This window comes from Balaenoptera ricei, chromosome 2, assembly GCF_028023285.1.
Source record: "Balaenoptera ricei isolate mBalRic1 chromosome 2, mBalRic1.hap2, whole genome shotgun sequence".
NCBI classification, from domain to species: Eukaryota; Metazoa; Chordata; class Mammalia; order Artiodactyla; family Balaenopteridae; genus Balaenoptera; species Balaenoptera ricei.
In genome coordinates this window covers 12,612,091-12,736,206 of record NC_082640.1, presented here as the reverse complement: position 1 = coordinate 12,736,206, position 124,116 = coordinate 12,612,091, and the positions used below count along the sequence as shown (strand labels likewise).

General features: G+C 40.7%; 1 protein-coding gene across 1 annotated transcript; it reads right to left on the bottom strand.

Moving 5' to 3' along the window:
- Positions 1–3,756: 3,756 nt before the first annotated feature.
- C2H10orf67 (chromosome 2 C10orf67 homolog) lies at positions 3,757–116,572 on the bottom strand. The gene is made up of 17 exons (XM_059915296.1): positions 116,111–116,572; positions 97,168–97,288; positions 90,093–90,236; positions 88,094–88,168; positions 72,143–72,298; positions 65,838–65,985; positions 64,669–64,727; positions 54,691–54,756; positions 44,179–44,238; positions 43,377–43,541; positions 28,856–28,915; positions 28,101–28,183; positions 27,961–28,026; positions 25,153–25,240; positions 20,184–20,267; positions 20,037–20,097; positions 3,757–4,201 (listed from the first exon to the last, which is right to left on the bottom strand). The coding sequence occupies exons 1-17, from the start codon at positions 116,272–116,274 to the stop codon at positions 3,996–3,998; spliced, it is 1,806 nt and encodes a 601-aa protein (XP_059771279.1). The 5' UTR covers positions 116,275–116,572; the 3' UTR covers positions 3,757–3,995.
- Positions 116,573–124,116: the final 7,544 nt, after the last annotated feature.

Sequence of the window (124,116 nt, the reverse complement as noted above, 5' to 3'; positions counted from 1 at the left end):
GTTTCTTTTGCACTCCTGTCTTAGAGGAACTGGCACCTGGGACATTCTCACCCTTAAGGTGAAGTTTCCTCAGTTATTTCTAGTTTTACGTTTTCTTTTCAGCGATTGCACGGGATCCCCTTTAGCCCCTTTCTTGTTTGGGCCACAGGTCGTCCCCCGAACAGCTAGGTAATCACCTACCTTTAGAGTACAAACGTTTGGAATGGGATTCCTGTGAGAAGGCTAGCTAGTGGATGTTTCTAGAAGGAGTTTTATTGTGAAATCCAGTTGGGCAAGTGTTGTGAAATGGATAGCAACAGTGTGTTGGCATTTGGATTTTCAAAAGAGACGTGGACTTGAATTGGGGCGATTCTGAAAAAAAAAAAATTATCTCCTGCCCTTGGTCAGTGACATGCTAACTACAAGTAAAAGCTGTAGAAGAACCACTTCTCAGTGAAGGACTGCGGGCTGCACACACACACCCACACACACCTAACACTGGTGAAAAATCTAAATATTGGGGTTCAACCGTTAGCATGTGTGGGAATAACAAATGTGAGCCTCCTCTAAGCAACGATTTGGAAGTTTTTCTGTACTTTTGAAAACATCCTTGACGCCTCATTTCTTTGATGGCTGCTCAATAGACACCATGAGAGGCTGGCTGAGCCGTCCCTCCCCAGCCTTCCTCTTGCGTGCAGTTCTTTCATCCAGCGCTTGAATTGTGTTGTCAACGTTTAGTAGACGAAAGAGGAGGGGGCATGAGAACTGGGGGGGGGGGGGCGGGGTGTCCTTGAAAAGTCTTGGAAATCGGTATTTTTGCAGGTGTAGAATGTGCCTAATAACCATGGCTAGTGCGTGCTCCCCAATGGCGAGGGTATGACAGGGACAGCTGGCTCAGTTTTCAGCGTGAAAACACCCCCTCGGTGGACCAAACACAACGATACTGACCTTTCTGCGGGGGGAACGGAGATGTGCCTTTGACTGAACTAGACATAAAGACGTCTTGCTATGACTTTTGTTCCCCACGAAAGCAAAGAAATATTGCGTTTAATATGAGAAGTACTGTTCACAGCTTTTCTGTGCCCCTTAAGAAATATTACAGTGCTGATTTACTGGCCCTCTTCCACTGAGTTGGCCCCAAGGCCGGGGGTGGAGGGGGGGGCTACGGCGAGGCGAGGGCAGAGGAGGGGGTGGCAGAGGGAGTGCGCTAAATCGCCTGTTGCCTGTTTCCAAAGTTCTCCCTTTGCAGCAGCAAATTTATCAATCTTTTCATCTGACAGTACTTTGAAATATATCATTGTCATCCAGAGTTGTTTGATAGATTATCTGCAGGCACACAGCCTTTTTCAAGGTCAAGTTGAAGATTCTTGTTTGCTGTTTAACTGGGTTGTTTAAAAACTCAGAACAATGCCTGCCTGTTAAATTTTCACTTGTTCTCATGGGGCATTCCAAAGCAAGTTTTCCTATTGACCGGATGTCAGGACATTTCATCCTCTTGAGCTTCTAAATTCAGCAACCAGGGCTTGGCAATGAAATCAACAGGAGAAGAAATGAGATTTAACCTTAGCATTTGCAGACACCAAGGAGATTGAGCCATCTTTCACATCTCCTCAAAGTGTATACTAATTTTTCTCTGCATGTCACGGGGTTGGTTATAGCCACACACATCTCTCCAACTTTCTGCCTTTATTCCAGTGGGAAGCTGCAAATACACTCCCCGAAAGTAGAAGTGCAAAGAAATTGTGGCCACTCTTGTCTTTGTCAGCGCATAACCTGTTGCTCTAAGGACATTTTATAATAAAGTCAGCCTCTAAATCGTCATGCTTTATGGACATATTTATTTATGTTTTTAATGGAGATTGGCTTCACAGTTTCCACTATATCTGCGATGATTGATTTTTTTATTCAGCCAACTTTTATTTACCTTGCGAAAATGTTCTGGACCAATGTGATAAATTACAGATATGCAAATTTCTTTGAATGGTGTTGTAAGTGTGTCTAGCTCCAGCTGAATAACGCCTTGCAAGTCAGTCTGTGCGCGCTCAGGACCCCAGGGAGCTGATCAAAGCACCCATTCTCTTTCATCCCCGGTATTCTCCTCCAAACTATTTCGATACAATATGTTTCCATGATGCACTTAATGTGCTAGGGACATAGAACTCATTACAACCTAGCTAGTTCTGCCGACCTCTTTGTTCTGAGGCAGAAAGTCAAAGAAAAAAGGAAAAGCGCTGCCAGTTGCCAGCTTTCTGAAATGCTAAAGCATGCGTCATTTTTCACCAGGTCTCGTCGTGATATCCTCAAAAGACAAACTATGAAACCGGCCTCAGCCCTTTCTGGCATTAATTACACTGCTGTCCAGCCGATCTGTTTTTCCTATTATATGCATTTCTCAGCAGGGATTTTTTTTTTTTTTGCAAGAGTAATGCAGCTGCAAGTTAAACTATGAATGCATTTTTTTATCACTATGGGAAAAATAAGTAAAAAGGCTGCAAAACATACAACTGAACTTTGTAAAGACTTCTGGTAGATAAGATCTAGGGTGGGACTTAGGAGGTTTGTGCAACTTCCGTAAAACCTGAAATTGACTTAAGAGCCTCAGGCGTTTCCAACGTGCCCTCAGTGTTCTGTGGAGACATTGTGCCATGTGAAATTCCGCTTTGGTACCCAGATAAATCTTGAAGGTGAAACTTTTCAAGGTTTCTGTGAAAATTCTGAAATGAAACAGTCTGTTCTACACCCAGCCAAGAGGCCGTTTCCAAGGAATTTCTGTCCAGGATAATAGCACAGAGAATATAAATTCTATTTCATTTCCTCCGTTTCTTGTAGGGTTGATTGGTTGGTGGAAATGGCTGGCAGCCAGTTCTGGGAAAGATTCCAGACCTGACTCCGATTAACCCTCTCTGGTGAAACTCTGCTGGAAACCAACTCACCAGCAATTGCCATTAATCTACTTACTAATTAAGCCAATTCATTTCTAAAGGAGAAAAATTCCTTTCTTTAGCCAAACTGATGGGAGGAAATTTGAAAGAAGCGCCAAACTGTGTAACTGTAATTCAGCCAAGGACTGCTAAAAAAAGGTGTTGATATATAGCAGCAGATTTAAAACAAGTTTCTAGGGCAACACTCCTTTGGAGACGGTGGCGTACAGTGCATAGTAGATGAAGCTCGAATAATGCTCCGCCGCGCTATGCCACCCCGTGTACTCGAGTTGAACACGCCTCTCTCCAATTAAATCCAGTGCCTTTTACGCACAAATAAATCGCCTCTGTAGCTTTCGTTTGCACCAGGGTATGTCAGCTTTATGTGACAGCTACCATAAATGTACTTCTTGAGATTTAATAAACAGCTTTAGAAATCTGCAATCCAGAGCCTACTATCTTGAAACTGGGCTGCAGACTGGGCCTGACTTGTAGTCAAGGGAACAGAAAGGACCGAACTGACCACTGCGCCGGGAAGAAAGCAAACCGGTCTTTCAGGAAATGGTACCTGACATTCCGGAAAGAATAGATATGTGAATCTTCATCTTGATCCTTACCTGGAAGCACTACTCCAAAGAGTTTCCACACTTACTAAAGAATTGTTTACAGAGTTTAAGATACGTCTGGGAGTCCCGTGCCTATGTCAGAGTGGACCTCCTTAGAGGAAATTTGAAATCCCCTTCGAGGTTTCCTGGATCGCCTTTATGGGATCAGTTGGCAGCAAATCAGTTCGACTTCGCGTTACAGAGAGACCGGGTGGATTAGAGAGGGAATGACACAGGGTTAGTGCCTCAAACTTTTTAATTTTAATTGAAGTCCGTTCCTTCCCACCCTAAGGCGTTGGGGCACCCCACTGAGCCCAGGAAGCGCCTGGATGGATTTGGCGGCGGCTCAGGGTCTGTGCGCCCCGCTCACCAAGCGCCAGCGAGCGGGGTTTCCTTCCGAGCTTGCAAAGGTGCGCACAGAGCGCACACTTGGCCTTCTCTTCAAGCGCGGTGCTCCAGAGCGTGTGCGACATGTGGCGAGACGGAACAGTTACGTTAGAAACGCCTTGGAGACGGTGTCCCTTGTCAGGGAGGCAGTCCTTACGCCAGGACGGGGAGGGCCCTCTTCCTGGGGTCCCGCTCTGCGCAGCCCACTGTCCTGTGCCCACTCAGGAGCGTCTGTATCGTTCACTGGGGTGTTCTGGGGCATCGACGGCTTCTCCAAAGGCTCTTCTTCCAGCGTTTCTGACAGCCTCACTAAACATGCGAAGAGACGAAGAGATGTGAAATTTGGTTTACTTCTGTACATAAACCGCTCCGCGCCCATAGCTCTTTGCCTCACTTTCAGTGGCGCCTCCCAGGCCTGGCCCCGGCTGGGGGGCCTCTTCAGTAACCTCGACGAGGGGGTGAGGGCAGGCCAGTCAGGTGGCCAGATCCTCCTTGGCCTTCAAAATAGCATGTGCCCGTCAAGTTTTCCCCTGAGGTAGTTTTCCTGCTGCCCCAGACTGGAGAAATGGTCTGAGGTGCCTGTGACCAAGGCCGGTAACTGACCTTCTTCTGACTCAGGAGTTACGCGAGCCGTCGTAAGAGAATAAAACAAGGCAGGGGCTGTCTTGTGTTTGGGTCCTAGGATCTGACTAAGGTTTACATTTCCATTTGTGTTTTCAATCTTTCCTCCTTATGAAATAGCAAATTATGAATGAGGAGGAAAGACAATCAACTTGGCGGAGTTCTGAAGTTGGGGGGTGGGGAGGTTTGCCCTCCCTGCTCCCCCCCTCCCGCCCCAGGCTGGGCTCTCTGCTCCGTAGGGAGGGACATTTACCTGGTGTGTAAATTGTGAGGAAAGCGTTGGGGGTCTGAGACAGCAAAGCCACAACATGGGATATGATGTTCCAGCTTTGAAGGGGAACAAAGGCCCTGAGCTAACCCCAGTGAAAGCCAGGAGCGTGGAGAAGGCAACAAAGACTTGCAGCCTGCGGTCACCGGTAGGTGTCAATGTGGACACTCACAGCCGGGGCAGTGGAAGAGGGGGACACAGAGCCAGGCTGTCATTCCAAGGCTTAACATGAGCAAAGATAAAAACGCGACAAGCTCAGCTTTCAATGGTTGGGAGGTTCAAAGTGGAGTGCTAGGGAGTGTATCTGGGTCAAGTATTCTCTGAAGCAGGGCCCCTCTTTCTCTCGTCCAGTATCAGCCAGGGAAGTTCTAAGGCCCCTTTCCCAAGGTAACTTTTCTTACTAAAAGAAGAATCTTCAAAATAATGTCCGATTCTACCCACTGCCTAAGGTGAAGATGGAGCTTTCAGCACTTCCGGATCCCAGAGACCCGGGTGGCTGCATTAACTTATGAACTGGAACAGCCTACCTTAACTTTTGGGATAAAGTTCATGTACTCTTGTACGAATTTAATGAAAAGAAATAACATTTCCTTTTATGAAACTGTGCACACATGTAGGTGAATCTAAGGGTAACAATTTAGAAAGTATTCATCCAACAAAGAAGTTTCAGTAGTAAACCATTGAAAGAATAATGGAGACCTAGTAGAATTAAATATACCTGTGGTTTCAGATTCCCTATTAGAAATCAGCAGACAAGGCATTTACCAGCAAATGACTCCTCTAGAATCTGGGAGAGATAATTGGGAATCCTCCGCTAATGCAACTGATTAGCAAAGACCATCTTAGAGAACGAATAAGTGGAAATGATAACAAATTATGTTTATCCTAAGAACGCGGACACATTGTGTTCCTTAACTTCTGCTACTAGAAGCAAAATACAAGTTTTAAAAATTATCATATAATAAAATTCTGATTTTCTTTAGCTGAAGTAAGTCTCCTAAATAATAATTTAAAAAAAGGATGTAAATATCCTTAAAAGACTAATGACATTTCACAGGTAATGCAATTTGGAAAGAAACACTTCCATGTTTTCTTTTCCAACAATGTGCATTTTTGTAAACTGCTATAAATTGCAATTCAAAAGCACTGATCTCGCCATCCCCAATCATTTTTTATACTGATCAAATGAATGCAGATACTCCCATTTGGGAGGGGCGACATGACATTTCACTTGGCAGTTCTAAACAGGTCACAGACCTTTCACAGACCCTAAGGCAGTGGGAGGGAGCTCTTTACTAAACCGTGTAACCAAATCAAACCAATGGTTACCCCTTTTCAAAACCATTGGAATGGTTTGCACAATGCTATTCACATAGCAGCACAGAAACTGAAAGGATGGTCATCCAATGGAAATTTCTTTCCTTTTGTTTACACTTGCAGAGCTCAAAAAGTAATACTTGGAGGAAAATAATTACATTTGCTATGATAAAAGTCTTAAATACTTAACATGCATTTTGGTTGGCGTGACCCGGCATAGATATCACCATCCATTGGTACATATATATATGCACATGTATGTATGTATATGCATGTATATTTATTGGAGATGTCTCTTTGTTTGAAACCTTAGGCACAAAGACACAACATGGCTGCCCTCAAGATGACCTATTGCTTTCAAGTTGCTTGAACACATCAGAATTTCCATTGTTAAGGTTGATTAATTGAAACTGATAAGTTACCATGAATAAAGATTGTTTTTCTGTTTAATGTGGTGGGCCTGATTTGGTAAATGCCTTATTCATGTAGCTTTGCAGTGCAGCATATGGGCAAGAGTCATTCAGTATCACAAACATATACAATTTATTATGCTTGTATGGGCACAACCAAAGGCCTTTCTATTTTAATGACAAAGTTTCAATGAAAAATTCCATTTAAAGAGTCACTAGGAACATGAGGTGTGATTTTGTAATTTATTCTTAAGAGTTTCCATCTCTGAGTTTCTGTGAGTAGTTTAAAAGATATCACATTTAAATACAGTTTAAAAAAAGATGCAAACATCTAAATTACACCTTAGCGCTTGTCACTGGGAATACAGCAGAATTTATGTTAATGTTAGCAGACATAAGAAGAGAAAGCACCTTTTCATCTGATGCTACCTTGTGTGCTCTGCTAATGATAAAGTTACCTTAAACGTTTCATTGAGATGCCAGGAATAAAAGCTCACGCTGCCCAGTTTACAAGAAAATGCAAAGGATGCTGGTGAATAACATGTTAACTTCCTGACATCTTTTTTCCCCCTTAATAAATGAAATCAGAAGACAATATTTAAAAATAATTCAGGGACTATCACATGAAAATACAGTGGATTTATTAATTTCCCACAATTTTACTACTGTTAGCTTCCTTTACTTAAAAGCTGATGTCGCTTTTCAGACTACATTAAAAACTGTCATGAATGTTGACCGATAAAGGTAAGTTTTAAAATTTTTTTCTAATGATGTACAGAAACGTTTTTCTCCCTTTTTCATTTTGGCTGCTCATGTAATCCCCAGAAGAATAATAACAACAACAAAAATCTATGAGAGATTTGCTAATGAACTAAAGAAATGACTGTATCAAACCATCAAAGAGATAGCTACCATATTCAGCCTTTAATGTCTTATCAAATAAATTCTCTGGTCATTCATGTCCATGAAACAGTTCAAGTTCACCCAACATTTCTCAATTAAATTAGATGGGTAATCTCAGTTCAACTCTTCGGGAGAGTAATAAACCACATTGGTCACAGTTGACCACAGCTAGTATGTGATTCATAAAGGACTGGGTGTCCATTGGAAAGCTAATCAGTGCACCATCACTTGTAAAATTCCCTCCTGCATTTTGAAGCGATAATCTGTATCTAATTTTTAAAGAAAAATTTACTCTCCTTTCACTCTTCTGAGGCCAATTTCTTTTCTGGACCTGAATAGAGATCATTGGTGAAACAGTACCAAATAGCTCTGGTATGTGTATAACAAAAACCCACCTCTTTGTAGAACATAACAAATTATGCAATGTTCACAGATGCGCTTCGCATTGTGCCTTTTGTGAGAAAATGAAGGCCCTAGTCAATTCCCCACCCCCCTCTTTATGAAAGCCTGGGCTCCCCATGCAATCTGTCCTAATCCTAGAGAAAAATCATTATACCTAATACGGAAGCTTCATAGTTATTTGAGAAAGGATTTTTCATTTGCACTTTTGGTCTTTGTAATTTATTTGCACAAGTGTGAATTTGAAGTTGCAAGCAAATTTGTTCCTATAAACAAGCAAGGAGGATTAAAATGTTAACTGCTCCTCTAGCCCACATTTGATATTTAGAGGAAATGCTGTGTTCACACAATCCCATGGCTTGAATTTATAGGCTACCAAAGAAATATAGTAATTTTTCAATTACAATTTTAAAAAATTCACACACTGAAAATATTTTAAACATCATTTCTGTATTTTGGCTTTTTATGATCTTTATGAGGGAAGGGGCTGCTAATGGCTAATCCTGATTTTCACGAGGTAGCAGTTTCTGAAGAAATGGTGACAAATGCAGAGAGGCATTTTCAGGTTCACCTTGCCTCGTGGGACCTCTGTAAATACTCGTATTACTTTTATTGAATGTGCTAATCTTTGAGTGTCAGTCTTAGAATAGAAATTTCAAGCACTGAGAAGACTCTCTGCATCCTCAGTGCCTCACCTAAGTCTTTGTTTATAGTAGGTGCTCACAGTTACCATATGATCCAACAATCCCACTCCTGGGCATACATCCAGACAAAACGCTACTTCAAAAAGATACATGCACCCCAGTGTTCACAGCAGCACTATTTCCAATAGCCAAGACATGGAAGCAACTTAACTGTCCATTGACAGATGAATGGATAAAGAAGCTGTGGTATATATACACAGTGGAATACTACTCAGCCATAAAAAAGAATGAAACACTGCCATTTGCAGCAACATGGATGGACCTAGAGATGATCACACTAAGTGAAGTAAGTCAGACAGAGAAAGACAAATACCATATGATATCACTTATATGTGGAATCCAAAATATGATACAAGTGAACTTATTTACAAAACAGAAACAGACTCACAGACACAGAAAACAAATTTATGGTTACCAGAGGGGAATGGGGGTGGGGAAGGGATAAATTAGGAGTTTGGGATTAGCAGATACAAACTACTATATATAAAATAGATAAACAGCAAGGTCCTACTATAAAGCACAGGGGACTATATTCAATATCCTGTAATAAATCATAATGGAAAAGAATATGAAAAAGAATATACATATGTATAACTGAATCACTTTGCTGTATGCCAGAAACTAGCACAACGTTGTAAATCAACTGTACTTCAATTAAAAAAAGTAAAATCTAGTAGGTGCTCATAAAGTCTGTGGAATGAATGAATAAATAAATGAATGAATTAACAAAAAGAAGGTGAAACCTAGGAGGTTAAGAAGTGTGGGCCCCTCGGTATCCACGGCCTTTCCAGTTGCCTCCACATTGACCTGTCTTGGTCATGAGACTCGCTCTGACTAATGGGACAGAAGCAAATGTGGTGCCAGCAAACTTCAACAGTCCTTGCGCACTGGCGCTTGCTCTTTTTTGCTGTTCTTGAGAACTCTGACACCACCATGAAAGCAAGACTGGGTTTGCCTGATCAATGATGAGAAATGTAAGATGTGGTTGCCCCTGTCAGCCCAGCAGACGGCCAGCCTGAGGCCGTCGACAGCCAGCTAACCGTAGAATATGAGCGAGCCCCAGCAAGAGCAGGCACAAGACCTACCACCTAGGTGCAAGCATGTGTAAAGGCACAGAAGCATGGAAGAGCATGGAAGAGCGGGGAACAGCAAGTCATTTGTTATGACTAGACTAGAGAGCTCATGTAGGGGAGAGGCAGGGATTATGCATGCTCTTATATGCTAAACTGAAGAATTTGGTTTTATCCTGAAAGCCGAAGACATCTATTGAAGGATGCACAGGAATAACAAAGTGTGTAAAAGTGAATCAAAGAATGAAATCCTTAGTGACCCCAACACTTAATGCTCAGAGCGGGGACAGAACTGAGTAACCAGGAGAGACCGAGAAGGATGTTCTGAGAAGTAGGAGGAGAACAAGAGCAGGTTGGTGTCTAGGAGTCAAGAGAAGAGCATTTCAAGAGTTAAGGGACGCTCATTAGTAACAGAATGCAAGGGGTGTGGCCCAGTGCCAGGGGACACACTGGAGGAACTGAAAACTATTTCGCATGTGAAGGATTCCCTAGGGAGGAGCAGTGTCAGGGAGATGCAGAGCAGAAGGCAAGTGGAGTAATCTGGGGCTAGAGAAGGAGAGAGAGCAGGTTCCGATTTCCCTCTGGAGGGCTGGCATTAAAGGTAAGGAGGATCAGAGGGCGCTTGCTTGAAGAGGAAGGGAGGGGATGAGAAAGAAAAGAAGGCGGGGCTTCCCTGGTGGCGCAGTGGCAGAGAATCTGCCTGCCAATGCAGGGGACACGGGTTCGAGCCCTGGTCTGGGAAGATCCCACATGCCGCGGAGCAACTGGGCCCGTGAGCCACAACTACTGAGCCTGCGTGTCTGGAGCCTGTGCTCCACAACAAGAGAGGCCGCGATAGTGAGAGGCCCGCGCACCGCGATGAAGAGTGGCCCCTGCTCGCCGCAACTAGAGAAAGCCCTCGCACAGAAACGAAAACCCAACACAGCCAAAAATAAAAAAAAAAAAAATACTCATGCTTGGGTCCCATCTTAAGCTTAAAAAAAAAAAAGAAAAGAAAAGAAGGCGTCGACAGGATTACAGGAGGAGAGCACTGGGATGTGGTGGGACTCTTTAGTCAGAGGACAAATAGGGATGTTAGGTTGTTACCCAAGTTCATACAATTATGATGTGACGCAAACGTCAGACTCAATTTTATTAAGCATTTATTGATCACTAACTGAATGCCTGGGAAGTGGCAGGCACATTTATACACAAGCCTTATCACATTTGATTCCTTAAAATGACAACATACCTTGAAGTTGGAGGAAGTAGCTTTCTAATCAATCAAAGGGAGATGTCTCCGTTACTTGAGAAGTCAACGGCAGAACTCCTTATCCTACGATGTAATGCCAACTGGAATCACAAGGTCCCTGAACTCATTTGGGATGGTGGCTCTCTATCTATTGAATGTGGATGTCATGGAAATTATCAAGTTGCCATCCTGCTTTTAGCTTCCTAGAGCTGCTGTAACAAAGTAATATAAACCATATAGCTTAGAACAACACGTATTTATTCTCTCACGGATCTGGAGGTTGGAAGTCTGAAATTGAGGTGTTGACAGGACCTTGCTCTCTCTCAAACTCTGGGTACAATCCTTCCTTGCCTCTTCCTAACTTCTGGTAGTGGCTGTAGATCCTTGGGGTTCCTTGGCTTACAGCTGCACCTCTCCAATCTCTGTCTCTTTCATCACATGGCATCCTGCCTGTGTGTGTGTGTCCCAATTTCCCTCTTCTTATAAGGACACCAGCCATATTGGATTAGGGCCCACCCCAATCACCTCATCTTAACTTGATTAAATCTGCAAAGACCCTATTTTATAAATAAGGTCACATTCACAGGAACTGGGGTTAGGGTGTCAACATATCTTTTGGGAGAGGGGGGACATAATTCAACCCATAACACATCCTTTTCCAGAAAAGGTAACTTATTGCCTATTTCACAGACAGAACACCGGGGGAAAGGACTTTTACTAAGGTGCAACAGAGACTTTTAAAATGTTCTTTCAAGAAATGGTAGATATTTAATACATGCTTTTGATGTATAGCATAATAAGAAGTGGGGCCATTGTTTACAAAGGGGAAGTGTTCTTAGAACAGACCGTATACATAAGGTAGGCCTGAAATCAAATGAAGGGTCTTTGGTCTAGAAACATGAAGAAAACTGATTTGAACATATAGGAATTTTTTGGTGGGGGGAGAAGGAAGTACAATATAGCAAGTTCATGATTTATTATACTGTATGGACATGATAAATAACAATTTAAAAAGAAAAAAATCCAAAGATATACTGGGGGTCTTCCCTAGTGGTGCAGTGGTTGAGAATCTGCCTGCCAATGCAAGGAACACTGGTTCGAGCCCTGGTCTGGGAAGATCCCACATGCCGCAGAGCAACTAAGCCCGTGAGCCACAACTACTGAGCCTGTGCTCTAGAGCCCGCAAGCCACAGCTACTGAGCCTGTGTGCCACAACTACTGAAGCCCACGTGCCTAGAGCCCGTGCTCCACAACAAGAGAAGCCACAGCAGTGAGAAGCCCGCACACCACAACAAAGAGTAGACCCTGCTCCCTGAAACTAGAGAAAGCCTGTGCGTAGCAACGAAGACCCAACACAGCCAAAAATAAATAAATAAATAAATAAAATTAAAAAAAAAAAAACAAAAAACAAAGACATACTGGGATAAAATAGATAAACATTTCTCAGGTAAAGAAATGTGAAACAATGAACAAGGCTGTTATGGACTGAATTGTGTCTCCCCCAAAAGACGCTGGAGTCCTAACTGCCAGGACCTGTGAATGTGACCTTATTTGGAAATAGGGTCTTTGCAGATGATTGAGTTAAGATGAGGTCATTAGGGTGGACCCTAATCCAATATGTCTTCATCCTCATAAAAAGGTGAAATTTGGACACAGATACACACACACACGGAGGGAAGACTGTGTGAAGACATGAGGAGACCACCATCTATAAGCAAAGGAACACGTGAGGTTCCTGAAGCTCTGAGAGCAGCATGGACAGGTTCCCCCTCACAGACCTCAGAAGGAACCAACCCTGCTGGCATCTTGATTTCAAACTTCCAGCCTCCAGAGCTGTGAAACCACAAATTCCTGTGGTTTAGCCAACCAGTTGCTGGACTTGGTTATGGCAGCCTTAGCACTCATACACAGGCTGAAACCACAGACCTGTGTAATTCCAGCTGCAGAAACTCACAGTGACAGCCAGGAATAAAGCTCCTTTTTGGCGACAGAGGCTAAATGTGCTCCATGTTGGGTGAAAGAACAAACCACTCCTCAAAGACAGAAGCATGAATGAAAGGAAATCGGGAGAAAAAAAAAAGTTTCTAACCTGGGGCTACTATGGCTTTTTAGAAAGCTCTGGGCTTAGGGAGGCTCAAAGGCAAAACTTACTTCACTCACAGGAACTGAGCCAAGCGACCTGATGGCTTAAAGGCTTCAAGACCCTATTGTCACAGCAGGACAGGCACCCCAAACTTATAAGAACTGGCTGTAGACTGGGAGTGAGAGTGGCGGAAGTGGGTGCAGTTACCAAACTGTACTCAGAATATACTGCATTCAGGTGGTGGGAGGGGAGAGAGAGAGAGAGAGAGAGAGAGAGAGAGGGAGGGAATGAATATGAATGAGACAGAGAAACTTGACCCTGTAAACCAAAATTCCAAAATAAATAAAGGAATGGAATGCTAGGAAAGACAACAGAAAGATGAGCTATCAGGATACGAATTCACTCCAGATAAATTTAAGTTGGTGAAATAGTTTGACAAAGATTTTAAAATGTGTGTTTAGTATGCTCACAGAAATAATTGATAGTGTCCACTAAACAAATAAATTATGATGCAAAACAGGCCAGGATAAAATAAGAACTGGTGGCTCTGAAAATGAATCAATTTAAAGTCTTGGGAAATAAAAAAAGTCACTAAAATAAAACTAAAACATGGGATAAATTGGGCATAGATGAAGAGAGGATCAGAAAATTGGAAAAGGTAACATCAAGAAATCCATCCATATGCACAACAGAGAAATAAACACAAAAATTAGAAAATGTAGATTAGAGGCATGAGAAGAGACTGCGAGGTGCTTCCGAAGAAAATAATGTGTAGGATGTTACACAAGCAATATTTGAAAAGACAATGGCTGAGAAATTTCTAGAAGTAAAGAAAGATATGAATGATCCAAATTGTACTCTGAATATTGATCAAGATTAAATACATTTTATAGAATGAGTACATTACAGTAAAACTACAGACCATCAAGAATAAAGACTAAACTTAAAAGCTACATAAAGAAAACTCAAATGACCACAAATGGTTGACAAATCGACAACAAACTTCAAGAAGCCTGAGCAGAGGCTCAAAGGCAATGGTATAATAACAAAATGTGGAGGAAAAAATAACTGCCAACTCAGAATATCATATCTTGCTAAACTACCCTCAAGAGGGAGATAAAATTAAGACAAACAGAACTTATCACCAATAGGTCCTCACTAAACGAATTATTGAAGTAATGATACTTTTTAACATGCACATATACTAAAACATACACATACGCAATGGGTACTCAACATGTAATTCTGTGTTTTCTGAATATTTGAAATATTTCATAAAAAACAAAAAAACAGTTTCTTAATTAGTCGACGAGCCCTTCCTCAATTCATTCTTACTGATATGTAAACACAAATAATAAGATTATTTTATAGTTGTCACTCTAGCTTACATTTGTGTAGCATGTAACAGTATACAACATACTTCTTCCTATGACCTACTTTTTTTCCATGTGATCATTTCATTCAAGATAAGGAACATGCATTAAAGAATCTGAACCAGCTGGGAACAGGAAAGGCTGAGGACTGAAGCCCAGTGACACTTCTCTACACTGACATAAATATCCACTTTTCTGATCTCAATTTATTCCCTCAAATTCCAAACTTGGGGTTCCTCCCATTGAAAGGAATATTCATATGGTATCCTTCACATGCAAAGATGTCACTCCCAGTTCACTTAAGGGTGCAACTTGATATGTCCATGAATTTGCATGAATCCATACACAACATCTTGTAACATTTTGTCATTTCTCTAACAGAACCATTCCTAAATTTAAAAATTAATACTCACTCAATACTAATTAAAACCTCTCTCAATATTTTGTTACCACCATAAAAGGCTTATATGGTTTATAATTGACTGGGCAGCAATGGGCAGCTGAGGTTTGGGATGAAATCAGTGGCCACAGGATCCAGAGAGGCTGCTGGAATCCAACTCATGGCCCAATGACTGAATAATAACACACACCAGAAACCATCCTTGCCTCATGCTACATGCTTTGGAGACCTCTGAGTACCAGTTCGGGGCATAATTAGGAATATGCTTAGTGGCATTTATTCAATGAAACATTGTCTACAAATACTTAAAAGCATCACTAGACTGAATTAATACAAGATAGCCCATCAAATTAATAAAGTACATTTTTAATATGTATTAGTCGTGACCTTTTTTCCTACTAAGTTGTTATGATCTTACAAATTCAGAGTACTTTGCCTGCCTACTTGTTTCAACTATTAACATTATTTTCAAAGCATGTATTATCTGTTTTCATTTTTCACATTTTTCAACTCCCTATTTGACCAATGGACAAAGCTTCAGTTGGATAGAGAACTTCAGATTAATTCTCGAATCCAGTTGGTTATCTTGGCTCTTTTCTATGCCATTGAGAATTCCCTGTATTTGGAAAGGTATGTTAAGAGACACACTGCTGATCTTCCAGGCTTTAATTTGTCATTTAATATCCTAAATCCCATGCCTCGAATAGAAAATATCTCTAGAACACAGGCATAAAGAGCAAGGAAAATTCTTAAGAAAAGGTAGTTGAGAATCAGCCCAAATCTCAAAGACAAGGATGACATATATAACTTAGCAATACAACATCTGAATTACAGGTAATTGGTGACAATAAGAGAAGTAGAAAAGTTGGTGGCAGTGACATCATAAACATTAACAGACCCCTTAATACATTATATTTAGTAAATCAGGTTAGTCCTATTTTAACATTTTTAATAGCCATCAATTACATGCTAAGTGATGTTATATATTATGTATGTATGTGGTATATGTGGTAATACTGTAAAATACACATTTCAATATGAATACCTTAGTAAATTATATTAATTATAGCTGAAGTCTAGAAACAATATGTAAAACAATGCTAACACTTATGCCTAAAATGCTTTCCTTTTTATCTTTTAAATTCCAACTTCTTGTGTGATTTTTAAAATTATTTTTGTGTTTAAAACAAAAACAGGGTCAACGGAACTCCACTTTCAATTAATATTTATTTTTATAAATTGGTGGATAATACACTTAGTAAAAAAAAACACTTTTCAGGTCCAAAGTTTCAAAGGGTGAAAAGAAAGGTTTTAAAATCCTATCCAATGTATTGCGATTGTTCTACTATTCTTTAAAAGCCTTTAAAATCACTTCTTCCATGTTTCTTCCCTAAAAGTCTGAGAGAATTAACAATACAATGTAATCTAGGTTTAAATTTGGGTGTCTCCTGTGTTTCAGATATTTATGTTTGAGCTTTCTCTTACTGACAAGCCACTTAAAGGGTCACTGTTACTTTGAGGTTTTATCTATGAGATTTGTGTCTTAGGGGCTCATTAGGAACATTTTCAAAGATTACAATGTCAATAGCACCTAATTACTGGACTGTGAGAAAGGTCTTCTTAAGTACATAAAATCTGTGGCAGTGCACAGTGCACAATGGGCAGCTCAGATCCCAAATTTTATCACAGTTAAGTAGCAAACAAATTAATAATGTTACCTGGGATCTTTTGGGATAATTACTACTGTGTAAAAAAACGGCTTTGAAATTCTGCAGATAGTATGGTACCTCATTTTTTTATTCCCTTATATTAATGAGGATTTATTTATCTCAAACTTTCTTTGTTGCAAGAATAACTCTCTGTTGTTCTTGCTAGAATTTTTTGGAGTAAAGCTTGCAACATAACAAAAAGTTAATTTCAATTTGCTTAGGAAAGATATATCACTTGATATAACATTGTTTTAAGTTATGTTTTGTTTTATTTTGCTCTTTTCAAAATATCTACCATATGATCTGATACCAGTGACAAATTTTATATTCTTTCTTATGCTTGGTAGACAATTAGTTACTAAAGAATTAAAGGAGAGACCAGTTCTTTTAAATCACTAGCCTACTGCTGAGGATATCATAGCTGTCGTGTAGTAGATTAAAAAGCAGGTTTGCCTGACTTTATTTTGGGAACCCAGGGATTGTATTATCCATAGCTCAGGAGGAAAGGCAGGGATGGGGTTAGCTAGGCACTTCACCTCATTTAATCCTCATAACAAAGCTAGGAGGTGGGGTCGCCATCTCCATTTTACACAGCAGAGGGAGCTGAATGAAGTTACCCAGGGAGTGACTGGAATGAGACAGGAACTGAAGTCTGTCCACCTCCAAAGCCTTTCTGCTACATCACGTTTTCCCATTGTGTGTTGTTGAAAATAGGACCACACATTGTCATGCGTGAGTCTTGGGGCAAGTCAATATAATTGAGTGGTGACAAGCCTGGGCTCTAGGGCCACATTCTCTGGGTCTGAACCCAGCCTTATTTATAAATTAATAATCTATTTATTTGTGGTCATAAACCTGGCAGCTTACTAAACCCCTCTGAATCCAACTGTCTCCTCTAAGGCTTGAGAAAGCAAGAGTGCTGACTTTACAGGGTTTTTGTGAGGATTAGAGTTAAAACTTAAAAGACATTTGGAATAGTACCTACACCCACTAAATGGTAGTTATCCATAATTTTCAAAAGTATCTTGTGGTATGAAAATACAACGTAAGAACCTCTATCTTTGATGCAACACCAAGGATGCTGTTAACAGGGAGGGTAAATATTCGCAGGGTATTTAAAATATTAATATTCTATTTACATAATTTAAAAAACAGAACTCAATACCACAGTGACTTTACAGGGTTGAATTTGGCTTCTGTCACCATATAGGTCACCCCCGTGTTATAGAAAGTAAGATTTGTCTGTAAGTCATGTACATACGAACCATGTAGCTAAACACCTCTTTGAAAATGTATTTGTGAATTAGTGCTTGAAAACACTGATAACGTATTGAACTACTTCCTAGGGGCCTGAAGGGGGTTCTCCACCTTCTGAAGTACCTGAGAAGCTTGGAGTGATTTGTTTTGTGACGACAGTTTGGTCCTTTGCCCGTCTAGTGTGAATACTGTTCAGTCCCCATAATCGTGAAAGACTGATACCTAATGAAAAAATTCATTTACTCCCCAATTAGTAAATTTGTAATTCAGTTTCCTCCTGGCATTCATGTATTGGTTTTTTTATCCATTAAAAATAGAAAATTTATTTCTAGTCAATTTTGGATTAACTGGAACCCAATTAACCAGAAACTTTTGTTAACTGTATGATTTCCCCACACTATCTTTGGAGGGGAAAACATGACATGTCAACGTTATATCGGAGGTTTTGTAGAAAGAAATGTCAGGGTTATGCCCAGAGGCTTTCACTGTGACACTGTCACCCACGCCTCTTCTGTGGTGCAGTCATATTCAGAATGATGCGCTTTGTGGCATGCTGCAAAATTATGGATCATAAAATAGCATTTACTTTCAATTTTATTAGTAAGGCAAAAAAAGGGGGCTAATGAATTTTAGGAGGGCTTTCCGTAGACAGGGTGGAAATAACTCTACGCTTTGCGTTTTCAGGACAGAGGAAAGGGAGTGATAGTGTTTGTTTTGGCCAAAGCTGCCTTATGGCCCAGGTGGCCATCAAGGTCGGTTTGTATGACTACAAATGGACCTTTGAAAACTGGTTTGCTTGGCAGAGAAAAATCACTTTTGGATGTAAGATTCTCAACTGAATTTTTTGCTGTTAATTAACCTCTCTAATTAAAATGTCAGGTGGAACACAGGTTCCAAATTTAACAATTTATATTTTTATGATAAATCATGAGAGTCTCTCTTCCCCTAATACATTATGATATTTTAGAAATAACTTACTGTATGGGGTGGAATTTCCAACAACTCAACAGAGCTAGTCCCTTATTTAAATGCTGATATCTTTGGGGACTTCCCTGGCACTCCAGTGCTTAGGACTCCACACTTCCACTGCAGGGGCCCCGGGTTCGATCCCTGGCCGGGGAACTAAGATCCACCAAGACACGCGGTGTGGCCAAAAAAAAAAAAATGGTGATATCTTTAAATTGCATGCCCTAGGCTAGCAGCTGCTACAGAGTCCAGGCTGGGTGTTACTGTCACCTAAATGCCAGTCCAGGAGGCAGCCAGCACCGTGACTGCCGAAAGATTCCTCTGCACACAGGCAGGCACCTCCGGAAAAGATACTACCTATACCCGTAAGCACTACAGAAAAAGCCTCTCCACTGCATGGAGGCCCAGAAGAGAGGTTCCTTTCTCAATCTAGTTTTCAAAAAGTTGATTTTAAAATTAGGGTCCAGCAGGAATAAAGATGCAGACGTAGAAAATGGACTTGAGGACACGGGGAGGGGGAAGGGTAAGCTGGGACGAAGTGAGAGAGTGGCATGGACATATACACACTACCAAATGTAAAATAGATAGCTAGTGGGAAGCAGCCGCATAGCACAGGGAGATCAGCTCGGTGCTTTGTGACCACCTAGAGGGGTGAGATAGGGAGGGTGGGAGGGAGACGTGAGAGGGAGGAGATATGGGGATATATGTATACATATAGCTGATTCACTTTGTTATACAGCAGAAACTAACACACCATTGTAAAGCAATTATACTCCAATAAAGATGTTAAAAAAAAAAAATTAGGGTCCAGGATTTAAACTCATATCACACACTTCCTCCTTGTATAAAGATGCATTATAAAAGTCTACTTTTAACGATTCCCAGACATGAAAAACAGAAATTACTGACACCCTTTGATTACCATCAATAATTCAAACAAATAACGTTGCATTTCGTTAATCCAACTTGTTTATTAGAGAAAAGCAAGCATGGTTGTTTCCTAAAGACTTACAAAAACGTGTGGACAAAATGTACTTCCACCTCCAAAAGAGCCCAGTTTGAGGCCGCACAAGGACTGATGGGAGATAAAGGATGCTATAAATAGTTGTCTTTTTCTTCTAAGTATTAAATTGGAAAAATAGGGATTTAACAGGAGCTTCAGGTTTGTTGGCAGTTTAATTAAAAAGAAACAGGATTCCAACTGAGACAGTTCCTGGTTTTGAAGTATGACTCAATTCATTTTCAGTTAGCAGAGATCAATATTCAGAAATACATATTAACATTCTTTTATTTATCATATCTATTAATAAATTGGCTGAAAAAAGTCATGCATTCACCCAGAAACCAAACATCTCAGGACAACAAAGAAAAGCATTATTAATCTTAATTACCCATCCTGCGTGAACCATTTCTCCAACAATAAGGATTCTTACCTCTTGGTGAAGGAGGGAGGGATATGTGATCCCTGTCTAGGTCGACATACCTGTTGTCTATCTGTAGGTAAACCAAACCGTTTCGTTACTGAGGCTGAATAATACTGACTGATTAAATGTTAAATAGGGAAAAAATAATCTACCTACCGAAGATGCATGATAAACATTTGCAGAAGATGTCGACGTTGTTATCAATTTCACTTTGGATTGCACAAATAAAGGTTTAACTTTCTGAAAGACACAAACGGTATGTACCGTGTTATCCAGGGGAAATAATGACCAGCTCAAATGGATGTAGAATGTTTTTCAGTCCTTAGTTAACTGAGATATGAAAATTATGCTCCTAATTTATTTGCTGAAATATGGCTGGGGAAATTCTTTCCTTTAAACCCAAGGAATAGACCCCTTCCTAATTCAGGCTACTTTGAGAGAAAATTCAAGAAAAATGTTTTCCTTAATGTCTCTTCTGACTCTACTTCCTTTTGATTATCCCTATGCCATATGGGATTTACTGCTTGTAACTGGTCAGGTACCACCGGGTCATCCCCAGCACCACCCAGCTCCTGGAAGCTACACAGTGATGGTCCTGATTCCCAGGAATTGAAGAATGAAAAAACAAAAGCATCTCTTCCAGGAGTTCAGAAGCAGTAGCACACAAGCAGAATTGCCACCACATCATATATTGCAAAGTAAATCATGACATTAAAAATGCACAGGTGAAAAGGACCAAAAGTACAACAAGCATGATTATCAAAAAGAGGTCTGAGGTCCATGGATGCACCCTGGAAATTTATGTGACGTTCTCTCTACTCAAGGCTTCTCTCTTGCTGGTTTGTATGTATGTATACACACATACATGTAAGTGTGTTTGCACGCATTTTTCTATTTCCCCACAGCCTGCTCCCACTCTGTTTTTGTTCCTCTCACCAAATAAACCATTTAAATATTTATTTGTATTTTTTATTTGAATATGTCCTTGCAAAAATATGTAATTTTGTGCATGTATTTTAATTTGTGCTAGTGGTATTATGTGATATCCTATTTTGTTGATTCTAAGGCATAGCCTTCTGATATTTTAACATCCCTAAAATCAGGATGCATCTGACAATAGATGGAGTGTCACAGTATGATTGGCAGCACTTTTTCTCTTTTAGAGTCTTATAAAATCTTGAACCAATGTTGAGCACATCTTAGATTCAGGGTGAAAAACAGCATATCTCGTGTGTTCCACTTCTTTCACTAAGGACTACGTACAAAGTAATTTCACTAAGTACTATGCTTTTAAGGTCCGTCCATTTTGTTACATATACATAAAATCTAGCACCGCATAGTACTACGTAGTACTCCAGGCATGTGTCGGCCCCGTTTTGCCCATCTGCTCTCCTAAGGTGGTCCAAGCCACACCATCTCTTACCAGCATCACTTCAATAGCTTCCTAATCTGCTTCTTTCCCTGCCCCAGGCCTCCATAGCTGCCAGAGTTGTCCCTTTAAAATGTTAAGTGAGATTGTCTTACTGCTCTGCTGAAAACTCTAAAAGGCTCCCAATTTTACTCAGAGTAATAGAAAAAAAATCAAAGTCCTGTTATCCCTTTAACCACATTTATTCCTGCTCTCTCTCGGTGCTCACTCTGCTCCAGCCACACTGGACGTTTTGTTGTTTCTCAAACATGCCAGGCACACTTCTGTCTTAGAGTCTTCCGATGGTCCTTTCCCTGTCTAGAAAACTCTTCTAAATATACATATGGTTCTTTCCTCACTGCCTTCAAGTCTTTCATAAAGATGGTAAAAGAAGCCAGTGTTAAATGCATGATTGCTGAGAATTTAAGTTCCAATGTACTCCATTGTTTCATACCGTGGGTGTAGAAGAAAATACCACCTCTCTGACAGGGCTGAAAAAGGTAAAATCCTGCTGAAGGGGTCAGAAATAGGGGCTGTGCATATCAACCTGCCTTCCAGCTGAAATGTAAAAGGGAGATTGGAGCAACACACAAGAGAAGGCAGTTGATAACACTGGGTTTCAACACACCTCACCCTGTCAAGGATGAGAGAGAAGAGTAAATAAAACAGGGACTATGAAAAAACTGTAGAGTCGGTTAAACAAACAGTATCCTGAAATCAGAACTATATTCTTTAAAAAATGACCTATTATGAGATCTAGATGAAAACTTCATCAAGCTTGTTGTCTCCAACAATAGAGTATAAGAATATACGACCTCTAGAAACTACTGACAAAAGTCTCTGGAAAAGAATCGGTGGAGATAAAATGCAAACTAACATAATATTGTCAACAAAAGCTATAACTTGTTTATGGATTAGACGATTCAGCACCTAAAAGGTGCCAACTGTGCCCAAACTGATCTATAGACTTAACGCACTTCTAATCAAAATCCCAATGGAATTTTTAATTTGTTTCTTATGGTTTTTTTTATACTGTGAATATTGACAATCTGATTCTAAATTTTATATGGAAATGTAAAGATCCAATAAAGCCAAGGCATTCTTGAAGAACATCAGGGCAGGAGTATTTGTTTTATCAGAAAAAGATTTATCATAAAGGTATAGATATTAAATCAGTGTCACATTGATGCGAGAATAGACAAATAGAACAGTAGGACAGAATAGACAGAAACAGACTCATACGTATATGAGCCCTTAATATAATACATAACGGGTGGAATTATGTATCAGGGGAGAAGATGGACTTTTTAATAAATGGTGCTAGATCTGCTGATTATCTATATTAAAAGAAAATGAAATCAGATGTCTACCTTTCTGTACACTAATATCAATTCTAGGTGGATTAAACCTCTAAATATGAAAGGCAAAACAAGAAAAAATTTTAAGTTTATAGAGAAGAAAATATTTTTTGTTTTTTAGGCTTTTTAAAATTATTGAAATATAGTTGACAAAATTATGTTAGTTTCAGGCGTACTACATAGTGATTTGACATTTGCATACATTAGAGAAGAATATATTTTTGATTAAAGGTTAGGTAAGGTTTTCTTAAAGACAGAAAAAAATATAAAGGCAAAAAGGGAAAGATTATTAAACTAACATTGAGATTAAGAACATTTATTTATGAAAAGATACCCAAACCTTGTCCACAAACTGGGAGATGACATTTGCAACCCAAGCATGCTGCTTGGTACATATTTGCACTCAAATATCTGTGAATGGACAAGTGACTAGAGTATAGGGAACCAAGGGAAAATGTTAGTTTACCCAGAGTTCATTCACTCATTCACTCATTGCTCTCTCCCCTTCCCTCTCTCTGTCTATTTTTCTTAAATATTCACTGTCCACTTTGATGAGTGTCTTGAGTGCATATACACTATGTAGCTATATAGATAAGGATTCATGAGCCTGAATCCCAAATAAGCAGTGGCACACAGATGTATTCTCGACTAGATAGAGTCCATCTCTCCTCCACAGGAAGATAGATTGCATGAACATCTGAGGCAGGGCCAAGATTTTTCTCAAGAAAAAACTGGATCCATGACTATGCTTGGACTAGAATAATTCTGAGATTTTAGAAGTCTGTTTCATAAAGCCTGGACAATTCAAATTTGGACCAGAAAATTTTACCAGATAATCCTTAAAAAGCCTGCTTTTTGAGTAGCACAGCATTCTCCTAGGTCCTCCAATATTTTATTTGTCCAGCTGATTAAATACCTAAAATGAGGATTACTCCAATTAAAGTTGTAACCTTCAGTTGAGAAGAGAAAAAAACCAAAAGGAGAAGAAAGAGACTATATATATTCCCATCTATGTAGACCAGTTTTGGAACATTTCAGGGGAGTCAATTATTAAAATCCTCAGCAAGGTTCATATTACTATGTAAATTTAGTTAAAAATTAGAAATAATATTATCTTGCCAATGTTCTTAAGTTCTTTGATCTCTTGCAGCAACTTGGAGTTAGAAACTTGTCTTAAAGTGAAAACTGTGGAAAAAATTTGAAAATGAAAGTGATTTTAGATTGTAAGCCTCTTGAAGCAGGAAACCAAAATTTATATTTCTTGTGACTTTTTCCACAAACCTGACTTGTCCTCAGAACACTTAGCTTTGTAGCAGTTTCTCAATAGCATTTATAGTATGTTAAGTTACTGATTGTTTGCAATTTATTGATTATCTTTCTACACTGGTCATCATTTGCCTTTATAATTACAACTCCCAAGTGAAAACATTAAGTAAACAGTTTTAAAAATAGTCTATATTATGTCATATGATATCACTTATATGTGGAATCTAAAAAAATAATACAAATGAACGTATTTACAAAACAGATATAGACTCACAGACATAGAAAACAAATTTATGATTACCAAAGGGGGAAAAGGAAAGGGATAAATTAGGAGTCTGGGATTAAACAGATATACACTAGTATATATAAAATAGATAAACAACAAGGACCTACTGTATAGCACAGGGAACTATATTCAATATCTTATAAAAACCTATAATGGAAAAGAATCTGAAAAAGAACATATATATATATTCAGTTATGTGTGTATATATATGTGTGTGCATATATATATGTGTGTATATATACGTGTGTATATGTGTGTGTGTATATATATATATAACTGAATCACTTTGCTGTACACCAGAAACTAACACAACATTGTAAATCAACTATACTTCAATTTCCAAAAAAAGTCTATTTTAGAATTGGGCTTTATCTACAGGTGACTTCTAGTGTGAAAACGAATGGCTTGGTACTAGGAACAGATTCTTTTACCTCCTTTTTCCATTTGGAAGTGACTGGATGCTTGGATCTTGAGCCATGATAGTTCCTACATTCCATCCACGTGCACAAATGGTCAGGTTGATAAATGCCTCCTGGGGGAATAAGTCCCCCTCCTCTGAAATTTTCACTTGCCTCCATTATAGCTCAACCATACTGCATGGTAACAATTTGTTTACACATCTATGTCTCACACTGGATTGAGTTCTTTGGGTTCAGACACTCTGTCTTATGCCATCAGCATTCAGCAGTGACTCATGTACTATCTCCAGAGCCTCTAATGTCAGGGGTTCAAATAATGTTAACTTCAGAAAGACATGTTAGAGGTATCATCAAAGAGACAAAGAGCATCTAGCCAGTATGTACTTACAACATAATTGAAGGATGTGTCAGCCAGCATTGCAAACTGACGGAACAATGTGTGCCTAGTAAACATCTCGTTCTTGAGGACGTGAAAGCTGAAATAAAAGAAGCAATGGAATTTAAATGAACAGAAATTATGGGAAAGAGAAAATCGGTATTATGTTCTTGTGATTAGAAACTAGAATGTTCAGTGTAACAGCAAGGAGATACAAGTAAAAATTTAAAAATATTAGTATGAACTTATCACTCTTTGATTTTTAAAATTATGTATTTTCTAGCCCTGAAAAGCAAATAGGAGGGAATAGCAATACTGGATATTAACATATACCACAAAAATCAGTATAAAAACAGTTTGGAAAGGAAAAATAAGTGGAATAGAATAGGAACACTGAAACAGATTTGGGAATGTACTAGAACATAGTATGTGACCAAAGTGGCACCACAACCCAACCCGGAAAGGACTGGAGTAAAGAACTAAATATGAGAGGTAAATCAAGAAGGCTTGTCTTAAAACGTGGGAGAATATTTTAGTGGAGATGGAGAAAGACTTTCTAAACACACCTAAGGCAAAAATTTTGATGGATAAAAATTAAGAATTTCTGTACAATAAAGGTCAGCATACACAAAGTTCATAGACTGTGAAAAGGTATTTGTAACATCTAAACTTGATAAGGAATTAAAAATAAGAAAACACAAATAAATTTCACAAGCCAACAAGAAAGCAAAAGATGAAGAGTTCACAAAAGAGGGACGTCCTTTAGAGGGAAAACATCAGATCAAAAAAAAGCATCTGAAAGTCAGTTATTACCAAATATTAGAACTCAATCCTTGTATCTCTCTATTTTTCTCCAACACTCATTCTTAGCTGATCTCATTTAATCCCATGGCTTTAAATACCATCTATACTAATGCATCCCAAATTTATGCCCCCAGCCTAAGCTTTCTTCTGAACTCCAGACTCATATACTCATCACTGCCACTAGACCTCTACCCTTAAGTTACTAAAGGCACCTTAAATTTAACATATCAAAACTGATTTCCTGCCAAAATGTGCTTGCTTGTTTCAGTTGAAGGCAACTCCATCTTTCCCGTTGTTTAGGTAAAATCCTTGCAGTCATCCTTGACTTCTTTCTTTCCCACCTTATCTCCAATCTTTCAATACATCCTACTTTCAAAATACATCCCCAATTTAATCATTTCTCAACAGCTCCAGGTCTCCCATCCCAGTCAAATCACCATCATGTTTTGCCTAAGAGGGGCTTATTCTTTCTGGAGCTCTTAACTTTTCCCCCTGCTTTTCCTTTGGCTTCCCTATGGCCTTTTATCAACACAGAAGTCATAATTCTTTTAAGACTTCAGATCATTGGGTCTTTCCTCAGTTCAAGACTCTCCAGTGAGGTTTTAGGGTACCAACTAATTATTCTGAATATTGATAAATAAAGGGGATCAAGCATTTATCTTGCCTTACCTTGTCTGAAACTATATTTCAGGGTAACCAGTGGGGAAAATTGTTTTTTCTTTAATAGAATTTAGCTAAGAAATGCAGAAGGAAAGATAAAATTAAGGTATCACCAATTTGCAACCCTAATGAAATCTTGGATCATGGTTTGTGATCACTGATAGATGTTAAAATTATTTGGAGAAAGGTCAATGGTGAACCTTAAAATACATGAATTAGCCTGATAACACTTGATTAAAATAATATAGCCGGACATTATGTGCCCTATGATGTGATGCATAGGAATTACATAGTAGTTCGAGTGAAGTAGTCTTGCCTAAAATATTGAACCTGAGTCTAATCAACTCTCTGGATTTAAAGATCAGTTTGTAAGATATACAGATAGAAGAACATGTTAGATGACACCACACATACATACACACATGCACATAAACAATTAGTCAAATCCAGAATGGGGGACATTCTACATAACAAATGAGCATATTCCTCTAGCAAATCAGTGGGTTGGAAAGAATGGGGACATAAGTGGGACCATTATAGAAAAAAAAAAAAAAGATTTAAAGGATATAACACCCAAATGCAGTGGTCCACCTACTGTGAATCCCGATTTAAACAAACAACTGTAAAAGATTCCCTTGAGATAATCAAGGAATTTGAATATGATTTGGTCAATAAGTAGTACTAAAGGATTTATATTGCTAAATTTATTAGGTGTGGTAATGACCCAGTAGGCATGTAAAAGAGAAAATTTTCTTATCAGTTAAAAACGAAGCTTCTAGTGATTTCCCATCTCAGAGCAAAACCCCAAATGTTCTACCTCACTGAGCTCTTATACCACTCGTCCCTGCTCACGTCTCTTCAGCCACCTGGCTTCCTCACTGTCCTTGAACACACAAGCAAACCCCCACCCCAGGACCTTTGCACGTGATGTTCCTTCACCTGGAAGTCTCTTCCAGGTAATCACATGGCATGCTCCCTCACTCATTCAGGTCTCTATATCTGAAGATAAATATTATCATGTGCAAATGAACGGAAATGTTTTAATAGCCCTACAGAGGAAGATGACTGTGTAGGTCCGATTAAACCAGGTATCAAGAGAGTCTGTCCATCCTGTCGATGATTTAAATTTGAAACACTGAGATCAGGAATAAAACAGAGTTTTGAATTAGTTTTTCTTTGAAGTGACTTTGACTACTCTTCTTTTTTAGGTCAGTTATTTTGCATCTCTTGAAAGAGGTATGTGAGGGCATTTCATATTAGTTAATATATACAGAAAAATGCAAGGCTCCCAATTTCCTTAAAAGACAATTAGTCACATTTTTATAAATAGAATTTGTATATATCACCACACTATACCTGTTCCTGAGAATTAAGAATTTCTTTTCCCAGTTTTTGTTGACCTGATCTGATTCCTTCTTAACCCTGTAATAAATTTATAGGTGGTTAAATATTGTATTAGCTGCAAATGAACAATTATGAATTACTATTACCAGTACCTCTCCGACTTCTTTTTCTCTTTCTCTAACTTAGCCTTTAACATTTCTATTTGCTCTTCCAAACCACGTTTCTCTTCTTCAATCTTTCAATAGAAAATACATCACAAAGTTAATTATACCCTGTTTCCCAGTAAATCTGAAAGGTTATTTCTATTAAATAGCATGCATATTCTAACTATCATCAAAAATTTGAGGGAACAATGAGTTACATTTACTTGCAAATTCCCATAAACTGGAAGAATTTAAGATCCCATGCCTCCATTTCCTGTAAATGATTCACTTCAAAGCAGCCAGCATGAGACAATATTACCAAGTAACCAAAATTTATCTTCATCACCCCTCTCCCTATCAGGTATCACTTTTTCTAAATCTCTTCATCATAGCAGCAGCTGCCCCCAGTTACTCTATTTCCTCTTTCTATCAAAACTGTCCTCAGGAAAGGATCTGACCAACTCAAGCACATTAGAACTGTATGCCATTTCTCAGTATTGTTTCTATTTTACAAGGGGACAAAGTTTTGGCAAAGGAATGAATCTGTAACAGTGGAATTGTAGGCATGTCATGAATGAGATTTCTTTGGGTGTGGCAGGGATGTACCCCGGGATCATACTATAGAGGCAATCAGGTCCTCTGTCTCTTCATTAGACGGATTCTTGGTGTAGCTTTCAAAGTCACTGCTCCTCTCTAAGGATAGTCAGCATCGATATAAACAATATTTAAGTTAATAATAAGGGGCATATTAGTCATTATTATACCTTAGCCACTGATAGTCTCGCTTTCTCTCCATGCATCACAGCAGGTATTGCATGTCTAACCTGGAAAGAAAATAAACCAAAGCAAGTATAACATTTCCAGTCAATGCATAAAGATGTGGTTTTTCTGCAGCTTAGAGAAAGGCAAGTGAGACTAAAAATATGCCAACCCTAGTCCCATAAGGGTCTTGACCGCCTCATTTAATTTACAAGACTCAGTGTTTATACATTGCATTTGCAATTGGACAATTACATCCCATTAAAACCAACCTTCCCACTACCGTTTGTTTTTTATTTATTTATTTATTTTTTTGGCTGTGTTGGGTCTGCATTTCTGTGCGAGGGCTTTCTCCGGTTGCGGCGAGTGGGGGCCACTCCTCATCGCGGTGCGCGGGCCCCTCACCGTCGCGGCCTCCCCTGCTGAGGAGCGCAGGCTCCAGACGCGCAGGCTCAGCAGTTGTGGCTCACAGGTCCAGCTGCTCCGTGGCACGTGGGATCCTCCCAGATCAGGGCTCGAACCCGTGTCCCCTGCACTGGCAGGCAGATTCCCAACCACTGCGCCACCAGGGAAGCCCAACCGTTTGTTTTTAAATGCATTACTTTGTAATTATATATGGGTCAAATTTTACCATTACACTTTTTTTCTTTAATGAAGTGGGCAGTTATTACCCAGTGAAGTCACAAGCTTAAAAAAAAACTTTTATTTTTCTCAACTATCTTTTGGATTAAATCTAATGAATCCCAGTTATAGATATAAAAACACTGCGTTTCAAAATGGTTAAGTTAATCACATATTGCACTTTTTTGTTTTTTAGATTTTAATGCATTCGTTTGCTCATTTATTTAATAATAAATAAATAAACTTTTATTTTAAATGATAATTAAGATGAATTTTCACTACTATACCTCTTGAATGATGCAGAGAGCAGATGGCAGTGAGAAAATATACTGAATACAAAAACCTGCTTGATTAGCTATTCTTATATTCCTCTACAGAATGTAGACAGCAAAAGGTGCTTCTTATTACCACCACTACCTTCTCCAGTGGGTTCTGTGACCCAAAAGCTTTTGATCTGTTGCCCATCTTGATGGGGTGGGCTCTGCCACGCAGGGTCTGGAGCCAGGTCTGCAGAATAAAGTAAAAGGACCCCAGAGCTCCCTGGAGCAATGAGAAGTGAGGGCTGAGAAGAGCTAGAAAAGAAGAGAATGGCCAGGCAGGACCCCAAGGCTGGAGCTGCTAGTGTGCGGTGAAGCCACAGGTGACCAGTGCCCAGGGGTGATGTCCAATATTCAATGTGAAGTGGCATCTTGGTGATGCAGACTGTCCCTGTTACTCACCTTCTTCAACCTCGTCCAACTAAAGGTGTCCTGTGAGTGAGTGGTTTTAGTAGCAATCACAGAATTGGGTTGAATTCAGTGTCTGATTGAACAAAGTGTGAGCTGGGATGACACAGAGTGCAATGGGACTCAGAAATTTACTCGTTTCAGTGGAAGAAGGAGCCCAGACATAGCAACAACCACCAGGAGATGCCACGGGCGTCTGCAGAAACAAGTGGACACGCTTTCGGCTGCCACAAAGCACAGAATGTGGGTTTGAGCCAATTTTACTTATATCTGAAGGGGCAGAGAGAACCCAGCTGACATTAGCTGCCACGTAACAAAATTTGTAATTAACAGCCATAAAAGTTATAAGTTTTTGAGTGCCTACTATGTGCCAGGCATGTCACACATATTACCATTTACTTCTATATACTAACCTATTGATTTCACCATCCCTGTTACTTTAGGTTTTTAGTGATAGAGAATGCACGCACGTATTTTAAAAATAAACTGCAGATAGTATACTTGAACATAAAACTCTCACTTCCCAGGAGCCAAGGGTTTGGTTTTGTTTTAGTTTTTCTCATTATCATTATAAATAAACAGTAGCCTTTATTGTTTGGGCTCCCCACAAATAAAGATTAAGAATTTAGAGCATTCGAATTACTTTCCACCTTCTCTCTTCCCTCGAATGCCTGATTTTTTATTTGCAAATGTTTAGCTCTTACAGTGGTTGCCTTTATTATGATGTCAATATATGTAAACTTCTATATGGTGATCTACGAACTCCCTGTTGATAATTCCTGATTATCCCCTGGCTGATAGGAGAATTTTCAGCACGGACTTAATCCTGAACTTGGACCCTAACCCATTGCTCTTACCTTAGTTCACTAAACTCTAACTCCTACTCCATCAGTCCCCTCAGTCCTGAGGAGCTTTCTGGTGGTCCTAGAACTACCCAGATTATTGTTCCCTTGGTTGTCTGCACACCTTCCTAGAGAAACCTACCACCTACAACCACCAGCATAAGGCCCATGTGGCAGGAAGTTAGCCAAAAACAAAGCCTGAGGCCTAGCAACACCTATTGAACAAAACAGTGAAAATCTTGGTTATCATTAGCCTTCTTTGGCTTCGAATACGTGGGGGTCACCCAAGTCATGGGAGGCATGCACTTTTGGCGCTCCCTCAACCTGTTTGTTCTCAAAGAGCACAATCCGCTTGAACTGCCTCTCTGACCAGGACATGAGGAGTACACAGTGAATTCACGGCCATTTGGTTAACAGTAGACCAAGGAAATCATTGGAGTAAGAGCCCCAAGCTTTGGAGGGCACTTGCCCATATGTTAATAAGAATAAACTAACCCAAATTTTAAAAACGAATCCACAGGAAGTTAGGAAAACAAACTGGCAAAACAAAATAAGTTTCCACTTAGAAAGACATTTGTATGTATTTACTTCACTCTATTTGAAGTCATATCAGTAATTGAAAGTTTATTTTTTAAAAAAAGGATTCTGGGACTTCCCTGGTGGTGCAGTGGTTAAGAATCCGTCTGCCAATGCAGGGGACACGTGTTCGATCGCTGGTCTGGGAAGATCCTACATGTCGCGGAGCAACTAAGCCTGTGCGCCACAACTACTGAGCCTGCGCTCTAGAGCCTGCGAGCCACAACTACTGAGCCCACGAGCCACAACTACTGAAGCCCGCGCACCTAGAGCCCGTGCTCCACAACAAGAGAAGCCACCGCAATGAGAAGCCCACGCACTGCAACGAAGAGTAGCCCCCGCTTGCCGCAACTAGAGAAAGCCCGCGTGCAGCAACAAAGACCCAACGCAGCCAAAAATAATAAATAAATAAAATTAAATTAAAAATTAAAAAAAAAAAAAAGATTCTGTGTTTAAATTTGCATACAGTAAAAATTAGTTCCAATTTTCAAGGCTCCTTTTTCCTAACTCTCATATAATGATCAACTCTGTAATAACTAGAGATAAAACCGTGCTAAACCATACCTTCTGTAAAGCAAATAATTATTCAATCTCTCCCAAAGACAATACTCTGACAATGACAAAGATAGCTTCTCTTTTCATTAAAAAAAAAGCACCACATGTAGACTAGAGTGTTTGCTCTCCAGTTTGAGTTGAACTTTCAACTCCCGCTACAGCACGTTATATTCAATCCTGGCTCTGTCCACATTAAACTGTCATTTTGTTTTGCCAGCTGCTGGCGTTCCATTTTCTCTGGAATACATGTGCTGGTCTTTATATGGCTACTTCATTGACAGGTGCAAACACTGGACTGCTAAACAGTAGATAGAGGTGAAAATGAGTGGTAATAGAAAAGGAGATAACTTCCTAAGTAGGAAAATGTAAATTAAATAATTACAAAGATAATCGAACATTGTGACAAGACATAATTCATTATAAATATCTCTCTTTTTTTTGAATTTTTATATATATTTATAGCTAAAAATCTATAAAATTAAGAAATAAGTTTTATTTACAACAGAAATTTAAGAATTATGATTCTTAAATTTGTTTCCCAGTTTAAGCACTTAAAACATGTTAAAAAAAACTCCCAACATTTAATAAATATAATCTAAATTTGGAATCAACAGCCAAGGTTTATAATAACAGGAGTGCAATTATGTTTATTAACTGTCATATGATCAACCAGATGCCTTATCATATCCTCTTTCTCCTTTTCTTGTCAATCAAAGACTCATTACATTCTTTCATTTCTCCCAATTTCCACAAACATCCCTCTTCTGAAACTTGGGCCGTTCCTTCTGGGTTTAATGCCTCCTTGAATCTCTACTTTAAACCATCAAATATATTTCTATCAAAACAATGTTTCTAACTCATGAAGAAAGATGATCTTCTGTCCCTAAAATTTCATTAATCTTGACTTCCACATTATCATTTTTTTTCTGATTACCTTCTAAGCAAACAACTAATTGTGAATACTAGTAATGTGCCAGCGGGTGGTAGTTGGCATGGTGGTGGGTGGGGAGGGGAGAGTGATGCAACCATAGGAAGAGAGGAGAAGCAGCCTGTGTGCTTACAGTCTGGAAAGAAGAGACTTAAGAATTGAGAACACTGAGGATAGACTAGGAGGTTGTATGCGGTCAGGCACTGATCACTGTGTAAGCCAGAAGGCAAAACAGAACATCTACCTCCATATATCACTGGTGAATTTTCTTCTAACAAAATTATTAGAATTCAATTTCAAAATTCTTTCAAAAATAGACAAGAGTCCTTATTTGATGTGCCCCAAGGGTGCCACTCCATGTCTGCCAGGGGGTTGTGAAACCTCTTGACAGATGACCGGCCTCCAAAGCCCTACAGAAATCAGGCTGATCTAGTTTATACGCAAACCTCAAGCACATCTTCTCAAAGGCCCAGAGGGACACGAAAGTCTATGTGGGCTGGCCTCTTCACCTGGCTCCAGGTCACCCTAGACTTCGTGTTCATTGCGGGAAGTCGGGTATGTAGAAGCAGCATATTCATCTTTTATCAGACTATCCAGTCTAAAAACTTTGTAATCAAAACTCTTCCATGAAGGTAAGGTCTCTATTAAAGATGATAAAGCCATTGTTTATAATAACAAAAGAATAGACACAAAATCTTAAGAAGGCACTAGTAAATTGATAGAGATTGCTTAAGGGAATTGTGCTACTTCTGTGGCGTGAAATACTGTACATAATTGATTATATATATATATTCAGTGGCACTGAACAGCCGTGTGGCTTGCAGGATCTCAGTTCCCCAACCAGGGATTGAACCCAGGCCACGGCAGTGAAAGCCCAGAATCCTAACCACTAGGCAACCAGGGAGCTCCCTACTTTCCTCTTTTGACATTTATCTTTACTGAGCAAATTTTGTATAATAAGTATGAATCTGTTTTATAAAGAATAATTAAGAGGGCTTCCCCAGTGGCGCAGCGGTTAAGAATCCGCCTGCCAATGCAGGGGACATGGGTTGGATCCCTGGTCTGGGAAGATCCCACATGCCGTGGAGCAACTAAGCCTGTGAGTCTGCACTCTAGAGCCCGCAAGCTACAACTACTGAACCCATGTGCCACAACTACTGAAGCCCATGTGCCTAGAGCCCGTGCTCTGCAACGAGAGAAGCCACCACAACGAGAAGCCCGCGCACTGCAATGAAGAGTAGCCCCTGCTCATCACCACTAGAGAAAGTCCGTGTGCAGCAACGAAGACCCAACACAGCCAAAAATAAATAAGTAAATTAAAAAAAAATAAAGCAGCAAAAATGGTAAATATGTATTTGGCTCCCTCATAGGACGCAAATAATGTCACTCCCATACTAACAACAAGACAAATCCAGATACACTACAAAATCACAACTTTTCTTGAACTCATCTGAGAACTGAGGTCACAACCAGGTAACTGAATTCCAAAGAGCTGCGAGCCCCTCCAAGGAGAGAGGAGACACATGCACAGCCTCAGCCACAGTAGAAGGAGCACCATGCCAGTTGCAACACAAGCAGGTAAGAAAAATGAGCTAAAATACAAAGTAGTGAGGAGCAAGTATGGGTTAGCAGAGCAGTCTGAAGTAGCTGCGAGCACGTGTTAAAAGGTGAGTTCAGGGCTTCCCTGGTGGCGCAGTGGTTGGGAGTATGCCTGCCAATGCAGGGGACATGGGTTCGAGCCCTGGTCTGGGAAGATCCCACGTGCCGCGGAGCAACTAAGCCCGTGAGCCACAACTACTGAGCCTGCATGTGTGGAGACTGTGCTTCCCAACGGGAGAGGCCACGACAGTGAGAGGCCCGCGCACCGCGATGAAGAGTGGCCCCCGCTCGCCGCAACTGGAGAAAGCCCTCGCACAGAAACAAAGACCCAACACAGCCAAAAATAAAAAAAAAAAAAGGTGAGTTCACACTCACTCACAGCTTTTGTCTCCAGCCCCCACAAGATGCTCATGCAAAAAGCTGAGGGCAGAGCAGGGCAGGAGACTTGTGGATTGTGCAGGCTTGAAGAGAGGACCAGCTGCTGCTAAGAGAAAAGCACCTTCTATCCTAAGAAGCGAAAGTCTTATGCCTCTGGGAGAGGGAAAGCAAACTCTCTGGCCAGTCCGACTCAAAGAAGGTGATCAGTGGAAAAGTGTCAGGCATCAAGCCCCATCCCCTTCTCTTAGGGCTTTGTTTCCTAGGAAGGAAAGCTTTGAACTGCTGGGGAGGGCAGCAAAGCCTCTTGCTCACAGGGCATGGGTGAAGACATAGTATGGCAAGGGGGCAAATAAAGGAAGATTTTTCCTCTCCTGGGTGAGGCGTCAGTAATTGTAGTAGGCCTTAGAGTCTGTACTAATACCAAGTGGAGGTTTCCTATTGCAGAAGAAACAGGTAACTCCTGCCCAAGGTCAACTTCAGAAACAAGGTGGAGGTAGACTGCCACAGGGAGGAGGGGCAGGAATCCTGAGAGAGCCCACCTCTGAGCCACAGGCACACAGCACTTCCCAAGGAGTAAGTTTGCTTTAGAACAACAGAGAACTCTCTCTGCCCTCACTTGTGAAGTACCAAGAGATAGCAGTCTATTACCGAGGAAGGCATAAGAGCATAGTGAGAGACTTGCTCGGTGGCACAGGTGGATAGTTCTGCTGAAAGCTAAAGGTGGGGCAGCACACAGAGAAAAGCACTCTGTTACTCTCATTCCCATTCTAAGCACACACCAACTGCAAGAACATCAAGGTTGTGGCCCACTAAAAGGAACCATAGCAACAACCAAACTCAACTCAACTTTTGGCTAGATTGGCTCTACCGCTTACAATAACAGTCTGTTACAGGAAGAGGCATGCCATTTCCAGGTGTGAACACTGTTTATTTCAGTCTCTACTATTCTACACATGATGACTGATATTCAATCAAAAATTATGAGACAGACAAAAAGGAAAAGAAGCTATTGTCAGGAGACAAAGCAATCAACAGAATCAGATTCAAAGATAACCCATGGATCATGGAACTATCAGATGAGGACTTTAACTATACTTAAAATGTTAAAGAACCTAGGAGAAAAAGTGAACAATACAGATGATAAACAATAAATAGATAATTTCAGCAGAGATTTGGAAAATGTAAAAAAAAGTCAAATGTAAATATTAGAAATTTTTTAAAAAGATGAAGAAATTAATTTCTTTGATTAATCAATACAGCTGAGGAAAACAATTAGTAAATTTGAAGGTAGGTCAAAAAAATACCCCAAACTGAAACACAAAGAGGAAAAAGTCATTTAAAATCAATGATCGGAATATCCAAGAATTTGGGGACAATATCAAATGGTCTAACATATGTGTAATCAGAATCTCAGAAGGAGAAGGGAGAGAGAATAGGGCAAGAGACATAATTAAAGATAATGGTAAGGAGTTAATGAAAGACACCAAACCCCAAATTCAAGAAAGTCCATCAGGACAGAGAGAAAGAAAGAGAGAGGAACAACAAACACTCCAAAACACATTATAGTCTAACTGTTGAAAAGCAAAGAGAAAGAGAAACTTCTAAAGGCATTCCAAAGTAAAAGACACATTACAGACAGAGAAACAAAGTTAAAATATACAGTGGACTTTTTGTCTGAAACTATGCAAGACAAAAGATAAGGGAGTGACATCTTTAAAGTATTAAAGAAAAGAAACTGTCAACCCAGGCTTCCATACTCAGAAAAAAATCTGTCAAAAATACAGGCAAAATAAAGTTTTTTTCAGACAAGCAAAAGCTGAGAGAATTTGTTGCCAGCAGATCTGCACTATAATCACTGCAAAAGGAAGTTCTTCAGGAAGAAAGGAGATGATACCGGACAGAAACTTAGATATATAAAAAAATAAAAGTTCCAGAAATGGCATAAATGAAGGTGTCAAATGCAAATCTTGCCATGGCAAATTATATCCATTTTTGTTACATGAAAATATCTATATTAAATTATAATTTTCTGAAGACTATAACATGTTAGAAACTCCAAAGAACTGTACTTTTGATGGACACATTGGAAAAGATCATCCAAAGGCATTTTGAACAAGATGAATGGACAAATATGAGTTGCACAGTGACTTGCTGGAGAACTCTTAAACACTATCTTTACTGCTGAAGACTAAGCTATTTGGTGGGAGATTTCCAGGGGTTCCTACAAATTGCAATGACTTCTTACTGATCTCTTATCAACCAGCTGCTTGGGTGCTTCAGTCTGAAATCTTTTTTTTTGTTGCTTTCCTAATAGATGTTCTCCTAGCTATTCCAGTGGTTGTATAAGAATCCAAAACTATTGAAATCTTTCTAATTTAAGTATAAAATTTACCTTTAAAATACGCTTATGCCTTATTTAATGTAAACCAGACAGAAATGTTATGAATCTTAATCAGAATCCACTTGCATATATTCAACTAGAGAGAAAGACCACCAGAATTACTCTCTAGGACATTCAGGCTCATGTCTATCAGTTCTGGTGGCATGAAACACAGTATGGGTTCACCATATGCTTTCAGCCATTGGATTAACTGGACTCCATAACACTTCATGGCACTGGTTATAGGTAACTCCTTCTTCTATTCTGGGGAGATATATATATATATATATATATTCATATAGTCAACAGAAGAATGTCTCCCACATAGAAAATAGTGAAGGAGATCCTCAGGCTATAGTCAAGATTTTTTAAAAACCTAAAAATCAGTATACCCTGATTCCCTAATAAGGCTGCATAGGCTACCAAAACATAAGAACTCTTCGGATTTGGCTGGCATAAAATCAATTCAGTGAGCTATCCTTGGTTATCTAAGGTTGATCAGAAATGCAAGTTAGCAGTAATATATAATAGGTGAATAAGGGGAAACAAATAGCTTTCCTTTAATTAGTTCAGTTTTCTGATGAACGAATGGAGACTACAACTGAGGCATTACATGAAGAAAAGTCTAAGTACCACCCTCCACAAAAATACATTCCTAAAGAAAGGGGAATTGAAATATGTTGTAATTTACATAAACTAATCCCTAGGATTTGAGGAGAAACCTGAAGAGGTCAGGGCTGGAGAAACTGACACGTTGGAAGAGCTGGACCCGAAGAGGGTGGCTGATAGTCCAATGCCAGCATCCAGTGGGGTGTAGCTACCTCAGGTTGACAGTGGTGAACGTCGGTATTAAAGCTGTTCTATGACAGTGAGTTTGTAATAGAATTCACAGCAGAACTAGTACATGCAATGATGGCAGTTAGGATGAGTGGCAGCATGTCAAATGTTCAGCGGGTGAGATCCAAGTCCCGGCAGTGTCAGGACTCTGGCAAATGACCCGGTGTTCAAGACTGGCCCCAATTCCCAGGGAGAACTGGAAAGAAAGCCACAGCTGAAACCCAGGTAAATGGAATAAAGCACACCATGCAGTGAGGGGTCAGTCAGGTGGCTGCGCTGTGGGCTCCTGAATGACATTTCCTCTGTTACCACCAAGGTGACATTACCTGTGGTCAGGACCTAGCATCTGCCCTATGGCTCAGAGTGTCCAGGGAAGAATAGAAATTGATACTAATCTCTTCTTTTCCTGATTTCCACAACAATCTTAAGCCCTTAAATGAAATCATACTAAAATATCACGAACTCTACAAGTAAAATGTTATTATTGCTCCCCAGCAAAAATAAACAAGAAGAAGACAAAGCATAAAACCTTTCAAGTGATTTTTAACAAAAACCATTTTTCATTTGTGGAACAAATGTTGGATATTATTTTCACTAAAATATTTTCAGTCCCAAATATACTGAAAGTACTTATTTATCATCAAACTACTTAGAGTAGAATAATACAGAAAGTCAATGCCACCTTTCAGTTGAATTTTAAATATGGTATTACTCAGATTTTTCCGTTTTGGTCTCTGACAGCAGAATCTAAAGATGCATTCACTTTAGCGGCAAATGACAAATTTGATTTTAAAATAAAAAACAAGTAATTGTTGTGTATGATTTCAATTATCTCTACATTTTAAAGTTATTCCTATTCAGGAATTCCCTGGTGGTCCAGTGGTTAGGACTCAGTGCTTTCACTGCTGTGACCCTGGCAAGCCGCACGGCACAGCCAAAAAAAAAAAAAAAGCTACTCCCATTAGGAAACAAAGATCCAGTACGATAAGGAAAATTCTTTTGTGTCAACATAATCTTTCAAAATACAGTAAATATCCTTTGACAGCCCCTGAAGACCATACAACCGTACACGTGTCCAGGACTGTCCTAGCTCTGTATTACTCCACCACCCTGGGCTGCCAGGTCAACAATGAGCAAAATGCTGGCTTTTTCACACAGCTCTGCAGAACTATGAACTGCCTGCTTTACCAAGCCAAGCCCAGGGGAAAAATAACGAAATAATGAAACAATGAACAGGTTATATGATTTTCTTCTCTGATGGAGTTTATTTTCAACTTCACGGGCAGCTCAATCAAATAAAAGGGATGTACAGGAGAGGAATGGGAAAGATCTTCCTTTCACCCACCTTGCCTATAATACTCTACACCCATAATAATTCCATATCCCATAGTAATAATAATTTTTAAAAAATTACTAGCTTGCAGGGTGACTATGGTCATACTTGCAAAACTATTGCAAGTACTTCACCTTGCAATTCTTGAATGTTTAAAGAACAACGTTCTAGAGTTTTTATTAAAGTTTTTTCTGATGTCCAAATTGCTTTGTATTGAATGAACTTTAAGAATGGGATACGACTGACTTTGTCCCCTGTCCTATTTCCCACACGGAAGGGTCCCGATGCTTTCTGCAGATCTAAGCACGCACCATATGTTCCATCAGCGCAGACAGGTGACCCCATGGAAGCTCAGAAGTCTTCCAGGGAAGCATTTACTGGGTGCAGCCTTAATTAACTAATTACCCTGGAGTGGGGGCTGTGGGAGGGAAACCTGGGAATCCAAGTTAACCTTGTTCTGTGAAACCTCAATATTTGAAATGTTTTACAGCTATCAAAAAATAAACTTTACACAAAAACGCTGTCCAAATACAAATTTCATGTTGTGAAATCTTTCATAAATAGAAATCACACAGCAATGTTCCTATTGTGCTTTTCAGACTGGTTGAACACTCAGTTTATCACTGTGTGCGCCGCTGGGTGAAGCACGTGTGCTGTTCCCACCGAATGACACAGATTTCAAAAAATAAGTATGATTAATTAGATAAGGTAAATGACTGATGTAAAAAGTTCCTGCAGCAAGCTCTCCGTTTGGTCATTTACACGTGGTCAAGATGACAAAACCCTTTAAAGACAATTTTTAAGAAGTCCAACTACCTCAATATAATAAAATATTTAAAGGAGAGAAACAGGAAAATGATAACCAGAGTGCATCTAGAGAGAGCTAATCTACACAATGAAGAATACACCACATGGGGAGGTGATGGAAGGGAGTGCTCATTATAATAGGATCATTATTAACAAAAGTGTATATGAGAGTAATAATGGTGAGCTAGAAAAATATATTTCCCTTTAAAATCGAGTCAATTCCTATGAAAATGTAAACTCCAGCTTATGTCATCTCTCCCCTCCCCCAGTCCAACTTTTACTTATTGTTACACATTAACTTCCGAGCCTCCCCAGCTGACAAAATGTACTCTTAAGCTTCGGAAACATCTAGATAACAGTCATTACGGTCAGAAGGAGAGACTGTGACACTAGGAGAAAACCCTACTGAAATGACACCTTCTCAGAGACGCTGTCTGCCTTTATCTCCCCTTCTTGGTGTCTTTCCTGTAGGGGAGAACAGTGGCATTTCTGCCCCTTGTAGTTGGGACTTTGGAAGCTCAATTTTGATGGGTAAATTCGGGACTTTGGAGTTTCTAGTCTGCAATTCTAGGATTTAGTTAGGGCCCTGGGTTTGCTGTAGGGAAGGGGTTGCCCTGTGCCCGTCTCCAACCCCACTCTGCAATGCTCCCGCCATCATCTCAGAGCCTCAGACACAGACCCCTGGCACACACCCTGATTTCAAGGCAGCTGACAGAGGTTTATGGAACAGGACACCGCCTCGGCTGCAGTCTCCCTAAGTCCCAGGCTTGGACTACAGCCCCTCGCCCAGTAAGGCTGGGCCCCCCGCCCCAGGTCAGCAGGCAGCCCCGCATACTCAGCCCAGGGTGGTTGCTTTTTGTTTTCTTGCTTTGTTGTGGGCCTCCTCCCCCCGCTCCCCCCGCAAATACTTCCCAGATCTGGATTCTAAAAATCTTACTTTTAGAACCCAGTCATTGGTCAGTCGTGTGCCGCATTCCCCAAATGTCTTTCTCCTCCTCAGGAAATTCCAGTTGTTGATACTTCCTAACTCTCTGCAAAGTGGAAGCGCTCTTAGAGGAGAATGCTTTTTCTCAAGCCCTGGGGTTTCCTTCCAAGTGGAGTGACTGCCACCAGTATTAACACCCTGGCCTCCCTCTACCTGCTGCTCTACTTCCCTCTTTCTCCTACGAAAGGAGAGAAAGTGGTGGGTTCAAGTGGTGAGCCATCTGCCTGGTGAGTGAGCGAGAGAGGGCTATACCTTTTCCTGCCCCCGTTCGGAGCAAGGATGACACAGCGAGCATGATTCTGCTCTGTTCTCCTGCCCTGAGTGTTGGAGAGGTAGATTCCACCACCTGGGGGAGAAGGAGGAAGAACACGGGGACACGTAGAAACAAGACAAAAGAGTCTGGGAAACCAAAAGGTGCTAGTGGACAGACTCTTTCCAGGAAGTGCTGTACCTTGGCCATATGTGTCACCCATCAGCCTCTAAGCTTTCTAAACGTCAACGTGGAAAAGGAGTTTAGACCGGTTGCACAATTCACAGGGCCCACAAGATAGATCGATTGTTCAGAGAAATGTGACTATTCCCATAACTAAGCTCAGAAGAAAGTTCCCCCCAGGATCATTTTAAAGGGAGGTATTGGGTAATGCAGCGAGCAGTGTCTCTGTACAGTCCATACAATAAGCCAACATTGAGATGAACATCACAGACCTACTTCTTGATATGCCCTTTAATATAGACCAATGGCACTGCCGTAGGCTCAGTAGAAGCAATTCTGATTATCTGGGGGTAAGGAGATTACTAGCATATAATTCATGGATGTATGTCTCTGATAGTACGAGCTAGTCCATGGTTGATTTAGAATAGTCCATGAGGGCTTCCCTGGTGGCGCAGTGGTTGAGAATCTGCCTGCTAATGCAGGGGACACGGGTTCGAGCCCTGGTCTGGGAAGATCCCACATGCCACGGAGCAACTGGGCCCGTGAGCCACAACTGCTGAGCCTGCGCGTCTGGAGCCTGTGCTCCACAACAAGAGAGGCCACGATACTGAGAGGCCTGCGCACCGCGATGAAGAGTGGCCCCCGCTTTGCCGCAGCTAGAGGAAGCCCTCGCACAGAAACGAAGACCCAACACATCCCAAAAAATAAATAAATAAATAAATAAATAATAATTAAAGGTACTAAAAAATAAATAAATGTATTAAAAAAAAAAAAAAAAAAAAGAATAGTCCATGAGCAGGGCTTCCCTGGTGGCGCAGTGGTTAAGAATCCGCCTACCAATGCAGGGGACACAGGTTCGAGCCCTGGTCCAGGAAGATCCCACATGCCGCGGAGAAACTAAGCCCGTGCGCCACAACTACTGAGCCTGTGCTCTAGAGCCCGCGAGCCACAACTACTGAGCCCATGTGCTACAACTACTGAAGCCCGTGTGCCACAACTACTGAAGCCCGTGTGCCACAACTACTGAAGCCCACGCGCCGCAACGAAGAGTAGCCCCTGCTCGCCACAACTAGAGAAAGTCTGCATGCAGCAATGAAGACCCAACACAGCCAAAAATAAATAAATAAAAATTAATTAATTAAAAAAAAAAAGAATAATCCATGAGCAAATGGACTTTCCAACTGCACATCTTTCAGGGAGTCTCCAGGAAGCCTCTGATAGATACTGGGCAGTCATGAGTTAGAGATTATACACCCTAGAAAGCGCTTGGAATGTGGCTTCTCTGTGTTGCTAATTTAATAGAGATCCACGAAGCCATGGTGACTAAGCCAAATAAACCACCATGCTCAGGACAACGGTGGCATCCTCCTGGGTAAGGTAAGGGGCCTGATGAGGACGCCTCGGTGAGGGGAAGAGCAGCCAGAGCCCCCTGCCCAGATGCACGCAGAGGGAGCAGGGGGAATCGGGGGTCTGAGACGGTTCGCAGGGGAAGGTGTCCCAGCATGTGGTCCTGTGAGTGGGTCTTACCGTAGGCTGCTCTTTCTTTGAAGCCTTCTTTGGACTCTTGACTCTTTCGGCCTTGGAAAGCAATGAAACGCCGGAGGAAGAATGTGGCCTCGGAGCGCCTGCACTCCCGGGCTGTGAGGGCCACGGGGACAATGTGGTTTCCTTCCCCTTGATGGCTCTGGGGCTCTGGCACAGAAAAAGAGCCAGCTCTGTGATTCTCACTACACATGCTTCCGATTCGCCTCCCTCTCTTCTCCTCCCTTGTCCTCCTCTCCTGAGCTAGAAGCGCAGTCCCAAAGGGCCTGGATCTCCTCTTGCTCCCGGTCCCACCATCCCTGGGCCCCCAGCAGCCCCGCCCCTGCCTGATTTAATTTGCAGGTGAGGCCCAATTTTCCATTCCTCCCGCTGATGCTCGTGTACTGAGAAAAACATACCAAGAGATCAGTGTTTTCTGGAAGCACCTGGAAAGGCGGGGTCTTGGTGGAGTGGGGTGAGGTGGTAGCTTGAGGTGTGTATCATATTTGTACGGAGGTGGAGGTAGGCGTCGGGGGGCCAGCAGGCAGGAGCCACGGGACAGGAGTCTGAAGGGCCAGGGCACTGAGCCCGGGGGTCAGGACACCAGTGACACCTTCCACTCTCACCCACCAGTCCCTCGTCTCCCATGCACACGTCTTGCCTCACTTTTAAGTGTTTTCTCCTTCAAACTCGGATGTGGGAAAGTGAAAAGCCTCGGGATGGTGTGTATAGGTTCTTCAACCCAGATGCCCAAATAAGAAATGAACAGAATAAAAGAAAAAAAAAAAAAAAGAACTTAAATGCAAACCTTGGCGACTATGGCGTCAAACTTTCTTCTCATTTCAAGGTCCTCTTTCTGTTTATTAACCTGTGAAATTAAAGACCTGTGTCATTTGTTATCATTTGCAAAGATTAAGAAAGAGAATTTTTGGTAAACTTCCCTTAAGCAATGAAAGAGTGGCATTTTAAACCATTTCACTGCCCAAACTATTATAGGAATATAAATTATAATATTGAATGTAAATTAGAAGAGAAAATAAATTTGTACCCAGAAAAAAAAGTACATTATAATAGAGATTATAGGAAAACATGCAATTGTTTGCTTATGTGTATTTATTTTATTAACATTATTGTGTACCAGGCACTGCACTAGACTCTTAGAATAAATAATACATAAACCTTGCCATCAAGCATTTAGGTTCTAGCAGAAAATGGGTTTCTAAAATGCTTCAATTAGGGAATTCCCTGGGGGTCTAGTGGTTAGGGCTCTGAGCTTCCACTGTGGGGGGCAGGGGGCGGGTTCAATCCCTGGTCGGGGAACTAAGATTCCCACAAGCCATGAGGCTGGGAAAAAAATTAATTAAATGCTTCAATTAAAAAAAATTTTTTTTATATATACCAAAAAAGGAAGCAGTGCAAATGTTAGTTAGAAATAATAAATATATGACCATCCGACTTGAGAAAGAGAACAATAGCTACAGTGTTGAATCTCCCTGTGTAATTGTAAGTGTCCCATGACCACCACCCTCCCAACCAGGTAACCACTATTCTGAATTTTGTGCTCGGGATTCCCTTTTATTTTCTTGATAATTTTTTGTCGCTTTTTATAGACTTATCTTTTTACCCCATTGGTATCCTTAAACAATATACAAACTTAGTTTTGCTTATTTTTAAACCTTGTTTAAAAATCATAAAGTATGTGTTCTTCCTCAACTTGTTTGTTCCATAGTTTCTGAGATTAACCCATGTTGATACTGGAAGTGGTTCATTCATATTGGCTGCTGTATAGTATTCAAGTGTATGAGTAGAGCATAATTTATTAATCCATTCGCTGTCAATGAACATTTGGGAAATTCTAATTTTTTTCTTTTATACATAATATGGCTTTGAATATTCCTGTACCTGTTCCCCCAGGCACATGTGCTAGGGATCTTCTATGTGACATTATATGCCTAGGAGCGGAACTTTGGGGCATATGTTAAGAGAATGATCAGCTTCAGAAGATAACCCAAATTTGTTTTCCAATTATATGCCTAGGAGCGGAACTTTGGGGCATATGTTAAGAGAATGATCAGCTTCAGAAGATAACCCAAATTTGTTTTCCAAAGCTTTTGTAACAATATACATAGTCCCCAGCAGTTTATGAGAATTCTCTACTCCACATTCTCACCAACACTTGGTACTGTTATATTATTAATGAAATCAAGCACATTTTCAATCAATGTTCATTGGCCATTGAGTTTCCTCTTTTGTGAAGGGCCTGTTAAAAACTTTTGCCCATTTTTCTATTGGGTGGTTTTTTTTCTTATTGACTTGAAGGAGTTATTCTCGTATTCCTGAAAACAGCTTTGTGAATACAAAAATGGTGTGAATATCTTTGCCAAATTGGTGGCTAGATTTTAAACTTTCTTTGAGGGGGTCTTCTGATGAGAAGGGGCCCTTAATTTTTGTAGGGTTGATATTTTTAACTTTCCTTTTATGCTTTATTTTGTGTCTTGTTTAGGCAATAATTTCTACTTAGAGCTCATATGATTTGTTCCCTAAAATTTTAAAAGACTGTTTTCCCTTTATATTTGAATACTTAATCCATACAAAATGGATATGTATCATGTGAGGTAAGGAGCCAGTTTCATTTTATGCAATTGTTGAATCAATTGTCAAGCATCTTTAGTGAAAATTCCACCCTATTTACATTGATCTGTGATACTGATATATACTGAGTATTTACGTATGTCTGGTTCTGCTCCTGGGTTCTCTATTTTCTCCCAATGGTCTATCCCTGGCCCAGTACCATGATGTCCTAATTACCTTAAATTTATATTAACAGCTTACAGGAGAAATCACTCCCTACTCCATCATGTCATTATTTCACTTTGTTTCCTAGCTATTCTTGACTCTTGTTCTTCCATATTAATTTTAAAATAAGCTTGTCAATTCCATGAAAAACCTTGTAGTAATTTTGGTTGGAATTTTATTGAATATAGAGATCAGTTTGGTGAGAACTATTATCTCTAAGATAATCTAGTTTGCCTATGGCGACTAAGTTATAGCTCTCCATTTATTTAGTTTTTGTAATCCCCTTAAGTTTTTTTTAAAGTCTTTATTAATCGCAGTCAATAAGTTTTTTTTTAAGTCTTTATTGAATTTGTTAATATTGCTTCTGTTTTATGTTTTAGTTTTTTGGCTGTGAGGCATGTGGGATCTTAGCTCCCCAGCCAGGGATCAAACCCGCACCTCTTGCGTTGGAAGGCGAAGTCTTAACCACTGGACCGCCAGGGAAGTCCCAACAGGTTTTACAATTATTTTCCATGGAGATTTTTACAAATTTTTATGAGATTTATTTATGAGCCCTTTATAAACTTTGTTAATTATAAATTTTTATAAATTATAATTTCTCCTAATTTTTGATTGAGAAATCCAATTGATTTTAGAATGTTGATCTTATATCCAGCAATCTTGTTAATTTAAATAATTTGTCTTTAGTGTTTTGGGACGTTGGCTAAGTGGACAATTGCATCCTCTTTGAATAATAACAGTCTTGTTTTTTTCCATTCTACTCTTCACACCTCTTGCTGTCTTTTTTCTTATTCTACTACACTGGCCAGAATTTCCAAAATAACTAAAAAATGGTATTAGGCAACCTTACCTTGTACTGATTTTAAAGAGAATGCTTCCTGTGTTTCACCAAGAAGTCTGTTTGCTGTAGGTTTTACTCTTTAGCAAGGTAAAGAACTTCCTCCTACTTCTCATGGGACAGCGGTGTGTATGTGCACATCTGTGTGTGCATAAGATTGGATGTTATTTTTTCCCAAAGAATTTGCATGCATCAACTCAGAATATCATATAATTTTTCTCCTGTAATCTGATTGTGTGGGGAATTACATTAATAGCTTTTGCCCAATCCTTTTAAAACTTTATGCATTCTTTTGAATTTTGCAGCTTGAGCCTAATATTGTTTATGAGATTCATCCATATTGTTACATGTCACTGTAAGTTATTCCACAACTAATTTAATTTACTCTATTTTAGATGGACATTTGAATTGTTTCCAATTTGGGGCTATTACCAACAATGCTGCCCTGAACATTCTTGAAAATGCCTCTCTTCTGTGAGTCATTCTAAGGTATCCTCATCTTAAACATTAGTAGAAAATTTGCCAAACAATTGTCAAAATTAGTTCTACTACCTTTTGAAAGGTATGAAAGTTCCCATTGCTTCACAACTTTGCCAACACTTAGTACTGTAAGCCTTTTATTTTTGTTTTTAAACAATCAATCTGGTGTGAGCAATACTATTTCTTCATGGTTTTACTCTGTTTCACTTATTGTTAATGAGATTGGATATATTTTTGTAGGTTCCTCATCTGAATTCCCACTTTTCAACTCTTTGCCTATGTTTCTAGTGGATAGTATATCTTTTATTAAATTGATTTTAGGGCATATTTATATTTTGTGGGTACTCATACTTTGTCAACTCTATGACTTGTGAAATCATCACTACAGTCAAGATAATGAACATACCCACCACTCCCAAAAGTTTCCTTATGCCTCTTTGTAAGCCAATCCTGCCTCATCACCAGGCAACCATTGATCTGCTTTCTGTCACTATACATTAGTTTGCATTTACAAGAATTTAAAGTAAGTTGAACCGTACAAAGGTATTCTTTATTTTGTCTGGCTCCTTTCACTCAACATAATATTTCTGAGATTCATCCTTGTTGCTGTGTATAAAAACGATCCATTTCTTTTTATCTCTGAGTAGTATTCCACTGGGTAGATAAGGTACAACTTATTTACCCTTTCACCTATTAATAGACATCAGGGTTATTTCTGCTACGAACATTTACATACAAGTCTTTGTGTGAATATACATTTTTACTTATCTCAGATAAATAATTAGGAGTGGAATAGCCAGATCACATGATAAGTATAGATATAAATTTTAAAAAGTATTTAAATTTAAATATTTTCTAAAGTGGCTGGATATTTTACATTCTCACCAGCAGTAAATGAGAGTTCTAGGTGTTCCTCACTTTTGACAGCACTTGATGCGGTCAGATTTTGACATTTTAGTCATTTTAGTGAGTATATAGTGAGTGATAATATCTCACTGAGATTTTAACTTGTATTTCCCTAAAGATTAATGATGCTGAGCATCTGTTCATGTCATAGTTTGCCAGCCATACGTCTTCTTTAGTGAAGTGTCTGTTCAGATTGTTTGCCCATTTAAAAAATTGGGCTGTTGACCGTGTTACTGAATTGTAAGACCACTTTATGTAGTCTAGATGCAAATCTTTTGTTAGGTACGTTTTGCAAATATTTTTTTCCAACACTGTAGCTTGCCTTTTCAGTTTTCTTTTAACATTCTGAAGAGCAAAAGTTTTTAATTTTGATGAAATGCGGTTTACACTATTTAAAGAAATCTCTGCCAAACCTGATGTCACTAAGATCCTTTCTTGTGCCTTATTCTATTAATTTGTGGGTTTAGCTATTACATTTAGATTTATGATTCATCTCAAGTAAATTTTTATATGAGGTATGAGGCAAGGGTTGAGGATGATTTTTTGCCTATAGCTATCCAATTATTCCAGCATCACTTGTTGAAAGGATCATCCTTTCCTGCTTGAATTGCCTTGGCACCTTTGTTAGAAATCAGTTCATCATATATGACCCAAAGGGTCTACTTCTTGGCTTTCTATTCTTTTCCATCAATCTATATGTTTATCCATATGCCAATATCACTTTATCTTGACTACTGTGCCTTTAAAGTAAGTGCTGAATTCAGGTTGTGTGAGTGCTTTCTCCAGCTTGTTCTTTTTCAAAATTGTTTTAACTATTCAACGTCCATGAATTTCCATATACATTGTAGAGGAGCTTGTTGATTAAAAAAAAAAAGCCTGCTGGGATTTTGATTGGGATTGTATTGTATCTATAAATCAATTTAGAGATAACTGACAGATTAATAACATGCATCTTCTGAATCACAAACATGGTATGTTTCTCCATCTAGTTAAGTCTTCGGTTTCTCTCAGCAGTGTTTTGTATGGTTTTGTACATATTCTGTCAAATTTATCCATAACCATTTCATATTTTTATGTTATCACAACTGGAGTTTTTTAAAATTTCAATTTTTGATTGTTCATTGTTAGTACATAGAAATGCATTATTTTGATCTTTGTAACCTTGCTAAATTCACTTATTAATTCTAGTAGTTTTTTTGTAGATTCCTTAGAATTTCCTATATAAATGATCATGGTTATCTGGGAATAAAAACAGTTCTACTTTTTCCTTTCTAATCTGGATGCCATTTATTTCTTTTTCTTGCATATTATACTGGCTAGGACCTAAAAAACAATGTCTAGTGGAAGTGATAAGAACAGAGAGTCTTGTCTCATTTTCTGATCTTAGACTTAAAACATTTAGGCTTTCACTATCAAATGTACTAATGGTTATGTTTTGTAGGTGTACATTATCAGCTTTAGAAAGTTTCCTTCTATTCCCAGTTTGCTGAGAGCTTTTATCATAAATGTATATTGGACTTTCTCAAATGCTTTTTCTACATCTATCTGCCCCCTGGCTCCAACGTTTTATATTTTTCCCACATGCAAAATACATTCATCCTCATCCAAGGCCTCAAAAAATCTCATTCTATAACAGCATCTGCTTGAAGTCAGGATCTCATTACTTAAATCAGGTTTAGGTGCAGATGAGGCTCCTTGAATAAATCTATCTTGATTGGAAGACCCAGGAACTAAAGAGACAAGTTATCTGACCCCACAGCCAACATACCATGGTGGGACATAGGATAACCACTAAAGACACTCCCCTTGGCTCATGGATTTATCTATTCCCACTGGAAATGTGTGATGGTTCCTAGGCACAGAAATTCAGACATGTATTTTATTAGAGTAAATGTCTGGGTTACCAAAATATCAGTTTTCTAGCTGAATGGCCAAATGCTGGCATGTTACATGTAATAGAACTAGACAGACTTGAAGCATGGCTCAGAGGGAACTCAGGCAACAAGGAAACCAGTAATGGGATCAAAGCCCACTGCAAAGATAACTCAGTGCTGTGCCCTCGGAATGAGAGGCTAGAACAACCTTTGTAACTCCTTTCTATCTCAAGTCTGGATTGTTCCTAGAAATAAGGTGCACTGGGATGAAGTAGATAGAAAATTAGTTAAGGGTAAGAATTCAATTATGGTAGTTTTCTGATAAGGACCCTCTTTTTTGTTAGCTTCACAATCAATGAAAGTTCAGGTTACAAAATCTACATATAAAAATCAGTAGCATTTCTATACACTAACAACGAATTATCTGTGAGAGTAAAAAGAAAATGATCCCATTTACAATATCACTAAAAGCAATAAAATATTTAGGGATAAATGTAACCAGGGGGGTGAATAATCTCTACGCTGAAAACTGATGAAGACACTGATGAAAGAAATCAAAGAACATACAAATAAATGGAAAGAAACTTCATGTTCATGGATTGGGAGAATTAATATTGTTAAAATGTCCATACTACTCAAAGCCATCTATAGAGTCAATATAATCCCTATCAAGATTCCAGTGGCACTTTTTACAGAAGTAGAAAAAACAATCCTAAAAATTATATGGAGCCACAAAGTCCCCAAAAAACCAAAGCAATCCTGAGAAAGAAGAATAAAGCTGGAGGAATCATACTTCCTGATTTCAAACTATATTATAAACCTACAGAGTCAAAACAGTATGGTACTAGCATTAAAAACAGAGACATAGACCAATGGAACAGAATCAAGACTATGGTCAACTAATATTTGACATGGCAGCCAAGAATACTCAATGGAGAAAAGATAGTCTCTTCAATAAATGGTGCTGGGAAAACTGAACAGTCACATATAAAAGAATGAAACTAGACCCCTATCTTACACCACTCATAAAATTAACCCAGAATGGATGAGGGACTTAAATGTAAGACAGGAAACCATAAAACTAGACAAAAACATAGGGAAAAAGCTTCTTGACATGGGTCTTGACAATGATTTTTTTTTTTGGATATGACACCTAAAGCACAAGTAACAAAATAAAAAATAAACAATTTGGGACTGCATCAAACTAAAAAACTTCTGCACAGCAAAAGAAATAATCAACAAAATGAAAAGGCAACCTACAGAATGGGAGAAAATATATGGAAATCATATATGTGATAAGGGGTTAATATCCAAAATACATAATGATCTCATACAACTCAATAGCAAAAACCCAAATAATCCAATTAAAAAATGGGCAGATGATCTGAGTAGACATTTTTCCAAAGAAGATGTTCAAATGGCCAACAGGTACATGAAAAGGTGCTCAACATCACTAATCCTCTGGAAAATACAAATCAAAACCACAATGAGAGATCACCTCCCACTTGTTAGAATGGGTTGTCACTGAAAAGACAAGAGGTAACAAGTGTTGTCAAGGATGTGGAGAAAAAGGAACCCTTGTGCACTTGTTGGTGGGAATGTAAATTGGTGCAGCCGGTATGTAAAACAATACACAGGTTTCTCAAAAAATTAAAAATGTAACTACCATATGATTCCACTTTTGGGTATTTATCCAAAGGAATCAAAACACTATCTTGAAAAGATATATGCATCCCATGTTCATTGAAGCGTTATTTACAATAGCCAAGACATGAAAGCAACCTAAAAGTCCATCAATGGATGAATGGATAAAGAAGATGTGGTATATTTATACAATGAAATATGATCCAGCCATAAAAAAGAAGGCAATCTTGCCATTTGAGACAACATGGATGGACCTGGAGGGCATTATGCTAAGTGAAATAAGTCAGACAGACAAAGACAAATACTGTATGATCTCATATATGTGGAATCTTAAAAAACAACAACAATAACAAAAAACTCATGGATACAGAGAACAGATTGGTGGTTGCCTGAGGCAGGGGGTAGAGGTGGGACCGAAATGGGTGTAGGTGGTCAAAAGGTACAAACTTCCAGTCATAAGATAAGTAAGTCCTGGGGACGTAATGTACAGCACCGTGACTGTAGTTAACAACACTGTATCGTATATTTGAAAGCTGCTAAGAGACTAAATCTTAAAAGTTCCCATGATAGGAAAAAAATTATAACAGGCATTCCCTGGAGGTCCAGTGGTTAGGAATCCACGCTTTCACTGCCGCAAGCTGTGTTGCACAGCCAAAAGGAAAAAGAAAAAAACTGTGTAACTTCACGTGATGATGGATATTAACTAACTAGACATCTTGTGGTGATGATTTTGCAATATACGCATGTATCAAATCATTATGCTGTATACCTGAAACTAATACGATGTTATATGGCAATTATATCTCAATTTGACCAAAACAAAAGGATAAATGAAAGCCACCAAGCGTAGGAATCACAGAAAGATTCAAAATTATTTCATATGCTTCTCCTAAAACTAACTAAGGGTGCATCATTCCATACTTTATTGCTTACCTATACTTACTGATCCTGCCTTTTTACTACAACCTCTTTGACTTTTTAAACTAGGCTCTTAATAGGCCAGAAAATAAACTGTATTGAAAACAGTAATAGACAAGCATGGAACAAAAACCCTTCAGGGAGTGCGTCTTTTAATTTTTACAAAGTGACTCTGGTCAACTCCACCTTCTCCCTCTCCTCCATCTGGCCACAATCACAAATCTCCATTTCTGGAAAAAAGCACTGTAGCAACAAAGAAAGCCCTAATAGCCACAAAGCCAGCCTCCCTTCCAAGTGAATAACAGAATCCCTTGGTGGGGGGAGGGGGGGTGCCAAATAGTGATCTTGTTGGGCCCAAAGTTATGCCATGGAAACCCAGTCCTAAGAAGAACCTTAAGTACACTCCTTCTACTGAAAATATGAGCCTCCAGACCAGCTCTGAACACGCTGAAGGCTCTTGTGCTGTCGTGAGGTTTGCGATGCAAGATCTTGCTGCTTGGCAACAAGCGTGGTGCTCCACTACTAAACAGCAAAATAAAACATGATTGGTTCCCCGTGGGCAATATAATAGCACCAGTTAACCGCTGACGGTTCAAATAAAGCGGCAAAGTAATTCACAAACGGTGGAGTCCATTCCTAGCATAGGCACGAACTCACTGATGGAGTAGTTTAATTTCTTCTCTAATACTGCTAAGGAACTGACAGTTTAACATCTGCTTCCCACTCTATAAAAACACTTTGTATTTTAATGACAATGTGCACATTTAGTTGTTTGTTTTCAGAAGCAACTCCTGGACCAGGGGGAATGACAGAAGAGGAAGGGGGTGGGGCAGAAATCGACCAAGTATACTCAGTTCATGGAGATGACTTTTATACGCTAGGGATTTGAAAGTAAAGAGTTCAAAATAACACATTTGTTAACACATGGTTTCTGTGGATAGCTAACCATAATTTTTTTCCTGGCCTGCATTCCCAAGTTGGTTTCATAGAAGGCTTTATTGTAGTCCCAGAGCATTGTTTTGCATTAATTTCTATGACAAGGCACCCAAAACACATGGTGCTGAGAGTAACAAAACAGAGTTAGGGAAACAGTCATGACTTGGCACAAAGTGTGACAAGCTGTAAAAAAGGGAATGTTTCAATATCTGAAGTGGTGTTGATTTCCTATGAACAACCTTTTCTCTTCTAAACAGTATCATATTCTTTTCAAGCACATTTAGAACGCAAGTCAAGCTGTGTTTTATTTTTGATTATAATAAACACAGTCAGTTTACTGTAACAAAGACATAGTAGTGGTGATCAGTTGAAAGCCAAAGTACGACACCATGAGCTGGACGGGGGGTGGGGGGGTGGGGGGTGAAGTGGGGGAGCCTGGTGGGGGGGGGGCGGGTAGTCAACTGATAAAAGACCAGCCGTCTGGAAAGTTCGCTTAAAAGAACATAAAAAGGCAGTGTTTTCTTATGAGACTAACACAGAATGCCAAAATATCTGGCTGGGCTCTTTTTTGTTGTCACTTATGGCAATTTGTAACTAAAAATAGTAAATCCTTCAAAATACTGGGCTCTCATATCTGTTTTTTTTAATCCCTATAATAAAATACAAAAATTTTGTACACTGCTTTAAATTGTTAATACTCTTTCTTGTATAAGACTCTTCTACATAGTAAGTATATTTATTAAAGAACTACTCAAATTGTTTTCTCCAAAACAATCATTAAAAATGTTTATAATTATACATGCATTTAGATTATGGATAAAGGTGAAATGAAGAGTTCACAGTAAACAGTTACAAATAAAGTTTATAAAACTTTCATGATTAAGTTCCTGGATTCAAATTTATTAAGAAATAATGTAAATCCACTTACCATTTCTTGCACTAATGATTTTTCAAAATCAAGCTCACATATTAATTTGTCTCTGCCATTGATTAGCTGAAAGAGAGGAATATTACATTTTGATTAAAGGTAAGAAAACACTCAAGATTCCTCCTCAGTGAAATTTAGCGAAACATTTTGATTCTAAATGTGAGAAAAATGGATCCCAATATGATCAAAGCAAAAATTAAATGTCCACAGATTACCATGTAATAATGATATACTACTATATAATTATTTTTATTATATAAGCAAGCAAAACATATATAAAAATGTCAATTTATTTACAACCTTTCTCACCCCACCCCCCCAAAAATGTGACTCAATGCATAATAAAGCAAGTCTTACTCTATCAAAAAGAGCAATTTTGCTTAACTCATTATATGAACCATTTCTCTTATTTTAGGTTTTGGTGCTATATTTATATGCATATCAAGCCATATTCATAACAATTGAAAATAGCCATCAAAGCATATACTGCAGCGCCTTTGTACCAACTTGACTTCCCTCAGTATTTTATTTTTTTTATTTTTATTTTTTATAAATTTATTTTACTTTATTTATTTTTGGCTGCATTGGGTCTTCATTGCTGCACGCGTGCTTTCTCTAGTTGCGGTGAGCGGGGGCTACTCTTCGTTGCGGTGCACAGGCTTCTCACTGTGGTGGCTTCTCTTGTTGCGGAGCACGGAGCGCACAGGCTTCAGTAGTTGCAGCACGCAGGCTCAGTATTTGTGGCTCGCGGGCTCTAGAGCACAGGCTCAGTAGTTGTGGCGCACGGGCTTAGTTGCTCCGCAGCATGTGGGATCTTCCTGGACCAGGGCTCAAACCTATGTCCCCTGCATTGGCAGGCGGATTCTTAACCACTGTGCCACCAGGGAAGCCCCACCTCAGTATTTTAAATGATCATTTGCAATTTGCATGTAGTATATACACTGACAAAATTCAACCCTTGGTTTTGACATCCATTCAATTCAATTAATTCATATATTCATTAATTTAATAAACATGTATGGAACACCTTTCAGATGCCAGACATTTTGTTCGGCTGTGGAGGTAGGGAAACGAAGTTAAACAGATCCCTTCCCTGGAGCACCTACAGTATGCTAGGAGAGCACTGTGAAAAAAATGACTGTAATACATAAGAAAAAAGGTTAATAAGTCAAATCTTCAGGTAGTCGAAAAGCATAAAAATCCACATAACCTGGCAACCGTAATTATAACAAGTTCTGCTATACCTGGTGTTAATGGCACAGGAGGGCCATTTGACAAGGGTTTTGAAGGATCTGCAGAAGTTCAACAAGTTGGAGAAAGAAAATGGCAATAAAAACAGCAAAGTAACCACAGAGAAGCCTGGAGTAATGGAGGAAGTGGGAAAAGTTTGGTGTTTGTGGACCCAGGGTGCATAGAGACAGGAACGGCAGGAAATGAAGGGAGACAGAGATTCAGGGTGATATTATGAGGGGGCTTGTTCACCTCAATTAGGAGTGGAGGGCAGACTGGTGTAAAGTGCAGAATAGGGGTTGGTTCAAATCAGAGCTCTGCTGCTTACTAGCTGTGTGGGTAAATTAATTCTATGCTTCAGGTCTTCGTTTTCTCATCTATAAAATTAGGATAATAAAACCTACTTTGGAGAGTTCTTCTGAAAAGAATTTGATACAGCAAATGTGAAAGTGCTTAGCTGCTCCCGGCACATAAAAATCACCCAGAACGTTTTCAGGCAGCCTGATTTTATGCTGAAGGCAATGAGAAGCCACTGAAGGTTTTAGCACGTAAGATTAGGATACTAATAACCATAGCAGGGGTGTAGAAGCTAGATTTGAAGGGGATGAGAGTGGAGACAGGAAAATGAAGTAGGAATCTATGAAAATGATGGGGCCTCAACTAAGTCTGTGACAATGTTGTTGCAGAGAAAGGGGATGGGGGTAAATTTTGGAAGGAATGTCTACAGACCTAATGACCAACTAGATATATGGTATGAAGGAAGGAGTAGATGGGAATTCCCTGGACTCCACGCTTTCACTGCCGAGGGCCAGATTTCAATCCCTGGTTGGGGAACTAAGATTCCACAAGCTGTGCCATGCGGCGTGGCCAGAAAAAAAAAAAAAATGAGAAAGTAGAGAAGGACCCTAGATTTGTCACTTGGTCCTCTGGGATAGATGCCAATGTCATTCATTTAAGTGGGGAACACAGCCAAGTCCAGATTTGAGGAGTAATGAGTTCAAGATTTGACACTGAATTTGATGAACATGTAAAGCATTTTTTTTTTAGCAAATATTTTTGAGAGCTAATATAAAGGTAATAAAGGATAGACACAGTTCTTGACCTCCAGGGAGCAAATAGTCCCAGGTATGCGGGGGCACAGAGGAAGCCCCTAATTACCGTAGGGAACAGAAGGGGACTGTCAAAGAAGTCTTCCCAGTGCATGTAACATGGAAATTGAGGGTGAGGACAGAGTTAATATTACAGATGTGGTGTTCAGGGAAAACATGAAGTGGGGGGGAGGTTCGGAAGTCATCTGTAACCAGATGTGCCAGTTACGGGAGAGTCTGAAGTCAGCCAGAGAGAAAACAAAGACCAAGGATAAAGAGAATTCCCAAGAACAGCATTCAAGTGAAAGATGGAGGAGGAGGAAACATTGACAGATATTGCTTAGGAAGGTGTGAGGAAGTGAGCAAAACATCAGAAGCAAGCACTGCTGCAGAGGGCATCTCTGACATGGGGCACAGTCCTGCCACAGAGAGTGGAAGATTCAGGAAGGAATGAGACTGAAAAGGACTGGGGGCAAGATGAACCTCATGGTGACCTTACCAACAGGAAAAACTAGCAACAGGGGTGTGAAGAAGGGGCCAGTAGATACAGATTTCTTTTAGTTGATATTTGAAGAAGAGTAAATGGTAATTACTTCAGGGGTGATCAGGGTCAAGGGACACCACCCAGAATGATGGCTTGGCTATGTCCGTAGGCCAGAGGGAAATGCTTAAAGGCATGTGAGAGAGAGAGGGAGAGAGAGAGAGGCTGATGAAGAAAGGTCCCAGAAGAAGAAGAAGGAAGCTTGTGAAAATGACTATACTACCCAAAGCAATCTACAGATTTAATTCAATACCTATCAAATTACCAATGGCATTTTTCACAGAACTAGAACAAAAAATCTTAAAATTTGTATGGAGACACAAAAGACCCTGGATAGTCAAAGCAATCTTGAGAAAAAAAATGGAGCTGGAGGAATCAGACTCCCTGACTTCAGACTATACTACAAAGCTACAGTAATCAAGACAATATGGCACTAGCATAAAAACAGAAATATAGAACAATGGAACAGGATAGAAAGCCCAGAGATAAACCCATGCACCTATGGTCAACTAATCTATGACAAAGGAGGCAAGGATATACAATGGAGAAAAGACAGTCTCTTCAATAAGTGGTGCTGGAAAAATTGGACAGCTACATGTAAAAGAATGAAATTAGAACACTCCCTAACACCATACACAAAAATAAACTCAAAATGGATTAAAGACCTAAATGTAAGACCGGACACTATAAAACTCTTAGAGGAAAACATAGGAAGAACATTCTTTGACATAAATCACAGCAAGATCTTTTTTGACCCACCTCCTAGAGTAATGGAAATAAAACCAAAAATAAACAAATGGGACCTAATGAAACTTCAAAGCTTTCGCACAGCAAAGGAAACCATAAACAAGATGAAAAGACAACCCTCAGAATGGGAGAAAATATTTGCAAATGAATCAATGGACAAAGGATTAATCTCCAAAATATATAAACAGCTCATGCAGCTCAATATCAAAAAAACAAACAACCCAATCCAAAAATGGGCAGAAGACCTAAATAGACATTTCTCCAAAGAAGACATACAGATGGCCAAGAGGCACATGAAAAGCTGCTCAACATCACTAGTTATTAGAGAAATGCAAATCAAAACTACAATGAGGTATCACCTCACACTAGTTAGAATGGGCATCATCAGAAAATCTACAAACAATAAATGCCAGAGAGGGTGTGGAAAAGGGAACCGTCTTGCACTGCTGGTGGGAATGTAAATTGATACAGCCACTATGGAGACAGTATGGAGGTTCCTTAAAAAACAAAAAATAGAATTACCATATGACCCAGCAATCCCACTACTGGGCATATACCCAGAGAAAAACATAATTCAAAAAGACACATGCACCCCAATGTTCATTGCAGCACTATTTACAATAGCTAGGTCATGGAAGCAACCTAAATGTCCATCAGCAGACAAATGGATAAAGAAGATGTGGTACATATATACAATGGAATATTACTCAGCCATAAAAAGGAACGAAATTGGGTCATTTGTAAAGATGTGGATGTACTTAGAGACTGTCATACAGAGTGAAGTAAGAAAGAGAAAAACAAATATTGTATATTAATGCATATATGTGGAATCTAGAAAAATGGTACAGATGAACCAGTTTGCAAGGCAGAAATAGAGAACAGAAATAGAGAACAAACGTATGGACACCAAGGGGGGAAAGGGGGGTGGTGGGATGAATTGGGAGATTGGGTTTGACATATATACACTAATATGTATAAAACAGATAACTAATGAGAACCTGCTGTATAGCACATGGAACTCCACTTCGCTGTACAGTAGAAACTAACACAACATTGTAAAACAATTATACCCCAATATAAAAAAAGTCAAAAAAAAAAAAAAGAAGGAGGAAGAGATGGAGTCAGGCAAATGGGTGGAAGGATGGGTCAAGGCAAAGAAGAATGTCCCCTCTTCTGATGAGAAGGAGTAAAGGTAAGGCTAGGTAAGCTAAGTGACAGGGTGAGCAAGAGAGTGGAGAGGAGAAAAAAAAAAATCCAGGAGTCTGCTATGTTCTCTGTGAATTAGGGAACAGCAAGGAGGAATGGAGTATGGAGTTGGGGAAAGTAGTAATGATGGAAAGAACGGCAGTGGGTGGTTAGAAAGGGTGCTAATTACAGATACAAATGACTACCTATAAAATAGATAAACAACAAGGCCCTACTGTAGAGCAAAGGGAACTATATGCAATATCCTGTGATAAACCATAATGGAAAAGAATATGAAAAATAATATATATATGTATATGTATAACTGAATCACTTTGCTATACACCTGAAACTAATATAACATTGTAAACCAACTGTACTTCAATCAATCAATCAATAAAATAATTTTTTTTTTTAAGGATGCTAATTAGATCCAAGGGAAAGGATGGGTAGAGGGAGGGCATAGCACCTAAAGGCAAGGATCAGCTTGTCTCCAATGGCACAGCTCAGTCCCTGAGCAGGGCTGGGGAAGAGTGGGTACTGGTTACATGAGAGCCTCAGAAGGGGAGGTGGTGGTGTAGCTGAAGATGTGAAAGGCTGAACAGCGGGTTTAGAAAAGTAAAGGAATGAGAAGTGGAAGGAAAGGAAAAGATTTTGTGTTGAGTCTTATACCTTGGTCTGAAAAGAAGTGTCATTAAGTTTCCAATGGGCATCAATTACTGGCGAACACCAAGGCAATTGGCCCCAACCCTGCCTGCCTCCATAGATGTCTCTCAGCAATTATCTCTTCTCTCTGTTGTACTTTTACCCTCTCATTCTTCTTTCCATCGACGTCATTTAAAAATACTCTAGTTTCGGGCTTCCCTAGTGGCGCAGTGGTTAAGAATCTGCCTGCCAATGCAGGGGACACGGGTTCGAGCCCTGGTCTGGGAAGATCCCACATGCCGCAGAGCAACTAAGCCCGTGAGCCACAACTACTGAGCCTGCGCTCCGCAACGGGAGAGGCCGCGACAGTGAGAGGCCCGCGCACCGCGATGAAGAGCGGCCCCCGCTCGCCGCAACTGGAGAAAGCCCTCGCACAGAAACGAAGACCTAACACAGCCAAAAATAAATAAATAAATAAATAAATAAATAAATAAATAAATAAAAACACTCTAGTTTCATCTTTTAAAAAATTCCTTCCTCAACACCATGTCCCCCTCCAACTACTCCCTGACCTCTCCTTGGCCATCCGCAGCCAAACTTCTAGAAAGTCGCACATGCCCACTGTCTCCACGTCTGCATTCACCCCCCTTCTCAACTGCTTCCACGTTCCAGTAAATGACCCTCATTAATTACCAGGGTCATTTTACTTGCCAAAGCTAATTGTCCAATCCTCCCTTTTTAGCCTTCTGCACACCTGGCCTCTGGGCAGCACTGGGCACGCTGACTGATTCCTTTCTTTTTGAAACTCTTGCCTGGCTTCTGTGATAGCCACTCTCTCTCCTGCTTTCCCCCTGCTCTACCGCTGTTGTCATTTTCATTTGAATGTCAGTCTTCACTTCTCTCTGCTTAATCTCTCCCACCTTCAACCTTCTCAAAGGCCACAGCTTTTATTGCCTAACCATCTCTTGAATTCATGCATCCCCTTCATCCCCGTGTCACTGCCCTCCTTCTGTTTCAGGACTTTATATTTCCCCTAGTTTATACAAGAAATCTTTTAACTGGCCTCTCTGGCTCTGGATTTTCCTCCCTCCTGTTCATCTTTTTTCTGAAACAGGAATCCAATCCTGCCCCAACGTTCAAAACTCCCCATCCGCTCAGAAGGCAACTCAAACCCCTTGGCATGAATTACACTCCTCCATGATGTGCCCTGCTTCTCACCACCCCAGTTCCCACAACTCCTTCCGGCCAGAGCAAGTCATGTGCCCTCTCCATTCTCTTGCTCTGGCTCGTCCACCTCCCCTTCACCCGTTCCTGCTAACGCTGACCTTGCTTCCAGGAGTCACCTCGGTGCCCTTCCTCCAGCCTTCCCCGATCCTTTACAGTCCAGGCTGGCTGTGGGACCACCTGCCCCCATGGCAAGCGACGCTGCCCTGCTTCCTGACGCTGATCACGCCTGGGCTATAATCTCGGACGACTGTCCCCTCTCAGAAGGAAATTCATGTTTACAAATTTATAAATTCATGTATTCAGCCACAGCTGGAACACAGATTCAGCTGTCATTTGATTATTAAAATTTAAACATAAAAGCTACCGAATCCCATAATTGACAGCATTTAGCCCGTGGAGATGGCAAGAGGTCAGCCTACCCAAACTCCATCCCATTTTCAACTTGCTTTTAATTGCATCCTGGACTGAAAAGGGGAACATGTGGCTTATCCAGAGGCTTCTGAGCTGCCCCTTTCCTCTCTTCCGGTTCTGTTTACTCCTCCCTCACACCCCAGACTCCCCCCTCTTCCTGCCCCAACACAAATTCTCACCACGTGGTCTCACCAGATCCCACCTCCTGCTCTAGCCATACCAAATCACAGAGTTCCACGGGCATAGCTTACACTTTACGCATTCACACACTGTATGCAGCTCTTCCACCCTCCTACCCACCTGGAAAAATCACTTCAAGCGAAGGAGTGTGAAATCGGTGTGGAAGAATTTGTGAAGCCTTTTTCTAGAACCTTCCAGGAAAAGCCAGGCATCTCTTCTCTATGTATGTACTTCTATTACAGTCCCTATCACACTGCCCTATGGTTTTTGTCTCTCCCTCCAGACTTGATCTCCTCCACAGCAAGTCTGCGTGTGTGTATGTGTGTGTGTGAGATGTGTGTATATAACATTTTTGTATCTCAGCAGTGCCTGGCACTAAAAGGCATCTGATGAACATTGCTGAATTAATTGATTTAGTGGAGGATATTGGAAACAAACTGGTAAATATAAGCTCTCATTTTATTCAACAACTCCTGATCTGCTTTCCAATTGACAAAGCACTTTGACGTACATTATCTCATTCTGTCCACACAGTAAGCCTGTGAGACTCAGGAAGGAGGATGAGGAACCAGCCCAAGTGGCCACAGTGTCAGAAATGGAACAGGAACCCAGGGTTCTAGATTTTTCCTGATCAATACCAAATTATACCTACACTCAACATCTGGGTAGAGGCCCAGTGCATATAAAGAAAAAAAGAAAAGAAAAGAGACAGGATAAAAAAAAGATGATCAAACAAACTACGGATTTGCTATATTTGTCTAGAACAGAGCTGTCGAATAAAAATATAATGTGAGTCATATATATAATTTTATACTTTACAGTTTATAGTTGAACTTATAGCCTTGTTAAAAAGGTAGAAGAAACAGGTGAAATTAATTTTAATGATATATTTTATTTATCCCAATAGCTATTCAAAATAGTATCATTTAAATGGGTAATAATCCACATTAAAAATCATTAGTGAGATATTTCACATTTCTTACGGTACCTAAGTCTTTGAAACCCAGTGTGTATTTTTCGCTTAGAGCACATCTCAATTTGGGGGCTGAAATTTCATGGGAGATGCTTGATCTGCGTTTAGATTTCATAAAATTTACAAATAAAAAGGTAGATTCACATATTCAAGTTATTCAAAATATACATAAAAGTTTTTCAGTAACTGAAACAAATATCAGTATTTTTATACTGAAATTTAAAAATTAAAATTAAACATAATTTAAAGTTCAGTTTCTCAGTTGCACTAGACACAAGTGTTCAGCAGCCACGCACGGCTGGTGGCTACCACGGGGCACTGCGGCTCCAGAAAGCCGAGGCAGCATTTAATCGAAATACTTAAACCCACACAGGGTATAACCAGCCACTCAGGGGGGGATGTTTCTTTCTAACTAATGGCTTAACGGTGAGAGTTTCTGCTTTAATTTCCTTGAACTGCCCCCAGAGAAGACTAGGCTCATCCGACTCATCTTTCCCAGCGACAGTACTGACTGAGTAGTTTAAGGAGCATTTACATAAACTGAGATGGTTCCCTTGCAGGTTATTAAGCGAAACTAGAAAGCTGAGATTTCTTTTTTAACCTTAGAATTTGATGCCAAGAAAGTTAAACTTGTCAGTTCTGTAGACTCTCGTTATCTCTGTAAGAATGGCATTTGCACCCTCATCACTGAAAATAGGACGAAGCACAAGAAAATGACATCATGTTGTGAAAACCTGTGATGGATTCAGTGATCACAGAAGACATCTCCCAACTCTGACCGATCATGGTATACATTTGTTTACAAAATAGTTCTTGGAAGTAACTTTATCTAAAACCTAAGAATACCCAGAACTGCAAAATCAGGTTGAAATCTGAATCTAAATCACCTGAGCTCTGGATATGAGGCTAGCGTGACTGAGGAACTGAATTTTTAACTTTATCTAATTTTAATTAATTTTCATTTAAAAATTAATACTCGATTCAGTTCGCGGAAAACATTTTTGTTTATTTGGAAAAATCAAGGATGTAAATCCACGTTTTCGTCTATAAATTTTATGAACTCTTAACTACATTCTCATTCTCTGAGTCACTCAAAGAGTATTTTTATTTTTAAGTGCGCCGGCCCCGTGCTGAGCGCTGGGAAGAGATCAGAGACCGAAAGGTAGTACTGTCTCTGGGTTGTGGGGTCTCCAGCAAGGCAGACTGACCATCACAGAAAAGGGTTTTGAGAGCTAAGAAAGCACAAAGCAGGAGCCCCTGACCTGGGTGTGGAGAGAAGGAACTGCTGTGGTCCTGCAGCATTAGATGCCCCAGGAAACCTTGATCTTCGTGATATCAAAAGAATTTCCTGCTCTAAATACAGATTTCCTGGATATACAAACCCAGTTCATTCATATACAGAAAAATGAACATAAACTAACATCTGATCTGAAAATAAGGCTGCTCATTTTTAATAATATCATTTTTCCACAAGCACATCTTCGGACTCCCTGTGTCATATGATGTTTCAGTTCCTTACAGTCAACAAGGTAGATACTCAGTTATCCCAAATAAAAGAAAACATGAATTTGTTTTCAAGATGGAATCCTTTTTCATTACTAAAGAAATAATCCTGAGTAACGGGAGAGATTAAATACAAAAACTGACTTTTCTCTACATCATAAGACAAGGGGGACACAGGGTTATTTCACCAGTTAAGCTGATATTTCCATTGAAAAGAGTCATTCATCAATGTAAAAAAGTTACAGTACCTTTTGAATGGTTTTATGATCCTTTTCTGCCATCTCTTTCAGACTTATAATTTCATCTTCTGTAAACAAAAGGAGAGAGAGGCCAACCATGAAATTACAAGCTTATGGCCCTGTATTCAATCCGCCCGCTTCAGGGCAGACTGTACACTGCTGGCAGGCATGGTGGACCAAGTCCTAGCAGGACTGTGACCTTCACAACTGCCCTTGACATTCACAGCCTTCTTCCTGCTGTTCAGATGGCTGGTCAGATAGGGATTAAGAACTAAGTTCAAGATCCAAGTGTGGCTGAGGGTTGAAAGCTTTTCATCGATACTAGCAAGAGACATTTTTGCTGTTAGTCACAGCCAATACAAACGGCTTTAGCAGGTGGTACTTTATGACTCAGTAAGAACTACCAAAACCTGAAAAAGCATTACTATACCACATCAGAAGAGAAACGAAACTACACTGGCGTGGTATAATTTTACATTCAAGGAATATTGTCCTGTATCTGATTTTATCAATGTTTTGCTGTGAATTTTGAATTGCCTACTCATAGCTTTTCATACTGCAGATTAAGGGCATCATCGTGTGACTAACATAAATAGAAAGATAGCAGTATGTGCAAAGACTTTAAAGCAATCTAACTTGGTGATTTAAATGCAATATTTACCAATGTTTATAGATATAAAAAAGAGGGTATAAAGTCTACAAATGGAAATTTGTACTTAAAATTTGTACCAAAAATTGCAGATAATGTAGCAAGTAGTAGCATATTTTTCTGAAGGGCCAACTCTGTTTCTCCACAAAGCACACCCCAATATATATGCTTAAATATTAAAATGTTAATAAATTTTAGATAATTGATTAAACACATGAAACAGAAATCAGCACAAGTTTCTATCTGTTTATAATATTTCTAAGTGATATAGAATACTGATGAGCACATTTTTTTCAGAGGCCAATGCTTGGCTTAAAAAACAACCACCCTGAGTTAAAAAAGGCATGGCTAAGGGAGTATGACCAATTTCTGTCTCAAGAAAAGAATGAAAATCAAAAGTGGCTAACAAACTGATGTTTTAAATGTAAGTAGCCAAACAAACATATGTTTGGAAAAGACAAGCATGGCTATGAATTTTATAAAGTGCCCAATGTACAGAGTTTTCTCAAAAATGACTTTAAAATGTTACCTAATACTGAATTTTCTTTTAGATTGAGCTGGATTTCTTCTTCGAGCTCTGAAATAACTTGAAGCAGTCTCTCATTTTCCACTTTGTACTCCAAATTTTCCTTTTCCAGAGTTGTTCTTAGAGGGCTGCCGTCTTTGATAAAAGAGTCCTAAAAGATGGAGAATTCCATATTTCTAAGCAGGGAGCCCAAGGACTTAAATATGCAACACAAGACAATACAGATACAGAAGAGCTATCATATAATTTTCTGAATTCTATTACACACTTATAATATGAATAGTAAAAAGGAAGGAGACTAAATAGAGCTTGCTGGGAGAAAGGCTGCAGTACATTCTGTACAAAGACCACAGCACATGGGGACAGTTTATTGACAGGAATAATGCATATCATACTGTTTGTGTGCCCTCATCATTCAGGTCAATTCATTATGGAGGCAGCTGGGGCCCCTCCACCCACACTTCCCTCTGTGTGTGTCTGAAGTGCTGTCCGCCCCGTAACCAGGCAGGCTGGGGAGACCGCGGCTGGGCAGCAGCCGGGGGGGAGGGCAGCAGCGCCGGGGGGGCGGGGCAAAGCGCACGGCCAAGGAGGGGGGCTTGTCGCCTTTGTGGCATTCCCCAGTGTCAGTGCTGCCAGTGTCATGAGGAGCACATCACATGTCAAAGTGGTGACGTTTTCAGGCTGGGAGCCGCATGGAGTCCATCAGGCACACGGATAGCCACACAGTTGGTTTTCTGCTTGGTGAAGGAGCCACCCAGAGGCAATTCATATTCTGAACATTAACGTGGCTTTGCATGCCTGTCACACTGGGACTGTGCAGGCGTTTAATGCTATTGAGGACTTCGGTTTAAATCTCTATGCAAACAGTGATTACCTTGTAAGAAGGTTTCAGGATAACTTACAACAAAAGACTTTAAAGTTATAGTTTTAGTAAAGCAAACTCATTTACATTTTTATTATGTGCGTCTTTTGTTTAAATCTTGCCATGTCCATTATGGGAGAAGCTTTTTCTTACGCAGTAGAAGCTTATTGGGACAGCTAGTCTTCTTTTCTTCTTCTTCTTCTTGTTTGTTTCAAAGCTTTTGAAAACATCTGAATATGCTTGCTTATGGCTGTCTAGATTTTATTGCCACACTTTTTTTTTTGAATTAAGATGTAATGAATTGGAGAAGTTGGTGCAGAACTTTATACTTCATGATGATAAAATATTAAACTGATTATGCAATCTCAAAATATTAAAGAGTATGCTTGAAAGTCATTGTATTGTTACACGAAAAGAGAGAAGCGTCTACATGCCTTCCTTCAAAATTAATATAGACACTAGAAATACTTTTGAACTTTAAATTAATCTTCAGATGAATTATAAGCTATTCTTTTTGTAGCAATGCCATGATTGCAAATACACAAGAATAAATTCTCCTCTCAAAAACAAAACCATTCCTCCCAATATAACTGGTGTCCTTTTGAAACTATACTTTTATTTAACTTTAGAGCTATCTGAAAGTAAATTATTAAAAATGTTTTCCTCTGTGGTCATAACGGTTCAAAAGAAAAATAAGTGGGTACAATGTTTTATAGTACATGAATAAATCCTTGAAAAACAACAAGTGACTTACTAATGAAGTTAGTTATATCAGAGTTAATATTTAAAATAATGTTGTTAAATTTTGCACTAAGCCCAATTATGAATCTTCATGATTTTGAGCCACCATTCCATTTAAATTATTTAACCCCAATTCATTCTTAACTAACAAATCTAATAGCTAATAAACAACACTGTTTTCTTAATAAAGAATCCCAGTCATTAATTTCTTGTCCCACATGGTTCAACTTGAGAACATCACAGAAAGTGTTTCTAGACTAAAAAAGCTTTCTTGAAGACAAATAACATTTGCCTTAATAGGCTTAAGCATACATTTCCTAACAGTGGCAGAAAATGAACATCCACTGTGGATTACGTGAGCACCCCTTATTATAAACTAAACGAGAACTATTTGAATTAATCAGATGAAGTGTAAAATTTACTAGGGGTAGCAGCTAATACCTAAGTGGATTTTCTAAAAATCCGGTAGAAAAGCAGGAAACAAGGAAACACCTCCAACTCGAGGGGTTTTTTCCTCCACAAATCCATCGACAGCCCCTGTTCCTGAGAGGTTAACCTTTAGCTCTGTCCCCACCATCTGTCAGCTGCAGGAACTGCAAGTAATTAACTATTCAGATTCTCACAGCAATGAGGACACTCATTAGCAAAATGAACAAAGGGATAGTTCTGGGCGGCTACGGTCATCTGTTACACTCTGAGTGGCAGGTTTTGTGGTGGTGTTCCTTCTACCATCTGCCCACACCACTAGCTTTGGCTCGCTTAAACCATGAGACTTCTTTAAAACAAACTGCGTTAACAAACCGAAGTTAAGAAGGATGGAGATCATTAAAATGTGGTTAACTAGTTAAAGCTATTAAGAGCCACATTATAGCCTAAGACAGCCTGTGTGTGATCCATAGTCACTGTGGAAATTTAAATTTATAAAGTAACTTGCCAATTTAGAGTTTTTCTATCGTGTAGTGAAAGCTAGGACTTCAAGTGGTGGCTTACATGCTATTTCTCTTGTGAGCCAAGATGTGCAGTATCACTGTTCCCAGGTTTCAGAATCCCAGGCTGAGTCATGAAAGAATCGTTTCTGAAAACAGGTGTACTCCGGAGACTTGCCACTCAAAATGTGGTCCAAGGACCAGGAGCCTCAGCATCACATGGGAGCTTTTTGAAAATGCAGAATCTCCAGACCCAGCCCAGAATCTGTATCTTAACAAGAGCTGCAGGTGACCCCCACACACAATAACACAGTAAAGGCTGAGAAGCAGTGTTTGGAGCGCCGCAGGTGCCTTCCCAGCAGTCCCCCTCCTGCCATATTGGCGTCTCAGTCCTGCAGGCTCCACGTACAGTACTTGGACATCTCAATGTGGTGCTGCGGGTGGAGTGGGCTTCTGCTGCATGCCCATGCTGCATGACAGTCACGGAGAAGAGCAGGTGCTTTCCCAGTGAGTGACAACCAGGAAAGCGGCACACTGGGGCAGTGCAGCCCTGCAGAGCTGCCACTCTTGAATGACAGCTGTTTCAGAACCGTCAGCAACAAACAGTTACGTTCACCTGTTGGTGGGGGTGAGGGGATGTGGGTGTGATAGTTGCATAGCTCATCCATGCTGGGGTAAGAGAAAAATGAAAAATCTTTTCAAAACAACTCCAATTGCAATGAAAGCACATATGCATGTGCCTGGGCACACAGACACATAGGCACACATACCTCGACAGGCTAGTTTCTTTAGCAATTCTCAAGTGGATTTATCAGCGTACTGCATGGCAACCTGATAACTACAGCAGTGTGCCATTAAGTCATTGCAGGTTTTTACAGAACCTGAAAAGACACTCAGCCCTTGAATGTAGTTGGTCTGGGGTGGGGAGGGGTGGGAATTCAACATTAAGGGTGTTCTGACCTGGAGAGATGAGGCTTCTGGAACTTGAAGAGATTCCTTTTTCTGATTTCCATTTTGTCATAAATATAAGTTAAACTAGCTGTTTATTAAATCTTCACTTTCCTGTCATATTCTTAGATTTCATTCTACAACAGTCCTAGAGGGGGATTACGACTATTAACTATAAAGCGATTTATATAATTGGACTATGAGAAAGAACAAACTAGAGCGTTTCCTCACTGTTTATTCAGTTTGCTTATTTCAAGCTTTTTGCAAGTTTTTTCCAGTGCTGCATTGACATTTTCTAATTGTTTCTCCAAATTCGGTTTCCAAATCTAGTTTCAGACACTTGCTGTCGCCAGTTTTTTACACCACTAGAGGGAGCAGTCGTATTAGATGAAATTTCAAATTTAAAAGGTAAATCACCTAGAACTTGAGTGCCATGGAGCTCTAGGAAAGCTAGTTCTTAGAGGCTCTTTAAAAAGAAGTTTCAGACGTTTATTTTATAGAAGCCGTGGTCTGCGTTTGCAGTGTCCACGTCCGTCCTCCCAAATGTACACTAGCCCTGCTCTGCGTTCTCCTCAGTCAGCCCGGCGCTTTGCTGGGGTCCCAAGGAGCTGGGAAAGATGTATACACCCAGTTCATCAGAAGTCTTACTTTCCTCAAATCTTAAGGTGTTTACAGATATACTGATGTGGTGTCCTCGGGGACAAACTACAGCGAAACAACCAAGGTCTTCAGGATGCCACCCGAGCCAGAGAACGCCTTCTTATACAAGAGCGGGGGGGGGGGGGGGGGGGGGGGGCTGCCTCCCACTTCCTGTGGTCCTCACCAAGCCCCGCCCACCCTCATCCTCTATACCCAGGCCGTCCAGACAGACCAGTTAACGGACTGAGGACGCTCAGAGGTGTAAACACGCCACGAAAGACCTCGTGTTGTACTGGAAGAAGCTCAATTACCGAATTGGGAGGTTCTCAACAGTGCATTTCATGGAAATGTAAACCAGATGGTCATAAGGACTTGTGTATTTCCTCATAATGGTAACTAGAATTTATACGCACGTCTTTCTTCAAAGAACTCACAGCATTTCACATCCACTACAACAGGTATCCTCCTCATAACTCTGTTGGCTAGGCAGGTATCACCTCCCATTTCACAAATGGGAAACAAATGGATCAAAATTGCCTTGCTAACTGATGCTGGACATTGTTAGCCAAGGCAGGATTAAAAGCCAAAACTGTTAGTCTTTTTTTAGCCTTTTCTATTAAATTATTTTCTCCAAAAAATAAGAGTAAATATAGACCCAAGACAAGAAAAGTAAATGCAAAAATTGGATGTGCCTCTCCCTCCAAGGCAATCAGAACATGTAAAAAGAAATAATATTCAATTTTATTAGGTCTATGATAATAATACTTAATACCACATTGCTTAGAAGATGCTCTGGTTTTTTTAGAACATAGAGAATTCTAATAGATTAAACAAAGCATTCCTTCCCCAGTTCGTAAATAAAGTCCTTTAGAATGGTGCAAGTTCAATTCCTTATCTTTTCTAACTTTGGGGTTTTAAGTAAGAATACTAGTGTGGGACTTAGATAAACCAAGGACTGCACTTAAAGGGCCCAGCAACCTGCAAGTATTTCTTCTTAGTGTTAACACTTTGATGTATAACTTCTCAGGCTTTTTCCATACATATATATGCATGTGTCGATACTTATGTGTATCTATACACAGGTATTAATATACACTATATATTAATTATAACATACATTATAATGATATACCTATAGACCATAATACCATAATTATAATAATATAATGTATATATAATATATATACATTATATAAAAGTATATATATATATATATATATATATATATATATATATATATATATATATGGCAACTTTAATTCTTACTCTATACAGAGGATAAAGCTCCTCCTCCTCATGCGGGCCTTTGGATTCATCTAGACCTCGGTTCTCATGCCACATCAGCATTTACCAGCTGCACCCGGGATGTAAGTCTGCCTTCTTATCGGTAAACTGAGCTGTGGTGTGAGGAGGTACCCCTGTCAGTTGACACTCAACAGGTTGTTATTCTCTGGCCTCCCTGCTTGCCTCTCCTACTCAAACAATCCACTTCTTGCTCTTAGAACCTAATACGAAAACCCCTCTATGGCTCTGGGTTGTGGCTGGGCAGTACAGCCGGCAGCTCAGAGCTGATCTGAGATGAAAATAAACTCGCCTCTAGGGTCCACACTTTCCAGATCCTTCACATTCACCTCCTTGACAGGCAGCTAAGCTCTCCTTTCTGCTTTATCTCGCTTCGCATTTTTTGTTCTCGTCAGTGCTTTGAGCAGTAAAGCAACTCCTGGCTCCTACTGCAACGGGGAGAAGAGGGCGAAAACCCTCTGAGAATTTTCCTTCTTGACATTTCCACTTAAGGTCATCCTGTTCCAAGTTGGTTTCTTGGAAGCCTCTGACTTGAGATTGTTTTGTGTCTTTCAAATTATCTGGACTGCAAAAAAGGGTGGGACTCTTCCAAGTTAAAACAAAAATCTATTTACGTTCTCTTCTAGGGTGGGGAAATTTTTGTAGTGGGAGATAGGTTATTTTATTTCTATTACAAATAAAAATTGAGAACAATTATATTGCTCCTATTTATAATTATTATGGGTTTTCTACACTGTGGTGTCAAGCAGAAAAGGGTTCGACTGGCTTATGTTGTGGAGAGATACCCAAGATACATGCATTGTAATCCCTTTATTCCGACCCCAAGCTTTTAGACAGTTGTAACTTCATTTATATGTATTAAAATGAATTACTCTTTGTGTGAAACTTACAACTTTTTGAGATCCAAATTCTTCATATTGGTCCAGTTCTTCTCTTAATTCCTTAATGAGTTCTTCTTTCTCCTTCAGTTTTTTTAACAAAATATTCATTTTGACAGTCCTTGCGTCATGCACAGATGTCTTCCCTTCTTCCACCTCAAAGAATTGCTGGCGGGAAAAAGCAGCATTAAAAGTCAGACACTATGCTAGCACCAGCAGAAACCATTTCATGTTTTATTCAAGCTCCTGTCTTGTAAAGTTATTTTATTTTTGCAACTTGCACACAAGTTTTAGTAAATAACTACGTTTATATTGAACAATACACTAAAGTGTCATGGTATACAGCACAGTATTATTCTATGAGACAAAGCATGAGTCTGACTGCATCAGCCATGCCAGTAATAATAATAATAATAGTAAACCTTAATAGTAAATCCACATCATGATTGTGAATGTCCTACCTCAATCTTCCTCTAGAAAGGAAGCCAGCAAAAATTTTGACTGTGTAAGAAAGGAAATGTACTTCAGTGGTGCAACTAATTCCCTCAGTGGTTTGGAATGGAGATGTGAAAAAAAGAAGAACCATTTCTTGACAGCCTATTTTAAGCATTGAGGTGCTAACCTATTGGCAGTCATTACTCTGAAGAATTGTATCACAAAACCAAAACAAGGAAAAATGCTTTAAAAATGATGCCGTTCTTTACTGCCAACATATAAAAATCTCATTTTCAACACAGACATGCAAAAGCATTTTGTCCATTTTGGACTCTTTTGGGAATTACAGAAGAATTATTTTATTTTTATCATTTATTTGTTACTAATACGTTTGGACACATGGACATACAGGAAATATAGTAAAACCTAACCATATCTGCTAATATATTATATTTCAAAGAGTTAGATTTACAAACTAAAATTGTTCTGTTATATGATGAATACCGGCAGACTGAGAGGAAGAATAATACATCGAGGTAGCATTAAAAGTCAAGCTAAGGACATAACACTGACACAGTCTACACCACACTAATGAAAAACATCAGTAAGTGAATATGCAGTAGAATTAAAAAGAGTGAAAATAGAACAATCCACATGACAATATTAGCTTTTTAATTGGGAGATTTTAAAGAACAGCACTGAGTATGTAGATCTATTCTTCACATCTACTCTGTTTATGTCTACAGTTCAAACGCTCTGCAGAGACTAAGACAGTTACCCCACTGGTGCTCTGAGTGTAAGTGACAGGGCAGCTCAAATCCAACAGGTCTGAGAGGAGGTTCCCCATCTTCACTCTCCTCCTTTCTACCTCCCCCATTTAACAGCAGCCCAAGCCAGAAACCGATTTTCTCTCATTTTAAGGACCCCCTCCCCCCTCACCTCACCAAATCCGTTCAACCCACCCCTAAATCACTCCTGAGCCCACCCTCCCCTTCCCTGTTCCCCCGCCTTCATGTTACCACCAAATCCGGGGTCCGCTCGCCCGCACGCAGCAAAGCCAATCTACTGACACCCGGTTGCGGTGCCGTGTGTTTATTGCAAGGCGCCGAGCCGGAAGTCCGGGACAGCTAATGCTCAAAAAACCCGAACTCCCTGATGGGTTTCAGCAAAATATTTTTAAAGGCCAGGTGAGGGAAGGGAGCCCAGGATGTGTGATCAGCTCGTGCACCATTCTCAGAGTGGCTGACGGTGAGGTAGCGGGGCGGGGTCACAGGGGTTAACATCATCAGTCCTTAGTCTCCAGGAGGCCTGGGGGCTGGGTGCTCATGGTCATCAAGTGGTTAACATCTTCCATTTGGTGGAGGTTTTAGCATCTGTGAAACAACTCAGGAAATGTGCATCAGATACTGTTACCTGGGTACTTCAGAGAGGAGCTATAGCAGGGGACCTGGGGGAGGGCTCTGTCCCGGGAAGGCCCCCTAGGGTCCTGCTCAGTTACAGTCGGATCCTTGTCTTCACCTGGACTATTGTACTAGCCCTTAACTCACCTCCCTGACTCTTCTTTTGTCCTCTCCAACCAATCTCCACCCCGTGGCCAAACCGATCTTTCTAAAATGCAACTCGCCCCGTCCCCACAGGCTAAAGTCCAAATCCCTTAGCACAACGGACAAAATAGCACCCCTGTTGCTCTGCTGCTGGCTTACCTGGCCCCTGACTCGTGCCAGCCTTCTGTCCCCTTCCCCCACCAGGCTGGGCATTTAATCAGTGCTGATACTCAATAGGCAATTTCTCAGAAGCACCGTGGGATCACAGGTCTCCATGCACTTGGAATTTCTAGGCCACCTAATAAGCTCTTACTTGTCAATCTCCTGAATGGCATTAGAATAGGTTAGCCTGGGCCTGAAGACCAGCTCTGTCACTTAGTAGCTTTGTGAGCTTGAACAAGTTTCTTAAATCCCCTGTGTCTCAGTTTTATCATCTGTAAAATGGGACAAACAATAACACTACCTGAATTGTCGTGAGAACTAAATAAGATAATGCATGTAAACAATTTTGGACAGTGTTTACAGCGCCGTCAGCTCCCAGTATTATATCTTAGCGTTTATTATTGTTGTTACTGTTTGTCATCCAAACCCAGATGCCACCTGCTCTGGGAAGCCTTAGCATCCCTCCCCTGCCCACCTGCCTTCCACTGCTCTGTTCTTTCTATATCTTATAAACATTCTTCTTGGGTCCATTTGTTTATTACTTGTTTTTTGCTCACTAATCTTTATGCTCCGAATAGGATGGATTTATTTGTCCTCCTTAAAAATAGCAAAACAAAGATGCTTCGGACAAGCTGGCCGAGTCATCTCCTTTATAACACAGCACAAACCACCTCTGGGAGCTCATTTAAAATCCCACCAGGAACTGGGCTGAGCTGCTGCACACACACGGCATCGCTGGGGCCAACCTGCCTTTAGGATGCACTCGGCCCCTCTGGACTTCAGGGCAGCGGGGGCCACAGTTCGTTAGAAGAAAAGAAGTTTCACTTCTGACATTTCATAAAGTAATCGTAAGGCCCAAACACATTGGATTCATTTCTCTTCATCTCCTGGAATGTTTCTGATGTTTTACTAGTGTTTATTGAATGAGCTGGGCTCAAGAGGAGGTGAGCAGAAGGCAGGGTTTTTTTTTCCCCACCCCTTCAAATCTGATATCCTGTCTCATGTTTCAGTCTCTTAGAATAACTCTCGGGAAAGTGCCATGACTTTTTTTTTTAACTCTTAGATAGCAACAACAACACAGAAAGAAAGTAAAAGAAAGAAAGAGAGAGAGAGAGGAAGAAAGAAAGGAAGGAAGGAAGGAAAGAAAGAACGAAAGAAAGAAGAAAGAGGCAAAGAAGAGAGAGGAAGGGAGGAAGGAAGGAAAGAAAGAAGGAAGGAAGGGCCAAAAAAATTTAAAAACCCCAAAACTCAAACCCCCAAATTCCAATCCACCTGACTCTTACCCATCAAAGCTCCTGAACTTTCCCAGTCCCAGCCTCCCTTACACTAGCAGCCTGCAGGGGAGGAGAGGGGTTGAGCCTGGCTTCCTTTTCTAGTATCTAGAGATCTGGTCAAACACCAGCCTAGACGTTGCTGTGAAGGTATTTTTCATGGGAGGTTAACATTTAAATGAATAGACTTTGAGTAAAGCAGATTATCCTCCACACTGTCGGTGGGCCTCATCCAATCAGCTGAAGGCCTTCAGAGAAAGACTGAGATCCCCAGAGGAAGAGGGAAGAGGCAGATTCTTAACCACTGCACCAACAGGGAAGCCCACCATTCAGAGACTTTTAAAAACAATTTTAGGGCTTCCCTGGCGGCAGAGTGGTTAAGAATCTGCCACAACTACTGAGCCCATGTGCCACAACTACTGAAGGCCGCACGCCTAGAGCCCGAGCTCCGCAACAAGAGAACCCACCACAATGAGAAGCCCGTGCACCACAACAAAGAGTAGCCCCCGCTGGCTGCAACTAGAGAAAAGCCCGCTCACAGCATCAAAGATCCAACGCAGCTAAAAATAAATAAAATAAATAAAAACAATTTTACTATTTTACCATTTTAACAAACTCATTTTTTAACATGACAGCCTTGAAACGGATTTGGGTAATTCTGAATTGAATCTTCATCTACATTTGAGAAAGTAAAGAAGAGAACAAACCTGAAATGCTTTCCTCGAAACAAGCACTACTACTTGCTATCCATAAAAAGGTTGCAGTTCTGCAAAATGAGCTACGAGTTGTTTGCAAGATCTCTTCAAAGTTACCAAAAAAGACACGTGAGTATTTGATGGGGAAGACATCATGGGAGAATATTTGAAGTCAACTTATAACAATTTTCCATTCCAGTATTTGATGGCTTAGCCAGAGGGGAGAAGACATGAATATCAGGCTTTCCTCCAAATATCTGAGTGAAGACACTTGGAAGAGGAGTTAGTTCCATTTACCTTTCCTTCTGAACACCGATTATAGTCTCACCGAAAAGGAAGGCATTGAGATAAAAACTTAGATATTAAAATCTGCATTTTTCTGCAATCCATTTGAGTTTAACTCTAGTCTTTTTTTTGTCTTTTTATAGAAATATAATCAATATGATGCTACACATGAAGCATTTTGCAGAGTGCCTGGGCCATAGTAAATACGTTGCTAAGTGAAAACTGCTTTCATTGTCATTAATTATCTGCCTAGGGAAAAGGAGGAAGTTTCCCCAAGCACTGTTACTCACAGATCTTTAACTAATGCCCTGTCACCAATGCCACCTAAGACAAAAGAACTGGAGCCCCAGACTATGTCAGATTCAAGGAGATCAGGTCTGTGCAGAACGATGGAGGTACAGCTTATGCAGGGCTCTCTCTACTCCTCTGTATCCTTTTCTCAGGGTAAACATCCCTCCCCATCCCCCTCTTCTCCTCCAAAGTCCCCCCAACAGTCAGTTCCCTAAGGCCCTCTGACTGGCCCACATTTTACTCACAGAAGAAAGAATACCCACTAAGAAGGTAATGACTTCATCATTAGCCCCCAGTTAGTAAAGGAGAGGGAGGTGATTTGATTTGAGGAAATGAAATTCTGATGGTTCTATTTCAAGCACTCTGGGCGTGCGGATGTGCCTAAGGCTTTTGAACAATAGGACGTATTCTCCTCTTACTCTGGCACCCTAAGAGAGCTCTTCTACACAAAGAGTCCTGCAAGAACACATCAGCATCCATTCTGTACATATTCATAGGACCTACGATGCACAGTTCTGGGCTAGTCACAAATTATTCTATGTATAAGAAAAGCCTCATCATCCAGTGTAGACAGAGAACAGAATAAAGCTGCCAAGTCTCTCTAAAATTCTCTTTAAAAGACCTGGGAGACCATCATCTAAAGAAGCATCTAAGTACATGCAGTACGTAAGACACAGGAAGTGAGCGTATTCCAAACTTGAAAGCAAAATTAAACCATGTTCCATGCCAAAGGGTCTGAACTGAGAATCACCTCCACCAGGCTGCCAGCCTTCATCTGCACTTCACCTTGATGCCTCTGCAAAGACACATGACTTAGTCTAATTCAGACTCTTCAGTTTTATAAAAGTCACAGGACTCTCTTCTCTGCCAGGAGCTACATGCATCACATGGGGTGTGAGGCTGGTTATAGGTTCTCCCAATGCATTAGTGCCGAAGAGCTGTGTCCCTACCCCAACTCTGCTCCCTCCTTAGGATACACATTTGATTCCCCACCTTGACAAGGCGAGGAAGCGCCCGGTCCTTCCCCATTCAGGAATGAGGGGCAGAGTCTAAACCACTTGGGCCTCTGTAAAGGGACTTGATTCATCTCGGCAACGCTTTTCTGGGAGCATTTAAGAAACCAATCTCAGGAGTTAGATCACTTCTGTGTCATCCATTCTAGCCTGATTTTTCTTAATCTTCTCTGGTTCCCTGATCCCCATTTGGCTGTGTACACCTAACATCCATCTCAAGTCCCTCTGACTTTAACTCTGTTTTGACCTACTTTTCTGGTTCAGTTTTGGCCTTCCCCCATAAATATATATTCTATTTTTACTTTATTGCCCAATGCACCAAGACTGTAGGTTAATTAACATTTCTACAATCAGCCCATCTCAAAGGACTAATTAGTCTGACCCTCCTTCCATCCAGCTGCTCCAACAAGGAATGGATTCAATAAACTATTCCAAACAAAAAGCCGTTCTTATGTTTAATGATGAATTACAGGTAGGATTCCCTTCAAATTCAGTAGAAATGATCACTCTCTTGAGTACTATTTAATATTATTCTGCAACTTCTGTCTAATGTAAAAAAGTGATATACATTTGAGAATTTAAGGCATATTATCATTTTCAGTTAGTAGATGTAAATATTTAGAAAATACAAATGGGACTTCCCTGGTGGCACAGTGGTTAAGACTCCGCAATCCCAATGCAGGGGGCCCGGGGTTCGATCCCTGGTCAAGGAACTGGATCCCACATGCATGCCGCGACTAAGGGTTCGCACGCCAAAACTAAGGAGCTGGTGAGCCACAACTAAGGAGCCCGCCGGCCCCAACTAAGACCCGGCGCAACCAAATAAATAAATAAATAAATAAAATTTTAAAAAAAGAAAATACAAATAAATTAAGAACTGTTAAAATGAGATCTGATAATCCCACATTTGGAAATCTATCAACAAAGTGGTTGGAAACAGTAGTTATAAAAATGAGTGGTTTCACATCAAAAACATTATGCTGAAGTAAAAGAAGTCAATTGAAAGAGCACATATTGTACAATCCCATTTATATGAAATAGTCAGAACAGGTAAATCCATAGAGACAGTAGTTTAGCAGTTGCCAGAGATTTGAAACAGGAGAGGAAAAGGGAGAGGGGAGAATAGGGAATGACTGTTCTTGGATACAAGCTTCCTTCGGGGGTTGACGAAACTGTTTTAAAATTAGCTTAGGGTGGGAATTCCCTATCAGTCCAGTGGTTAGGACTCGACGCTTTCACTGCCAGGGCCCAGGTTTGATCCCTGGTCAGGGAACTAAGATCCCAGAAGCCATGCGGCCAAAAAAAAAAAAAAATCAATTAGGGTGATGGCTGCACAACTCTGTAAATATACTATAAGCCATTGAACTGTACACTTTAAATGAGTGAATTTTATGCTGCGTAAATTATATCTCAGTAAAGCTGCTAAAAATCAACAGTTTCCATGTATATCAAAATACTCAAAATATGACAAAAATTATCTCATCTTCTAAAAACATAAAATATTTAGGAATAATTTAGTTGTATGAAAAAGATATACAACCCACATAAGTAAAATTATAAAACTCTATTGAGATACATGAAATAAGACATAAGTGAATCAAGAAATATTCTTGGATAGGAAGACTGACTATTGTAAATGATACAAATTTCTTCCAAAATTCATGAATAAATTTCCAAACAGTTCCATTTTAATAAAAATGCCAAGGGAGGCCATTTTGGAATGGAAGTAAACACAATTATTTTTAAATTTATCTGGAAAAATAAGAGAGCAAAGACATTTTCGAGAAAGAGAACTAATGAAAAAAGACCCAAACTTACCAGATATTAACATATTATAATGCTAAAAACATTAAGTACCAAAAAAGCAATGGAGAGCTATAACACTGCATAGATAATCTTATATAGCCACAAAATAGCAGAGATAACCTTGAGATAAACCTTATTGTTGGCATATGATGAGTGTTAATTAAACAAGGAGGCCATCAGACTGAGGTGGCTCTAATACCTTAGCAGCCTACATAAGCAAACCCAAACCCGAACCTGTAAATGCCTCAAGGTTAAGAAATCAATACCTAAGGACAACCAGTCACAAAACAGCCAATGAGGCTTTTCCATAGAAGGCAAACACTTAAGCTACAGCCAATAACCTCCTTGCTTTGCTTCTACCTTTTCTCTATAAAAGTTTTTCCCCTGACTCCTGTGTTGGAGTGCTCCTAACCACTTCTGATTTAGTGCTGCCTGACTCGAATCAATTTTCGCTCAAATAAACTTAAAAAAAAAAAAAAATTTGTTTTTACTCATCCCTCCCCCCTTTTATTGAAATATAATTGACATACAATATTATATTAGTTTCAGGTGTACAACATAGTGGTTCAATATTTGTGTACATTACCAAATGATCACCACAGTAAGTCTAAGTTACCATCTGTCACCATACTAAATTGTTACAATTTTATTGACGATATTCCTTATTTTGTACATTACATCCCCATGACTTATTTATTTTTGTTCTAATAAACTCTTAAAAATATAACATGCCTCAGTTTATCATTTAACATGAGAGAAACATCATAAATCAATGAAAAAGGAAAAGATATTCAACAAATGATGCTGGGAAAATTGCTTATTAATTTGAAAGCTAGTGACAGTCTCCCAAACTTTTATTCCTCCAGTCTCTCTAAGGGATTTTTTTTTTTTGGCTGTATTGGGTCTTCATTGCAGTGTGCGGGCTTCTCGTGGTGGCTTCTCTTGTTGTGGTGCTCAGGCTTCAGTAGTTGTGACTCGCAGGCTCTAGAGCACAGGCTCAGTAGTTGTGGTGCACAAGCTTAGTTGCTTCGTGGCACGTGGGACCTTCCCGGACCAGGACTCGAACCCGTGTCCCCTGCACTGGCAGACGGATTCTTAACCACTGCACCACCAGGGAAGTCCCCTCTAAGGGTTTTACATGCTCCTAAATCCCTCTGTGTCTGAGGGACCTAGAGTACTGTGTTTTCTTATCTGAATCAGAGCTGATACATTTCCAAGACCAAACGAAGCTAAATAAAGTGTAATTTTTATCAAAACTTTTTCTTTTATCTGAAAATAAGGTACTATAATATCACACAAGAAATTGTTTTAATAGTTAAATAGATTTAAAACCTTGCTCCATTGCTGAAAAAGCACTTGTATCTGTATCCTGAACTGGTCTCCAGAGGGCAGCAGAGAGTCATTTACACTTAACCAAAAGTTACCTCTTAACCAAAAGTGTGTACTTTGGTTGTTTTTTCAACTCTTCTGTTCTTTCTTATGACTAAGCCTTAACAAACTGGGTGGCCAGGATTTGGAAGGCTGTCTGAGGTCATGGATCAAAGTGATGCCAACAAGCCAAAGCAAAGATTCAAAGAATCACTTTTATATCTTTAAAATAATTCTTGAATTAGATAAACCAATGAACCACAATTAATACACTGTTGGCTAAGCATATTTAACCAGCACATGTTTATGAAACACTGATGCATATAAAGCATTTAATCCTTTCAGGGCTTTCTATTCCTAGACATATAAAAAGCATATAGAAAGAGTGATAGTCACTTATTCTGTCATATTTTTTGAGCATTTGATACACACTAAAAGTTTATCAGTGACCCAGAAATTGTTGAAGACACAAAGGGTTATAAAAGCATGTTTCAAAAAAAAAAAAAAAAATCATGTTATTCTGACTTACTTTGTAAACAACAAAAATTCTGGATAGATAGGTGAAATGCTTCTATAAGCTGACAAAGTAAGGAATAGTTAGGCCAAAATTAAGTGAATGCAGACATCCAGAGACGTATGCAGGACACTGAAACTGGCCTGTACTCTAGGGCATTGCGAAACCAGGTAAATTTGAACTTTGGTTTTCACCTCTTAACAGGGCATAGAGAAAAGGCATCACATAGGTCTTCCTCAAAGTGGTGATTCTAAATAATAGGAGACTACCCCATTAAGGTTGAGACACCAAAGGGCCATCTCTTCAGCGTGAGAAGGAACTAGAAGTAACCGCCTTGAACCCTGTACCTCCTCCCATCCCAGTAAAAGTGAAATTGCCTCCTGTCTGGAAACTTGGCTCAAAGTATAGAGGTGGAGAAAAGTTTCTTCTGAGTTTTATAGGCATGAGATGGCCCACATTCATACATCTGGGTGGTCTAAAATGCCTCAAGCTGAAAATTAGGTTAAAGCGGTCACAGACCCAGGAGTCTCGCAGAAGCAAACAGAAATCTTCTCTACAGAGACTCACCTCTATTCCAGGCCTCAAAGAGTTTCTGCAGAAATATGAGTTCACAGTCAAAAATCATGAAACCCAAAAGTAAAGGACATATCATGAGCGACAGCCAGTACTTACTAGACCCTCAAAGATGGAAGACATGGAAATTATGAAACATGGAATATCAATCAAGTACACTGAAATATATTTATAGGAATAACAGGACAAGTTATGGGCAAAGAGCCAGAGCCATTAAAAAATAACCAAACAAACCAAACATAGAACTCCTAGTCATAAAAAACATTATAAGTGATATTTTAAAACTCAATGAAAATGGATAAAATAGTAATAAAAATATGCAGTGGGGTTTAAAAATATAGGATTAAAAGATACGAGAGTAATGAGATATATATTAAGCCTTTATTCCAACAAATTTTTGAGTTTAAAGGAAATAAAGGCCCTAGACAAATATTTCACTATATCTGACTCGAAAGGAATACAAAACCCAAATATTCTTATAATCAGTAAGGAAATTGGGAGTTCAAAATATGTCAATCAATCAATCAACTCCTCTAGGCCCAGGTGGCTTCCCTGGTAGTTCTAAATATTTAAGGAAGAAAAAGTTCTAATTTTACACAAATGCTCCTAGGAAACAAAATGCGGATAACATTTCCCAGCTCATTTTGTGAAGCTACCATAATCCTGATTCCCAAACCCAAAAAGAATAGTATAAAAAAGGAAAAGTATAGCTCACCATGCTGATGTTCACAGGTTTAAAATATCCTAAGCAAAAGATTAACACACTAAGTTCAGGAACAAATTTTAAAAAGAAACAAACAAAAAAACACATCACGACCAAGTTGGGCTTATACAAAGAAAGTAAGGTTGATTTCACATTTTTAAAAATCAGCTAATTAATTTCACCACACTAATAGATTAAGGGGAAAAAAATCATATGGCCTCTCAATAGATGCATAAAACCCCACATTTTACAAAATTAAAATTCATTCATGATTTTTTCAAAAGTCTCTTTGCAAAAGAAATAGCCTGATAGTATCTACAGCAAGTATTATGTGTAATGTTGAAATACTGTATTCAGTATTAATATAAAATAAGGATGCTTGCTGTCATCACTTTTACTTAACAATTTGCTAGATGCCCCAACAGTACAGCTGGCAGAGATGAATGAATGAATGAAGAAATGGTGTAAAATTGTAGGACAGCAAAATTTGCCATCCCCAAATGTGTCTCTTTGGCATGAGGATTAATTGGGCTGATTATTTTTAAGAAACAGAAAACTCAGAAAGTTTTTCTTGTTACCTCCCCCTTAGCTGCCTAAAGAATTTAGATAAAAGGCCTGTCTCCAGAATGGAGCTATCACCAGAGATACCTGTAAAGAATATGGACTAGGTATGCTGGGAGAAACTTGGCAGGGCCTATAGATCAGGGTCCACTCTGTATCCCATTGTCTCTGCAGGACCCAGCAAACATTTGTTTACCAAACATTTGCTTTTCCATCTCTATTTCCTTCCTCCCCCTTGAGGTCCCAAACCATACCCCCAACACCCTCTTTTGTCTCTAGCTGAAGATGGTATTTAAGGTGAGGGTTTCAGCCATTTTGGCAAGTTACTCAGTTTTCCTGGGTCTCTCCCATGTGTACATGTTATTAAACTTTTGTTTTCTCTTGTTAATCTGTCTCATGTCAACTGAATTCTTAGAGCAGCCAGAAGAACCTAGAATGGTAGAAGAAAATATCTTCCTCCTTGACATAGATTTATTTTAAAATGTATATGGAAGAACAAAGAAAGAGCCATGAATATTCAAGCCATCCTGCAGAAAAGAAAATGAGACAACTTATCTTGCCAAACACCTACAATTAAGTACTGATGTAAGCAGATGGGGTAGGGGGTCCCGGGAGAAAGAGAACCAGGCGTGGCTTAAGCCATTTGGTGATCTAAGCCTGGCCACAATGCCTGCCCAGTAATTAAGGATCTAAAGGGAAGTGAGGGAAATGCAGGAACAAAGGAAGAGCAGTCAAGAAACAATAGTTCAGCGATAAAAGAGAGTCCTAGTTCCTCCTCAAGGGATGTACATAACAATCTGACACCTGTCTTCGAGTTCTGCAGGAACTAAGGCCCCCCACCCAGGTGGAGGACAGAATGATGATGTTGACCCTCTTGACTTCAATCAACTAAAGCCAGGACTCTGTCAACCTTTGCCCCAATTCTATGCTGAATTCTCCTCTGCCCAAGTCCCTTTATGAATATGCATGAACCCTTAGCTTAAACGTCCCCAATTTTGCTGTTTGGGGAGACATTGCTTTGCGAGAGATCACCAGTGTTCCCCTTACTTGCTGCAAGTAATAAGTCCTTCCTTCTCCCAATCTTTGGCTTGGTTGTGTCTTTTGGCTCAACACCCACCAAGAGGCGAACCCAGTTTTGGGGTAACATTAATTTTAGTGGGATTTCCCACAAGGATAGATAATCTAACGAATGGAATGGAACAAAATACCCCAAATCTGACCTACACACATACATGGAGTTCTGACATGACACATTATCTTCTGTCATTAACTTGAGAACCTGGGGGATCATTATGGGGAAAAAAATTAATTCCTCCTTCACATCAATACTAAAAATCAATCCCAGTGGATTAAAGACCTGTATGTAAAAGACAATAATATAGAAATCTTAGAAGACTTTAAGATATAGCAGCATTTTTAAAACAAAACACAGAATGTGGAAACCATGAGGAAAAGATAGGAGTTTGACTACATTAGTGTAGAAAAAACTTTGGTTTATCAAAAAACACTGTAAAAAGAGTGAACAGGGGACTTCCCTGGTGGCGCAGTGGTTAAGAATCCGCCTGCCAATGCAGGGGACACGGGTTCGAGCCCTGGGCCGGGAAGATCCCACATGCCGCGGAGCAACTAAGCCCATGCACCACAGCTACTGAGCCCACACACAGCAACTACTGAAGCCCGCATGCTCTAGGGCCCATGCTCCGCAACAAGAGAAGCCACAACTAGAGAAAACCTGTGTGCAGCAACGAAGACCCAATGCAGCCAAAAAATTAAAAAATTTTTAAAAGAGTGAACAAAAAACCAAGAGAAGACATGTGCAACACATAAAACAAACAAAAGATGAGTATCCAAAATATGTTTTTTAAAATACTCTTATTAACCAAAAAGAAAACAAATAACACAATAAACAATGAATTTGAACAGGCACGTCACAGAACATGAAAACTGAATGGCCGATACACATATTTTTAAAAGGGTTAACCATATTAATAATCAAGGGAAACACAAATCAGACACAATGAAATAGTTTCATGTCCATGAGATCAACAAACATTTAAACATCTGACAATATCAAGTCTCGATGAAGAAGAGTAACAAATATTTTCATATTATGATCAGTTTGGAAGGCTCTTGGCCTTAGACAATAAATACGAAAATCCACATACTCTCTATTCCACTCTTACAAACATACTTTAAAAGCACTCTCGCACATGTGTACCTGAGACAGTACAAGAATGTGCAGAACAGAACTGTAAGAGCAAATGGCAATTTCATATGCCTCAACATAATAAAACTTGATAAGGATTACAGATATCTTAAGGGCACTTTACTATATCTGAAATCTGTGGTCAGTGGACAGAAAACTATAAGCCTAAACACTAACACAGGATGATAAAGGGCCAGAAAAAGACAGCAACACCAAGGAGTGTCATGAATTTGTATAAGAGCTTATTTGTTTCACAAACATTTAGACTGCACTTATCATGTGCCCAACACTATTGTAAGTGCTTCACAAGGATCAGTTCATTTCATCCTCAAAACAGGCCTATGAGCTGGGTACTAATACGATCCTCATCGGACAGATGAAGAAACTGAGGCAGAGAGGGTGAGTATTTTGCCCAAGGTCACATGCAATTAAGTGGCAGAGCCAGGATTCGAACGCAAGCAGTTTGACTCCCAAGTCCTTGTATTAAAACATACACTATGCTAACTCCTAACCATGATGCTATATTGTGCTGGCAGAACCACTAGGGAAGTAATTTATCCAACAAATGCAATTAAATCGCTTACTGATGTGAGCGTAAGGACACTGTTCCAGCTATCTAATAACACAGCTCCCCAAACTTAGTGGCATAAAACAACTATTTATCATGCTCACTCACTAAGGAATTAGGACAGGAACAGCAGGATGGCATGCTCTTGCCCCATAATGCCAGGACTCCAGATGGCAAGACTAAATGCCTGGGGGCTGGATGACTTTAAGGCTGGGCTCAGTTGGGCCAATGGCCCCAGTACCCACATGCAGACTCTCCAAATGGCTTGGGCTCCTAACAGCATGGCAGCTGGATTCGGAGGGCAAGAATCCAAAGGGCAAACATCCCGAGAGCACAGGATGTAGTTGCAAGGCTTCTTCTGTCCCTGCCTTCGAAGTCATGCAGCGTCACATTCTGTCTTTATGACCAAGTCACGGAGGCCCCTCAGATCCAGGGACAGGGAATTAGGCTCCACCTCTGGGTGGGGGAGAAGCAAGGTAACCTTGCGGAAGAGCAGGTGAGTGGGAGACAGTGTCAGGGTCACCTTTGGAAACACAACTTGGCCCAGAGTCACAGAGACTGTTGACAGGGCAATAGGTTCTGGGATGTTTTTAGTCACAGGTAACTGAACAGGCAATTAACAGTGGCTTAAATTCTAAGGGGGTTTTTGTCTCGTGACATAAAAGGGCCAGAGGCAGAGCAAGTCCAGAGTTAGTTAGTTGCTTGGTGATGTCATCAAGGACCCCAGTGCTTTCTGTTTTTCTAGTCTGCTACCCTTAGCACATCCTAAGTATCCCACTCCTTGCTTTTAGGTTGGTTGCAGCAATTCCAAGCATCAGGAGACATAATAATGTCAAACAAAGAAAAAGAGGGGTATATTTTCCCTTGAGTCTCTTTTAATTAAAAAACAAAAAAAGAATAGGGACTTCTCCGGCGGTCCAGTGATTAAGACTCCGAGCTTCCACTGCAGGGGGCAGGGGTTCGATCCCTGGTGGGGGAAGTAAGATCCCACATGCTGCAAGGCACAGCCAAAAAAAAAAAAAAAGAAGACTAACCTCCTTTCTAAACCTCACAGTTAACTTACCTTCAGGTCACACTGGACCTGACCTGGCCCTTGTTCATGCCATAGCTGGGAAAGAAGCTGAGAAAGGATCTAGCATTTTGGCTTCATAGTAAGAAGTGCTTCTGCTAATTAAAAAAAAGGAAGGGGAAGAATGACAGTGGAGCCACCAGTATCTGCCACAAGTTCAGGCAACCTCCATTCATTTAGCAATTATTAGCTGATTGCTAATTGTGTACCAGGCACAGCGCTAAGAGGCAGGGCGTGGCGGTGCGTAAGCCAAGCATCACTACCCTATAAGGCTTACAGTCCAGCACAAAACAGAGACACATAACAAGCAATCACATAATTCAATCAAAGGTGTTCAGTACTATGAAAAAGAGGTATGCAATCAAAGCATGATTTGCTGTAAATAAAGCAATATTTCTTTATGGAAATACACTGCAATGAAAGACAAGATTATAGTTATAAATACTAAAAGAATCACAAGGTCCTCGCTAAGATGAAAAAATAATCATTGGAAATGATGAAGAGAAGGAAGCATGGTGTCTGGCAGATAGATCGCGTCCCCATCATTAGAAAAGTTACTCCATTGAGGATCTGAGACCGTTCCCTGGGATTTACTGCAGACCTGATGAAGCTTCTCTTGAGACTCCCTGACCTCCTCCTATCGAACTGCATGCTCACAAAACAAACTCTGGAATACTGCATCGCTTGCCCAGGTGGACGAGATACCAGACTGGAATTTTTCAGTTTCTGAAAAGTTCTATCTGTCACTATAAAGTGTTATTTTGGTCAGTTTAAAGTAAGCATGAACAGTCTTAGACCTTCAAAGCTAAAAACGCTGACTGGGAACCCACGGTGAGCCCCACCCTGGGCACTCACAAGATATCAAGCCGGTTTCACCCACGATGGCACTCAAAACTCACCTGGTACATTCCTTTGATAGTAGCTATGGCATCGGCCAGCTGCTGATTGTAGCATTTTCTTAAGGTATCCTCATTCTGCAAATGAAAAATAAATACAACAAGCACCACAATGTATTTCCAAATGCAACTCTCACACCTACAAGGGAGGGGCTCAGTATAAAATCATCATTCAAATCATATGCTCTCTCAAAAACTTCACTTTATAATCATTTCCCCTATGCTTACAGCTAATACAACACATTCCATTTTCACTTACAGTGAACCGAAAGCAATAGAGAGCTCATATGGATAAAATAAATACAGATGACGTGAACATTTTCTCTCATCTTCCATATCATAGTCTTTTTAATGTCTTAGAACTGCTTATAAAATAGTGAAATCGGGGGATGGGATAAGTTGGGAGACTGGGATTGACATATATACACTACTATGTATAAAATAGATAACTAATGAGAACCTAATGTATAGCACAGGGAACTCTACTCAGTGCTCTGTGGTGACCTAAATGGGAACGAAATCTTTAAAAGAGTGGATATATGTATACGTATAACTGATTCACTTTGTTGCACAGCAGGAACTAATACAACATTATAAAGCAACTATACTCCAATAAAAATTAATTAAAAAATAAAATAAAATAGTGAAATCTATTTGGAGTTCACATCCTCTTCCGGTCCTGGTATTTTTGGATGAATTATGCTCATGGAAAGAAATCTAGAGCCACTAATCCACAAACTAGAGTCATTTTCTGATTAATCAAATTATTTGATCCTATCTGTTATGGATAACAATGAAAGATAGTACATGAAAAAAATACTCTTGTATGGAATCTAAAAAAAAAAAAAAGAGTTCTGAAGAACCTAAGGGCAGAACAGGAATAAAGATGCAGACGTAGAGAATGGACTTGAGGACACGGGGAGGGGGAAGGCTAAGCTGGGACGAAGGGAGAGAGTGACATGGACATATATACACTACCAAACGTAAAATAGATAGCTAGTGGGAAGCAGCTGCATAGCACAGGGAGATCAGCTCGGCGCTTTGTGACCACCTAGAGGGGTGGGATAGAGAGAGTGGGAAGGAGACACAAGACAGAGGAGGTATGGAGATATATGTATATGTATAGCTGATTCACTGTTATACAGCAGCAACTAACACAACAATGTAAAGCAATTATACTCCAATAAAGATGTTAAAAAAAAATACTCTTGATTCTGATATCAATTTTGATTCTAGCATGGAGTGTAAACCACCAATGGGCCTTAGAGTCAGACAGAATTGGATTTCAATGTCACTGTGCCACTTACTATCTGTCTGACTTTAAGCAAGTGACTTAACCTTGGTGGCTCAGTTTCCTTATCTGCAGAGCAGGGATAACAGGATTTCCACTTAGGGATTGTTGAGGGACTTAAAGAGGAAATGCATTAAAAGGTACTTTGAATGGTGGGGTCAACAACACGTGGGTGTTTTGTTTTATAGCAGAAAAATAACACTGATGCCTGTTCTTAATGACAGATGAATATGCTAACCTGATCAAAGATTTTAGGAAATTCCTCAGAGCAGCAGAGTTTTCATGTCTTTGGCTCCTACGGAGCCATTAAAACACAAGTCATATAAAACTGTAGTTAAGGGCTGCAATTCAAGCATTAAACTGTCTGGCCTGGAACCTAAACCCTGATGGTTTTTTAACTGGTGACCTTGAGCAAGTGAATTAACCTTTCTGTGCCTCGGTTTCCTCATCTGTAAAAGGGGTATAATAATTGTACCTACTTCGTCAGGTTAGTCATGAGCCTTAAATGAGTTCATACACAGGGTACTCACAAAAGTTTCTGCACATAGTAAAGCTATAGGTACCATACAGCTTTATGTAGTCATCACATGAGACACAACACATACAAATTAAATTGCCCTCATAAGTTGCTAAGCTAAAAACTGTAGTACCTACACATCTAAACACAAAATTAATACACATACAAAACAGAGGAAATGAGAGAACTTCTACCTGTTGGTAACGTTTTTCGATTGTCAGGATCCTGTCGTGTAGAGAAGTGAAGAGTCTGCAAGATTCCTCTTTAAGACGGTCCTCAAACTTCAGTTGAATCAATTGTTTGAGGAACCCAAAATCCACCTGAAGAGATTTAATAATCTAAAAATGGAAAAACATATGTTATTGTAGAGAGTAAGGGTCCTCTGTGTAAAGATTCCAGCACCTGGCCTGGTCTGGGCAGATCACTTGGGCACCTGGTCAGGGGCTTGTCCTGAATTGAAGATTACCTCTCCAAAGTCGTGTACACTGGGGATTCCAGTTAATCTGCTAAACTAATACATGCAGATGGACGAAGGGAGAGCGGGTTCCCAGCAGTTTCCTCCCATACAGAGTAAGTTATCCTTTGCCATGAACCAAAAAACGATTGAAAAAATAATTTTCAATATATGATTTTCAGATCAGGAAAAATGGGCAAGAATCAACATTTGTTGTGAATTTACTAGCCAAGTACTTAAATATATAACCAATGTGTTGACTAAGAACTGGTATCATCCAAACGCAATGTATTTTTGTCTCCCACTGTCTATTTAAAACGTATTCACTAGGACTTCCCTGGTGGTCCAACGGTTAAGAATCCGCCTTACAATGCAGGGGACGTGAGTTCGATCCCTGGTCGGGGAACTAAGATCCCACATGCCGCGGGGCAGCTAGGCCCGTGCGCCACAACTACAGAGCCCATGCACTCTGGAGCCCGAGCCACAACTAGAGAGAAGCCCACGCGCCACAACTAAGACCCAATGCAGCCAAAATTAAATAAATAAACATTTAATTCAAAAAATAGAATAAAAAATAAAATGTATTCACTAGGTAATCTTCCCTCGCCCTGAATGGAAACCGTAAGCAATTCCTGCTCATTCTTGGGAACAGAAAGTCCCATCATCACTCAAAACACAGCCCGAAAGTAGCATTTAGAATGTGACACTTGCTACTTCATTCATAGGTAAGGCTGCTCCCTGCACTCCAGGCCAAGGGCAGTAGCTGGCAGCTGCAGGGATTTAAGGAAAAGAGTGGGATTCACTCTTGAGCTCTCTCCCCTCTCCCCTCCTCCCCCCGCACCCCACACCCCAGCTGCTTCTCCACCACAGACAAGGCAGAAGGGATAAAGGGACACGGCTGTTCCTACCTGGCGGGGGGCTTCACCCTGGTCTGGTAGGACAGGAGAAGGACCCTTCTTCCCTCGGGCACCCACACAGCTTCTCTAGAGGTTCCCGCTGCAGGGACCCTCTGTCCTGTGGACGCACAGGGGCCCTCTGTCCTGTGGACGGGCAGGGAGCCTCTGTCCTGTGGACGCGCTGGGGCCCTCTCTCCTGTGGACGCGCAGGGACCCTCTCTCCTGTGGACGCGCAGGGAGCCTCTCTCCTGTGGACGCGCAGGGGCCCTCTCTCCTGTGGACGCGCAGGGGGCCTCTCTCCTGTGGACGCGCAGGGGGCCTCTCTCCTGTGGACGCGCAGGGGGCCTCTCTCCTGTGGACGCGCAGGGGCAAGCAGCTGCTTCTCCACTCCGGGTGGTCACTGCTACTCCGCCCTCAGGCCCTATGCATCTAGAGTTTTACTCTTTCTTCTCCCTTCTGTCGGGGGCCCTCTGTCCTTCTCAATCCATCAACTGGAGGGGACCCAGAATGACCTCAAGCTGGCGCTCTCTCTCTTTTCCTCAGAGGCCACATGTGGTCCACAAGAAACAGTCACACAACCCTCACCCCAGCAGCTCTGGCAGTGCAGACTGATCCCAGCTCAGCCCCTTCTTGCCCCAGCCCACGCTGGCTTCCTTGCACATGAATCGGCACCGGTCGTCTGAGTCTTCCAATAGCAGCAAACATATTTCAGGTTCCACAGAAGCCTGCTCACCGGCTTTGAGCTGAGGAAGAGCCCTTCTGCTAGCCCTCCCCCAGAAAGAGCATGGCAATAGTGTTTCCTAAAGAAATGGCTTCGGCAATCTTTCCCCTTCACCCCCTGATCCCCGTTTTTATTATCCTTGGTCTGATTAAAGAGCTAAGAGTCATTGATCTGATGTGTAACATTCTCTTCGTAAATTCTGCAAATGGGATCTCACACTCACTTTGGAATTTGATACCTGGCTACTAGCATCCTGGGAAGAAGCTCGATTTTAGCATCCTGACACTATGTGGAAGGTTTTATTTTGCAGGTGAGGATATCAAGACTTTGAGAGGTTAAGTGACTAACTAGTCCAACATTACGTGGCCGGTAGGCGGAAGGTCCAGATTTGAACAGAGTTGTGACTGACTCATACTCCTTCTTTACACCATGCTGTCAACTTATGAGGGTTACTATTTTGAGAAATAAGAAAAAAAATTCTAGAGCAAGTGAAAGCTTAAAGAATTCCTTAAATTCCAGGGACAAGATGAAATGACTTTGCCTTTAGAAGATCCAGCCCTATATGGACGGCTTGTTCTGAAGAAGGGAGGGACAGGAATCCTGGTATGGTCAAATAAACTCCTACTGGCCTAAGACTCCCATGGATCACAATTTACAAGAGACATACCTAAGATACAATGACACAGAACTGAGGTCAGTGTAGAAATAAGAAAGTTTTACCAGGCAAACAATGTCCCAAAGAATGTTAATATAGGTATATTAATATTGAACAAAATGGACAATATGTGTATGTGCATATATGTATATATGCACACATGTACAGATGTGTGTGTGGAGATACATATATATATATATATATATATATACACTCAACAAATACAGGTTATTTTTAATTTCCCATTTCCAGGGCACAATAATGAAGACTGACCTCACACAAAGCCTCAGGACAAGTCGCAACAAAGACCAAATAATTCATCTCACAAAGACTGTCCGCTGATAACAAAGCACTGAACTTAAAACTCAACAACATAACAGTAACTAAAGAGCATGCTTGGAGATCTAACCAACTTCTTATTAAACAATAGGCCAACAAAATAAATGGGAAATTGGAGCACTTAAATCTAAATACTAATAAAAATACTACATCTCAAAATTTGTGGGATGACGTTAAAGAAATAATTATTAGAACTATATTGTCTTAAATATTGTCATTTATACTGTCTTTAAATGTTTATGAAAGGAAAGAAGGGAGCTTCAAAATGAATGACCTGTAGGCATGGATAGCTAAGAGCCCCGTGTCCATTACACAGGTCCTTCCTTACTGAGAGAAGCATGACTTTGTCGGGGCGGTAATGTGCCTCACCAACATACTCACTCCTTCAGAACCCTTTTCAGTTAAAGGGGTCATGTGATGTAGTTAAGGCCAATGATAAATACGCTGGGGTTTTCGATGGAAAGTTTTTGCTTTTTTAGTAGAGCTACCACCACCCCATTCCACGTCTCCCCTATTCTCCTTCTTCTGTGAAATGCAGATGGAGGCTGGAAATGGAGCAGCCATCTTGCTACTGTGAAGTCAGAAATATGATAGCAAAATCCATGCACTAATGATGGACCTGTGAAAAGATAAAATGAATCTGGTACACAGATGACATCAGGGAGCTAGTGCCCTAACTTGTAACTCCAGATATTCTAACCCAAGACTTCCTGTTAAGTCAATATAGTTGCACTGTCTGTACACAGAGCTATATGACATCCCAACTAATACCCAGATCCAATTCAAGGAATTAGAAAAAGAAAAACAGAGTAAACCCAAAGATAGTAGGAGGAATTAAATAATAAAGATAAGAGGGACTTCCCTGGTGGCGCAGTGGATAAGACTCTGAGCTCCCAATGCAGGGGGCCCAGGTTCGATCCCTGGTCAGGGAACTAGGTCCCACATGCATGCCACAACTAAAAGTTCGCATGCCACAACTAAGAAGCCCACGTGCTGCAACTAAGGAGCTGGAGAGCTGCAGCTAAGGAGCCCGCCTGCCGCAGCTAAGGAGCCCACCCGCTGCAAGTAAGACCCGATGCAACCAAATAAAATAAATAAATAAATATTTTAAAAACACATAAATAAATAAATAATAAGGATAAGAAAAGAAATTTATGAACTAGAAAATAAAGATATGATAGAAAGGATTAATAAATCCAGAAGTTGGGTCTGTGAAAAAAATTAATGAAATAGATAACACTGTCAGGATTCATCAGGAAAAAAGAGAGGAGGTATGAAGACCATATTAAGAATTTTAAAAGAAATATAACTACGGATACAATAAAGACCTAAAAACGATATGCAAAGACAATAATCAACACCAAAACCAACAATTTGAATATTTTGTAGAAAAATATAACATCAAACTGACCCAAGAAGATTTAAGAAAACCTTAATATAACCATAACAAAACAACAACAGCAGTAAAAATAAGCACAGACAGTTTTACAGGCAAGTTTACACTGAAGAAATAGATACTTCCAATCTCAAGCCAATAATTCCAGAGAATAGACTAGGGAACACTTCCCAACTCACTTTATGACAATACTATGACCTTGTTACCAAGACTGAACAACAACAGCATAAGGAGAAAAGAAAATTATAGGATAACTTCACTTACGAACATAGATGGAAAACAATCCTTAGTAAAATAACAGCAAATAATGCAATGCAAAAGGAAATATTATAGTCCAGTTGGGTTCGTTCCAGGTTTTTTTTGTTTTTTCCAAAAATTTATTTATTTATTTATTTATTTATTTATTTATGGCTGTGTTGGGTCTTCGTTTCTGTGCGAGGGCTTTCTCTAGTTGCAGCAAGTGGGGGCCACTCTTCATCGCAGTGCGCGGGCCTCTCACTATCGCGGCCTCTCTTGTTGCGGAGTACAGGCTCCAGATGCGCAGGCTCAGTAGTTGTGGCTCACGGGCCCAGTTGCTCTGCGGCATGTGGGATCTTCCCAGACCAGGGCTCGAACCCGTGTTCCCTGCATTGGCAGGCGGATTCTCAACCACTGCACCACCAGGGAAGCCCTCGTTCCAAGTTTACCATCAAAAAATTGAATTTCTTCACATCATCAGATAAAGGAGAAAAACCATATGACTGTATGACCATCTCAACAGATCCATGAAAAGCATTCAAATCCAGCCATTCATGATTTTTTTAAAAAAAATGTCTCTCACTAATTTGAAATAAAGAAACATCCTTAATCTGATTTAAGCATATTGCATCAGATTTTGGTTCAGCTATATTAAAAAATCCAAATAACAGAAGCATAAAAGAGAGGTAAGTTTACTTCTCTTTCACTAGGTGGTGAAAATGACCCAAGATCCTTCTATCTCCTTAGTCGTCTGTATACCTCAAAATCATGGTGTAACTGGTAGCATCCATGGTCTAGGCACCGAAGTAAAAAGACGAAGGCAAGAAAGAAGGAGAGGAAGGAAAGAGGGACAAGATGAGGAAGAAGTAAAGTGGCAGACAATGCATCGGAACTGTGCCTTAAAGGTGGCCCAAAGCGGCCACCCAATATTTCCACCTAAATTCTACTGACCAGAACTTACTCATTTAGACGCTAGTTGCAAAGGAATAAAGTTATAACACTTTTCTGAAGGCATAAAAGAAGACAATAAATCGGGACGTATGTGGGAAAAGAGACATCCTCAAAAGTGGGAGTGTAAATTGGTATAATTTCTATGCAGGGCAACTTGGCAACATCCTTCACAATGACTAATGCACGCATCCTCTGACTCAGACATTTCACTTTTAAGAATTTACATCCCAGTTTTACTGGCATGTGAGTATGTACAGAATTATTCATTGCAGTAAAAGATTTGAAACGACCAAAATGATGTCCATCAGTAGGAGGATAGCTAAATAAATGATGCCAGTTTGTGATACAATGTACTTGTAAAATAGATGAGGAAGCTCTTTATGTACCAACGTACATAAATGATTTCCAAGTTATGTTGTTAAGTGAAAAAACAGAAGCAAAGCAACCTGAAGTATTTGTAGTAGTATGCTACCCTATGTCACAGTTTTATTGATTAGGACTTTTAATAATAACTCTTGATATCTAATGTGTATGAAATGTTCTGTTTCTTTACAATCAAAAAAGCCCCAAAGCTTTGCTGTACAGAGAAATAAACACAACATTGTAAATCAATTATACTTCAATAAAATTAAAAAAAAATTTTTTTAAAGCCCCAAAGGAAATATGATAGAATATGGAGATCTGAAAAAGCTGCATGGTAGTGTAGGGGAGCAAAATCTGCCACCTCAAATTGTGTCTCTTTGGCATGAGGATTTATTTAGGCTGATTATTTTTAAGGCCCCAAAGACTCAGGAAGAACCTTTCACCTTCCCCATAACTTCCTAGAAGAATGCAGATAGAGGACCTGTTCCAGGAAGGGAGCTAGCACCATAGATAACTATAGTATAATATGCACTAGCTGTGTAGACCGGGAGGAACCTAGCAAAGTCAGTTAAAATTCGTCTCTGTGTCCCACTGTCTCTGCATGGCCCAGCAAACATCTGTTTACCAAATACTTGCTTTTCCATCTTCATGTTAATTGTCTTCCTCTCCTACGAAGTCCCAGACCACTATCCTCAACATCCTCCTTTGTCCTTAGCTGAAGGTGAGAGCTTTGGCTATTTTAGCAAGTTACTCAGTTTTCCTGGGTCTCTCCCACATATAAGTTATTAAATTTTTGTTGGATTTTCTCCTGTTAATCTGTCGCATGTCAATTAATTCTTAGACCAGCCAGAAGAACCTAGAGGGACAGAGGAAAATTTCTTCCTCCCTGACCATGGGTGACACAGTTATTCACTACTGTATATTATTCTTGACATTTTTCTATATGCCAAAAATACTTTGTAATTTTTTAAAATATCCTAAATAGAAAATGTTCACAGATGTCAAAAGAATTCCAGAGAGAGTAAGAAAACATTTCACTAAACAAGTTAACATATATAAGCATGACATACATATGACACAAATAGAAGTAGTAGTTTATACTAATAATTTTAAAAGACACAACTGTCATCCAACTCAGTGTGTAAAAGATACTAATATTTTTAAAACGCTAATCATTTCAGTTCTGTCAAGGAAAGACATAAAGGCAAATAGTACCCACAAATTATCTCAGAAGTTTCAAAATAAATCCAGATTTACCTGCACTAGCTTTTGTGTAGATGAACTCAACTCTTTTAATGGCAAAATCTCACTGGAATCCGTTTGAGTAGCATGGTCTGTGCTGAAAAAGCCAACCTTCAAATCATCTGAAATGTTAAATCTGAAAAAGAAAAAAAAGGGAGGAAGGAGAGATTAACTGTGGTTTATATAATAGATATTTCCTTAAAAATATATTTAGTGAGCATATTTCGTGCAAATCATATTTTACAGATTCAAAGGATTGGTGAAGTGAGGAAACCACTGAATTATCTTCTCATGACTACGGGTTTTCCCCAGGACTCTGCTGGATTATCAGATTCCCTGGACACTAGGCACATTGCTCCACTGATACTTATTTCCATTTTCTGAGACATGACCAATTTATGAGCCTATTTTTAATATCTTATTTGCATTTTATATGTGCTTCTGCTTGATGCCATTATAAATTATGCACGGGCATAGCAAGCAAAATTACTTTTAGATAGAGGTTCTCAAAGTGTGGTCTGAGGAACCCCTGGAGGTTCCAGGACACTCTTTCAGGGAATACACAGGTCAAAATTATTTTCATAACAATATTAAGATTCTATCTGCCTTTTCCATTATCATTCTCTCACAAGTGTTCAGTGGAGTTTTCCAGAGGCTACAGGTTATGTGACTGGATGACAGATTGAATGCAGAAGCCGACAGGAGAATTCAGCTATGTTCCATTAAGCCAGGCATTGAGAAGATTTGCAAAAATGTAAAACGATGACACTATTCTCATTAAAGTTTTTGTTTTGAAAAACAGAGTTTGTTTTTCTTTAAAATACATTATTTATACTAACACAGAATTGGTTTATCATGATTTTAAAGGTCTCTCCTTTAAAATTTCTAATATGGTAACTCTGAATAGATATAACATAAACTAAAGCTCTTTGAGGGACCCTATAATTTTTAAGACTGTAAAAAGGTCCTGAAACCAAAAAATTTGAGAACTTCTTCTTTAAGATAATCACACCACTGTACTGTATTTGATTTTAAACAGAATTCCCCAAAAAATCTAAGTAGGAGCAAGTATCTGTAATGTCCTCCTACAGACTTTTAACGACGGGGATCTCAAACTGTAACAAGAAGGCCAGTTTTCTGGATGTACTCTCTCTGTCAATTTGACCAAACTTACCACAACTATTGGTTTCTAAAATGTCAGGTAAAAAAAGAGAGCTGTGAAAGCTCAAGTAGAATTCCCAGACTTTTCAGTGCAGGCTCTGTAGACAGAGTATCTGTGTTTCTACCCCTCACTTGTCTGCTGACCAGGTGGAGCAGACCGTGATGGGGGGCACCCCATGGCAAGCCCTCTCTTTTTACCGCTGGCAGAGCCTCAGATTTATCTCCCATGGAACTCAGTAATTCCCAGTAATCAAGGGTAACCCTCGTCTGGTCTCAGCCCACCACAGTGATCCCATTCTTCTGGTCAGATATTTTAGGGGTGGGCGTGGGACTCGGTTCTGGCGAGTGTGATGGGAGAAAAGATCTGTCGGGGGCTTGTGGGAAAGCTTTTTACACAGAAGCACCAGGGAGAGGCTTCCTCTATGACTCTGGACATTGCCACGTGTGGAAATGAGGCCAGGAACTGGCATAGTCATCTGGTGACCACAAGAGGGGCCAGCCAGAGGGCAAAGCCAGTGCACAGATGACGAGCTTTTAAAAAGATGGAACTAATTTCGACTGCTGACTTTGTTTAGCCATTGACTCAACTCTGAAACCCATCACACTTCTGGTCTTCCTGGAATGTCATATAATAAATCAACAATTTGTGAGAGTTTCTGTCAACCGTAGCTGAAAGCATCCTGATATTCGATATGACATTATGTAAATTACTTCCCTTTTCTGTGCCTTAGTTTCCTCTTATGCAGAATAAATAGTGCCTATTTCATAGAGTTATTGTCAGGATAGTGAGTTGAGAAGTACTTTGAATGGTGTATGTCACACAGTAAGCCTTCACGAAATGTTACCCATTTTTGGTGCTGTGACAGTGGTTGTTGCTATCACCACTATGTTTTGAAAATATCACAGTTTTTAAAATCATATGTAGAGAAAACTATAAAAGCATAGCAATATTATGCAACCAAGAAAGGCTAAATTTAAATTTTTTTAGATTTTGATATTCACTACACTGTAATGATTTTCAACTAATCCCACTAAATTTTCAACCAGCCTTCCACACACCCATCAGCATTATCCTGACGACAGGCCTAGTCAGCAGCATTATTCAGTGCAGAGGGAGCATCCGTAATGCCGTACATCTCAAGTTCAATTAAAATTTCTAGTGTTCTCCCACAAAATATTGTATTTTAGATTTGGCCTACTTCATTTTAGGAGACTATTTTTTTCTCACTAACACAGTACCTTTGGGAGAGGCAATCTCTATTGGCCCAAGAGTCCCTGCATGTTCTTTCTGGGCATGCCAAGAGTACAAAGGCCCTGATCACTCTTTCCTTGGGCCATTCCTGAGTTGTGTTTGCAGTGAGCAACCTTGAAGGATGAGGTAATGTCTTTCCCCTGCCAAGAAGCAGGCTTGCTACTCCTTACTGCAGAAGTGGTGAACCCCCCCAAGCTCAGGGATCCTCTCCTTTAATACAACTCACTACTGTGTATAGGCATCCATGGTAGGTCTTTTGTGACACCCTCATGGAACTTAGGGGGCATGGGGAATCAATGCAAATACACATGAATCACTAATACTGCTTTTGCCATGATGAAGTCCTTTGTCTCTGACCCAGGAGTCATGTCTTCTGCCAACAGCCATGAAACAGTAACAAGCAAACATATTAGCTTGTAAGGAGGGTAAGATCTCACACACTGCAGAGTCCTTGACAAGTACCTGACCCATAAAATCCTCTTGATAAACGCTTGTTGTATTCAATTCCTTAAAAAAAAACAAAAAAAAACACTAAGATATAGCAATCAACTGAAAAGATCACCAGTATTTAAGGCCGTGTCTATCTAAAATCTATAACCATTTTTGAAAATAATTTGTGAAAACCACTACTAAATTATAATCACTATGTTAAAATTAAATATGTACAATATTGTACTGAACTATAGAAATGGATGAATCATATGATCAATTATGATAAAAAATTTTTAATGTACTTTTTAAAGCAATTTATAACAAATAGGAGAAACCAACTTTTAAGTGGTGATGACATAAAATTTCAGGGAAAATGTTCCTGGTACTTTTCAAAGATGACAAATATTGATGACAAACTGTCCCGTGTGGTAAATTTTTTTCTAGAATATGTGTTTTAGAAATTTTAACGAAATTCTTTTATGATACATTTTGGAATCTTTTAAAACATGAAATAAAAATAAAATCTTTATACTTCTGAACAAGCGTCCCACAAAATATAGATAATAAACATTTCCTAAAATGACTGCGTCTCCAAATCTTTTGTCATTTTCACCTATCATTCCCATTGTTCTTAGAGGTATCTTACTAAAACTCAGGTTGTACCACTACCCCACTATGGAGGACTTTGATAGCCTTCCCCTGCTTAAGAAAATTAAACTCAATCTTCTTATTCTGACCTCCAAAATATGCAGGCAAACTACTTTTCGGAGCTTCATGCGTTTAACAAAGAATAATTGAGTACCTACTATTTGCCAGGCACTCTTTTTGGCACCAAGGATAACAGCAGTGGACAAGGCAAAGTTTTTGTTCTCGTGGAACTTACATTCTAATGGGAGAGACAACCAGTAAACAAGTAAACAAAAACATGTTACATATTCTGAGGTAGTGGTAAGCCTCATCTCTCATTAAGTATACCCCATGTACCATATTCACCTGTCAGACATCTTCCTGTTAAAAGTTCCCAAAATACATCTGTACCTCGGCAGTACCTCAGCCTAGGACAAAGTTTCCCTACAGATCTACCTATCAAAACCATAGGTAGTCACTTTCTTTTCCATCTTCCTTTTCCTTCCCTTCCCTTCCCAGAGGACAGGAATCAACATGGTGGCCAATGAGATGGGTCAATTGTTCACTGATGAAAAAGGTTGAGAGCCATACACAGGAGAAGGCCAACAGTTCCAGTAGCCAAGGATGGAGGGCAGTTGGGAGAACAGGGGCAGCAGCACAGAGGCAGCAGGCAGAGGAAACAGCCCACATGGTTGGGAGATTGGATACACTGAACAAACGTGTAAATGTACTGAAGATGATAGAAGTCAAGTTCTTCAGTCCCTGAAATGATATTTACAAACTTAAAAAAAGAGTAGGCTAGAATATACCTTGAGACAATGTAATGGAATTGGAAGTTCTGGCATGAGAGCATGGTTTTATAATTATGTATGTAGATAGATAAATAGTTATAGGTACATATATGTGCATATGAACGTGTGCATATATCATACATATGTACAAATATTTATATACCTTTGTTTCTCGTTCTGTCCAATATGAGAGCCTAGAAGCAATGACACCCCAGTAACCATGAGCACACTGAACACTCAGATGTGGGTTTTTAAATGCCATTCTGCACTAAAAGGAACCAGGGCTTCTTGGAAAAATGGCTGGTTCCGAAGCTGGGATAACAAAAGTATAAAATGAGCCTGGAACATCTTGTTATTCCAGAAAGTGAGGAAATACTCAAAAAATGATGAGGACACCTGAGAATGACACAGAAACTAGATTGAAGAGATTCCCACTGGCCATATCTGGGACAATTTGAGCATAAAAATAAATGATGAGGGACTTCCCTGGTGGTGCAGTGGTTAGGAATCCGCCTGCCAATGCAGGGGACACGGGTTCGAGCCCTGGTCCGGGAAGATCTCACATGCCTTGAAGCAACTAAGCCCATGTGCCACAACTACTGAGCCTGCGCTCTAGAGCCTGCAAGCCACAGCTACTGAGCCCACATGCCACAACTACGGAAGCCCACACGCCTAGAGCCCGTGCTCTGCAACAAGAGAAGCCACCACGAGAAGCCCGCACACTGCAACGAAGAGTAGCCACCATTCGCCGCAACTAAAGAAAGCCTGCACGCAGCAATGAAGACCCAATGCAGCCAAAAATAAATAAATAAAATAAATAATTTAAATAAATAAATAAATGATTAAAGTATCAGCTTACAACCTATTGAATGAAATATGAATCCAGCAGTCCACACTGACATAAGTGAATGAATAAACAGATAAATGAGAATGGGAAGCTCTAGTAAATGTATTAGAAAAGAATGATGAAAACAGAATCACCATTTGGCAACCACCATAGAGGTGACTGATTAAGGTGGGAGTTATCAATGGCAGCTAGGGCTAAGCTTAGCTTAAAGGCTAAGGCTGGTCAGTGGAAGTTTGATTAGGAAAAGGATATTTTGTTGAAAAATTAAGAACAGGACTACTAGGACTTCCCTGGCGGTCCAGTGGTTAAGACTCCGTTTCTCCAGCCTTCCTGCCAAGAATGCATGACCTGAGTCTGGTTATAAGGAAACTGTAGATGGACCCAGGTAGAGCTGGTCATGCTACAGAATGTCTATACTTTTTTAAAAAGTGTCAAGGACATGAACAACAGGGAGAGGCTGAGGAACTCTTCCTGCTGAACATGTCTGAGGGGACAGGATAGCTAAAGACAACACACACTCCTAGATAGGATGTTGGACCAGAAAGGAAAGAAAGAGTCATTGCTGGTACACTTGGCATAGCTTGAAAGGGGCTTGTTATCGGGCTGTGCAATGTCAATCTGCTGATTTGAGAGCTGTGTTGGTCATGTAGGAAAGTATCCCTTTTAGGAAAAACACACTTGAATGCTTAGGAGTGATGGGAACCATGTCTATAGCTTGCTCTCAAAAGGTTCTAAAAAGACTGATAATAATGAATGTCTGAGTGTTTGTATGTGTGTGTGAATGTGTACAGGGGGAGAGGATGAGGATGAGGAGGAGAGAGAAAACAAATATGGTAAAATGTTAAGAACTGAAGAATCTAGGTGAAGGGGATATGGGAGTTCTTAGTTCTGTTCTGACAACTTTTCTGTAGATTTGAAATTATTTCAAAATAAACTATTTTTTAAAAGTCATGGGCATCCTTCAAGCAAGCTCAAATTTTACCAATTTCACCCAGTAAGAACTGTCAGTATTTTAGGCCTTAATGAACAATGAAATGTGAATTTGGAAGCAACACATACCACATTTGTGTGTGCTACTTCAACCCGTTTTCCAAGTCACAAGTAAGGAGCCTACTTTTATTGGAGCCTAGAGTAAGAGAAATCTAGATTGCAGTGCAAGCTGCTCTTCCACTTGGATGTCACGAACAAGCAGACACAATGGGACTCTCAGGAGTGTCTGGAACAACCAGGTATGATCTGGTTGACCCTTTGGCAAGCACCCATCACAGAATCGCAGCATAGACCTCCAGGGTTTTGAAGTAAATCTTATGCCCTCTTGTGTAGATGACTATCATCCTTTTGAGAAAAGAGCCTCTAGCTTGCTTCTGAGCCTTGGAAGAGACTGAATGCCTAACCATGAGTCACCAGGTGACCTTATGGCCTGGGTTTCCCAGGACAAACTGGGTTTTGTCTGAACCATCAAACCATGAAGTTAGGCAAGAGCAGCTTCAATCTCTCATCAGGTGGGAGTGGCATATAAGACACCAGACTCAGGCAAAAGGAAAGCAATTTATAGGAGTAAGTGGCCCTGTGCCTCTTCCCCCTCAATCCACAGCTATGGCCTCATGGGAGGTTCTGGATGATGGGCTGAGGAAGAAAAAACTCAAGCCTGGTTAACGATGGAGCTGCCACCAGAAGGTGGATACCTGCCATCTTACAGCCTCACTCGGAGGTGACCCTGAAGAATAGTCATGAAGAAAAATCCTCCCACTGAACAGAACCTGAAGTAGTACATTTGGTTTACTACTTTTTCTGGATGAGAAATGGCCAGACCCACACACCTGTATTAATTTATGGGTAGTTGCTAAAGGCTTAACTGGATGGTCAGGAACTTGGAAGGAACAAGACTGAGAGACTGGTGACAAGCAAGTCTAAGGGAGAGTTCCGTGGATGAGGCTTTAAGAATGGGTATGGGCTGTAAAAATTTTGTGCCCCATGTGAATGCTCACCAATGATGCACTGCAGAAAAAGTGCTCAGTAATCAGGTAGGCAACAAGACACACCCTGTGCATATCAGTCAGTTTCCACAGCCACCCCAGTTCTCGCTCAATCGCCCTTCAACAAAATGGCCATGGTGGCAGGGATAGAGTTCAAAAAAATGGACTTCTCCTTACCAAGGCTGGCCTGACTGCTGCAAGCCCTGAGCGCCTAATCAGCCCACGTAGAGAGCCCCTAATATGGCACTGAGCCCCTAATATGGCAATACTTACTAGTGAGGATAGCCAGCCACCTGGTGGCAGGTTGATAACATTGAACCTCTCCCATCATCCTCATTGGGATAGACATATACTGGATATGGATTTGCATTCCCTGACCACGACGCATCTGCCAGAACTGAGGCAGGAGATAGATGGGCCCCAGGCTGAGCAGCTGGGGTTTGTCCCCTGTGGACAGATACTCCAAGTTGAAGAGGAGGAGGAGCTGAGCCCTGCCCAGATAAGAGACCACATATTTCTCATTCTTGAGGTCAAGGAGACCCTCCTGACTATACAGGAGCAGAAAGGCTCCTTGGAGGTCAAAAGGGAGTGATGTCAACCTACCCACAGGCCTCTTCACTAGAATCCATCTTGGCTAAGAGATGCGCGCACGCAGGGGAGGACCCTGAGATAAAACAAATACGGACTCAGAACCAGGCAAAGCAAGTTGATTGGCCAAAGGAAACCCGGAAGAAATGCCCCATATAAGTGATTCAAACTACCACGAGGGCATGACTCTCTCTCTCTCTCTGAGGCCGCCTATGTGTCTATCCACACGTACTCTTTTTCCTCCTAATAAACACTTTGTTTCACTACTTCCCATTTCTTTGTGGAAATTCACTTTCTGCAAAGCCGTACAGGCCAGGGCCTTGTCACTGGCCACTGTTCCCTGGTGGTCTAGTGGCTAGGATTTGGTGCTCTCACTGCCGAGGCCTGACTTCAATCTTTGGCTGGGAACCAAAATCCTGCTTCATGCCACTGCAGGCCGAGGCCACCTGAGATCAGAACCATCATCCATTGATTCACAGAAGGCCTTATCCACCATCATGACATTGGGCATGGCATCACTTCTAACCAAGGTACTCTATTTCACAGCAAAAGAAGTACAGCAATGGACTCATGCCCACAGAATTGACTGGTCTTATAAGCAGATAAGGTAGGAGGGTTCATGAAGAAAGAGAGCCAGGCATGGCTTTCTTGACATAAGAGAAGCCATTTTTGGCCTAAGCCATTTTGTGATCTAAGCCTGCCCACAATGCTTGCCCTTGAACAGGTCTCCATAGTTAATGACCTTACCGGAAGTGAGGGAAATGCAGGAACAAAGGAAAAGCAGTCAAGAAACAATAGGTCAGTGATAAAACAGGGTCCCAGTTCCTTCTCAAGAGATAAACATAATAATATATCTTTGGGCTTCCCTGGTGGCGCAATGGTTAAGAATCCGCCTGCCAATGCAGGGGACACGAGTTCGAGCCCTGGTCCGGGAAGATCCCACATGCCGCGGAGCAACTAAGCCCGTGTGCCACAATTACTGAGCTTGCGCTCTAGAGCCCGCGAGCCACAACTACCGAGCCCTTGTGCCACAACTACTGAAGCCCGCGTGCCTAGAGCCCGTGCTCCGCAACAAGAGAAGCCACCGCAATGAGAAGCCCACACACCGCAACGAAGAGTAGCCCCCGCTCGCCACAACTAGAGAAAGCCCACGCACAGCAACAAAGACCCAACGCAGCCAAAAATAAATAAATAAAATAAATAAATTTAAAAAATATATATATATATATCTTTGAGTTCTGCAGGAACTAAGGCTCTCACCCAGGTGGAAGATGGAATGATGACGTTGACCCTCCTGACTTCAATCAACTAAAGCTTGGACTCTGTCAACTTCTGCCCCAATTCTATGCTGAATTCTCCTCTACTCAAGTCCTTTCATGAATATGCATGTACCCTTAGCTTAAAATTTCCCCAATCTTGCTGTTTGGGGAGACATTGCTTTGGGAAAGATCCCTGGTGTTCTCCTTACTTGCTGCAAGTAATAAATCATTCCTTCTCCCAATCTTTGGCTTGGTTGTGTCTTTTGTCTCAACACCCACCAAGAGGTGAACCCAGTTTTGGGGTAACAGTCTTATCACATATCCCATACCCAGTAGAGCTGACCTAGTGGAAAGGTAGAATGGCTTATTGAAGACTCAGTCATGGCAGTTGAGAGACAAATCCACGAAAGGATGTGGTTCTGTCTTATAGGATGTAGTACATGTTTTTAAAGGGGAGCAGAATTTGCCACTCCAAAATATGCCTCGTTGACATAAGGATTATCTTGAGCTAGTTATTTTTAAGAAACTACAGGACTTCCTTGGTGGCGCAGTTGTTAAGAATCCTCCTGCCAATGCAGGGGACATGGGTTCGAGCCCTGGTCCAGGAAGATCCCACAAGCCGCAGAGCAACTAAGCCTGTGTGCCACAACTACTGAGCCTGCACTCTAGAGCCCGTGAGCCACAACTACTGAGCCCACATGCCACAACTACTGAAGCCCGGCACCTAGAGCCCATGCTCCACAACAAGAGAAGCCACTGCAATGAGAAGCCCGGGCACAGCAGCAAAGAGTAGCCCCCGCTCACCACAATTAGAGAAAGCCCGTGCACAGCAACGAGGACCCAATGCAGCCAAAAATAAATAAGTAAATAAATAAATATATTAAATAAATAAATAAAATGGTAAAATATTAAAAAAAAAAAAGAAACTACAGACACAGGAGAAGCTCTGAAAACAGAATAAAATAAACCCTTTTGTAAGAGGCATTTACATTTGTAAGGAAAACCTCTGTTGTAAGCTTGTCTTCCTGGCTGTACCGGGAAGAGGAGAATGACTAAATCTCTAGAAACTCTTATCAATGTAGAAGGCATGGACTTAAAGCTACATAACAACCATCCCCTTGTTTACCATGCTTTTCCTTGGAACCTCCCATAACTGGCTCCATCCTCACCCTCAACATCTTCTTTTGTGTTTAGCTGGAGATGATATTTAAGGTGATGGCATGGGCCATTTCAGGGAGTTATTCAGTTTTCCTGGGTATCTCTCTTGTATACAGGAGGTATGCATGTTATTAAACTTCTGTTGGTGGTATTTTTTTTTCTCCAGTTAATCTGTCTTTTTTTACAGGGTGGGGTGGGGGGGGTCTCAGCCAATAACATAGAAAGGGTAGAAGGAAAATTGCTGGGGGAACCACTAACTGAAACTACCCACCCTAGCCAGACAAGATAGTAGCCACTTGCATGAGTTACCTTGACAACAGGAGGTCCTGGTAAGGAACGTGGAACTAACAAGCTACCACCACCCGTTAGAATTCGGGAAAGGTCAAAAGGAGAGAGGAGATGCAAGCCCATATGTCCTACCAACCTCCCAGAATCCTTCTCGCTGGAATCCGTCTTGGCTGAGCGATGAGCGTTATCACCAGGAAGGACCCTGAGTCAGAATGACTGGCCAGAGACAACCCGGAAACTAACCCCATTACCGTAGAACCCGAGACCGCAAGCCACATGGCAGAGCAGTTCTCCTGGGTTCTCTCACCCTGCTGCTCTCCACCCACGCACCCCTTCCCAATAAAGTCTCTTGCTTTGCCAACATGTGTGTCTCCTCGGACAATTCATTTCTGAGTGTTAGACAAGAGCCCACTCTCAGGCCCTGGAAGGGGTCCCCCTTCCTGCAACAAAATTACTTTTCTTCCTCTACACTTTGAATCAGTACAAGACGCCATCTCTTCCACAGCCACAGGTCCAGAAATTGAGGGGTAAAAGGGGAAGAGGATCCTCTCACTCTTACACCTAATAATCCACCCCTAAAATCACTGCTTTCCTGTCCCAGCAACTTCATGATCTGCTGGCTTGGAGGTCTTAGTTCCCAAGGGGAGAATGCTTCTACCAGGAAGCACAACAATGTTTCCACTGAATTAGATGAGAGTGAATTGAACTGGTACCTGGCCACACTGTGTGATCCTTACACCACTAAACCAAAGGCAGAGGAAGGGGGCACTCTACTGGTTGAAGTGATTAATTCAGATTATCAAGAGGAAAACAGGTTGTTGGTACACAGTGGAGTCAAGAACTATGTCTGGAACCCAGGAGTTTCTCTGGAGTAACTCTCAGCATTTCCATGTCCAACGGCAAATATTAATGGAAAAATACAGCAACTCCCCAAAAACAGACAGGACTTTTGAGGACTCAGGACCTTCAAGAATGACGATATGGATCTCCCAGCTATGTATAGAACCTTGGCTTGCCTGTATCTTTCACCAAGTTCCTTGGCCACTCAACAAGCCATGCCCATGTGAAACGGAGAAGGACCCTATGGTACTTGCCCCACCCCATGTCCTCAGGCTGCATTTTGTCTGTGGAAAAACTTTAGCCAAAGAATAAGTTTAATCAGAGAAGTGAGAAAATGCAGAAACAAAGGAAAACAATCAAAGGAGACCAAATAATAATAGTTTAGTCATTAAGCAAAGTCAAGGACCTTTAGTTCCTCCTTAAGGGCTATAGGTAATATTCTGAGCCATATCCCGTGAGCTGTCTTATAGATACTGAAACCTTCACCAGGTGGAAGAAGTGAACTACGTGATGACCAGGCTGTAGCCATGACGTAAGCTGCCACAATTCCAAGAATTGGCCTCAAAGAAATGGAAACAAACCGACCCTGGAACTGAAGATGAACTGTACCTAAAACAATCGAGATGACACAGGTCAGACCACCGATGACCAATTTCAAGATGACGGTCAGAGCTGACTGCGCTGTTTCTGCGTGTAGCCACCTTGTCTGTCTATAAAGGCTCTTGCCTCCTGATTGTCTGAGTCGGCCTTTGAACAGGCGTCCGCCCTCCCCGCCTCCAGTTGCGGGCCTCCGAAATAAAGCAACCTTTCCTTTCCTACCGACACTTGTCTCTCGACAGTTGGCTTTCCAGCGGCGAGCAGCCGGACCTTGGTAACACATGGACCAGCTCTTGTTACCAGGAAGAGCTAAATCAGACTCCATGTTGGATCTGTTTCTTTTATTTTAACCTTTGCTTCCCGTTGCTTTTGTTCACTAAAAGGATACTCTCTATACATAATGGCCTGCCTTGGGGAACCCTGCCCCTCTGCCTGAATGTTAAACAAAAGTGCCTTTGTTCAGGGAAACATCCTGACCCTGTCCACTTGTGAATGGCTGCAAGAAAGAAGAAATTAACACATCCCCTCCCTGAGGCTGGCCTTTCCAGGAGATATTTGCAAGACTTCTGGCCTTTTTACTTTACTTCCTCACCTCCTCCCCCTCTCTGTTCCATCAAAGAATCAAAGAAACTGGCATCCAAACCCCGATAAGATGGGTTTTTTTTGGAGATATTAGTCTCCCATCTTTTCCGTCTGCCGGCTTTCCAAATGAAGTCATGTTCCTTGCCTCAACACCTTGTCTCCCGATTTACTTGCCTGTGGTACGGCGAGCAGAGAGAGCTTGGACTCGGTAACACTCTGGTCAGCACCCCCTGGCAGATGTCTCCACCACCAGCCGCATCCTCTCCCAAGAGGTGTTAATCTCAGCATTTGGTGGGGTGGGAGCCTGCTAAATCTAGTCCCTTCTGCTCTTACGCCTCCTCTGCCCTTGGGGTCACAGCTGCATTTGCATTCACTAGGACAATGCTGCTGAGGGTCTTTTATCACCTTTACCACCTTTTACTAGTTAAAAATCCTCTTTAATATTTAATAAGAAACGGGAAATGTTTGTTCCCTGTTCAAATACTGGTGAGGTTTCTGCCTCCTGTTTGGACTCTGAGTGCTACATCAATACAATAAATACAAACAACCACCTAAACTTAACCTGTTTCTTTATATTCTGCAACGCCTCCCATTTAACAGAACTCAGTGACTCACCCTTCCAGCCTGGAAATGCAATCCTTTACCCTTTCCAGCACCAAGCGGTTCCTTTTTACTACTCAGTTGCATTTTTCAATAAGCTTGACCACGTATGTTCTTTCCTTCCTTCCCACTTTAAGCAAAAGATCTGTGGTAGGTGGTAAATTATGAATGTGAGTAGGTTTTATGATAAATATATAATGTTACATGTCAATTATATCTCAAAGCTAGAAAAAAAAATAGAGGTGCAAAAAAAAAAAACCCACCCCAAATACATATATCTTCAGGATATGATTTAGAAACTTGGAATAATGTTTTCAGCTATTCTGTCTGATGTCACAATATTATAGTAATACAGTATGATATTTTAAAACCAGGTTCAAGAATTTTATAGATACCTCCTCCAGGGTGTCTAGAAATAATATTAGTGCCTATTTACTCTGTTAAAGAGAAAACCACAGGCTCAAAATGGCATTACTTGTTCTAAAGCCCATGATACCAAATCTAGACTTAATACTTGACTTAATTGCAGTTTCAACCTTCCCCAGAAATGTAACCCTAATCAGCAGTCTGGAATTTTCTGGTCAGCACCAAGAAGATAATCTGTCATGGGGGTGTGGGGGGCTCTCCATTCCGCCCCCAGAGGAAGAAGAGGCAATCTGCATGATAAAACCCCTGCCTTTCCCTTTCCCGCAAAAGATAAACCCTAGCCTAAAAGCAATGCTTTCTTCTCTTTCACTAATAGCTCTTTTTCCTATAGAAACCTCCCATTTTGTACAACCCCCTTGGAGCACCCTTCTAATTGCTAGACAGAATGCTGCCCAATTCATGAATCACCTAATTAAACCAATTAGATCATCAAATCTACTGGGTTGAATTTTTTTTTTTTTTAAAACTATTGAATGCGGACTTCCCTGGTGGCGCAGTGGTTAAGAATCCGCCTGCCAATGCAGGGGACACGTGTTCCAGCCCTGGTCCCGGAAGATCCCCCGCATGCTGCGGAGCAACTAAGCCTGCGAGCCACAACTACTGAGCCCGCGTGCTGCAACTACTGAAGCCGCACGCCTAGAGCCCGTGCTCCGCAACAAGAGAAGCCACCACAATGAGAAGCCTGCGCACCGCAACGAAGAGTAGCCCCCGCTCAACGCAACTAGAGAAAACCCACGCGCAGCAACGAAGAGCCAACGCAGCCAAAAAAAACAAAACAAAACAATTGAACGTTTAACTTGTCCTATGTGCTTAGTCAAGATATACGTCTTAACACACACACATTCTTCTCAGGTTATCTACCCTTCTTGTTCTGAAGATATGGAAGCTGAGGCTCAAAGACTGTAAGTACAGTAAGTCCCCTAATACGAACCTTCAAGTTGCGAAGGTTAATCTAAAAATCACAAGCCTGGGAATTCCCTGGTGGTCCAGTGGTTAGGACCCCACGCTCTCACTGCTGAGGGTGCTGGTTCAATCCCCGGTTGGGGAACTATGATCCTGCGAGCCACATGGCATGGCCAAAAAAAACCCCAAAAACAAAAAACCACAAGCCTGTAGTGACAGAGTCTTACCCTCCATCCCTGGTGAGAACAGGCCTATGGCTCTACTATCCCTAACTGGTCCTAACTTTTTGAATGACTGATTTAGAAAGTTCTGGCTCATTCAGAATCTAAGTGAAACATGAAAGTTCATTCTTCAGCTTCCCATCAAATTCCAAATGTCTCTAATTTTAGATAACAACCCCTCTGCCTAGAACGGAAACCAACATCACAACAAACTAAGTGGTTCCTACACAGTCCTTATTTACAGGTTTAACAGTTTGATTTCTGAATAATAGCTTAGTTGTTATGCATAAAATACTGTCTTGGAAAAATAGCAATTACAGGGTTTTTTTCAAATAAATTAGATCCAAAATTAACATGTTAACTCATAGAAAATAGATCCATGAATATTTATTAATAGAATGCAATGACACATCTCACTAAATCCTAGAATAATCTATCCTAACAAATGCTCATTAATGAATTAGTCAAAGAAAGTGGCATTAAGTGCACCAAAATTTCACTATGGTGTACTGCTCAATTTTAACTAAGGAAAATATTGCTTCCACCTTTTTCCTCTTCAAAGAGCACACAACTTTGATGTGCCCCAAGGCTCACACACTTCTTTTCAGTCACTGCCTGGGTGATCTGACCAAGTTTCCCAGCTCTAGGTGCATCTTTGTGCCAATTACCCCCACAATGGTACAGCCATCCTGGGCCTCTCTTCTGAACTTTAGGCTTTAAAGGTAGCAGAATACGGCACCCCGAAATATGCCCCTTTAGCGTAAGGATTATTTTGAGCTAATTATTTTTGAGAAACTGCAGACACAGGTGAAGCCCTGGAAACAGAGTAGAAGTTACCCCTTTGTAAGAGAAATTTACATTTATAAAGGAACTCTCCATTTGTGTCTTCCTCTCCTACCAGGAAGATGACTCTAACTCACAAAATAATCTTATTAAAGGAGAAGACACCCCTTTAAATCTGCATAACAGACCTTACCCTTTTTTAGGGAACTTCTTGGTAACCTCCCATAACTGGCCTCCCTCCACCCTACATCTTTCTTTTGTCTTCAGCTGAAGATGGTATTTAAAGCAGTGGCTTGGGCCATCTTGGAGTTTTACTCATTTTTGCTGGGTAACTCCTAGGTATACATGAGACATGTTTGTTTTCCTCTTGTTAATCTTTTATAACCGGGGCTGTCTCAGCCAAGAACTCAGAAGAGTACAGGGTAAATTACTGTTCCTTCTCTAAAGACTCACATAACCAGCTACCAACTTAACAGCCTAGATGGATGGCTAAGAGTTACATCTGAGATATTATGTCCAAAAGTAAGCTTATGATATTCCCCCCAAAGCTATTTGTGTCCTAGTCTTCTCCATCCCAGTTCATGGCAACTCCATCCTCCCAGTTAGCCAGCTCCCACTCTGTGCCTATCAGTCCTACCTTCAACATCGATCTAGAACCTGACTAGTCTCACCACCTCCAACTCCTGCTACCACCACGGTCATTTTTCACCAAGCATATTGTCCTAGCCCCTTAACTGGTTTCCCTGTTTCTACCCATGTCCTCACTATAGTCTGATATCAAAACAATTGCCAGAGTAATTCTGTTGAAAGGTAAACCAGATTATGTCATTCCTCTCCTCCAATCCCCTCATGTCTTCCCATCTGTGACAGTGTGATTTATAATAAAAATATATATATTTTGGTCTTCATCCGTGCTTCCTGCCTCACAGCAGCCCAAACCCTTGGAATTTCCTAAGCGACAAGCACAATGAGAGAATATTTCGTTATACTGATAACATTTGGTCTTCTGTCCTCAGTTCCTGAAATAGTGGAAAAAGGTGAACGGGGTGTCTTTGGCTATTCGTGAGAAGCCCCTTTCAACCACACCTGATTTTATGTGAATGAGGTGACTTTTGAAAAGCCCCTAAGGATGGAGGTGGTTGCCAGGGGAACCAACCATGATGAGAGGGTTAGAACTTTCCATCCCAACCCCCAATTCCACCTCTGGAGAGGGCTGGAGGTTGAATCAATCACAAAAAGTCAATGATTTGATCAATTCTGCCCATGCAATGAAGCCTTCATAAACATCCCTGAATTACACAGTTCAGAGAGCTTCCAGGTTGATGAACAAGAATGAACTCATGTGCCAGGAGGGTGGTGCACCCCAAACTCCACAGGGACAGAAGCTCTTGTGCTCCAGACCCTTCCAGACCTCGCCCTATGTATCTTCCTCTGGCTCTTCATTCATATCCTTTAATATTCTTTGTAATAAACCAGTAACCGAGTAGGTAAACTGGATTCTTGAGTCCTGTGAGCCACTCTAGCAAATCAACTGAACTTGAGGAACCTCTGAGTTATAGCTGGTTGTCAGAAGCACAGGTGACAAGCTGGACTTGCAATTGGCCTCTGAAGAGGGAGGACAGGGGCAGTCTTGTGGGACTGAGCCCTTAACCTATGGAATCTGACACTATCTCCAGTTAAACTACAGGACACAAGAACAAAATAGTGGTTACCAGTAGGGAGAGGGAAAGAGGGAGGGGCAACACAGGGGTAGGGGATTAAGAGGTACAAACTATTAAGTAAGCTACAGGATATAATGTACAACATGGGGAATATAGCCAATATTTTATAAGAACTGTAAGAAGAGTATAACATTTAAAAATTGTGAATCACTATATTGTACACCTGTAACTTACATAATATTGTACAGCAACTATACTTCAATTAAAAATAAATAAATAAGCAAACTACAGGACACACCCAGTCAGTGTCTGCTGAGAACTGGAGAATTGCTTGGCGGTGTTGAAAAAACACATCTGACCACCTCATTCAAGGTCAATGCTGAAGTCCTTACAAGGATCTAGGTCCCAGGCCATCCGGCACCATCCCCTTACCTCTGACCTCAGCTCCACTGCTCTCTCCTCTCCCCCTGCTCCAGACGCACCAGCCTCCTGGTGACACCCACGCCCACTCTCCTCTGCTTCCTGTCTTGCCTGGAACACTTTGTTCCCTGAGAGGGTTCCCCCTCCAGCCTGCAGGTCTTCCCCCCAAAGTCATCTCCAAGAAGCCTTCCTTGACCACAGTATCTAAAATTACAACCTCCTTCCCCACTCCACACACGATTTCTTCGGCTCTGTTTTCCCCTTAGCACTCACCACCACTTAACTTATTTATTATAGAGTCTGCTTGTTTATCGCTGGTTTCCTGACTAGAACTAAACTTCACAAAGGACGGGCTTATGTTGGTCTGTGGACCGCTGCTTCCTCACGGGCTGATTCTTCCCTCATTCCGGGACTGCAGTCAGTACTGAGCCTCTCCCGCTCACACCAGACACCTGAGCACCAGCACAGTCCCCCCCCCCGGCACTGCAGGTGAAGAGAAACTCACCCGGGCATCAGTGGCTCCTTTGTTCACGCAGCAAGCACTAACTGAGCCCCCGGCACTGTCAGTCTGGCCGCTGAGCACCGCCAGTGCGTTTTGCTGGAGAAGCGCCCCACCACGGAATGCTGCGGAACCCAGGGCAGGAAGTCATTCCTCTCAGCCAACCACTAGAACAGGCGAGACGCTGTGCCCACCGAGCTTACCGTCCGCTGCTGCCAACATGTGTTTTCACAACCACCGATCAACCAGGTTCGGATCTCTTTTAACAAACGCACCCACTTAATACAGTTGAGCGGGGGCAGCTGGTCTGGCGGCACCATTTCACTGCGTCGCCCCCCACCACTGGGCTCTGGTCCCTTCTTCCCACTCGGGAGCGGCCGCAGTGGGCGGGGCTTGCCTCTCAGCCAGCCCACCGGGCACCACGAGGCCCTTGTCTTAGGGCCTCCACAGCAGCCAACCTAGTGCAGGCCACTTACGGATTTCAAAAGGTTTTTAGAAAGAAAAGTACCTTTTTTTTTTTTTTTTCCCCCGAGAAATATCAGCTCTACATTATCCAAATAAAACTGGAGCAGAGGGGGGCAAAGAAGGATTATGAGATGGAAAAACTATAGAGAAGGGTCAATAACAGATAGTTACATTGGCAAACACTTCTGTGGTACTATGTACGCTATATGTATGGCATTCTTACAAACACCTTACTCAGATTAACTCACTGGATGTTCGCTATGAACTATTAAGGAGGCACTATGCGTCACCATCACCATCGCGGCTGCTTCCCCGATGAGATAACGAGGCACACAGAAGTCAGCTAACTCGCCCAACTCTTGGGCCCTGTAGCGTGTCATTAGGATTCGAACCCAGGCAGTCTGGCTCCAGAGTCCGTGCTTAGTGTACAGTAGTACATTTTAGAAATCAAAACAGCAGCCCTGTGGCCTGGAGCCAGGAGCCCGCGGAGCGGTGGAGCGCGGGAAGGGGCGCGGCGCGCCGGGTTGACCTGCGGGAGGGGCAGGCAGCGCGGGCCGGGGCGCCGCAGCTCGCGCCGGTCACCTGGGGCTGAACTGGAATTGCTCAATAGTGGACTCGAGGTTCTCGATGATCTTCCAGCACTCCTCGGTCTCGGGTGCGTCGGCACAGCTCTCCATCGGAGCCGCGGAGGTGGCAGCTGGGCCGGGCGCCTCCCGCCGAGTCCAGGACCCGGCGTTCGTTGCCATGGCGACTCCCGGGGAACCGGCAGAGCGCCGGAATCCTGAGGGCGCGGGCGCCGCGGGCGGCCTGGAGACTGCCCGGGAGTCGACGCGCTGCCGCTTCCACGGCCCGCCTGGCTCACGGCTTCCTGCTCTCGGTTCGCACGGGCCAGGCCGCCGCTGACATGTCCCCAGGAGAGCCGGACTCCTGTAGAAAACCCTGCGGCAGCCCACCACGCCCCGAACTCTCCGCGCCTTCTCCTGTGCTAAAGCTCTGAGCTCAGCCTCCTGCGAGGCCCGCGCACTAGGGGGCGTGGATGCCTGAGCTGTTCTCCTACGTCAACACCCCTCGCCTCGCGACGTTAGACGGAAGCTCGACGGCCCTCGCTTTCCCGACCTTCCTCCCTGTGCTAAAGGTCAGCTTCCGGGAGGATGAAAAATAGTGCACCCATCTAATAACGATGCCCTTTGCATAATGAGCCTTGCGCTCTCAGAGCAATCCCATAATAAGAGGGAAGCAGGCAGCCTGATGAATTGCCTATACCTGCTAGTTGGCCACAAACCTAAGTGTTCGTGGACAAAAAAATTTTTTGCAGAGATTAATCAGGTTTACATTCCTATTTAATATGAAAGGTCAGAACTAACGCATCGTTTTAAGCTATATCGTGTTGTGTGGAATTCATTTTTACTGCTTCTACAATAGTAAGTTCCTTATAGTGAAACTGTTGCTAATCCTTTATTTTAAATTATGTACCACTCATTGACAATGATAGCAAACATCTATTCTGATATCATCAATATGTCATTGCCTGGTTTTAGAACTAAGTAATTTCAGTTTAGAACTAAGCATTTCAATCTGTTGTCTACAGGAAAACAAAATATTTTCTTCTCTCTCATAATAATTATGTAAAAAGTAGTTAGTTTGGTATTGGATGCTCAAAATACAAAGAATAAATCACTGTAGCATTATCACTACTCTATATTTAAAGACAAAGATGAAAAGTCCCAAATGCCAAACAAAATTCATAACCAGTGTCAACACAGTCTTCCGTGAAGATTCATTTTTCCTTCGGGAAGTTGAAGAAAGGAGAAAAAGAGCTACTTTTACTCTATGGTGGTTTTTATTTTCAAAATCTAACTTCTAAGTCTACGTAGGAAAATTTTACTATATAATGAAAAGAGTATTTTAAAAATATATGCATATGTAAGTGTAATATATGTATAAATTAAATTGTCTTAAGTGAATTTTTATTTTACCACAATGCATATGAAATTTTTTAAATGAGTAAAATTCCAAGTTAAAAAGCCTGATCCATTTTTAACCAGGCCAAGATAGAGAAAAGACTGACAAGCTGTTGGCTGTTTCACTAATGCAATGCTAAATGAATATTTTGAAACTGAGGAGGGAGATCTCGCAGTAGATTTCATGAGTCATTGGTCAGCTCTGTGCAGTGTTTGTTGACCTATAGGGATTGCATAGTTACACCATCCCACAAAAACATGTACTGAACAAAACCTCTTTGTTTGCCCATGCTATATAGCATATCAAGGAGCTTCAGATTTCAGTGTCTAGGAGACCAAGTTATGATGATGATTGTTTTTTGAAACTATGAACTACATAACGCTTCTTATCAGTTACCTACATTTATCTCTCAGGTGTTCTGCCTTATAAAATTGTTCATTTCAGATCATATTCCCGCCTCCAATACTGTCACTGTCAGAGAATTTATTATACTAAATGCAGGCCTTTTGTATCACGTGTTGAGTTCATTGATGGTTGTTAATGGAAAGCTTGTGAGCTCTGGATTAAACATTAAAAAAAAATGGTAGCTCTGAAACTTGTTTTAGTACATTGGGAAAGGTTTTTGTTTTTGTTTTTGTTTTAACATCTCCGAGCCTCTCTTTTCTCACCAGTATAAACTAGATAATTAACCTGTCTCTGGGTGGTTGGAAATAATCCATAAAGCAAGAAAAGCAGGCAGCACATAAAACACACTGCAAGTCGAATGCTAACCAGGCCTTCAAAGAGTGTGTTCCTTCCTTCTAAACCACAGCCGAGGAATGTAGTATTTAAAGTTTTCCATTTTAAAAAAGTTGAATATTTCATAAGCGAAAATAATTTTTACTTGCTAAATTAATAGGACTAAGGCCCCAATTTTAAATTTTCAAGTGCTTCTCTGAAACATGTATAAATTTAATGTGTCCTTATATGAAAATATCACCTACCAATTATTAAAAATGTAAACATCTCAGATGAAATAGCATGAGGATTTGATTGAGTCAAGTGCTGGCTCTAAACATAGTAATTTATATATTGCAATTGGATATTATCAGTTCTAGAGTCTAGTAAAAGTAAAAGCCAAGAGGGTTTCAGTGAAGGTTTGTAATTTAAATTCTTTCTAGAGCGTCATCCTGCGTAAAGTGCTTATTTTTCTTTTATCATCAGCTGTAATCTAAGATTATGTGGTACAGGCTCTGTTATGTAAACTTGTTTTATGTCGTGCTTCATCCAGAACCAAAGTTCTTAAATAAAGAGTTGTAACAGGAAATAGCAAGGCCCTTAGCCAGGACAATATTATGCTACTAAATCCTTCATGGAAAAACTCCTGAGACTAGATCATTTTAATGTCTTAAATTTTGCTGCCATGAGATAACATGTCCACTCTTATAAAAATCCATCAGTAAGTGTTTGTTGTCTGGCTAAAGCTGAAAACCAAATGAGAAGCATGATAGGGAGTTTGGACAGGAGTAACTTTGATATGGAACTTAGATCTTAACTGCCAAATGCCCTTGATTGCTGTAGTAAAGGGTATCCTCTATTTAAAGCTAAGTTTAGAAGGGAAATCAGTAAAAATGTAAAAACAATGGTAGAATTTAGCCATCTGCAGAAGTGAGTCTATCTGAGATGGGGATTCCCTGGCGGTCCAGTGGTTAGGACTCCCCGCTTCCACTGCAGGGGGCACGGGTTCCATCCCTGGTCGGGGAACTAAGATTCCCCCAAGCCAGATGGCGCGGGCAAAAAAAAAAAAAAAAAAAAAGTGAGTCCAGGGGCTTCCCTGGTGGCTCAGTGGTTAAGAATCCGCCTGCCAATGCAGGGGACACGGGTTCAAGCCCTGGTCTGGGAAGATCCCACATGCCACGGAGCAACTAAGCCCTTGCACCACAACTACTGAGCCCACGCGCCACAACTACTGAAGCCCGGGCGCCTAGAGCCCGTGCTCCGCAGCAAGAGAAGCCACCGCGATGAGAAGCCCACGCATTGCAACGAAGACCCAATGCAGTCAAAAATAAATTAATTAAATAAATTAAAAAAAAAAAAAAAGCAGTGAGTCCATTTGAGAGAAGATTTATGAACCTGGGGCTGAAGGGAATTTGGGAAATCTCCAAGTCTGGTCATGTGACCACAGTGGATCTTCATGCCTGGGAGATAGGACATCTGTAACATGTCCACTGTAATATATAGTGAGGTGGTTCAGGAAAGGTAGAAGTCTGAATGGAGAGTAATAAAAAGGCAGTTACCGTATTTCATGTAATCTATCCAAAGGTGTTAAAAATGTGAATCTTAGAATCAGTGAAAGAAGGTATAGTAAGAATTTATCAAACAGAAATCTGTTCAGGGCGCTCCATTTCATCACATCATAGAGGGATCTAGTCTCATAAGATGTGGAACACTCATCAGGCTTTTCCATAACTTGGATAAAGTACCTGTATAGTACCATCTAGTTCTCTGTTCTTTCTCCAGTGTCACAAGGCAGCTTGCCAATAACTAATCCAGACTCACAGGTACATAGATTTCCAAGAAAGAATTGGTGTAAACAGCAAAAATGTGACTTTGGTTAGTGTGAGTATTCATCTATAGCCTGACCTAACGAACTGATAAAATACAGGATTTAGACCCGCCTTCACGAGGGCTAGACTCAGAGGCAAGGCTTTCCCCACAACAAACCTGCAAGTCAGCCTTTGCCTGGGCAGTCAGCCCAGCTCATTAACATCCTGTAACTGCAGTTTTAGGCATCCGTCGTTGTCCTTCAGCTTCAAACCCTATCTTGGAAAAGTGGTAGGAAAAAAATACAAATTTAGCAATTTTGAGAACTAGCAGAGAACAGGGGCATAGGAGAATACAGTAACATGAAACCCAGGTTGTTATTGTTACAATATATGTTTATTTACCTGGAAATACTTTAGTGTACACTGAGAGGTATTATGTACATGTGACATGGGTTATGCTATAACCAAGCATGTAACCAAGGTGCTGATCAGGGGCACACAATCCAGGGATGGTCCACCCACCGTGGCTTATCAGGACGCCCACACGACAGAAGGGACTACTTCAAGCTCTGCTGTTAACTGTTCTAAACCAACAAGCCACACTGTGCCAGTTAATATATGGCATGTCAGCAGTGGGTTTTTATTGAATGTAGTGGTCTATTGACTATCATGGTAGATGTTAGAAGCAGGCGTGAACTGGTGAATTTAAAGATCTTCAAGCTATGTAAGTCAGCTAACATCGTTCATAAATCCTCCCACCCTTGCAGGAACAGTATGCAAGGACCTCAGGAAGGCTGTAACTTAAACCCTGAGGGATGGGGCTTGACCCCTTGCCTTCTGTCCAGCCTTTGCTGTAGAGTTGCCCGATGCCCACTGAAAGGGCCTAGGAGCTTGCTTCTGGAAAGTTATCACATCTGCTTCAAGGGAACCATCCACTCCTGGCAGTAGTCAGAACACCTGAAAGAACAGAAAGGTGGGACTTTGTGGACCTCTCTGAACAGGCTGCATAAACTGTTTGGGCCCTGCTTGCTAATGAGTGTTTTTTAATTTCTCTTTTGTTTGTTTTTGCTTTTGTTTTTGAATGTTTTTTAAATAAATGTCTGAGACTTGCTTTCATTATAAGCTGAGAGCAAGGTTGTGGGGAAATAGCTAACCTTGACCTTCATCAAACTCCTTTAAAGGATACAGCATTTATCTAAAGAAACCTAAGAATTGCATGTGACCAAATTAGGTCAGTTTTTTGGGAAGCCAGAGAAATCATAAAAACTTCCTTAATATGACTGATTTTGATGTATAAAATCTGTTTCTTATTCATCCTTGTATCCCCAGGACAACCCATGCCATCCACATAGTAGGTGTTCATTAAGTATTTATCAAGTGAATCAATGACTAACTCTGAAATAAGTTCTTTAAAAAGGCCATTCCTAAAGAGTTGTATACCTAGTAGTTGACACCAAGAGAACTAGGCAGGCAAATCCTGTTGGCTGCTTTCTAAAGGGTAGGCTGAGAGATTAATCCAAGATGCCAGTGCCTGATGGTTGCAGGAATTCATGTGCAACCAAGGGAGAAACAAGATATTTCAGGCCAGAGAGATCTTCATGTTTTGCTGCCTCCTTCACGAAAAAGGAAACCCCTTCTTTCTTCAATGTATAAGTGAGGAGAGGGAGAGGATTGCAAATGAGAACTTCCCATCAGGAAATTCTAGGGCTAGGTTCAAGCCACCGATTGAAGAGACTGGCCCAGTAAGGAGACATGATATGTGTCTGTGACTGTTAGTTTTATGTGTCAATTTGGCTGGGCCATGGTACCCAGATCCGTGGTCAGAGATTATTCCAGATATTTCTGTGGGGGGGTGGTTTTGGATGAGATTAACATTTAAATCGGTGGATTCTGAATAAAGCCTATTATCCTCTGAAATGTGGGTGGGCCTCACCCAATCAGTTGAAGGCCCAGCTAGAACAAAAGACTGTCCTCTACCTGAACAAGAGGGAATTCTGCAGCAGATGATCTTCGGGCTTGAACTTGGACATTGACTCTTTCTTGAGTCTTCAGCCTGATGATCTTCAAATTAGAACAGTAGCATCAGCTCTCCTCTGGGTCTATAGCCTGTTGGTCCACCCTGCAGATTTTGGATTTGCCAGTCTCCATAATCATGTGAGTCAATTTCCTAAAATAAATCTATCTATATACTATATTATATACAATCATCCTATTGGTTCTATTTCTCTGGAGAACCCTAACAGAGTGACCAATGAAAAATTAACAAATTAATCAGAGGATACCATTATATTCTTTGTAGCACTTAATGCTGATAATTGTAAATGTGATGGTTAATTTTATATCAACTTGACTGGGCTAAGGGATGCCCAGAGAGCTGCTAAAACATTATTTCTGGGTGTGTCCGTGAGGGTGCCTCCAGAAGAGATTAGCATTTGAATGGGTAGACTGAGTAAAGATCCCCCCTCACCAAGGTGGGCAGGCATTATCCAATCTGTTGAGGAACTGTATAGAACAAAAAGGTGGAGGAAGGGTGAATTTGCTCTCTGCTTGGGCTTGGACATCTATCTTCTCTCGTCCTCAGACATGGATGCTCTTGGCTCTCAGGCCCCCAGACTTAGACTGGCACTTAACTCCATCGGCTCCCAGTTCTCGGGCCTCCAGGTTTGGTACAGAACTATATCACCAGCCTTCTTGGTCCTCCAGTTTGGTCCTCCTCAATCTACAGTAGATGGTGGGACTTCTCAGCTTCCATAGTCACATGAGCCAATCCTTCATAATAAATCTTTCTCTATATCACTTATATCCCATTGTTTCTGTTTCTCTGGAGAACCCTGACCAATACAGTAAGTATACTAAAAGGACTGAGAAAAATAATTATTACAAGTCTAACATTTACTGAGTGCTGACAATGCCAGGAACTTTTCTAAGCACTCAACACACTAATTTAGTTGATTACTCGCAATTTAAAAAGGAGAAATGGAGACACCAAGAGGTGGATTTACTTGCCCAAGTTCACAGAGCTTGCAAGGGTAAGCTCTGTGCACTTGGGCTCTGAACACTGACGGTCACACTCCAGAGCCTACACACTTAATTGTTATGCTATATTGCTTCACCAAATTGTCATGAGGAACAAATTATTTAGTTCTTCCCATGATGTTAGTTTTGGCAAATGGCCTGAGAATTCTCTCTAAAGCTGTCAGGCCCATATCGGCAACTTAATTATGAATCTATGTTGCTAGGGCTGCTTTAGAGAATCAAATACATTAGCACACTGTCTACCAGACCCCACTTACTGGGAAAATTCACCTTTGTGCAATATTAGTGAGAATAAGAAATGAAGCAAAAAGATGTGTATCCTTAGAAGCTACAAAGTTCGTGCTGAGGACCTATTTGCTTTACTCCTAGGAAAGCTTCTTAACCTCTTACTCAGACCCTATATATCCTAACCATCATGTACAATTCTAACAGTCTGATATCTGCTTTCTACCTCTACAGCCAATAAAAGCTGGGGGACGAGCTGCTGAAAATGATCAGGACATTGACAGCAATGAAAGGTAACGGCTGGCACAAAAAAGACTGTAAAAAATTCATAACAAAAATTCAGATCACATGGGAGGCTTAGGCCACTGTGAGTAACAAAGAGACTTATACTCATCACTGGCCCTGAGGCCATCACTGTAAAATAACTAAGGTTCATAATAATGACCACGAGTCACTTATTCTCCTTAATGCAACCATTTTAACACACTCTTTAAAAGGCCGGTGTGTGTATAAAACAGTTTAAAAAATATTGTCTCAATTCTACAAGTTGTTCTAGCTTGATTCATTCTCTGAGATGATTTTCTGTAAGCTGAAATTTCATTTTATTCCTTAAATGATAGGTAACATTTCTCTGCCATTGGCATGGGATTGCTTTGCGGTGTTGAAATGTCAGAGTTTTCAGAGCTGAAGGGACCTTAGAGCTGGTATACTTTAGTCCACTCACTCAAGGACTTACAGGTAGTTAGGCCACAGCTACATCCAGGATTTCTTTATCCGTTGGTCTGTCACAGTGTATCAGTGTATTAGGCTGTTATGCTACAGCAACAACCAATCCTAAAT

Excerpts from the sequence above, each read along its gene's own strand:
- C2H10orf67 (XM_059915296.1), bottom strand. The coding sequence starts at position 116,274 with ATGGCAACGAACGCCGGGTCCTGGACTCGGCGGGAGGCGCCCGGCCCA. Across the intron at positions 28,027-28,100 it reads GAGAAAAAGAAGTCGGAGAG|GGTTAAGAAGGAATCAGATC; the intron begins GTACTGGTAATA and ends AATTTATTACAG. Across the intron at positions 20,268-25,152 it reads ACACATCCTTCAATTATGTT|AAAGTTAAACCTTTATTTGT; the intron begins GTAAGTACATAC and ends TGTGTCTTTCAG.